The sequence below is a fragment of the Pseudopodoces humilis genome, chromosome 18, assembly GCF_049639895.1.
Source record: "Pseudopodoces humilis isolate 2021_Gansu_Grassland_sample_001 chromosome 18, ASM4963989v1, whole genome shotgun sequence".
NCBI classification, from domain to species: domain Eukaryota; kingdom Metazoa; phylum Chordata; class Aves; order Passeriformes; family Paridae; genus Pseudopodoces; species Pseudopodoces humilis.
Window position 1 is genome coordinate 14,604,587 of NC_142217.1, and position 137,012 is coordinate 14,741,598.

Here is a 137,012-nt window from a genome sequence, read left to right on the forward strand (position 1 = left end):
CCTTAGAAGCCCCAAACCCTCATCTCTGCTGTGTAATGATGTTCTCCATAGGTCTGAGTGCCTAGAGCGGGGTGGCCTCGCAGCCAGATTTGTCCTCAGGCTCCTGAGGTGGGGAATGATGACAGCAGCACCTGGAGCAGTCCGTGAGCAGCCACCAGCGAGGATTTTGGTCGCCCCTCGGCTCTGCGAGCCCTCCCGCCGGGCGGAACCTTGGTGCAGCAGCCGCCGCGTGCCCCCGGAGCGGGCGCGGCTGTACCGCCCGCCATGGGGGACGGCTTTGGCCGCGTACCGCGGCGCGGGCCCGGGCGGCGGCGGGGCCGGGATGTTCACGGCGGCTGCCGAGAGCTTCCTCAGGCAGGCGAGGTGCGCCGGGGACACGGGGGGACACGGGGGGACACGGGGCAGCGCCACGGACCCCGCGGGCCGGGCGGGGGTGCTGGAGGGAGCGGCGCTCCCGGGGCTGAGCGGGGAGCCGGGCGGAGGGGAGGGCGGTGTGTACCAACCCTCCAGCCCCGAGCTTCCCGAGAGGGCCCGGAATCGGGGCCCGGGTTCCTGACAGCCCCGAGCCCCCCGGCAGGGAGATCCAGGAGGAGGAGCTGCGGAGATTCGCCGCCCGTGTGTCCGCCCTGCTGCAGGGCCCCGAGCCGGGCCCCGAGGCCGTGGATGGGCTGCAGAGGCTGCACCTCACCGTGGCCGCCACCAAGTACCCCCGCAAGTGAGTGCCCTTGTGTGTCTCGGGTGTTCGGAGGAGCAGAGCGTTACCTTCCTAACCAAAAAGAAAGGAAGGGCGTGGGTTAGGCCTTTAAAAATAACACGCTGCCTTGAAAATCCTGAGTTCAGTTTAACCACAACGCCCCACTTTGCCTTTCACCCCCTTGCTAAGCAGAAGGTGCCCATCTCCTTTTGCAGCAAAATTAACAAGTGTTGGTGTCACTGAGCCCTCTGTCGAAGTGCAGTGAGGAGCAGCACTCAGAAATGAAGATGATGAATGGCATTAGTCTCTGTCAAGGGGGATCATCCCAAAGCCGAAAATATGCAGGAAATAAACATCTGGATCTTTTCTCGCCTTGCAGTGGTGTTTACTGTGACTCTTGCAGGCTTGATGGCAAGTTTGTGGAGCTGTTGCAGACAGTGCTGTGCTTACCCAAAAGTCCTGAGCAGATCCAGGTGTTATGTGCTGCCATCCTGAGAGAGATGTCACCTTGCCATGATCTTATCCTCTCCTGTGATGAGATTCAAGATACAAAGCTCTTGAGCCTGGTATCCTCCGTCCTTCTGGCTCAGGTAAATGACCTGTCAAGTCAGAGATCTTCCCTTGTCAATATGGATTTGCTCTTTGATTGTTCCCTGCTCCTGAGCTCAAGGAGAGTGAAAATCAATTGGGAATATGTAAGAAAAAGCAGAGGCATTTCCATCTTCATTTAAGGGATCTCATTATTCTACTTTGCATAGGAAAAAAAAGTAGCAAATTTTTGTGTATAGCACTTAACAACAAAATTGCTTAAAATTGTAATGTTTAGACACTGAGGTCCTGGAAGCAAAAAAGAATCCTTCAGAGCTGGCTGCTGGAATAGATTTCAAATCAGGGCTGCTTGAACCTGGGGAGGAAAGAAAAAGATTTTAGGTATTCTTTTTATTCTTCTTATGATATTGGCTTTCATGTTCACATATAAAAAACATACACAGAACCCATAAAACATGTAACTCTGTAAATGCAAATGACACTTCAAAGGTCCAAATTCTCCATGGAGAGAACCAAACATGAGGACCTTCCTACTTTTGAGCACTGCCTAGGGAACAAGCTGGAAACTACTCTTTTTCCTCTCCTTCTTTTACTTTAATTGTACCTATTAAAGTTAAAATATTTTTGTGCAGCTTCTCGTTCTGAGTTTCACTGTGTGCTTAGAAATGGCTCCAGTGTTTGTGACATTCATCTGAGACTATTTAACTAAAGGAAATGAAACAGGAACCAGCAATGTATTACTTATGTGCTGCCTCACAAAGCTCCTCTCTCCCATATCCAGCCTTGAGACTGTCCTGCAGTTCCCCAATGTAAAAACACACTTAAGCAGCCCTGTAGTTTGGGATCTGTGAATTCAAATTGCAGAGAATCTCTGTAAAATGTGGTAAAATCCCCTGTGCTATGAGTTCCTTTTTTGTTTGACTTTGGTATTGATGCCTGATGGAGGAGCTTGGTCTCTAGTAATGGTAGATTATCAATCTTTACCTCTGCTTTATTTTTCAGGAAAGTAAGGGTGAAATGGCAGCTGTGGGGCAGCGTGTTGTGAAAGTCCTTGAAAGAAGACTGCCTGAGGGTCAGAGTGCTCGGTTCCTTCTTCCTGTCCTGGCAAATGTCATCAGCCTTTCACCAGAATCTCTAACAGAAGGTAAATCTATAGGAAGGGCTGAGATTGCCACCTGGCTGTGATCTGGGTAGTGATCAGAAGGCTCTCAGTTGGAAACTGCTGTCAAAAGTGACATCTCTGCTACGAGGAAAGGGAACTTACTGGGTGGGATGTATTCCACCACACAGAACTGTGACTGGGCCTTGCAAATCCTGGCCATGGATTTGTATAACAGGATCATGTACTCTAGCTGAGGTCTCCAGATGCAGCAGGAGTGTGAAACTGTAGCTATCCTGAAGAGCATCAAGCAGAGAGAGAGAAACAGAGATGTGGCTGTGCATCAGGTCAAGAGAGCAGCAGAAACAGCTAGAGGTGCTCTTCATCAGAGAGGCAGCACTGCATGGGTAGTGGTGAGTTAACGTAGGAGAGCATCCCAGGCTTAAAATGCTGGGGAGTTGTGAGCAAGAGTGAGTTTCTGCAAGTTTCCTGTGGGGTTTGTGTGCTGGAGAAGCTTTGGGGAGGATGTTAGGCTGGGTGCATGGGCTGGCAGAGCAGGAAGGATCACCTGTCCCAGATTCTATGAGTTCCCAGCGAGGGAGTTGTGCCTTTGGCTGCAAAGCTGAAGCCACACACTGCCTGAATAAAGTGACAGTGTTTTTGCACATTCCTCCTAATAGCAGCTGTGAATGGAGACAAAGGAACAAGCATCTCTTGAGTGATCTGGTAGCAGAGTCCTTGGTTCCAGCACTGACTCCCTGACTGAGGTAGTGTGAGGAGTATGGATATCCACCTTGGGGTACCAATTTCTTTATGGATTGCTGGATCAGAGAGTGAGTGATCCAGGCTGGAGAAAAAGCACAGCAATTGAGGGTTATCAGGGACATATTGCAGAGGCTGCTTCTTTGCCCAATCTAGCAATGACCCTGTCACTTCCCTTGTACAGAGCAGACCAATGTTGTCAGTAAAAAAATGGCTGACTGGCTGAGGTATGCAAGCATTCAGCAAGGAATGGCTCAGCCCTCTGGAGGCTTCTTCTCCAGTCCCAGAACCAAACAGGTGAGTGCTGAGTTGCCATGGTGACCTCACAAGGGCATTTGTTAGTCTGTTACTTGCTGTTTTGGGTTCCCAGAATTCTTTTGGAATTTCTTTTGGAAAACAGTAGCCTAGAAGTGCTGCTGTTCTTCAGCATTTTTTGTGGGATTGAGACACATGGGAAAGCAAAGTAGGGGGATTTACAGCTCTTAGATTTAGGAGTTCAGCTGTAGAGCCAGAGCTTTGATCCTTGAATTAGTTTTTAGAGAAGAGTATTTTAGTGACCATGTGCTTCAGAGTTAAAGATGGTTGGGACCAGTGCCAAAGGAGCAAAGTTGAGTGTTTCAGCTGGGGAGAAGGATCCAGCACAGCTGCCTTTTCTCTCTCTGGATACCTGCCCTCCTGCAGGACCCCAGACAAGGGCTACTTGTCTCTGTGGGCTCAGTGGGGTTTTCCCTGCCCTGTCAGCCTTTCCCTGGGGCTCTGACCTGCTACATCTTTTCTTTCAGCCTGCTCCTATCACAGAGGTGGACGGTGCTGTTGCCACAGACTTCTTCACAGTGCTCTCAGTGGCTCAGCACTACACACAGGACCAGTGGCTCAACGTGCAGACCTTCTCCATGCTGAGAAACTGGCTGCTGTGCTATGGGGGCAAGGAGCTGAGCACCCTTAATTCAGGTAGGGATTGAAGGTCTGTAGCCCCAAGAGGGCTGTGTGCTCTCAGATGTCATATGAGGTGGCTGCACCAGCAACCCAGCAATCTCTCTTTCAAACTGATGAGATATTAGGAAGAAATTATTCCCTTTCAGGGTGGGGAGGCCCAGGCACAGGGTGCCCAGAGAAGCTGTGGCTGCCCTGGGATCCCTGGAAGTGCTCAAGGCCAGATTGGACAAGGCTTGGAGCAACCTGGGATAGTGGAAGGTGTCCCTGCCCCTAGAAGGAGCTTTGGAACTGGATGAGCTTTAAGTCCCTTCCAGCCCAAAGCATCCTCTCATTCTATGATTCTAAGTGACGGGAATATGGGCAAGAGTTCAGAGATCTTGGACTAAGAGCAGGGAAGGTTTGGGAAGGAATATCAATAAACCTCCTGACTGATACTTATTGATCCCTCCTTGGGGAATTACTTGTTGGGTGAGTTCCTGTTTTCAGACAAAGCCCCATGGATTCCTAGGAAAGAAGGCCTGGGTGGTGGGAGACAGCATCTCCTTAGTGTTCTTGTAACACTCCCTTCTCCTTCAGCTGTTCTTCACTCTGCACCTGGGGACAGTCAGCTGCCTTTCTGTTGCTGGGCTGCTGTGTGGGTGACATTGCCAGTGACGAGCTGACACGTGTGATGTTTCTTGTGTAGATGACAAAGCAGGAGTGGACAGGTGTGTGACATCCCTGGTCTCCACAACAGCCACGGCTGGGCGGCTGCTTCCCCCCAGGGAGCGTCTGCGGGACAAAGCCTTCGAGTACTGCCAGCGTCTCATCGAGCAGAGCAACCGGCGTGAGTCTTGCCATGAGCCCTCCTGGGAGTCCTCTTGGTAGTGTTCTCCAAAATATTTCTGGTTTGCTGCATGTTTGGGCTGGGATCTCACTCTCTGGAATCCACAGTTCGGCTCCTAGGAATAGGGCCTGCTGCTGGGGCAAGTCACTGGCCAGCCCTGAGCTGGCGTGTTGGGAAGGATTTGGAGGCAGCAGTCATGTTCTTCCTCTCACAGGAGGCTTTGGAACTTGGTTCTCATTGGCCTGAATGTAGGATCAGTGTGTGTTCCTGCCTGCCCTGAAGCCAGGGTTAGTGCTCAAACTGACAGCCTCATATTCCTGTGTGAGCTCAAGGCTTAACTTGGACTCATTTCTCTGGCAGGACCCCTGAAGAAAGAAGATGGAGACCTGCAAAAAGCTGTAAGCACACAGAGGTGGGGCTCAAACTCTGGGAGTGGTGGCTTCCCCCATTCCAGTCTTACTCTCTGCTCTCCTGCAGTGTCTCATTGAGGCAGTGACAATCATGGACATCATCTGCAAACAGGACTCCTCCTATGTGTGCCGTGCTGTCTCCTTCCTGAAAATCCTGCACAGCAGGATCTGTGGGGATGCCACTTATGCCAGGGCCCTGCTTCCCATTGCCCAGTTCTTCCTGAACCACAGTAAGTCTTCAGCTCCCACCCCCTCTTGCACAATTCAGTCATGCCTTTTCTAGCACAGCCTTTTGTCCTGGCAGTCTTGCCTGTGCTCTGGTATGGATGATCCCACCCCAAGGGACCCAGGTGCTGGAGAGTCCCCTGCTCTTTAGAGGAACATAACCCAGATGTCTCTTAGCCCCTGGAGCCCTGGCAGGGCTGCTGGGTGAGCTGTGCTCAGCAAGGTGCTGTGTCCTCCCAGGCAAACTGGCAGCTGTGGACTCAGATGCCATCTGCAAACACCTCTTCACTGATATCCCAGCTCAGCTCTTCCACAACCCATCACTGGCCTTCGAATTTGTCCAGTTCTGCAAAGACAACAGCCAGCTCCTCACAGACTTCTCCAGCATATTCAGGCAGAGCTTCCCAAATCTCTTCAAGGTACAATGTGTTGGAGCAGCAGAGGGGAGAGCCTGCTTCACATCCCCTTCTGTGCCCTAGAACTTCCTTTTTGCACCCCAGAGCCCTCCATGTGCCTCCATGGCAGTGCTAGGGAGAGCAGAGGCAAGGAGGATTGTTACAAAATGAGTGTGAGTTTGAAGGGGTGGAGGGTTCTGGGTGTGTTTAGCACTGCCAGGAGAGAAGAGTCTGGGTTGGCAGGACTGTAGAGGGCTGGGGAGCACAGTGAACACAGGACACAGCACTTTGTTTCTGGAAAAGTTGAGTGAGTTGCAGCTTGCCAGCCACTGAACCAGCTGCCAGAGGCCTGTGTTGAGCTTCTAACAGGCTCCTGGGTTTTGACCAAACCCTCAGACTTCTCTGGTTTTGCTTTGCAGAAGTGACTTTCCCTTCCCCATCCCATCTGGTCACAGTGTGGAGTTGTCTGGGTGTGTGATGGAGCAGCAGGGATAGTGCAGCAGTTTGTGCTTGTTCCTTGCAGTTCCTGGCGTGGAACAGCCCACCTCTGATCTCTGAGTTTGTGGACCTTCTCCCATTTCTGCTGGATCCAGGCACAACCATTGAGATCTTCCATTTGCTGCTTGACCTGCCCTGTTTGACAGCAGCTCTGGACATCCAGCAGAGGTAATGCACCTTCCCTTCCTTTCACTTGTTAATCAGCATCATACCACTGACCAAAGTCCAGTGCACACTTCTGAGCCTCAGCTGTCACAGAGCAAGAGGCATCACTGCAGTCAGGTTAACACAAGGCTGCACAAATGTCAGCCAGTTTTCCTAGTAATGTGTTGTACATGGGAAGAGAAGGTGACCAGCTCTCACATTTCAGTACTGGACTGTCTCTGTTACCATTCCCCTCTCCCTGTCCAACTCCAAATGATTGCCACATGTTTGAGGCTTCCATGAGCTACCACCTCAATACAGAGGTGAAATACCTGGTCTTCCTTTCCTGCTCTTAGCCCTATTTTTTGCTCTGTTTTCCTGGAGGCACACAGAATTATCTTCCTGAGATCTTATGAGCTGTGAGTTTCCATGAAGATGGGGTAGGGCTGGAACTGGCTCTACCTCTGCTCTACCTTGTCCTCCTGACATTACAGCTCTTTCTCAAGTGCTTAGAAAAGAGGCAGAATTTGGTGGGCTTGGGTGACTGAGGGATACAGAGTGTCATTTTTCCCTTTTCCAGGCGTGACACAGAAGCAAGTCTGGAACTATTGCCTGAATATGGGGGACCTGAGCTCATCAGGTTGTCCCTCTGGCTTCCAGAGAGCCTAGATTAGACCAACTTGTGTTCAACCACAACAGTGTTCAGGATCCCAGCTCTGCCCTGGCCCATTCTCACAGTGCAGCACATTCTGTGTGTTCCCTGCTAGGGCAGCTGCTCTTCCTGCCTCTGAGAAGGCTGGGGGTGACCCAGCTGGGAAGCCAGCCACGTGTCTGGAGGCCTTTCGCCATCCCCTCTACAAGAGCATGTTCCAGTATCTCCTCCGCACCAAGTCTGCTCCCCAGGATGCCCCCGAGAGGTAGGAGCCTGCCTGGAGTGTGGTTCAGCCATCCAGCTCTGGGAGGCAGCACTGGGATTACTGGGAATGGCACAGCTGCTCTGAGCTGGTCTGAGGTGGATTTCTCTCCCCTCTGTCAGCTTTGCCAACACTCAAAGGCCCTGTGGGGAATAGGGAAGGGCAACTGGGAACAAACCTTCAACAGTCACTTTTCTTTTGCCCACAGTCTGGTTCCACTTCGGCAGCTGCTAGGATCCCTGGCTGGCAGCCCAAGGGTGGTGCAGTGTGCAGAGGCTGTCCCTGTCTTACTGGAGCTCTTTTTCAGGGTGGTGGCAGAGGTGGGTCCTTTTGGGGAAGTTTAGTTCCCAGTTATGCCACAGGGATCTCTTGTTATGTGAAGAGCAGTCATAGCAGCAAAATTGTGAAGATGCTGCAGCTCCAAGAGAGGGGTGCATGAGGGGAGGGTGGGATTGGTACTGGCATGAGCCAGCACTGAACTGGCCACTTGGTCCAGAGGAACTGAAGAGCTCAGTGGAGCAGTGTCAGGTTCACTCTGTGCTCTCAGCCAGCTGTAAAGGAGAGAGATAAGAGCACAGTGAGAGCCTGATACCTGCTTTGTGCACTGCTCCCCTCCTAGATCAGGCAGTTTCTCTGCCAGCTCTCACCTGGCTGGTTATTTTGGGGTTTGACTGCTGGATGTCACTGGTACTGCTGAAACAAGGGCTGGCTTTCAGTTTGCAGATGAGTCTCTGATAAACCAGCTGGTGGTGCTGCTGCTGCAGAGGAGTGACCAGCTCTATGAGATCCCAGCGTTTAAAGAAGATGTGTACAGGTGAGATGAGACAGGAGGCACAGCCCAGCTCCCAGCCCTTCCTCCTGGCATCCCAGGGCAGCCCAGGAGCCTTTTCAGTTTTGGCCCAGTCCCCACTGTGACATATCTTTGAAGGGTGCAAAATGGGGGCTGCACCTTCATCCCAGCTGGGAACATACTGAAGATACAGCCCTGTGCCAGTGGCTGGGTGCTGCCAGCCCCTCCTGGCTTTGGGCATCACCACCTTGCCTGGTCTGAGCTGTGCCCTTCTCTCTGCTCCAGGGTGCTGGGCTCCCAGCTGGCAATGCTCTGCAGGCTGCGCCCTGCACTTGTGGTGGAACTGTCCACGGAGATCCTGGAGTTCTCTGGAGCTGTCAGCAACATCCAGAGCAAGGAGGCCATCTTCACCCACATGGTGAGCAGGGCTGCCACAGCTGCTCCAGCTGCACTCTGCTGCTCACCTTCCCTCTCCTCCTCTCTCCTAGCATTAGCTAACCTGATTTTCTATTCCCTAAAAATCATTCCATTCCCTTTTCCTGTGCTTCCCTGTGTCCTGGCCCCAGGTGTGGGCTATCGGTGAGTACCTGTCGGTGTCCTACGACAAGCGCTGCACAGTGGAGCAGATCACGCGCTTCTTCGAGACCCTCGAGGCTGTGCTCTTTGAGATCACCCAGCTCCGGCCACAGGCCAGCACCCCCAGCTGTGCCCCTCGTGCCATCAGTGTCCTCATGGCCACCTTGACCAAGCTGGCAGCCCGCAGCCAGGACTTGATCCCCAGGTGAGCACTGGCAAAGGGTTGAAAGGTGCAGGTCTCGTGGGTCCGAACGTTGATTTGGTGGTGGTAATTAATAATTGAGGCTGGCAACTGAAAAAGGACAGAGGCGAGCTGTGGAAGGGAACAGTTTGGAGGAGTGGGATTCATCTGCTGGCTGATGTTCTCTCACCTGCACTAGTCTGTTGGAGTTTACACACTTAAGTAGTGATCTCTCTGGGTGAAAATACCTTTCTGATGTCTGTGTCCTCTCCTGCAGAGTGTCCATGTTCCTGTCCAAGATGAGGACATTTGTGCAGAGCCCTGCTGTCACCTCTGTTTACTGCGAGGAAGACCTTGAGGAGATCCTCATTCGAGCAACTGAGCTCATGAACCTGCTGAAAATGCCCAGCGTGGCTCAGTTTGTGTTCACCCCTCCCATGGCCAGCACACGGTTTCAGAGGGACGTGAATGACTCTCTCCCTTTGGCCCTGAGGATGGTCACCCAGCTCCTGGAGCCTGCTCCAGGCTCCATGCCAGTGTGAGGGCAGGAGGTTTCTGGAGTAAATCACTGGACATTGCTGACACTCAAGGCTGAGGCCCTAATCTTAACTGGAAAAGAGGAACAAATGTTTGTGAATGAAACAGAGAATAGGAATAAGGAGAGCTGAGGCTGTTTGTATTTCTGTGTCCTAGTGCCTGTTGCTTTTTTATCTCCTAAGCTTGTCTTATCCCTTCCTGGTGAGCACGCATTGAAAATCCCGGTGGATTTGTGCAAATGTTGCAGGAGAGTGAATGGTGCATTAATACCCTGCCAGCACACCCTGTTCCTTTGGAGGGAGATGTATTTCTCCCCTCCCCTTTGCTCTCACTACACCTGCACGTGCTGCTTTTCTTGCCTCTCCTTGCAGGAGATCAGGCAAAGGCCTGTGTCAGGAGGAAGCAGGACTGACTCCACCACATCTGGGAGCCCTCACCACTGGAGTGAACAGGGAGAGATCCAAGAGACAGCTGCCAGAGCAGGGCTTAGAGAGATTTATTGATCCAGTTTATTGTTGACACAGAGCATTTCTTAACATCCATCGTATCCGACAGGCGCCATGCTGTGCTCAGTATCTGCACCAGAGCTTTATACACATCTCGGCTGTACAGTATTAACACAGGGAAGTCAATCCATCCCACTGCTCCTCCTGGGAGAAGCCAGCCCTCATGCACACTAGTAAATAGCAGGGTTTATTTACAGTCTGTTTCCATACCTGACTGCACTGTGAGTGACACACAGCTCTGGGGCTGTTTTCCAGCTCCAGGGGTGCTCAGTGGGTTGCGCTGGTACGGCTGCAACGTGCCAGGATGCAGCCCCAGCACTGTCTAGTGCAAACCACACCTCCCCACCATGCCCTGGCTCCGGGGCAGAGGGGAGTAAGGAGTGCATGCAGTTTGCCCAGGGGCTTTAGGAAGCCCATTTCAAGTTCTGTGGAGGATGACAGGCCAGCATACCTACTTGACAGAAAGTGAAGTGAATCACCAGGAGCCCTGAGTCTTTGCTCACCTGCCTGTTAGAGCTGAGTCAGTAGCAGGAGGATGCACTGCTCCCAGTCTGTGCTGGGGCAGCACTGCATGGCCCAGCAGAGCAGCAAGGCACTCGTGTCTTAGAGAAGGTGCCTGGTCCTTCTTGCCTAGAAAAGCAGGCCAGGCTGTGTTGAAATCCAGTAGTGGAGCATTTCCCTTGCATGGAGTGTTTTGACATCTCTCTCCTGCGACGTGCAAGACTGAGCACAGGAACCAAAACTGCAGCAGCGAGGCGTAATTAAAGCCAACCCTGTTTTAGCATCACAATCCTCAGAGCACTGTTGTGAGATGCCATGTGAGTATCTGATCCACTGCCAGAGCCTGGACCGGGCAGGGTGTGATGGAGGGCTTTGCTGCAGGCTGTTTTAATAGGGTTCGGCTAAACTAGGTCTCAGTATCTGTCTATATGCGGAAATCAGGTCGGGTTTATCCCGTTAATGGTGCTAAAAGCAGAGGGAGGACTCGGCGGGCAGGAGCCGGCTGTGCGGGGCCCCGGGCAGCCACACGATGGAGCTGAGCCCTCGGCTGAGCCGACACCGGGGGTCTGCAGCAGGAGCAGAGCGGTTCCTGGGTTATTCACAAGTGTCCTCCCAAAGGGAGTCTCTGCTGTCCATCATCACCTGTAGACATTTCAGCAGCACGCTCCTGGGAGATGCTCCGAGCAGGGCACGAAACAGGCTGGCCTTGCCTGGGCTGGAGAAGCTGGAGCGGGAGGAGCAGGACATGGTGCCGAGCTGTCATTTGTCTGCCTGGGCTGGTGGCAGTGCCGAGTGCTGCTGGGTCACTCCGGTTCCTGGTGGCACCAGTTCTCTGTGGGAATATTCTGCCATCAGTCCTGGCAGCCTTCAGCTGGGATTGTGGTGCCAGAGCCGGGCAATAAATCTGCGGAGCAAGAGCAAGGGAATCCTTCTCTGCAGGGAGCTCTCACAGGAGCTGCTGGTGGTGTCAGCCCTTTGCTGTAGCTGCTTCCCATCCTGAAGCAGGGCTCTAGCCCAGCAGCAGAAAGGCACCTGAGCTAGTGTATGGCACCAGGGGAATTAACTCCTGGCAATGCATCCTGTGTGGGATCCCACTCCCGGGTGCTTGTGCTGCCTTCACCACCCCCAGAGCTGGGCACACTTTTCCAGCCTGATGTGCCAGCACCTCAGGTGGCCACTGCCACAGCGCAGCCCAGGCCTGCCCCACGTGTTCTCTCCAAAACCCAAAGGTATTTCAAACCTTCTGCATGCCAGCATAAAATATCACACAGGGCTGCCAGCCTAGAGGAACAGAGGAGCCTGCCTACAAGTCCCCATGGTGGGAGCACTCCCTTCCCTCCCCCTGCCAGAGGGGACAAAGGAACAGGAAAACTCTTGAGAAGGATGGCGCTGGGTATCAGGTGAGGGTGGGCAATGGATCAGGAATTATGCTCCCAGCCTGTGCAGTGGGAGAAGCGTGCACCATCCTTGCGTGTCCTTTCATCTGCTGCAGTGCAGGGGCAAAGTGTCCAAAAGCACATTGAGAGCTGTTGTGGAGTCCTGGTCCTCCCTCTTGCACTCCAGACTCCCTGAGGTCAGCCTTTACCAGAGCTGTAGCCACAAGCTGCTGCAGAAGGATCCTTGTACCACAAGGACTAAGAGGAAGAGGAGCTGGAACTGATTTTTTTGGCTATTTCAATGTCCGACTTGGCAACCAGAAACCGCAGCTTTTTCCCTCCGGAGCGGATGAGGTCCACGGCACTGCAGGGAGCAGCAACAGGGACAGAGGTGAGTTCTGGTTCCCTCAGGAGCCTGCTGAGCCATGGACATTCACTAAACACCCCCCTTTGCCAATCACCCTGCTCAGGGCTACAAGCAGGGGCTGTTTCTCTCCTGCCTGTAGCTTTGTGGAGGGCTTGGCCTCCAGGTTAGTGGTGCCAGGACAAGGGCAAACAAGGCCAAACCTGCTCTGTGCTGTGGGCACCTGGACTCTGCCTCTGAGCTGCCCCATCCCAACACCTTCGAGAGGAAACCTGGGGTGGGATGGGGCTGCAGCATTGCATTGCTGAAATGCACCTCTGGAGCTCTATTTATTTCCCATATATGCTTCCCAGTTCTTGATCCATAATCCCTCTTCCAAACCCACAGCCTTGCCCCCTCTCTGGTGTCCTGTGCAGGTCACTCCTCTCTCTGCAGCTTGCTGGTACCGCAGCATCCTCAGGACTGCAGCGCTGGCAACTCTCGCAGCAAAACAGCCAGAAACCTGGACCTGACAGTAACTCCTGCAGTGCTGGTACCACCCCAGGCCCTCTGGAGAGGTGAGACTCACCTCTGGTAGTCTGCCCCGATGAGGCTGGTGCCGTTGACAGCCAGGATGCGGTCCCCGATGGAGAGCCTGCCATCGGCAGCCGCGGGGCTGTCCTCGATCAGGGTGCGGATGTAGATCCCCGGGGAGCAGAGAGGAGTGTGCTGTTGGCAGGGGAAGGCAGTGAGTGAAAAAAGGGACACAAAGATTGATGTGACCCAAAGGGCTGAGCTTCCCAGGCAGGGTAACTCTCCCCCAGGGCTCACAACCAAGCCTGGTGGCAAAGGGGACCTTGGAAACGCTTAGGAACGTGATGGGGATGGTGCTAACAGTAACAGGAAGGAAATGCAATCCTTTAGTTATATATCAATTTATACACAGGAGATGTGGGGGCAATCTGCTCTTGTTCAATTTAATTAAGAGTAAAGAAAGCATCATTAACCTGCTGCCGTGTTGGGATGGGAGCTCTGCTCACCCTGTCCCAGGCCTCGGTGATGCTCTGTTTCCTACTGACCATTTAAAAAGATGATCCACCCCACAATGCCAGATTTCTCCTTATGCAAGGGAGGAGCTGTTTTGACACCCTGTAAGCCTCTCTGCTCTTCTCTGCTTCTCCTGCCACCGCTGAAGGGTGGAGGAAAGACCTTGGCTGAGTCATTCTCCTTCCACAAGAGAGCTGAGGGTGTTTGCTCTTCCCAGCTGCAGGACAGCTGTGGACTTTGCATGCAGAGCACAGTGACCTAAGAGTAAAGATCCACTGAGAGATCCCTCTGTGCCTCCTTGTCCCCAGGAGAAGCAGCCTAGCTCCCGTGAGATGCCATCAGCTTCTTGACTGGCTTTTCTTGGGGTATAAACCACGTCCCACATGTCCCACTCCAGCTGTGTGAGGGGCAGCAGCTGAGAACTCACCACGCCATCGATCAGCCCCATCCCCAGCCCGATGGGTCCCCTCTCCAGCTCCACCACGAAGACGTAGCAGAAGTCGTCGGTGGCAGAGCTGCGGCTGGAAGACTCCGGCGTGGGGTAGTCATAGGGGGTCGGCGAGCAGCCTGGCAGCGGAGAGAGCGGCTTACGGCCCTGGCACGGCCCAAACCCAGCCTCACACCCCCGGGGCAGCGCCAGCTCTCGGTACCTTCGGGGGTGCTGCCCTTGGTGCCGTTCATCCCGTTCCTCCGGGGGTCCTGCGGCCCTTTGCCGGTGCCCTGCGGGGACCCCGGGCTCCCGGAGTCGAAGTTCAGGGGGGTGGTGGGTGGTGTCAGCAGGCACGAGGAGTCTGTGGGCGCCGTGCCGGCCTTGGGGACGGGGCTCCTGCCCAGCTGCAGCTGCTTGAGCTTCTCCTGGAGCTGGGGCTCGCCGGTGGGGGGCTCGCAGGGGCTGGGGGTCAGGCAGAGCTGGGGGTTCCCCTCCTGCTCGGCACAGCCGCCCAGGGAGCGATAATCCTCCTGGGCAATGGGGCTCCCCAGGGCGGCCACCGGGCCCTCGCTCACCTCCAGCACCTCCGGCGTCGTGCATGCCTCTTTCTTAAGAAGGAGGAAAATGCTGTGGAACCCCCTGAGTGCGCTTTTCACTCCCTACCTGTACCCCACCACCCTGCTGCTCTCCCGGCTGCCAGATCCATCCAAAGCCTCGGCAATTCAGACACTGCCAGGCTTGGCTTGGCTTCCCAGCATAGCTCCCAGCTCCCATTTGGTGGCTAGGGCAGTGCTGGGGATGTTACAGCCAGGCAGGAGAGGACTCCTGCTCATGTCTCTGCTGGGGGATCCCACTGGAAGGGGACACTGGGGTAGCACAGCTCCTCCTGTGCCACAAGGGCTGGGCAATGTGGCCCCGGGGTGACAGAAGGAGGCAGCGGTGCCTGTGCACGCTGCAGGGAATGGGGACAGGATGGGACAGGAGAAGGGGACCTGCTGGAGGGACAGCCTCCACATGGCAGTTGAGCTTAGCACCCACAGCACGTATCACCCTCCCTGTGCTTTACAGGCATTAGCTAATTAGTGCTTTTGCGCAAGCCTGGCTGCTGGGGACAGGCAGGGTGCAGAGCAGGGAGGACAGGGAACACACAGGGAGAACAGGAGCTCTGCCCACAGACATCTCCCCTTCCTCCCTGCTAACAAGATTGCTGGGAAGAGCCTGTCCTTCCAGCTCACCTTCCCTTGCCCCCCATGCTGGGGGATTAGCAGCACTAATCCTTCCAGAAGCTCTCCATGAGGGCACTGCCACAGGTCCAGGCTGCAGGCGAGGGCAGCAAGCCCTTGGCCCTGGGCTTGGAGGGGTCTGTAGAGGGACCCAAGACCCTCCTGCCCATCCAGGAGAGGAAAACCCCCCCTGTGGGACACAGGCTACCTTTGGGAGTGCTGAGGCTGACCCCTCGCTGGTGTGGGGGCTCCTGCTCTGCAGGCTCCAGAGGAAGTGGCGGATGTAAAGGAGGTGTCTGTAGATGTTGTCATCCAACGTCTCCACCTCCAGGTCCACTTTGAAGCCCCCGCTGGGCAGGATGATGGGTGGGTGGTTGTCGAAGGACTCCAGTATCTCATCTGAAAGGCAGAGGGATGCAGGTTAGCACTGACTTGGGCTGCACCCCACTTCTGCCTCCCAGCTCTCAGCCAGTCTCCCAACTGGGATCAGGGATTCAGTGAGCTTGAGCCAGCAGCATCCCTCACTTGGGACAGCAGAAAAAGCCTCATGCACTTTGCATCCTTTGCAGTATCTGAATTTCGGGGTATGGTTATTACCAATTGCCCAGGAAGGGCGAGGGAATTACCTGTTTGGGTGTGACTGGAGCAGGCTGAGCAGGACTCACCGGGCTGGAAGGTGGCCGGGCTCTCCTCCTCGCTGGGCTGCCATGCTGAGATGCAGCCCATGTCCATCACTGCCTGGCACTGGCTCAGCACCCGGTGCAGCTGCGCGGGGCTCAGCGCGGGGAACTCGGCTCGCAGGGATGGCCAGGTCATCTGTGTGAGGAGACAGAGCAGGAGGCAAATGGCAGAGGTGAGAAGCTGCTTCCTCTGAGGAGCAGGAGCTTGCAGGGGGCACAGGAGGGAGAGGTCAGGCAAGATGGAGAGAACCAGAGCATCCTCTCCCGGGTACTGCCCACTGGGACCCTGGGGAAGGGCAGCTGGTGGCAGGTCACAGAAGGGACACATCAGTGTAGGGACCCCACAGACACTGAGCAGGAGCTCTTCTGCCCATGCCTATCCCAATGGCACGAGCCCTGGGCTGGGCATTGCTCACCTGCACCAGCTGGGAGCCAGGCATGGCCAGCAGGTTGGCCACGCTGGCGAGTTTGGCGAAGAACTGCTGGGAGAGCTGCTCGAAGCCAGCGCTGCGCAGCCATTCCAGGAGCAGCCTCATGCTGGCCCGCAGCTTCACCCCCTGAGACCAGTGGTAGCAGCCAAGAGAGTAGCCTGAGGAGGTAAAGCATCCATCAGCCATATGAGGGAACAGCCCCCCCTGTCCCCCAGCCCTGGGTTAATGTCCCCAACATCCTGTGCCTGTAATTCCTGGTGCTGGCTGGACGTTGCCTGGCACTTAAAATGGGGCAGCTGTGTTAATGAGGGCTAATGAGCACTTCAGGCTGCTCTAGTTTATTAATGAGCTGCCCCTATTAACTGCCCTTAGCCTCCTCTGCTCAGGCTAGAAGGGGCAGTGGAATGGGGATGGGATCCTTGTGGGGTTTAGTCTCTCCTGGGAATGGGGAGCTAGCAGCTGAGTCTGTGCTTGGCCTCCCTGTAACAATGCTGAGATCTGCCCATCTCTGGAGGACTGAAGGGTGTCCCCATAACTCAGTCCCCTACGCGTTACCCAGTTCAAGGAGGACTGACCCTTTTCCAGGAGCTGGTTGAAGAGCAGGGTGTTGGAGAAGAAGAAGAGGTAGGCGAACATCTGGGAGGTGATCTCAGCATGCACTTCGTACTGGTGGAGCAGATCCAGCACAGCCTGGTAGATGAGCACGACCCTGCGGAGCTCCTCGGGCAGCGGCGGGGTCCCCCTCCAGCTCTCCCGGCACTCGCTCTGGAAGGGGTTGCACTCCAGCAGGGCAGGGAGTGACACGTACAGACACTGCAGGGAGAGCAGCAAGCTCACAGCAAACTCACTTTATTGGGTTTTTCTATTTTTGCACGAGCCAAGCCTTTCCTTCAGCTCCTCAAGCCAAGCAAACCTTGCCAGTGCTGCTCCAGCAAGGAGTTGCTCCTATTCACCCCCTGCCTCCATGGGCTCCAGTGTTGTACAAAACTTTAAAAAGTCATAAAAATTAATATGTTGGTCACTTCTAGCAGCTGGAAGAGATGGTGTGTGATGCCAGCTAAAATCTGATGTGAGCCAGGGCAACCAATCAGTTGGGCACGAGGGTGAAAGAGAAATGAGCATCGATGGGGATGATTTTCTGTAATGCTTAAATGGGAGAGCAGTGCCTCACACTCGCTTCTGCCAGGGCAGAGGGAAGAGGAGGGCGCAGGGCAGGAAGGTGCAGCTCTGGAGAGGTTCAGGAGCAGCCCCCATGTGCCAGTGGACAGGGAGCTGTCCTGCACAGGGCAGCCTTTCTGTGCCTCACACTGCCCGCTCTGTTCCTGCTGCCGCCCGGCTCTCGCGGTCCAGCGGTCCAGGGGCCCCTTTCCATCACGCCCTGAATCACACCATTATACTGCACTGGCCCGAGCCAAGCAGCCCTCCCCAAACACCTCCCCCAAGCCGCTGCACTGCAGACAAGGAAACGCACCGCAGTAATTCAATACTTTTCCTGGGCTGCGACCAAAAATCGGGGCACTTCAGCCCGAAGGAAAACACCTCAGCGTGGTGCGACTGCCAAGGAGTAAAGGCTTAAAAAAACCCCTCCTGCACAGCCCTGGGGATGCTCGTGCTGGCCCCGTGTGGCCTGTACCTTGGAGATGTAGTAGACACACTGCTGGAAGGTGTACATGATCACCTCCTCCAGCACCGTCATCGCCTCCTCGCTGGCCGTGATGGTCGAGGAGAACAGGGACTCCTTGGAGCCTGCAGGGATGAGAGGAGGATGAGGGAGCAATGCTGCAGCAGCAAGGCCCCCAAGCTCCCAGGGTGTGGGTTATTAGAATTTCCAGGTTTGTATCATCCCCACGCAATCCCTTGACAGGGCAAAGAGGCTCCTCTGGCCCGGGGCAGCTCCCACCTGCCATCCCCCACAGCTCCCATCACTGCTGGCAGCTCGGGCCTTCCTTCCAGCACCTGCCTGGCCTAAGAACATTTTAACTTTTTGCATACACCAAAAAGTTTCTTAGGCTGGTTTAACACCTTTTATTTTTTTCCTTTGGCTGGCATTAACACAGGCTCACCAGTGAGCAGTTCTGCAGGGCTACCTGCAAATCCAGGTTGAAGAAAGCCCCCCAGGTCATTAACCACAAGCTGCTGTGGTTGCAGGGGATCCTTGTGTGTGAACACAACTCAACCTGGCTCTGCAGCCGGGCAGCACCACGGCAGCATGTGAGCCTGCTCCTCCCACAAATTTCCCCAGCCCACAGCACAGAGATGTCCCTGCTGATGAGGATTACAGAGGGTTAATGGAGCATCTCGAGGGCACTGACCACCACCTGTGACTGGGGATTAGCAGAGCAGAGTTGCTCCAGCTGGAAAAACAGGCAGGATGCTGCATCCAGACATACCTTTGATGTCCAGCTCTTCCTCCATGCTCTGGATGTAGGTGGGTGATTTCTGCTGGACGAAGTAGAGGATCTCAATGGCATTGGCCATCCAGAAGACGATGTGTTGCAGGTCTGGGAGAAGGTCTGTGATGGTGAAGCGGGACAGGGTGGCAGGGTCCTGGCTGGGGAGACACAGCACGTGTTACACCTGCTGCTCCTCAGCATCCCCACTCAGGCTTTTGGGGACAAAACAGCCAGCCTGGGGCAATGCCAGAGAGCTTTCACATCCCCCCCACCCCCAAGGCAACACTCCCCACAGAAGGACTCTACAAAGGAAAAGTTCTGCCACTCTATGGGGTGGCAGAGGGGACCCTGTGGGGACTGGGCTCACCAAGGCCACCTGGCCTTTGTGGGATGCCACTTTTGGGGCAGACTTCCCCTAATAGAGATGAACTGCGCCAAATACTTATGTCTGAAGAGCAGCCCTTCCCCAGAGGTATGTGCTCTGGACACTTAAACTCAGCTCACCCGCCCTGGGCTGGTCAAAAATAAAATAAAAAGCATCTGCGAAAATTTCTCAACTGCTAAACTGCTTTTTCTTGCTATAGGAAGGGCCTGGAAATCATCCATGAAGTTTATCCTAAAGGAGAGCTCACAGCAAGCACCAACAGTTTCTCCAGATACTGGTTTAGAGATGGCATTTTGGAAATGGCTGGGGAGACAGCTCCTTGTACCACTGTGATTGTCCCAGAATGGCACTGGGATGCTGTGTCACCACCCCTGGATGCACACATGCAGTGCCAGCTCCCTCTCAGCTCCACTGAGGGGTTTCCAGCATGAGGAAGGTCAGGCTCATGCATAAGGGACATTCCTACTCTATCACTCAGGGATGAAGCCACAAAGCCTTGGCCAGATCTTGGATGAGAGAAAACCCCAGAGCTGCTGCAGGTCCTGTTCTCTCCTGAGCTTTTCCAAACCAAGACATTCTGTGCAGGCATTGTGGTTAAAGGACCAGAGAGCAGAATGTGTGGGATGTAGCAGGAAAACCCATCATGCATCGCTGCTGACAGGCTGGGAGTGTGGTTTACCAGCCACGGACTTCCCTCACTCATGGAGAAAGAACCAGGTTGAATTCTCCCTGTTTTGAGGCAGAACAAGGAGGGTCACACTTACTGCTGAGACTGCTTTTCAGCCAGCTCCCGCGTCCGCTCCTGGGCAGGGAGAGAAGGGGAAATCACGGTGAAAACCAGCGGGATGGGGTGGCCCGAGCATCAGCCCCATCAGCACTCACTGCCACCAGAGCCCAGGCTGAGAATCCCCCCAGGGAGGGGCTGAGCAACACCCCCACCCCACAAACACCCCGTCCCACCGCTGACTGACCCACACCGTCCTCTGGATCATTTTGGCCGCTTTGAGCAGCAGCTGCCCGAAGTCTCCTGGCTCAAAGTTGGTGGCCGAGTGCTGGATGCAGAGGCAGAGCAGGAAAGCGGGTGTCAGCTTGTGGTCGTCCCCCCCGGGCTCGATCAGGGTCATGATGCGCCGCAGGAGCACGTCCTCGGCCGCCGGCTCGAACTCCAGCTGCAGCTTCCTGCGGGGTGTCCTGGGGCCACCGGCGGGCGAGGGGCCCCTCTTCTTGGCAGCCTCCTTGTCCTTCAGCAGGCTGCCACACGCCCCGCACACGTGGGGACCCTCGGGGTGCAGGGCTCGCAGCCTCAGCAGGGTCTGCGCCGGCAGCGGCTGCGCCTTCATGGGGTCCTTGTAGAGGAGCAGGTAGTAGAGGCCGAGGGACAGCAGGTCCCCGTGCCGCAGCACCACCGTCCGGGCCACCTCCGAGAAGTTGACAGAGATGGCAGCGCCAGCGATGGGCTCCAGCACCAGCTTCTCCTCGGAGCGATGCCGGGAAGGCCGGAGCTTCCTGATGGTGCAGTGCAGGGGCAGGATGTCGGGGGCCGACAGGCTGATGCTGGGCTTGCTCGCCTGAGTCCTCTGGCCCACCGTGTGCTGCTCGCGGTTCAGGAGGTAAACCAGGCTGTCCTGCCAAGCGAGGAGACGCAGCATGAACCGGGGAGGGGGGAGAAAGGACCGTCCTCCCTGCCATGCAGTGAGTGCTGCAGCCTCCCGCTGTCCCCAGCTGTCCCCTCGCTGTCCCCAGCTGTCCCCCATGCACCTTTGCATGGCAAAAACATTTCTTTTGGCAAAAACATTTCTTTTTTTTTATTCTCCTCGCTGCCAAGCAGGACAGCAGCCTTGGCCTTGGGATCCCTGCCTTGGGCACACCAATAAACGGGTACAAGGACTTTGGGCATGCAGTAAATGGGGCTGCTTTGGGCAGAAGGAGCCCTCCTTCCACCTCTCCTCATCCCTTCCGCAGCTGCTTTTCCTTCTCACCTTCTCCCCCCAGACTGCAGCGATGCCTGCAACCCCTGCCCGGGGGAATAGTGGGACCCCGGTCAGAGCATCCAACCCCGGCCCTGCCTTTCCCTGCAGCCTGCCTGCAGCTCAGGGTACCACCAGAAAACTGCCTCAGTTTCCCCAGCAGCACCTACGGGATGCCCGCAGTGCCGGTGTCACCCTGCCAAGGAGCTTGGAACAGCCGAATACTCAAAGGGCACAAAGTAGCCATTAACTGCAAGAGCCGAGCCTGTCCTTTGCAGTTCTCCAAGCGCCTCCAGCAGACGCACTGTTCTCCTTGCAGCCCCTGATCCCCCATCAGGAAGCAGCCGGACAGGGGACGGGGCAGCTCAGCCACCACCCGCAGAACCAGGGCTCCCTCGGGCCGGGGCAGGGATGCTGCTCGGGGATCACCTCGCATCCCTCTGGGGCATCGCAGGGGGTCACGGCTCCTGCCTCCGTGTCCCCCGTACTTGGGGACAGGCTGGGGACAGACTTGAGGACACTGCTGCAAGTCCCAAGCCCGTTTCCTAAAGGATGCTCATCCGCACCACCACCACCACCACCTCCCTCGACCCCAGCAGCTCCGGCCATGCAAGCAGCCCCGCTCCCCGGGGCTTTGGGGGGTGGGAGGGAAGCGGGGGGGTGCGCAGGAGGCGGCGCGGTGCTTACATGCTGCTGGCTGTAGCCCTGCAGGAGCAGGAGGTGCGGGGACTGGTAGAGGGAGTACCGCATGCTGCTGCCGCCGCTCCGCGCCGCCGCCGGGCTGCCGGGCAGGGTGGAGCAGTGCCTCTGGAGCCGGGCCCCGGCCCCGGCCCCGCTCCCTGCCCGCCGTGCCGGGGTCCCCAGGCTGGTCTCGCTGAGGCTGCGCCGCAGGGCCGGGGGGGGCCCGCGCCGCTCAGCCCCCGCCGCCCGCCGGGCCCCCCGCGCCCGGTGCCGCTGCAGCTTCCGCGCTTGGGCGTTGATGCCTGCGGGGATGGGGGGGAGACAGAGCGGCGTTCAGCCCCTGCAGCCCCCCCGGGAGCACCCCCGCCCCTCCGCAGCACCCCGCGGCCGGAGGGATGCTGCGGCTCCGAGCGGGGATGGAGCAGCCGGAGCCCTCCCGGCGCTGCGCACCCACCCTGCCTCGATGTCCCTGCTCCTTTGCCCTCCCCGAAAGGTGACGCCAAGGCACCGGCGCGGAGAGTTTAGTGTCCTAATGCCACCGCTAGAAAAGGGGATGTCCCAGCCCTCCCTGGCCCCCCAAACCTCACTGAATGGAGAGCAGCCGGTCCATAGTATCCCCCATCTGCCCTGGCCACACTGCAGGGCTGGGGGGAGAGGAAGTCCCTCCGAAAAAGAAATTTCACTCAATCTTTGCTAAAAAAAAAAGAAGAAAAAGCCCGGATTCGGCTTTCAGCCCTTCGGCACTCGGTCGCCAGCAGCAAGTGGGAACAGCAGGGACGCCCCCCCTAATTCCCCGGAGCATCAGCCAGGCATGGGAGCTGCAGTGGAGCCCGGCTGCAGCAGGAACAGGCTGTAATTAACTTCTCCCAAGCATCAGTTCGGGCAGAGCTGTCTCTCCGTGAGACAAACGGGAGCCGGAGTGAATGAATAGGCCTGGCCGAGCTGCAAAAGCAGCCCCTCACATGGCACCCCCAGAGCCGGGGGGTCCCCGCGGGTCCCTCCGCGCTGCAAGCGTGGCTTGAGCTCCGCAGGAGAAATGGGAAGTTGTGTGTCCGAGGGGCGATGCTCGTACCTCAGCTGGGCAGCGTCCTGGGAGCCTCCTGGCATTCGGGGAGGACGAAGAGAGGGGGAAAAACCTAAAGGATTTGCTTGCAGGAGCAGCAGTGCAGCGCTGTCGGTGCAGCACCGTAGCCAGAGCCCCGCTCCTGGCTCGGCTGACCGGGGAGGAGGCTTTGGACAGTGAGGTTTGGGGACAGCCGGAGGGATTTGGGGACGGCAGAGAGCCCAGTGCCCGGGGCTGCTTAAAGGGACACTCACAAGCTCAGACCCAAAAAAAAAATTAAAAAATCATCTGCCTTATTTGGTGAGGAATGGGCTGCCGGTTCAGAAATACATTTTTTTGTTTGTTTGTTTTAAATGGAGCGCTCCTTTGCTGGGAAAATCAAAGAGATGGGGATGGGGAGGGGGATGGGATAGGGAGAAAATAGCCCCTGATGTTTACATGCCTTGGGATTAGGGCAAGGCACAGTCAAAGCCACCCCAAAGTCCCGTGCCCCGTGTCCTTCTTAAAAAGGCGATCGGCCACGGCACGGATGGGACATCCAGGGAGAACCACGAGCCCACCCAAGCCGCGCTGCTGGGGATGCCAAAGGCCACCCCAAATGTGTCTGCAGGACAGCTCAGCTCCCCCCAGGAGCCCTGACCCCAACCCACAGTGTGGAAATGGGCCAGAGGGAGGAAGGACGGCTGGGACAACGCAGATCCCTCTGGGAGCAGGCAGCAGTGGGGCCGGATCCTGGGGAGCAGTTTCTGCTGAGCTCAGTGGGACAGAGCAAGGCCTGCCAGGACTGGGGTCCCACTGCCTGCAGAGACAGGCCATCACCAGCCCCTTATCAAGAGGAAAGGAAACTTCTGTATTTATTTTGTGTAGGAAAAAGCTGCTTTTTCCCTGCCGATAGAGCCCCCGTCACAGGCTCCCACTATCCCCGGGACTGAGCTGGAAAGATAAACACAGCTCTTTTCCTGAGCATAACAAAGTCCCTCCATAAAACTGGGTTAGGTTTTTTTCATCCTTTGGTACTGTTTTGTCCTCCCAAGCAGGTGCAGGTAACCCCACCCAAAACTTGGTCTGAACATCTCCAGTGCAGCGTGACCAGGGCAGAGCCAGCAGCTGCTGAATCCACATGGAGATTGGGATGGGAACAGCATGTAAGGAGTTAAAGAGCATCCACAAATATTACATTGCTCCCTGGATAGCCAGGATTTGGACTGTAGAAAAGGGGGTTCTGCTGTCAGGGTGTTAGGCCTTGTTAAAGTTTAGGGCTAGACAAGCTCCAATGATCTCAGGCCAAGGGGGAGGTTAACAAGACTTGGGAAAAAGGATGTACCACTGATAGTGGGCACAAAGAATACAGAATTTACAGGCCACAAGGACATTTGGCAGAACTCCCAAGATAAGGAAGAAACTAATAGAAGCAATTCAGCAACTGTGCTGAATCAGCCCTGACTGGGTAAGAGGCAATTCTAGCAGGGGGAGAATCAAAACCACCAACCCAAGAAACCACCAGCTCAAAACATGTGTGCTCTCTCTGTCCCCCCTCTTTTCCCTCTCTCTCTTTCTTTCTTTCTCTGTCTCTGCCTCACACTGATTGCTAATAAAATCTGTATTATTTACTTCAGCATTTGTCTCGTTTGCACCTCAATTGAGGCAGAGGCATCTCTCACTAATCAGATCCTAACACAGGCCTGGATCTCATCCTTGGGGAGAGCTGGGCACCCCGTGGGCAGCACCCACCAGACCCCACCAAACTTCTGCCTCTAAACCCATCCTGCAACCCAGGGTGAAAGCTGTTAGTTGTGGTGCCTGGGATCTTGGCTGGGATCTGCCTCTTTTTCAGCTGAGGAAAGAGGTTCGCTTTTCCTGGCTGAGAAATAAATCAACAAATAACTCCGTGGGCCCCAGGAAAGAAGAAATGCTTTGAAGGTACCCAGGAGGGACTAAGACCAGGCTAGTCCTTCCTAATGTAATTGCTCAGCAGACTCTGCAGGGAATCTTCTCTGCATGCAGTTGTGCTAAGGTATATCAAAGCCAGATCCTCAAAGGCACTTGCCAGAGCATCTTTGAGAATAACAGGCTTAAATCCCAAGTTTCTGGAGCTGTGTGTGCAGTTCTGCCTCCAGCCTCTTGGGAAAGCTCCACTTAGGATGGGACCTGGTACAAAATGGGCTATTTTGGAAAATGAATCGCACTGAGATGCCAAGTGCTGCACCTCCCTCCAGCACCCCACAGTTTGGGGGTGTTTTCCCTACACCTCCATAACTGCTGCCTTTGTGCTCCCCAAAAGGAGCAGGGCTGAGGGTAGCAGGGAGAGAAGGGCTCTACCTGTGCTGCTAATTAGCGGAATGAGGAGCCAGCACCGTCCTCCCCACTGGGAAGCAGCTAATAAACTAATTAGGATAATGGGTAACTGAGCAGATAAAACCTTAAGCTAGTTGCTGACAGGTTATGGATGGATGAGGAGCCTTTCCCCCCGCCAGTGATGCACCTGCATGACCCCAGTGGTCCCAGCCATCCCAGTCCTGCTGCTCCAGCAATGGCCTGTGTGGGGAAAGGCCTACAGGTATTGCCCTGGAGATGATTTGAGCACCCCTCTGCTTTTCTCTGAGGGAGCTGCAAGCCTAAAGTCCCTTTATTTTTGCACAGATGTCGTGTTTTCCATGCCAGTGCCTCACCACCCTGGGCAGGCAGCTGCTGCTCAGCATGGGGACCTCTGCCAGCCTGAGCCTGGTGACAAGGGTGACCCTGGTGGAGGGCACTCATAGTCAATACCCCCCACAGCAGGAGTTTTGTGTCTTTTGGGGTGCTGAGTCACAGGCTGCATCACTCACATTCATTCCTGGCAGTCTGCAGATGAGGCAGGAAAGGGGGGTCCCAGGGCCACCAGCACAGGGTGAGACTGGTGACAGAGCCCCTGGGGCCACCAAAAGAAAGGGCTGCAGGAGTGAGATTTTACCAGGTGAGGCAGCTATGGCTGTGTAGTCTGCAGAGCAGACAGCCTGACTGGGTGTAGCTTCTGTCTTGGAAGAGCTTGGTCAGCTATGGAAAATGCCCAAAGGTTAAAAAATGAGGAATTTCCACAGCCCCACCCAGGAGTGCTGAAACAAATGAAGTGATAACGAAAGCATAACGGGCTTATTTCCAGATCCAGAGCACAGGATCCTACCAGGAACTGCTCCTCCATCAGAAATGACCAAAGGGTGCCAGTCCCAGGCCAGTTTGACCCTTGCTGGGCAGCCCAGACCCTGCTGCTCCCCCTGCCTGTGTGGGAGCCTTGCCCTCCCACGGCTCCCATCCCACCCAGGATCCAGGTCACAGGGAGGAAAGTTGTTTTCTGCATCTGAGGGGGAGGATTTGAGGCCAAGTGGATGTGACCTTGGGCTCTGGCAGGGAGCTGCCACGTGGTGCTGCCCACCGTGTGCTGCAACCACCACACTGGGCACTTGCCCTTCCCTCTATTCAACTGAAGCTGTTTTTAGAGTCGCTGCTCTCCCAAAGTGCTTCACATCTCTCTGATCCTGGCTGGAGAAAGAGCTGAAGAGATCAGCAGAGCATCCACCTCCTTGGCCCAGGCTCTGGCAGGAGCCACCTCTGTGTCCACCTGTGGCATTTCCTCCCTGAGCAGCCACAGACTGGACATGGTGAGGATGGAGGCAGCCCTGTCTCCTCAAGTACCAGGTGAAATCCCAGTTGAAAATTGCAGCTGGGCAGGCTCCAGCTGCCTCTGCTCTTCCCTGGAATGCCTGTGGTTGGATTCCCTCACTGTGTGCTCGAGTTCCTTCCAGCCTTTGTTAGGGTGGGTGGGAGAGGAGCTCCCCCCTGGTGTGGGACAGGTTGGATCATTTGTTCTGCTGCTGGTGGGGCAGAAACTTGGCTCTTCTTTGCCAAGCACACAGAGTAATCCTGCATCACCATCAGTTTAGTTCTGACAGTAACAGCCTTTTGCTGCACGCTCAGGGCCCATCCCAGCAAAACCCTGTGGCTGACACTTCTGGAGCCTGGTCCAGACCCCTCTGTCAGCAGGTCTGACCCAGCAAGCACACTGTACAAGTAAAAATCTGATTTTAAACCTTTCTGCCCTCATCCTCACAGGGCTTTTATCTGAGGGTGGGAGGAGGAAAGCTTCATTACTGTGTGCTGGGGTCGCTTATTAACCCGCTGGTTCCTAATGATGCACTTATCTCCTCCTGCCAGCCCTGGCCTCCATCAGGCACTGCTGCAGGGGCTCTCCTGCCCTACATTGCTCTGTCTTCATTAGCTTTTCATTTTCCTTAATTGCTCCTGCAGATTTGCCTGGGGTGTGAGGCCTGGGGGATACCCAGAGGGAGATGGGGATGCAGGGGAGCAGGGCACTGCTCTGCCAAGCACGAAGCTGGGGTTCTGCTTCACTGATGGGAAGAGCAGAAAAGCACTGATGCTCTGGCCTGCTGCTCCCCAGCCATGGGCAGGGTTTGTTATTAACCCCTAAACTGGCTGGGGTAAATATTTGAGGTCCCAGGATGCGGGAGAGTGCCGAGTCCTGCCTCAACCCAGGAGCCTTGCAGCTAAAATGTGGAAATGTGGCCACTCTCCCACTTGCACCACCCCCTGCACCCAAACCACATGTGAAAGCTGCCGGTCTGGGGGTGCATCCCAACCTCTCTCCCTGCCCCACACCCAGCTCTGACCTGCAGTGGTGGTGTCCACGTCCCTGGCCGCCATCTCCTCCACCTCCGCCCTCCTGCGCAGCTCCAGCCGGCGCGAGAAGCCCTCCCTGGGCTTCCAGAGGTCCTGGATGAGCAGCGGCTTCTCGTGGTCACCCAGGACCCTCAGCCCCTCTGTCTGCCACTGCTTCTCGGGGCCCTGGAAGCGACCGATGACATCGCAGAGCGCGTACTGCCCGGCGCTGAGCTGGCTCAGCCCGTAGCGCTCCAGGGCCTCCTTCACCAGCTCCCGCGCGCCAGAGCTGCCCGTCACCAGCACACTCTTGTAGTTGGTGCCCGCACAGATGTTGCCCCCGAAGATTTTCAGGATGCCAGGGGCCGAGAGCTGGGTGGAGAGCTCGGCCGGGTCGTCCTCGGCGGCGGCCGGGGAGGCGGAGGCCGAGCCGCGGTCCTTGTAGCTCAGGGTGCGGTACAGGACCTGGGAGAAGAGCCGGCTCTGGCGCTTCAGCCGGTTCTTGGACGGCGGAGCCATGGTGGAGGACGGGCCATAAAACATGGTGCGAGAGGTCGTCATGAAGCACAGCTGGGCAGGGAAGAGCACAAAGGGGAAGGTGAGCGCTCTGGAGGCCAGATGTGCAGCAGGGGAGAGCGAGCTGGTGGCCACGGAGGAGCCACTGTCACCTCCAAGGTGACAGATCAAGGGAGGGCCGTTTCCCTTGTGTTACCCAAAACACCAGTGGAAAACTCGATTTGCCCCTGAAAACACAGCTTGGAGACGCCCCATATTTCTCCATCGTGTGTACCAAGAGGTCCCTCTTACTCAGGCAAAATGCAGTGGGGGGAGAGCAGAGCCCAGCGGGACTTGGCGGGGCCCATCCTGGTGAGGAGCCAAGGCATCAGAGTTACTTTCACTAACGAGTTTACGGAGCAATCCCATTTTTTAGAGGTGAAACGGAAAGCTCAAGTGCAAATTCACTCACTCTGAGGTCACTGCTAAATGCTTTTGCTCAGCGAGAGGCACGGGGTGAAAATGGGCTTTAATTAGCCTTTCTAAAAATGTCCTGACTCTGGCAAATCTCTTGGCTGTTGCTTGTTTGTGCAAGGACGTTCAGGCCCAGGGTGGCATCGCTGACAAGGCTGCCCTTGTCACGTTAGCCCAGGGCAGCCCCGAGTGGGCAGCGACCAGAGGAGATGTGGCCAAGGCCGTGTGGCAGCTCCCAGTGCTCCTCAACCCCCTGGAATGGACCGGGAGCCACAAATCACTTCTGGATTTAGGTGGGTAGCGTTCCTGCCTGATGTCACTGTCACCACCTGCCAATGGCTTTGAAATCCCATCCTGGTTGCACCAGTGCCTGGTGCTTGCATGGTGCTGATAACCCACAGGTGCTGATAACCCACAGGTGCCGATAACACACCCCTGCTGCCAAGGAGGTCTGGAAAGACAATCTGAGCATTCCTGATCAGGACAGGACTGGGATCTCCCTCACCTCGGGATCTGTAACATGCAGAGGCTCCCTGCATACACAGAGAAACCCCAAAATGTCCCATCCACAGCTATCGGAGCTGGGGATATTTCCGTGTTTCCAACTGCCTGGATGCAGCAGTTGGGGTGATCTGGGTGTTCCTCGTGGGGACACACGAGGTGCCAGCAGCCTCCCACAGCTGCAGCCCCGACTGGCTCGGGCACAGCCGCGCCTCCGGAGCAAGCTCAGCGCTATCAGGCAGAATGATGTCGGGCCTGGAAAGCTTCCAAACCACCATCTAATTCAGGAAAAAAGAGCGTCCCTGCTGCTAATGGAAGAGGTCACCTTCTAACCCAGAAACCACCTCCCAGCCGTGCATGGAGGCTGGCTGCAGGATGTGCATCCCCCCATCTCGCAGCCAGAGGCCCGTGGAGTCCTGCAGATGGGGAAACTGAGGCAGCAGGTGCTAAGGAGGTGGCTGGGAGCTGTGTAATCCTGCAATGCTACCCCTTTCCCCTTTCCCAGCCCCACCAGGAACATGAAAATGATGGGGTTTGTTCTTCTTCCCAACCTGCTGGTTCCAAAACTGACTCCCGATGTACTGAAAGGCAGGAGTCCTGGCACAGGACAGCAGGGCTGAGGACCTTGTGTTTTATATTGTCCCAGAACTTCACCCCAATTCACTGGGTTCAGGTAAGGCTGTTCCTGCTCCTGCTCCTGCCTTGCAAGTGGGGAAACTGAGGCAGGGATGGGGCTGGGACTCTGGCTCCCCCCACACTGCTGCTCCTCCCTCTCCAGCTGAGTCCGGAGCTGCTGCTCCCGCTGGGGACATCCCTGGGGACATCCCTTGATGTTTGCTGTGTGACATCTCCTGGGAGTGCCGCGGCAGCCCCGACCTGGGGAGCAGGTCAGGGCACTGGCAGTGCTCAGGAACAGCTGCCCCAGGCTGCAGCACGGCCCTGCCAGCCCTCATTAACATTGACCAGAAGGAAAACTGCCCCAGAGTCCCCACAGGACCTTGTCATCAAGGATGCAAAAGACAAAACTTTGTCATCAAATCACTGGTTTCATCGATTTAATCTCCTCCACCCTGAACTACCCCCAGCACAAAAGGGAAACCTTTTACCATCTGCTGGTGGCAAAATCATTCCTCCAAGCCCACATCACAGAGACACCATCCTTGCTTCTTGCAGGTCCCTGCCTGGTTTTGAATGTGTTATTTATAGCTCAGCTATTTTTCTGTTCTTTCTATCAAACGCAGCTCCTACAGAGTTCAGGGGAAAGACGTTTCATGGGGAAAAAATCAGAAGCCTGGATCAGGAGGAGGTGCCAGCCTGGTCACCCCAGTTTTCAGCATCTAGAGCAGCACCGGCGTGATTTTACCAGGCACCAGCCTGGGTGACCTGAGAATTCACAACCTTCTCCTGGAGGCAGCTGAACACAGCCGGTGTTAATCCCCCTGAGGATTCTGATGGACAGGATAAGGTGATAACGAAATGCGCTCCTCCCACATCCGTGCGCTCAGGCACGCTGGGCACCGGCCTCTCCCACCAGGAGGAAATCTCTGGTACGTGCAGTCCCTCTGAGCCCTGCTGCGGGAGCGGGGATGCTCCAGCTGCCCGGGGACGAGCCAGCAAGAGCATCACACCATCCAGCCGGCCAGTGGGACACGTTCTCCTGGGCATCCCCAGCCCAGCTGAGCCCCGTTCCACTGCAGGACAGCTCCCTGGAAGGACACAGGCCTGCAGCTATGGAGCATGACCCCGACTTTCCCACGAGTCCCTTTCTCCAGCGTTCAGGGCATTGTCTCTCTAAGAGCCACACATGAATTAAAGCCTGGGATTGCCTCCCAGCGAGGTCTGTCAGGAATCCTTCACCTCTGCACAGCCAGTGCCTGACCATACCAAAACCAGGCATTTTCCACAGCCAGCTCTGTCTGAGCTCTGCAGAGCTGTGACAAATGGCCCTGGTACTCACATGGCCACCACATGTCCTTCCATCACCCTGACCCTGCAACCACCAGGGACTTTCCTTCGGGCCTGAGGTTCCTGCTCCCGTAATGGGTGAGCAGCTCCTTCCCAGTGCCCCCACCCAGCGCTCAGGAAAAGCCTCTCCCTACCTTGCCATCCTTCTCACGTGCCTTTTTCCCTTCCATTCATCCTCCTTCTCAAAACAATCTTTGCCCTTCGTTGTGCATCATCCTGGGCAGGCGTCTGTCACGTTTCTGAGAGAGGAAGAGGAGGAGAGGTCCTGGGCTGCTCACGGACATCGGCTGCTCGCAGTGTTGTGGGTTTGGAAGGCTCAGAGGTTCTGCAACACGGTCCTGATGTTTGCACGTGGGCTACTGAACCACATCTATACCCCCTATAACCAACAGCACCTACCCCATCGTGTGGGAGACCGGGAGGGAACAGCAGGAGGAAGGAAAGGAAAGGAGAGGAAGCAGGAGGAAAAGAAAGGAAAGGAGAAGGGGAGGAGATGGAACCAGCAACAGCCCCGTGGCCTTTATCTCTTTCTCCTAAGCACATGTGTCCCCAGGGATGCCAGGCTGGGGATGCTCTGACCCACAGGTGGACAAGCAAGCCCTGGAGCAGTGAGCAGCGTGCTGGGTGCTCACTGAGATTTGTCTCCCTGAATCTCAGCCTGTTTTTCTGGACATCAAGAAGAGCCACCCAGCACTGTCCCCTCACCTTCCCACCACACATCTGCGAGAATACAACCACTGGTGACCAAGAGAAAAGGTAAAAGAAGCCCCTGCCAAGTGTTCCTGGGAAAGAGCCATCAGGGCACAAGAACTACTCTTTTCCATGGTTCCACCATGATTAAAGATAAAAGCATCATCCTCTAATTAAATCACCTAATCAGGGCCTCAGTGTGGTTCGATCCAGTCCCTCTTGCTGGCCCAGCCTCAGGGCTGTGGCAGAAACTGCGAGTGGTGATGCAAAAGGCAAAGAGGTGCTGACCCCACCTCTGCTGCTCCACGTGTCTTCCGATGATTAATCACTCCTCCTGGTAAAATATTTATTCCTTATTTCCAACGTGCCTGCCCTCAGCTGCCAGATATTGATTCTTGCCATCTTTTCTCAGCTTAATTAACGAGATTTTGGCTACTGTGTATTTCTTTCTCTGCAAGAGTATTTAGATGCTTTTGCCAAGCCCTCTTCTTTCCTCTTTGATTTGATTTATGAGTGGACTCACTGGATGGCTCCCTCCTCTCCAGCTGTAAGACCCTTTCTGCAGCCCCTTGGTCCCTTCCCCTGGGATTCCACATCTCCTCTGCTGAGAAGGAGCTGCCATAAGCCCAAATTTAGTTCTGACCAGAAATGCAAATAACTGCTATTTTTTTTTTTTCCCCAGAGAAAATTCCATGTTATCCTGAAAATTTTCAATTCTCTGGTGCAGAAATGGGGACAGACAGGCAGCTACCTCCCAAACTGCTGCCTGGTGAGCCCCTGTGCTCCCTCTCCCAGCATCTGCAGGCAGCTCCAGCTGAAAATTCACCATCCAGATTAGGGACAGGAAACCACATACAGCCACAGCTATTATTTTTGGGTGTAAAAGATTTCCATGTTCCATTCTGCTCCAGTTAGGATGCCTTTCGCTCTCTCAGCTTACCACCCAGATTTGTACAAACCATTAACACTCAGCTGCTCTGGGTCAGATCCAGGTTTTTCCAGAAATCATTTCTATCTCCTTTCTTCCAGATTAGTGACAAAAACACCAAGCCCATGTTACCAGCTGGCAGTGCCCAGCAGTGATAATCTCCCTGATAACTGCCTTGAGAATGGATCACATTTATTTAATACCAGCTTTCTTGACACTGTACAATGTCAGCTCTAAATACTGGACTGGATTGACTTTTTTAATACTGGAAAGTGCAGATTTTTACAAGAATATCACCTCTCATAACTCAAATGCTTCTCAGAAGTGTATTACAGCCAGAGAGTCACCTCTCATGTTGGAGACTGAAATAATTTCTACTTGCCAGGAGTTATTTTCCATATAGCCACGTTGGATGGCAGGAATTTATTCCTGGTGCTGAAGTCTTTAATCAATTCAAGCCCGAGCCAGGTTTCTCCCTCTTAACCCCGAGGGGATGCTATCAAGCCAATCAACCTGTAGCTACCAGGTCATCTTATTCCCTTTTGGGAAGAGCAACAACACTATTAAAACACCTTTTAATCATCTGGAATTTCCCCGGGGCTCATCCCAGCACATGGATGGGTGGTGAGATTTCAGCTATAACCACTCCAGAACAGGAACCAGAAAAGCTGTTTCCTCAGATCTTTGAAAAATTTCTCTCTTTTTTTTTGTTTTTTTCCCCCTTCTTTTTCTTTTTTCTGCCTTTCTTTTATTTTTTTTTATTTTTTTTTATGGAAACCGCTGGAGTGGCAGCCTCGGACTAACGGCAGTGACCGCAGCTTGGATGCTGCAAGTGGAGGGAGAGGCCGCTCCGGCACTGCAATGTGGAACAAATTAGAGCTCGGAGAGCAAAGGAAATGAGAACGCCCTGGCAGCGGTGGCTTTGACGTGCGCTCCTCGGCTCCAAATCCTGCCCTGGGCTCCAAATCCTGCCCTGGACTCCAAATCCTGCCCCTCTGCAGATCCCGTCTCGGCAAACCCAAACCCCTGAGCGGAGCCCCCCACTCTGTTCCCGTCAGGATCAAGTCTCTGCTCCAGAGCCTAGCCTTTCCTTGTGCGAGTTTTATCCATCTAATCTAGGGGCAGACCGGAGGCTGATGATGTCCATGCCTGCCCCGGTGCCGTCTTTAGCCGGATCAGGGTGGGTAAACTCCTTACCACGTTATTATTAGCAGCAGGCACCCCGCAGCAGCCTGGACCCCGCAGCCCCGGTCCCGCAAACACCAACAGCTTGTCCCAAAGGCATCTATAGCTCCACAAACATTGTAACAGCCTGGGACCTGATTCCACAAGGACAACGGGAGTCCTTTCAGCAGGTTTTCTTTTCTTGGTTTTGTTTTTCCCTGTAATTATTTTGCAGGGAGCCGCCAACGTGCACCAGCTCTCCGGTAACGCACCAGCGCAAATGCCAGCCCTGTGCCCGGGCAGCTCAATCCACACACCCCAGAAACACTGCACAAAAAGCATTTGCTTTCTGCTGCCTCCCGAGCTCCACAGTCTCCGTAGGCTGCCTAATTATAAGATCTTAGCAATAATTTTTTTCTTTTTTCCAGTGATAATTAACTGGTCCTGGAGAGAGCTGAAAATAAGCACTTCCCAAGCAAAGTAGCAAACTCCCCTGAGTTTTCTCTGCTGAAGTTACAGCTCAGCATAAAACTGCTCCAGCCTCACAGGGGCACAGATCATCTCAGCAGCTCCCTGCCACGGCCTGGGATGCCACCGCAGCGGCGGGCAGCTGGATACAGGTGAAATGGAGGGATAGCGGCGGGATCCCAGGGGCTGTGCAAGCGGACAAGGATCCCAAGGGACACGAAACGGGGAGAAGGATCCCAAGGGGTCTGGAATGGGGAAAAGGATCCCAGGGAATGTGCAAGGCGCAGAAGAAGCCCAAGGGGCATGCGACTGGGAGGGGGATCCCAAGGAGCGTGCAGTGGGGAGACGGATCCTGAGGGGTATGGAATTGGGACGAGGATTCCAAGGAGAGTTCAGTGGGGAGAAGGAGCCCGAGGGGGATGGAACGGGGACGATCCCGAGGAATGTGCGATGGGACACGGATCCCCGGGGACAGGCAGCGTGGGGAAGGCTCCCGGCCCATGGGACGGGGACCGTCGGGCGCTGCGGGTCCCGGCACCGCCGGCCGTGCCCGGTGCGGCTCCGCGGGCAGCGCGGGTCTCCCACGGCAACCGGACAAGCCCCGACCTCCGCGCTCCTCCCGCCTCCGCTTCCCAGGGGACGAGAAACAAACGCTCCCGCCCGGCACAGCGAGGGCGTCCGGGGACACAGCGGCGGGGATCTGCCCCCCAGGAAAGGGGGGTCCCTGGGGTAGGGTCCTCCCTCTCCCCCCGCGACCCTGGTACTCACCGTCGGAGCGGGGCAGGCTCGGCGCGACCCCGGCGCGGCAGCGCCCGGAGCCGCCGGGGCTGGCGGGGACCTCGGGCCGGTCCCGTCCCGCCGGGGCGGAGCGACCGCGGCTGCGGCTCCCCCGTGCGGAAAACACCGGCACCGCCCGCAGCCACCGACAGGGAGCCGGGAACGGGGAAGGGACGGGAATGGGGAAGGGTCAGGATGTAGGAAGGGTCGGTACTGGGAAAAGTCAGGATTTGGGGAAGGGTCGGAGTGTAGGAAAGGCCAGGATGTGGAGCTGCTGGAGTGAGGCTGTGAAGATGCTCCAAGGGCTGGAGCACCTCTCCTATAGAGCCAGGCTGGGAGAGCTGGAGGTGATCAGGATGGAGAGAGAAGGCTCCAGGGAAACCTTAGAGCCTCTTCCAGTGGCTAAAGGGACTCCAAGAAAGATGGAGAGGGACTTCGGGCATGGAGTGACAGGACAAGGGGGAATGGGTTCCCACTGACAGGGGGCAGGGTTAGATGGAATACTGGGAATAAGTTATTCCCTGTGAGGGTGGTGAGGCCCTGGAACAGGCTGCCCAGAGAAGCTGTGGCTGCCCCATCCCTGGAAGTGTTCCAGGCCGGGTTGGAAGTGGCTTTGATCAACTCAGTCTAGAGGAAGGCGTCCTTGCCCATGGCAGGGGTTGGAACAAGATGAGCTTTAAGGTTCCTTTCAACCCAAGCCTTTCTAGGATTCTATGAAAATGGCAGGAGCGAGCCAGGCAGGGCTCTGCAGGCAGCAGCACCTCAGCTGCACAGGCTGGCTTTGGCCAAACAGGTTTTATCAAACCAGCTCCAGAGCTGACCTGGAGACTGCTGAGGCTGCACACAGGATGGTGCCTGAAAGGACGAAGGGATGGATCGTTACTGCCCTGGGCAGTTGCTCGAGTTGAGATGGTCACTGATGCTCTGCTTTCCTTGGTGGAAATGTCTCCTTTCGGTAAAGGGGTGTTTCCCTGTCCAGGGGTGCTCTGGGTGGGAAAGCAATTCCACCACCCAGACACCCTCTGGGAATGACAGCACCAAAGCAAAGTCAGGAGGCCTCCCAGTCCAGCCCAATTGCCAGCAGCAAAGAAATGATGGGAGAGGTGGAAGTTGTGGGTCAGGTTTTGGGGTGAGTTCAGCTGCCCCTGGAAGCAGGGAACCCTTCCTGGCTTTCTGGGAAAGCCGCTGAGCGTGGCAGCCTGGGGGAATTGAGCCCGGTGTAATTATGGCAGAGGGCAGACAGTGGATGTGCAGAGGCCAGGGCAGGCAGCTCCAGCACTGAGGTAAATCCTCCCCCTCCGAGAGGAGCCAGTGCCCACGGGAGAGCCTGATGGGAGCTGCTGGGTGGGTTTCCCTCTGTGGGATCAGCAGTGAGCTGTGCTTACCCTCTGCCCAGTCTGCCACGGATTTTCTCCTCCATGGCTCTGGCATCCTTCATCCCTCCCAGTGCCCGCCCTGGGGCTCCACACCTCGACTTTTGACTCAGCCACAGAGGAGAGGGAACGGCAGGGCTGGAGCAGGCGTGGAAGGCTCTGTGCTGAAGCTGCTGTGATGAGATGCTGATGAGTCTTTCAGCCAGCACCTCTGGGCACAGGGGCACTGTCAGCAAACTCACTGATTTATTTATTTATTTGTTTGTTTGTTTGTTCAGCAGCCGGCAATGCCATCCCTGCACCAAGGTGAGTCAGTGCTCAGCATCCCAGCACCCTGCAGCTGGTTGAGTGGCTCCTCTCCTCACCAGGGAGCAAAACCATGTGGGATGAGTCAGACAGAAAATGAGTTTATTTCCAGATGCTGCAGGGGAACTAATTTTGATTTAACAAGCAGGCAAGAGTGAGGTATCTTGAGTTTTTATTTCAATCCTACTCCACACGAAATAATATCCACTAGCGTTATCTTCCTTACACTTGTTTGTGTTTGACCCGATACTGTGTTAAATATAAAATACTGCTTGAACAAGGATGGATGGTGAAAACATGAGATGCTAAAAAGGTCCCTCGAGCCCTCCTCCACAAACACCCTGAATGTTATGAGTCATTTAAAATTAGTATAAAATAGGAGGACAATTCAATAACTTGCTCTGTGTCCCCCATGCTTTGACAGGGGAGGATTTAGGAACAAGAGAAGAGGGGGAGCCTCTCAGTTACAGAGAAACTCACTCTGCAAATCCGGGCTGAAGGCAGGGTGGTGATGTTCCTCACAGAGCCCAACCATCCATTCCTGCCCGGGCATCTCTGCTGGCCTGGATTTTCAGCAGGAGACTGAGATGAAGCCACCTCAGAAAGGTCCTTCTGGTACCTCCCTGTGCCTCGGGAGTCCTTGGGACAGATTTAGGGCCAAAAGACCAGAATGGCAAAACAGTTTCTGAGATAAATCCCTTGGGATGAAGCCCACGGGCAAAACACGTTGGTGGTCCCTGGGCATCCCCAGCTCCTGCCTGGGGACATTTGCCTGTGGCTGGGACTGCTGTTTGCATGGTCTGACCCCAGGGTGGCTCCCCGTGGGATTTGGTGACAGAGAGGGAGGAGAGCCAGGCACACTAAGCCGAGGTTGTCACCGTGCCCCATGGTGGCTCTGGGAACCTGCTCCCCCAGACTCAGTGAAAATTGAAGCAGGTGTTTGTGAAGCTCTGGCTGCCCTCCAAGTGCTTCACAGGGTCCTCACATGAGCCCTGTGAGGTAGGTCAGGGTCTTTGCCCCCATTTTCCAGATGGGGAAAGTGAGGCACAGAGAAGGGTAATGACTTGCCAGACAGAAAATATGGGATCTCCCATTCTGGGACCTCTGTATCCCGCTATTCCAACCCCAGATATGCTCCATCAACTGCTGGTTACTCACAGCTTGTCCTTCTCCACCTCTCCATCTGCAGGAGGTGGCAGGGCCACGGCTGGGCAGAGGCAGCAGCAGAGTCTGGGCTCACACCAGCTCGTTCACCCCCATCCCTAAGACCACCCATCACCCCAAGGGCAGCCCCAGCCCAAAGGCTGCTTTGGGGTGCCCTGGGCACTGACCCCCAGCAGCCTCAAATCAGGCTGGGGTGCTGGGTACAGCTCCCAGAGCCTTTTACAGGAACCGTCTGCCCATGGAAGTGAAAACCCTCCGGATATTTTTGCCATCCTGGCAACCACAGGCAGCACATCAGGAGGGGGTGAGTATCCAGATGCTTCCTCTTTGGTAATTTGCTGCAAAATGGCACAGCCCTGGACAGCCAGTCCCAGGGTGCCACAGGCTGGTGGGCCCTAAGCTCTGCCCAGCTCCCTGGAATGCTGCAGGAGATGTGGGATGGTGGCACCAGATCTCCTTCACTTGCCACATCAAGCCAGAGGCTGTGATTAATCAAAGGCCAAAAAGAGGTGATTGATTCTTTTGGGGGCTGATGGGGAAGGTGCAGGCACAGCCCAGCACACACCACACCCTCCTTGGCTCCAGCAGCTCTGTCAGGGTGTTTGGGGGGCAGGATCAGGTGTGATTTGCCCATTCTGCTGGATGGATGTTCCATGTCTCATTGGCCTGTGGCCATGGTTAGGCATTTTAAAACTGAGCATCACTAGGATCTCTCTGTCACAGCTCACATCCAGGCTTCATGTGGATGCATTCCTGCCCTGCAGCAACCCTGGAAATGCCAGAAATCTTTCCAAAAGTGGAATTAAATCTGATGAGCAGTAGGTTCATCAGCAAAATGGGAGCAGGGAAGGCAGCTCGCCCCGTGATCCCAGTCCAAGGAGGTTCACTTCCCTCCCTCGAGGAGAAAGGGATGAAATGGAGGGGCTGACCCCAGTCAGGGAGATGCCAGGAGCCAGATCCCAGCTCTGCTCCCTGCTGAAGGCACACGTGCAGCAGGGCCTGGGAGCAGGGCTGTGCTTCAGGCTGCCACTGGCACCGAGGCTGGAGAGGAAAACCAGGGAGAAAATGTCCATGGGGGGATCCCAGGGATGTAGTGAGTTGTGCACTTAATATTGGCTTAGAGAAAGGGTTTCCCAGTGCTCAGGGACTGGGATGCCCTGGAAGAGATTCAAGTTTCAATCTCTTGTAAGGCTTGCTGAGTATGGACCATCCCCTCAAGGACTTGGGATGGAGCTGGCAGTGCTGACAGGACTTGGGATGATTTAGGAGCCAGTCCGGGTGGTGCAGGGATGTCACCACATCCCTCTCCACCATTGGGTCTCTCCCCTCATCCTGACTCCTCCAGTCCCCTCAGTGGCACACACTAAGGACTCCAGTAGCCAAACCCAGGGTGTCATAGCCAGGGGCATGTGGGGCCAAGGTTCCCAGTCCCGTGGGACGCTCGAGGGCGGGTGAGTGAGCGAAGCTCCCAGCGAGTGGTCACTCCCCTATCACCCACAGCCCAGTCAGTCACTGTGTTCTGAAACCTTTGCCTAAAAAAATAAACAGTTCCCGAGGTTAAAAAAGAAAAGCATTTAAAATCAACCTCTGGGCTCCCCTGTCTGTGTGGGAAGGGCACCAGCGGCTGCTGTCCATGGGGTGAGGGGGCGCTTTGGGGCGAGCCCACGGTGCAGGCTGTGTCCCCGCTGCCCTCTGTGTCCCCACGTGCCAGGTGGCACCAACAATGTCTTTAAGGCTTCTACCGGGAGGTTTCGGTGTCCAGCGCTCCGGGCCGGTAGAGGTACCTCCAGATGGCATAGTAGTGGATGCCAGCTCCGATGGCCACGAAGAGGTGCCAGATGGCGTGGGCAAACGGGATGCGGCCGTCGCTTTTGAAGAACACCATGCCCAGGCAGTAGAAGAACCCACCGGCCACCAGCTCCAGGAGGCCATCCCTGTTGGGCTGGGAGCAGGCAATGCTCAGTGAGGCCAAGGGGCATCTGTCCTCTCCCCACCACCCCATTAAGAGCGGAAGGGTCATCCAGCTGCAGCTCTGGACTTCTCTGCCTTCTGCTACCCCCTCCTCTCCAGCAAGACAGCAGGGACCCAGCAGGCCCAGGAGAAATGGAACTAGATGATTTTTAAGGTCCCTTCCGAACCAGACCATTCTATGATTCTGTGATCCTACAATTTCCAAACAATGGGGCCCAGGCAGGAGATCTGGGAGAGACACAGGTGGTGCCTGCTGGGCACCCAAAGCACCTGCAAAACCAAGGTGAGCCACGGGGTACCAGGGATGGCTTTATCCCTCACACAGCCTGGAGACTGCACCAAGCCCCTGGAGACAAATTGTTCTGGGTTTTCAAATCCCTCCTGGGGTTTGTTCCTCATGCTGAACCCGAGTGCTCCCCAGCACTGGCTTACCATGGAGAGGATGACCAAGGCGGGGAAGAAGCCCATGATAACGTAGCACACCAGCTCCACCAGCTTGTACCTGCAGCAGACAGAGAGGCAGCTTGGAGCAGGGACACAGGGAGGTTGAGTTTTACACTTGTTATTTCCACAGCAGCGCTAGAGGGGAAGGGGTGGTGGTGCCATCACAGCAGGTCCCATGTCCTCATGTGTGGACTGGCTTGGGACCAGACACTTGGGACTTTGGGCGACGTTTGGGGCCTTTGGCTTTTTATTTGGTGCCACCACGTGGAGGAAGCAACTCACGGCAGCACGTCCCTGCTCCGTGTCCCGGGTCCCACACAGCCACAAGCTCGGGGCTGGCTGCAGGCACTCACCGCTCGTGGAAGAAGAAAACGTAGACGGTCCCGATGGATGCCATGATCCAGATGATCCAGCGCATGTGGGAGGCCCAGGGACCCAACTCCCTCAGGTTCAACCTGCAAGAGCCAGGGCTGTGGTGAGGCAGCACCCTGGGCTGGGCTCACCCCCTCACCCCCATGGCTGTCCCACCAAAGGGTCTTCCCAACTTGTAACCTCAGCTTCAGGAGGTTGGAATCTACAGGAGGTGAAGGTTTTGTGGAAAGAGGTAAGGTACGGCCTCAAGAAGAAGCAAAGCCAGAGAGGGAAACTCTATTTATTGGAACCAGGATGATTTTTTCCCCTTCAGTGGGGCCAGGTGAAGGCCCCCAGCCACCAGCAACTCACCAGGGAGCGTAGGACGCGGCGATGAAGAAGTAGATCACCATCCTGTCAAACATGTGTAGGCAGTGCTCCACAGTCCTGCGGACGGACAGATGGGTCACAGCACTGGGGGCATCTGGACCCTCTCCCCCTTCCCAAGCCCTGAGCAATCCAGGACGATACCTGAGATGCCTCTTCTTCCAGGAGATGGTGTGGAAGATGGTGGAGACAATGAAGAGGCTGGACAAGCCAAAGCCATAGATCCAGGCTGAGATGGTTTCCCACTGGTCATCAGAGAGGATGTAGAGGATGGAGCTGCCGAGGATGCTGGGCAGGATCCAGAACTGGAAGGGAAAGCAAACTCACTCTTGATTCTGCATTTCCATTGAGCAGCCTCCACTTTTCCTTTTAGGTGTTTCTTTAGCTTCTGGTCAAAGCTACCACCCGTAAGGGGCAGTCAGGGTCCCTCCCTGCATGGTGCAGCTCCAAAATAGTTTGTCCAGAAGGTATGGAGGAGGAGGGGAAGGCACAAGGAGGATGATTGTCTCTGAGTCATCTCCCAGGACTCAGAGTGGGAACTGTCAGCTCCCAAAAGAAACCCTGATGGGGGGAGAGGTCCCTCCCACTGCAGCCCCATGGGCAGCTGTCACAGTTCTTGCTGTGAAACAATCCATTTTCAGGGAGCTTTGAAAATACCCCTGCCCCACCAAGCCCTCAGCCAGCTTCCCCAGGGACACAGGGCCACGGAGGGTAAGAGCAAGAGAGATGCATATCAACTTCCCAGGGCAGGAGGAAGGAGAACATCCCAATCCCCAGGAGCACCTCTGCCTCATCACAGCCCTCAGACTCCCAGTGACTGCTCCAGGGCTGAACACAGATGTTTTTAGGTGTCCCTTGAATCCACTGGATTCCCCAGTGGATCCCCAGAGAGATGAGCACCATCCTCCCTCACCCAGGGACAGGGACTCACAGCGTGGGTGGCACAGTTGGCTGCGTGCTCGTATTCCGTGGGCTGGTACCTGCAGTTGGACGGGACACGGTGATTCATGAACCTGCAGCAAGAAGCGGGGAGAGAAACACGCTCAGGGGACAGGGATGGAGTAAAACCCTTCTGGAGGGGTCTGCACAGGCCCACCCCCACCTGCAGCCCTACCATGGCTCAGCTTTGCTCCAGCTGCCCCGCAGAAGTGCCACCAGAGCACAGCGTGTCCATCTGGCTGTCCCCAAGTACCAGGTCCCCAGGTCTTGCTCAGCCATGGCTCAGGCTGAAGCAGCTCCTGGGAGAGCAGAAGGCAGGAGCCAGCTCTACCAGTTACTGTGGGCAGAGGTGGGAAGAGCCCCAGCAACAAGGTTATCCCTACAATGCCTTTGGTTTCTGGGTACCACCTGCATCTACCCCCAGGGCTGCACATCCCAACACAGATTGTTGTGAGGGAAAGCTTACTGCCCTCCCTTGGAAGCCTGCATCTTTATTTCTGTTTCTCTTAGTCTTAGGAGACATCAGCTTGCTCTTGGCGTTCACAGGAATGTATTGATTTCCCCTGCTGGGCCAACACACAGAGATAAAAAATAGTGTCACTCCATTGCTGGGTATGTAACAACAAATTAAATGTGCATCCGGGACAAGAGCTCCGAGCAAAGCCTCCTTCACCACCCTCTTCTGGCAGGAGACAGCACTGGAGGCTTGGCAAAGGGAATGAGAAACAGGGAAATGGAGGGGGTCCCTGCCCTGGTCCTGAGAATCAGGGTTTTTAAGACTTTTCCTGCTGTGGCTCAGGTCAGGACAGCCGAGCTGAGCAGGGCTGCTCGGCAGGACCTGGGCTAATTGCTTTGTGACCCTGTTTGCCCCCAGCTCCAGCACCATCTGCAGCGTTTCACAGCTGAGTTGAGCCCAGCAAAGGGGCTCAGGGGCTGGCAAGACCTTGCTACTGGGCACAGGGGGATGCCTCGGTCTGGGATGCTTGGAAAGGCTGGAAAAGTCCCCTCTCCCTGTCCCCAAGCCACCCATGCCTGTGTGGGCTCCTCCGCCACCTCCCGCCTGCTTGGCCCCACTCCCTGAGCCACTGGCTGTTGCCTGTTAAAACTGAGCCAGGGTGGGTTAAATAGCTCAAATGAGAAGGATTTGGTGTGGGGGGAATTGTGCAGCCACAACAGGGTGAGGGGCACCCAGCAGGTGTCAGTGACAGCCCACAGAGGGGCCCTGTCCCTTGCCCTGCCATGCCTCCTGCCAGACCCTGGCACTGTGGGGAGACATTCACGGTCCTCATCACCAAAAAATGTCTGCAATTTACAGGGGGAATGCAGGCCCCAAGCCCCCACTGCTCTGCTCACCAAGGACTCACACAGGGTAAATTTGGGCTCAGCAGGGCTGGGAAGAAGCTGGGCATCCCTGGGGACATGGTTGTGCCCAGAGCACTGTCACCTCCACCCCAGGGACACCAGGGATGCCTTCCCCATGCCACCAGTGCAGCCACGAGGCCTGGCAGGGCTGCCTGTGCTGGAGCCATGTCCCCCTGGCAGGAGGATGGTGCTGTCCCCAGCGTTGCCAGGAGACTGTCCCCAGCTCCCCTTCACTGTCTGCTTCCCTTTATTTTCCCTTGTAAAAATAAGAAGGAGGGGGGGAAGAAGGGGAGGCCAGACGTCCACGTGACGTCACAGTTGCTGAGGAAACACATTCAAGGCCTTTTCCTTGAATTTATTGATTTTAACAAAGCCTGCTCCATCTCCCCTCTGCTCTGGCTGGTGCTGTTCAGAGCAGCAACATAGAACCAATCCCACAGCCCCCTCCCCAGGGCTGGGGGGCACCCAGACCCTTTGGGAAGGTGTCCCTGGGGTGCAAATATCCAAATAGAAGCTCTGAAGGGCCACCCAAGCCATCCCCTTGTAACGAGGTTGATGAGCATTTATGTTCCTGAAGTCCAGACACCACAAACTCCTGCTTTTCCCAGAGGGACAATAGCCTTGAGGAGGAACATTTTTTTTGACCTGTGGAGAGATTGCTCTTATTTTTCTGCCCTGCTTTCTAGTAAGCATCATCCTGCGGATGGTGGGAAATGGAACATCACGGATGTGGGACCTGGCTGCACGGTGCTGGGTAAACCTGAGCCCCGCTTTTGGGACCTGCATTGTGTTTTGGGGCTAATTTGGCACATTTCTGTGGTCCTCTGTGCTCTGTAGAAATGGGGTCAGATGGTGTTTGCAAATCTCCTGGCAAAGCAGGATAAATCCCTGGGTGCACCTTATTTCCCAGGGGTGCAGAGGCCATTTCCCCTCCTACCCTCCTGGCATTTTATGGACCAGCTCGTGTCATCCCTGTGCCCGCTGGCATGGGTGTAGGGCAGGGCACTGCAGCATCCCCAGCCTGCAGACAGCTGCCACACCAGTGTGCAGAACCAGCCTCAAAGCACTGTCCAGCCTGGACAGACAGATGGACACACTTGGAAAGAGCACTTGTGACTCTTTCAGCAAGCCACGAGCAGGTGTTTACACACCCCTGGGTGCTCCAGTGCAGTTCAGCAGGTGTTCCAGGATGGCAAAGTCCAAGAGACACAGAGAAGGCCACAGAGAGCTGAGCAGCAGGAACAGGAGCATGTTCATTTCCAGGGATGGGGTGTGGGAAGCAGGGAGCCAAAGGGTTCCCGGGCACCTTCTCCTCCCGGTGCTGCTCCTGGCAGACTCCCTACAACTGCCTCTATGAAGAGGGGAGGCTGCTGAGGGTCTGACCAGGGGTTATTCACAGCAGCCCCAGGGATTTTGCCTGCCCTGCTTGTGCCTGCTTTCCCCTGGCCCCTTTCCCAGGGAGGGAGCCTGAAAAGGGCCAGTACAGCAGGCTCTGGCCAGGGAAACAAAGAGCCCCTTGTCCTTGGGCACCGGGGCAAAATACAGAGCTGGCTTCCCAGGCCTGTTCCTTTCTCCTGCTCTTTCTCCCACTCTGTTGGGTTGGGGGTTTTGTAATATAGCTTTAGGGGTTTTTACTGGGTTTTTAAAAGACTTCTATCCAAGAACAAAATTCCAGCCTCAAAAATCATGCAGATCTGCGTGGCTCTTGCTTTTGCCGGGGTGGGAAGAAGGTAAGAAAGGGATACAGTTAGATTATTGCTCAGGAGAGCTCACGTGGGACCATCTGAGCTCTCCTGAGGGCACCAAGAGAACCTGAACCAGCCACTCCATGCTCACCAAGCAGAGCCACAGGACACTTGCAGGAAAGCTGTCCCTGCACACGTGAGGAATGGCCCCGAAGGAGACCCAAGCCAGGCTGCAACTTGGGACAGATGGGGTTCAGCCCTGCTTTTTGACCCAACTCCCTGGTTGGCCTCTGCCATATCTCTTCATGTCCCTCTCACTCCCCTTTCCCCTCTCTCCAAGTGAGGATAACAATTTTGACATCCTCTGGGCAAGCCAGTGGGTGGATAATGTGAGGAGGGTGTAAAATCACCATTAAGATGTGGATGGGGAGGTGTGAGCTGGGCTTCTGCCCTTGGAAAGAGCTGGCCCAACACCTGCCCTCCCCAGCCCTGCCATAAATCAGGCTGTGCATGTGTCTGTGCACTGTGGGCTGGGTGCCAAGGGGACAAAAGAGCAGTCAGCAAGCCCAAGGTTATCCAAGGTGATACAAATCTTCCCAGAGCAGCTCACCTCAACAGGTTTCACCTGAAAATGGCTTATAAAAGGGCTGGGCTTGCTCAGGAGTTGGCCTAAAGCCTGTGGAGATGGATTTGTTATGCATCTACCCTCCTGCCCAAGGAGATGGGGCTTTTCCAAGCTGTGCTCCCTGCTGGGAAGTTCCTGGGATCTGGCTGCAAGGTGAGATGATTACTCCTTCCTCTTGTGACTGGATGTCACAGCTGCTTCTAAAGCAACAGAGGAAGATCCTGGTGGTGGTCAGAGAGGAAGGCTTGAGGCTTTTCTGGATCAGCAGTGGTGAGTGATAAGTCCTGCTGGGGCTGTCCCTTGGTAGAACAAGTGTTGTGATGCCTGAGGTGTCAGTGATGGAGCAGATGAGTCCCTGCAGGGCAGACTGGCCTCTGACTCTTCAGTGCATGGCCTGGCTTTGCTCTGACAGCTCAGGCTGCACACCCAGCACAGATGTCAGGGCTTGGTCCTGGGCTTGTGCTCACGTGGGAGCTGCTGTGGTGGCATCCCCGTAAGCTGGGGCTTGGCAAGTGCTCTGCCTCTGATCCGGACTCTGGTCACGCTCCAGCTGCATCCCTGGTAAGAGGCTTCAATGCCCTGAGCTGCTCTGTGGTTTGTAATTAGCTGGGTCCTGGGGAGCGGTGTGTGCTGGCGTGGAGCCTGGCTGCTGTTTGTGTACAGCACACCATCACAGGGCTCAGACCACGAGGAAACACCCATGGCCCACCTTGAGCCCAGGACATCCCCCAGACTTTACTGCTTTATCCAGCCCAGGAGCGCTCGCAAAATCCCGCTTTTCCTCCCTGCCCATTGACGTGGGAATGTTTGCCATGGGAGGCAGGAATGCCGAGGCTGCCCGGCTCTGCCATCTGCAGAGCCACCCACGCTGCACGTGCGTGGCACCCACTGGGAGCTGAAACCTCCCTTCCATGCCCATTGCTCAGTGCCTGCACGCTCCCACGCGGCACTGCTGCCTGGCAAAGCTGAGCTGTGCCTGCTGGAAGCTTGGGGGTCAGCTCCTGGGGCCAGGGGAGATGGGGCAGACCTGTCCATGAGCCCCTCTTGTGACTCCAGCCCGTCCCCTGGGAGAGGGGCAGGACAACTCAGAGTTTTCCTTTGTCACACTTCCTAGCCCAAGGAGCTGGCAGCGAGCAGGAAATGGAAGGTTTTTTATCTAAGCCAGCATTTCCCTATCTTTCTCATGGGTAAATTAGGAGATTACCAGATTTCTGGAGTAACCCACCCAGATCCCCCTGGTGCAAACCTTGCTTTCCCTGTTTCAAAACAGGCAGCAGATCAAATTGTCACCCATCACCTCATTCCTCCCATCCCAGTTTTGCTCATTCCCAGCACCATGACGTGTGTGAGCACCCTGGGCTGGCTGCAGACCATCCCTGCCCTACACAGCCTGCATGCCCTGAGAAACAATGAGCAAGTGCTGACTTAGAGATGCTCCCAGACAGGGACCGTCCGTGTTGTACCTGGCTCTGAGCCACAGGCACAGATGTCCCCTGAGAAGGGACAGAGGAGGCAACCCCCTGACACATCCTGCTGCCTCAGAGGGTGCAGGAGGGAATATGCTGCTCTTCCCCTGAGCACACCAAGGGCATACACAATTCCTTTCTTGCTCCTCAGCCTAGCAGGGACGAGCACAGGAGGCTCCAAGCCGTGCTGGATGCAGGCATTGACCATTTCTGCACCCACAAGAGCCCATATACACCCAGCAGGGCTTGGCTGGTGGTGGAAACTCAGCAGTAATTCCCAACAGGGTGCTAATTGTCCATATTCCCACCCAGTGGGCAGGGATATTTCTTCTTCCCCCCAGCTCTCTATGTAGATGGTATCTCTAACTCTTCCAAGGCGATTCATGACCCTGCAACCACAGCAGAGCTGTTTGTTTATTCACAACAGATGGGATTGGTGAGTGTTTCCCAAATTACTTTCTGAGCTGGGACTTCTTGTTTCATTTGGTACTCATGAGACATCCAACAACAGCTGATTAGTCACAAAATGACTCTGATGTCCCAGGTGTTTTGTGACTGTTGGAAGGACTGTTTCCAGAACTGCAAACCCTCTATTATTCATTAATTTCTTGTTCAGAAAGTCATTGTGCATGTTCCTTGCTGCCTTGCCTTGAGCAAGGAGTTAGTGGGATAAATCCTGAGCTGGCTCTGCCTATTTAACTGCAACAGCCCAAGGTGGGCAGGAGTGAGCGTGACCACTGGATCCTGTGCCTGCTGGCAGTAGATTTGGATGGTTTGAGGGCTGGAGCTTCCCCAGCCTCTAACCCTGGCTGTCACTGTGAAATACACGGGCAGGTGACCGTGTCCCAGGTTCATAAAATCTCCCCACAGCATGGCCTGAGAGACACAGCCAGGCTTTCATTTGGATTCTGCTTCCAAATTCCAGAGGCCGCTCAAGTACAAATCATATCTGTAAATTATTCAGCAAATGCCTCTGGACAGCGAAGGCACAGAAGGAAAATCATGTACTTCACCAGCCAAGCATGCAGATAGTAAGATTCCCATTAGTATTACTTACAACAGAGAGTAGGGCTGTGTCTAATGCTGCTGTGCCTCAGTGAGTGAGCTGCTCAGCACATTGAGGAGGCAGCTCCTTGCCCTGACCTGATGATCCCTTTCTGCATAAAATCCTTTGCTCAGCAGCGCAAACTTGGGCTGTAAACTCGAACAGTAGCACAGAGTCGACTCCAAATTCTCCTGAAGGTCAGCACTGCTTGGCTCAACTCAGTGGTATCTGACTCATCCACCAGGAACACAACACCGTGGTATCGTGTTATCATGAGAGGTTGCAGTGTTATCACAGAGAGCCCAGCAGGCCCTGGACTCCCACTGCATGAAAATGTTGAGTTTGTCACACCTGGAGAGACCTGATCTGTGTTTGGCCATGTTTCTTCTGCCTTTCTCAGACCCAGCCCTGAGCATCCATCCCCTGGCAGCAGCATCTCTGGGGACTCAACAAAACTCCTCATGCAGCTGCAGCCAGGCACCCCTCAGGAGGGAAGGACTGGAATAAGTTGTGCTCTTTTCCCTTCCTTTCTTTGGGAGTTGTACTTGTTGGCATGGCTTTGTCTTGCTGGGGAGCTGGGGGTGTGGGAAGGGAGGAGGAGGGAGGCGAGCCCAGGAGCAGTCCTGGCAGAGCCCCATTTCTCACAGCCACTGACCTGCCGTGCTGGAGAGTGGCTTGAATTTCCCATGGGATGTGTTGGCTGCTACCTCGTGAAGCTGGACGCAGCAAACTGTGCCAAAGAATCACATCAGGCTGATATCCAACACCAGCTGAAGGAGGGGAAAGATCATGTGCTTCCCAGGCAGCCAAGAGACCATCCTTCCCCCAAAAGCACAGGGCATGGGGCTTGGTTTGCCCATTTATGCACATCTTCAGTGTGGTGGCCCCCACCTGAGCCTGTCCTCGATGCCTGGCTCCAGTTATGCACCCTGAGCTACATGGGGTAACTCCTCCTGGTGCCATTTTCAGAGGGTATCCGAGTCAACCTGGCCCCACAAAGCAACCAGCATGGAACTGGTTGGTAACATCAGCTGATCCTGGTTTTCCCAGGTATTTTGGGGGCCTCTGCCCCTCGAGGAGCTTCAGGCTGTGGTATCAACACTGAAAGCATTTCCACCCTCACTGCTTCATCCCACGTGGGCTGTGGGGAAAGCAGAGCTCTTGGGAAGCATCTTGGAGTGTGTGGGAGCAGGCGAGGGCTACTCATGTTTTCATGGCAAAGCGATGGGGAACAGGTCTCCCCAATGTGGTTTCCTTGTGTTTGGGGTCTGAGCACCCCAACATTTCCTATTCCTGCTGGTTCTCCTCTTCCTATCTTGGCCAGAGATGCTGGAATTGTTGATGAATGTCTCCTTGCTCAATAATTACAGGTGCAGGGAGAAACAAGGAAGGTCTTCCCAGCTGCCTTTCCCCAAATTCAGAAGATTTGGGTTTAAGGAAGCGTACAGTTCAGACCTCCATCCCTTCATGCTGGTGAGGAGGTGGCAATGATTGCATTGCAGGCACAGGGAGGTGAGGACAAACCTGGACCATGCACCCACAGAGATCCCCCCAGAGGCCCCTGCTCCTGGGCTGAGACATTAATGTGGATTTTCCCGTCTGCTCTTCTTTGTGTTACTCCAAACAGGGCAAGCCAAACAAACACAGCAAGGTTTGGAGCCTTTTACATGAACAAATCAAAGGAGCTGCTATCAGTTTGTGAGGATGATTCAGTGCCCTGCAGCTCCCAGCAAAACCCTCTCCAGTGCTGCTCCAGAGATGCTGAAGCTGGCCGGATACAGCAGCTCCCTGATTAATCATGTTTCCTTCCAATTACAGCTCTGGATGGCCAAAGTCTGGGAAGCAGTCAGTGTCCCCACAGGGAGATACTCAGCCCCATGGCAGCTACGTGGGCAGGAAGGACCAGACCATGTTTGAGTTAAAACTGGGCCAAAATAGGGTCAAAGCTGGTGGTGAGGTGCGAGGAGGGTTTGGTTACCAGGTCAGTGTAACCTGACCAATGAGCCTGGTGATAAAGGTGCAGTTTGGTCTGATCCCTTGGTCTGGGAGGGACCCAACACTGTTTTGGTGAGTTGGGAGGAAAGGTGGAGGGGGAGTGCAGGATTAAGCAGGAGGAATCACGTCAACTCACATTTTGTGCTGTGCTGGTGTCCTGGTTAAACCCAGCCTGTCGGGCAGGAGATGGATATTGCTGGTCAGGGTGCAGGTTGTGAGTGACAGGGAAAGCCTTGCAGCAACTGTGCTTTGAAACTCCATTTCTCCATGGTGTCAGTGATGGCAGAGCCTCCTGGGCCCCACAGCAGAGCAGAAACCACCGAGTTTCTCGTTTATAACCATTTAGTGCTCAAATGGCACTGCCTTGCACCCTGCTCCCCCCTTTGCTTCCTTCCCCTCTGCACCTCCAAAACCCAGCCAGGAGGGATTTGGAGACAGCCTAGTGACCCTCCAGCCCTGAATTTTCTCCTGGCAGTTCACAGAATGTTCCCATATTGATCACTGCTTTTCATCTCTTTGTTCTCACACAACAGGTCTTTCATCACCACACTGTTTTATTTATTCCTTTGGGTGGATGTATCAATGGCCAAGTGCCTCCCTTCTTGGTCCTCACTCAAAATTAGATAAAATGAAAAAAAAAAAAAAGTTAAGCCTGTTCCAGGCTTTTCCATCACAAGGAAAACTTTGATATTTTTTGTTTTTTCAAGGAACACCATAAGCAAGGCCACATTCTCTGGAAAGATGTCGCAAGACGGAATCACAGAATTGTTAAGGTTGGACAAGACCTCTAAGATGGAGTCAGACCATTAGCCCAGCACTGCCGTGTTCACCCCTAAACCACATCCCCAGGTGCCACATCCACATGGTTTTTGAAAACTTCCAGGGATGGTGATTCAGCCACTTTCCTAGGCAGCCTGTTTTAATCTTTCCTAATATCCAATCTAAACTCAAGCTGGTGTAGCTTGATCCCATTTTGTCTTATCCTGTCCCTTGCTCCCTGGGAGAAGAGCCTGACCCCCACCTGGCTTCAGCCTCCCGTCAGGGAGTTGTGGTCAGTGAGAAGGTTCCCCCTGAGCCTCCTTTTCTCCAAGCTGAGCCCCCCAAAGCTCCCTCAGCTGCTCCTTATCAGACTTGTGCTCCATTATCCTTCTCTGGACCTGCTCCAGCACTCCAACATCTTTCCTGTAGTGCAAACTGAACACAGGATTTGAGATGCTTCTGCTGCCATGAAGGACACGTGCCACCATGAGTCCCCTGGCTTCTGCTTGTCCCAATTCCCACCTCAGAGCTCAGCTGAAAGAGCATCCCTGGCACAAAGGAAGAAGCAGCTTTAGGGTTTCTTTTGGGATATTCCCCAGCAGAGCATTTCCATGGAGAGCAGAGCTGGTGTGCACAGAGTGTGGGGGGGACGGGGATTATCCCACTGTTATTTTTGAGCACTGGGTTAAGAGGATCTCTGCGATGATACAGGAAGCCCTGGGTTAGCATCACATGCTGGGGACTTTCTTGGGGTGAAAAAGCCAAGGGAGCACCCATCTCCTGCTGCTCCCCTTCCAGCCCTGGCACACAGTGAGAGCTGGAGGATTCCCTGTGGATCTGCCCCTTCCCGTGCCCCACAGCCCCTGCCTCGCACGTGGGCACCGTCCCTGCACGGCTCCCTGTAGTGCCTCATCCCATTTAACAAGCTGTCTCCAGAAAGGACCACAGCAAGGCTGGAGCTGATTCAGGATAAATCAAGCAACAGGTTGGCAGATGGGTTCTGCTGGGGGAGGCTGGTGTCAGTGGAGCAGCCCCTGATCTGCTGCCCAGTTCCCAAAGAGCCTCTGCACCCCTGCCATGGGGTAAAGGTATGGTTTGCCTCCTGCTCTGAGGGGTACAGAGCTTTGCTCAGCTCCATTTCCCCCAGCTCTGTCCTTTGCATGCTAGCTGAGAGGTGGGGGGAAAAGTCTTGAATTCTCCATTTTTCACAAGGTTTTGTACCAGGCACATTGTGCAGATCTGCTGGGTGCCTCCTGCCTCTCCCCCAAGCAAAGCTTATCAGGAGGCAGCTACAGCATCAAAAAGGTCTTTGAGCAAGTGGCCATGTTTCAGGCAGGTTTTTGGAGATGCAAGCATGGATTTTCCCCATGGGACACCTGGAAGGAAAGGAGCTGATGGCTGGAGGGGGTCGGAGGATGGTCTCCTGTCCTTACCCAGCCCAGACAAACACCCCTCACACATCATCCCGCCTGGAGCAGGTGAGAAACACTATCACAAGTTCTTTTCACACAAGTTTTTCTCTGCTATCTGCCCCTAACAGGACCACTGGGAGTCTGGAAGTGGCAGCACAGAGCTCAGTGCCCGCAGGAGCTGTGCCAGCTCCGTGGGACCCTACGCAGGCAGCAAAACATCCCCAGTCCAGTCCCAGGGAGCTGGGAGCGTGTCCTCGGTGCAAAGCTGAGCACCCCCAGCAGCTCCCTGGTCCCCATCTGCACAGCACCCGGTGCCATCTGACCCATCCCGGCCACCCGGGGGACAGAGGGCTGCCGGCAGATGCTGTCCCCGTGTCACCTGCCAGCTCCCTCCTAAAGGCCACATCTGATCCCGCAGCAGCGCGTGTGGCCAAGTGCCCTCTGACCTGTGCTCAGCAATCCTCAGGTTTCCCCCTGCACAGGTAACACCGTGAGGTTTCCTGCTACACCTGAGCTGTTAAAACAAGTCCTAGCTGCTGCTGGGAAACCTCCCTGGGGATTTCATGGAGGGGAGAGAAGGATCCAGCACCGGTGCATCCCATGGGAACCCTGTTGAGCCTGCGGGTCCGGGCTGGGAGAGCCACCCCGAGGGGGTTTCACCTGGGTGCAGCAGAACCCCGGAGCACAATGATCTCTCCAAGGGGGGTTCGGAGCCAGCGCCAGGGTCTGCTCCCTCGGGAAGGCAGGATCCTGCTCCCCCGGCAGCGGGAGAGCGGCAGTGAAGTTAGACCCAGCGAGAAGCAGCGAAGGCTCCCAAGGATGCTGAGAATCCTTTAGGGATGCAGGAAAGCAGGTAGCCGAAAGTGTGCCCTGTGCTTTGAGGCACTCAGCAGCTTTCGAAGGTCCTTTCGGGCTCCATCCCAGCGGAGCCGAGCCCGGGGAGGGTTTGGGGCTGTCCGGGGGCTCGGCCAGCACCGGGGGTCGGGGACGGCCGCACGGACGGGTTTACCTGGCGTAGCGCGTCTTCTGGAAATCCAGGAGCCGGGACACGAACATCGCGGCGGTGCCATGGGGGTCCCGGGGGGCGGCGGCTGCTCAGCCCCGGGGCGGGGGGAAAACGCCGCCCGAGGGAGCGGCACCAACTCGGCGAGCTCCGGCGGGCGAGGAGGAGGAAGGGCAGGCGGTCCAGCCCAGCCGGGCACAGCCCAGCCCGGCCCCGGCCCCCTCCCGCCCCCTCGGCTGCTCGGGAGAAGCGACACGGGGAAAACAAAGGCGACCTCCGGGAGGGGGGAGCCAGCCCCGCTGCCGCCCTCAGATGTGCAACGAGGAGGAGGAGGAGGAGGAGAAGGAGGAGGAAAAAAAGAAAGGGGGGTACGGGGGGAATCCCTTCCAACTCTTGCCGGCCACAGCAACCTGCGCGATCTCCCTCCGCCCCCCGGCAGCTTTAAGCACAGCTAAAAATATCCCCCACCCTCCCCGCTGCCACCCCCGGGGGATCAAATAGCAGCAGATTTGAATTGAAAATGTGATTAAAGCATCGGGGAGGGGGAGAGCGCCGAGTGCCGGCAGTCGGCCCGCTTCCCCCGATACCCACCTGCTCCCCACGGCCCCACTGCCCACGACAGGGTGCCCCCGAGGGTCCTCGGAGCATCTCTGCCTGCCCCGGGCAGCGCTATCCCCAAGGAGCTGGTTTGTTTGGCTTTGCTTATATTTATTTGGTTTTAATGATTTTTTTTTTTCCCCCATTATGTTCCAAGGGCCCCAGCTGGGGTGGGTGGCTGTGCCTCAGCCCCATCGCTGAGTGGTGCCACTGGGTGGGGGCACAACTCCAGCACCCCAGCATCCCTCTTGGCTCCGGAGAAGGGGGGTAAAGCAGCACGACAGCAAGGCAAGGATTAAGGACCCCAAAATCAGCCCATCTCCACCCTAAAGCCTTCACCTCTCCCTCCTGTACATCCCTCAGGTAGGCTCCTACAGGAGGTGACATCCCGAGGTACATCTGAGGTTGGGCAGCTCAGAGAAGGGACACAAGAGGTGGTGGGGGCTTGTCTGGGGACAGATGAGAGTCATCCTTGCCCTTGCTGTGCCAGGGGCTGCAGGAACCCTCAGGCCAGCAGCCAAGGGACAAGAAAGGAGAGGTGGGCAACAACCAGAGGAGCAGAGTCTTGCTCACCCCAACACGACCTCTCCTTGCTGAAGCCATGGTGATGCTGAAGGTGGAACAGCTGAGGACATCTTGACGGGAAGGGTTGTGCTCATACAGCCGTTTCCATGGGAAATTGAGCACACATACATCTTCCAAAAGCCAAAGCAGACAAAAAAGGAAGGAATTCAAGGCATGAATTAATCCTGGCACCCTCTCCAACTCCTTCCAAAAAGCAGCTCAGTCCCTCAGGGGATGCTGCAGGTGCAGCTGCACTGTGGGGTGTCCCCAAGGCACACAAGAAGCACCCCAGGAGCCAGCAGCAGGTTCAGCCTTCCTGCACAATTCCCATTGTGGATGGAAGACACCAATGGGGACCAGGCTGGTGGCAACAAAATGAACCCCATCTTCAGTAGGGTATCTGGGACAGCCAAGCCCTGGCTGAGAGTGGTGGGTCCAAGCTAAGATGCAGAGTGAGATCATCTCTGAAAACCTCTCCCACGCTCTGCCACTTAGCTGGGAAGATTTTATTTCATATTCCTTCCCCAGACGATGGGCTCTGTCAGAGCCTATGTCATGATTCTTGTGCCCTGCTGTACCTGTTCTCTGGGCCTGAAGAGGAGACAAAGAAGAAAGGACGACAAACCACATTTTACAAAATAGCCCCCATCCCCAAAGCCCCCAGCCCACAGCCAAGAGTGCTGGCAAGGGACACCTGAAGCAAACCATCCATCCCAAAATAGATCCATCTCAGAGGGCAAAAGGCAAATTGAATGAAAAATAAGTTACTATTTTTGAAGCCTGAATCCAGTTGTTATGGCAACCAAAGCCTGGAGCATCGTGCTGGGGAATGGCTCCAGCCCCAGCAACACCTCCAAACCTGGCAGATGGAGAATCACAGGCAGCCAGGGGCTGCTTCAAGGTGGGGTGTGGAGATGTCCACGCTCACACCACCTGAACCTCACTGGGATGTGTTCCCTCCCTGCACAGCAGCTCTCCTCATGTACTCTGCTCAGGAGCCCACCTTGTTTTTCTTTCCTCTCCCATCCCTGGTGCACTCCCCGCCTTGCAAAGATCTGAGTAACTGTAAGGGTGTTAAGGAGAAATTCCAGTGTTCTGGGGTACCCTGAATACAGGAGGGTTTCTTTAATGTCACCAAAACAGAGGGGGCTTGCAGAGTTTTCCTTCAGATGAGGAATGGCTCATGAAGCCCAGGGATGCTTTCTTCCTTCATTCTGATTTATTCTCACTGCTGATCAGTGACAGGACCTGAGGGAACAGCTGGGGCTGTCTGAGGAAGTTTCATTTGGATATTAGGAAAAAATTCTTCCTCCAGGGGGTGGTCAGGCATTACCCAGGCTCCCCAGGGAATGGTCACAGCTCCAAGGCTGCCAGAGCTCCAGGAGCGTTTGGGCAATGCTCTCAGGCACAGGATAGGATTGCTGGGGTGTCTGGGGCCAGGACTCTGATCCTTGTGTGTGTGTGTTCCATCTCAGGATATTCTGTGATTCTCTGCAGGATTCCCACAGCTGCAGACACCTCTGTGCATTGTCCCTGAGGGAGGGGATGCCAGCAGTGAACAGTGGGAGCATCCACACCTTTGCAGTGATGGCAGCGTTGGGCTCTCCTGGCAGCACATGCTGTCATCCCATTTCCACAGGGAAATCTCAGTTTCCTGCACGTGAAACTGCCAGAGCCAACAGGTATAAAAAGAGACAATTTGAGACTAAAATCTGCCATCAGCAGGGAAAGTCTCCCTGGGAGAAAAGAAGCTTCAGATGGGTAGAAAGAGCTACAGGACATGTGGATGCGCTGGTGGCAGGTGTAGTGGAGGCAGAGGTGACTGTGGGGCACAGTGTGGGGGACTGGAGTGGCTCTGGTGGACATGGCAGGGTGGTTACAGGGTAGCAGGGAGCTGAGGCACGGCCACTTGGGTTTAAGGCATTTGGAGGGATCTCCGTGCCAGCAGCTGGAGGTCCTTTTGCCTCACAGGCTGGTGAGGAGGAGGCTCCATCACTCCACACTGCTCCATGAGCATCACTCATGGGGCCAGCTGGCCCCAGAGGCACAAACCCAACACCTGGTGGCTCGTATTTGCGAGATTTGCCCTTGTGAAAAACGAGGTTCACATAATTTTTATAGAATTTAAAAGTTTAATAAAAAAACAATTAGGAGAAAAAAATAAAGTAAAGTATACAGATCCGGACGGGTGTCTCTGCATTCAGCCAAGAGAGCACACCTTACAAACAAAGGATTGTCCCTTAAAAACAGAATCCTACTACATATCCATAAATTCTCATACATATTCATACATTCTTCTTAGGATCTTTGGTGTTCTTCTCTTTAGTTTTCTCTTGCCCCCTTCCCAATAGATCAATCCTCTTGGCGTCATCGAGATTTACATTCCCTGATACCAGAAATGCAATAAATTCTTCCCCCCCCCAGAGTTCTGGTCACTGCTGTCTTCATCTGGATAAGATAGTTTACAAAAGAAAAAAAGATCTCCAGCTATCTTTTTCAGTCTTTGGGTTACACAAACAAAAGTAGTTTTTGTTTTAATGCTATGTCATAGCTTAACATACATGTATTATACCACTATTTCTAAATTTCGTTAATAACAGAAATAAAGAAGACTGTATTATTACAGCTAAATTTTCTAATCTTATACATATAATATTCACTATAATACTTGCAAAAAGCCAATAATATGATATGCATTTATAACACCCTTTTCTGTACTAATCCCTTGATTTTGACCCTGTTTTCAGTAATCGCTTTTTCAGTTCCAGGTGGGTGGGTTTTTTCGTTTCGACTTTTGTTTGTTTGATTTGGTTTTGGTTTTTCAGTTGGTTTTTTTTCCCCCTGCAATTTGTGTTATCCACTAGACCAGGATGTTCAATGGCTTTGGACACTGCCAGGGTTGGGGGAACATCTGCAGCCTGTTCCAGTGCCTCACCACCACCACAGTAAAGAATTCCTTCTGTGTATCCACTTCCCCCTTCAATGTGAATCCATTACTCCTTATCCTATTCCTTCAAACCCTGACCAAGAACCCCTGCAGATACTGCAGCCTGCTCTGAGCTCTCCACGCAATTTTCTCTTCTCCAGGCTGAACAACCTCAACTTTTTTTTCCCTTTATTCCCAAGTCCGGAGCCCCCGCACACTCATCTGCTGAGCCTCGGGGACATCCCGTGGCACGAAGGGGAACTGCAGAGGCACGGGAGGCGGGAACAGCGGGGTGTGACCGCCGGGGCACCGTGACAGGACCGTGGTGGCCGCGCTCAGCCTGGGGACAGCGGGGACGCGCCCGAGCCGGGGATCAGCGGCTGCGCCCCGGGCCTCCCATCCACCGCCGGCCGCGGCGGAGCCTGCTTAGCTTCCAAACACGTCCCGCTCAGCGCCGCCGCGCGTGCGCAGGCGCCGTGGCTGTACGGCGGCCGGGAGGGGCCGGAGGGCGCAGGCGCGGGGGCCGCTCCGCCGCCCGCCGTGTAAACAAGGGCCCGGCGGGGATGCGGCGGGACCGGGGCGGTCGCGGCTGAGGGGTGCAGCCTTCTGGAGGTGTTTCCTCGTCCTTCCCCCGCCGGACGGGGGTGGCGAGGGCCATCCCGCCATGAACTTGGCCGGGCAGAGCGGTGACGCCGGCAGCGGCCATCTGCTCTTCGCCAACTTCAACCAGGACAACACGTAAGGGGGGCTGAGGGGGGCGGGATGAGGGGGCCCGGGCCGGGGAGGGGGCAGCGGCTTGGGGGGGCCCCGAGCAGGCCTGGCCGCGGGATGGGGGGGGCGTGGTGGGGTCTCCCCGGTGCCGCCCCTTCCCATGGCGGGGAGCGCCGCTGGGGCCGCCCCTTCCCGGGGCCTCGGGGCTGGAGCGGGGCCGGGGACCCCGCAGGGAGGAGGGCTGGGAACGGCCTCCCTGTGCCCTCCGGCTTCACTGTGGAGCCAGGCCGCTCCTCCCGCGGGGACTCGCAGCTGTAGGCTTGTGGCAGCGTGGTGCCCTCTCCCAGCCCCGGGTCGCTGCTCTGCGGGAGCTGCTGCTCCGGCTTGGGAGGCATCGCTCGCTGTTCCTTGGGGAAGGCGACGGAAGGAGGGCTCCTGCTGCTCCTTGCTGGTGTTCAGCCCTGGGAGGGCCTGACATGAAGCCCCAGGTCTTCCAGGACGTGCGAAGACTTCATCTAAAAGTTCCTCACAGCTGTCTTTTCATACAGTTATTTTATTGTGACCTGCTGTGTTGAAGCATTGAGACTTTGGTTTGAAGGTATTTTATGAGCCCAAGCTACTTTTGGTTTTGATTTTGAAAAGAGGCCTTTCCCTGATCCCTGAAACTGCACTTCCTTGGGCTTTGGATGGTTCAAGCTGCACGTCTCGCAAATTACTTAATCATTGCAGCATATTTAGATCAATTAGTGCATATTAGTTTTTATATGAGGTATTATAAAGCAATGTTTTTAATTTAGGAACCCCCTATTAGTTGACATTGGAGCACTGAGGATCATTTAAAGAAGGATTTGACAGTCTTAAATCCTGAGAGATGAAACTGGGGAGTAAGAACTGAAAGAACTTGTACTTGAGAAAGGAGTTTTGCTTTAGGAAGTGAGTAAGAGGAAATGATCTCAGATTGGCATCACAAAGTGTAGCCCACGTGTGTGGTGGAGGGTTTGTTTTTTTAACAACTTGTTCTTTTTGCAAGCAACAATATCTTGCCCTCACGAGGGAGATCTGTGCCTGTCCTCAGCACGTCCTGTAGCATATGGGAGTTTTGAAGGTGAGAAGGTTATTTTTGGTGAGTGCCAAGCAGTTACATCACAGCAGGAGAGACTCTGTTTGCTCTTGTAGGTTTTGTTGGGGGTGAAGAGATGAGCAATTGGAGCTGGATAGGTTTGAGACAAGAGAATGTGGTGGTAAATAAGTTGTGGTAAATGGTGGCAGGGAGCAGTAGTGCTCTGTGTATTTGTAAGTAAATTATTATCCATATATTGATTCAAGCCAGAGACTTTTGCAACTACTTTTCACATTTTTTCAGTGGGTGCCATATAGAGCTCACTCTCTCTGTCCATATAAAATATGCCCAAATTTTGCCTAGCTACCATTAATTTTTTACATACTACTGAAAAAAAAAAAACAAACAAGTCATAATAACTAGGGGATTTGTCACCTCTTTCTTCTGCAGTTTATAAAGGTCATTATATAAGTTTTTGAAGTTCAGCTCTGTTCTCCAGTGTGGCACCTCTGCATTTTCAGTTGCACCTTAACTTTGTGGAGGCCTTTGTGTACCTAGAGATCACTGAGTTGTGACCAAAAAACCCCACTTAATTTGAGAAAGAGTTGCAGGTTGACTTTAGAACAAAACCAAGACAGAAATAAAAAGAAACCAAATACAACCTAAACTTATCTAGGTGGGTTTTGGCTTGTGCACCTTGAAATCTTTCTTTAAGGAGTGCAAAGGTGATTCCTTTATAACTTTGAGTTTATAGGGAGAGAAAAGGGACATCTGGCTAATGATTTCATTCCTCAGTTGGGTGTGCTAACTGCACTACTTTTCCCATTTCATTTTTGTAAATAACAAAAAAAATGTTCTTTGATATCTGGTTTGGAGTTGTTTTTTTGTATTCTAATATACATTTTGTCAATAAATTATGTTTTTTTTTTAAATACGATTGATATATAAATCACCTTAAGATTAGCTGATGAGAATTTTGGTGATATATCTTTTATATGAGGCAGACCTTGCCCATAGACCTTTGTAATTCCAAGTTTTGGTTTACTAGGTCTTTTGAGTAATTCTTGAATATTTGTGAATTCAGGTGTCTGATTTAGAAAATACAGAAATATAAAAAAGCTCCTTTTCTTACTTTCATCTCAAAATTCTGAGTTTAATTTAAAAGGCCACTTAATTTGAGATAAATGAGGTGGTTGCTGATGTGGAACAGTCTCTTCTTACAGTGTCATAAATAAAACTCCCCCAACAAAGTAGTAAGTATAAAACCAGTCTTGCAGATGCCTTTGTGAGCAGCTTCTCAGTGAAACATTTGTCTGATGTGGTAAGTGGCCCAAACAACCAAGTTGTATTCAAGTTCCTAAACTGAGTAGAATTTAGTGGTTATGTACATTCTTTAAACAGAAGTTTATTTAATTTTTTTTTTCTGTTTCCCACCCATGATCTCTCCTAGTTTCTTGTTTGAGCAGAGAAACAAGAAAGTAGCTCTCTGGGTTTATGGTATACTATTCTATAGATCTAGGAGATGACAGTTTACCAGGTGAGAAGAGCTGAAAAGAACTTATTAGGAATGACTTATACTTTCCCATGCTGGGCCTCAGAAAGCTCACCTGTTTTCAACTTTTACAGGTAACTGGAGCCCTTCTTCAGACAGGCAAGGTAAACAAATGTATATTCTTTCAGGCAGTATATGAAAGAGAAGCTTTGTTTATGTCTGCCCAGTCAGTAGAGCTCACATCATGCTTTAAGGTGCTTCAGTAATTAGAAAAATTGCTGACAGACAAAACTGGAAAATAAATGACATGGGCTCATTGTTACTACTACATTTAAAGCTTTTACCTTCACCCTAACAAGGTGCCAGTTCCACTCAGGCTTAACTGTCTTGCTTACCTGCAAGAGTATAAGCTCCTTGTGTTGGGAAAAGATGGGGCTTGTTACTGCTGAAAATAAGTATCAAGCTAACTTTTCTTTGGTTTTTTGAAGATTTGGTAATTATTTACTCTCTGCTGTAGGAAGATGAGCTTCATGGTGGCTCTCAGTCTTGGGAAATTGGATTGCTTGGTAGAAGAATGTTGTCATCATAAAAGTTGCTTTTCCCAGTTGTTGCAATCCCTGGCGACTGAAGCAGATATCCTCTATCCTGCTTTTAGTCACTTGGTTTTCCCAGACTTGGCTAATATTCATTCGTGGATGCTGTGTGTAGTGACATTGTCTCTTGGAATAGTATCTGCATTATTGCAAGTGTTGTCTTGCCTGTTTATCCCACATTGCCCTAAGCTTTATTTACATGAGAGTTTTGAATTACTGGCTGGGACTGGAACTCTGCCTGAAAACACTTCACCTATAATGCAGCAGAAGCGTTTGGTTTGTGGCTTCTCTTTGATACAATGTTTTCATTAAGTAAAAACACAGAGAAGGGTATTTTCAGAAGATGTTAGTGTGCTTGTTTTGGACCTAGCCCTTTTCCCCAGTGAATCAATCATTGCACAACTTGGCATGACTGGCATTCCCTGATTGAGAGGCAGAAGCTCCAGCTTGCAGATCAAAGTGGAGCAACCGATCGGAATTCGGGTGTCCCAGCAAAACCAGGCAGTGGAAGCTTGTGGGTGGCCTCAGTGCTAGGTAGGTTTTGCAGCTGTAAATCTTTAACAATGGTACTTGGGAAGAAAAACCCGAGTGCAGTTTGTGTTACTTCTGGGAGAACTGCTAAAACTGAGCACAGATACATTTATGAAAAATTAAACACCTCACAAACTCGTAGAAGCCTTGAATCTCATAAGGGAAATGCTAATGGTTTAGAAGTTTGACTTTTAAGCAAAGCATGACTTCCAAGATCCCAGAGCTTATATGTATCTATATTAAAGGTAAAATTTTCAATATTTAAACTGTTGCACAAGTGTTCTTTGGAAGTACTTACAAACTGTGTTTGGATTCAGTTTACAAATATGCACCCACTTCCCCCCACCCACAAAATATAACCCCACCAAACAGCCTGCTTGTGAAATAACACCAGTGGGCAGACTAGAGAAGTTTTAGTCATCTTTTTTTAAAATAAGTAATTGTGTGACACCGTTTGGAAACAAAGTAGTCACTGCAGTTTTGAAAACAGACTCCTGATGAAAGGGGAAGAGGAAACCTTGTATTTGGACTTCTAAGGAAAACACTGGTGTGTGCCTTATTGGCAAGGATTTCTGCAGGCTCTGTTTTCATTTATGTGTAGGGTCACACGTTATAGGTATCAGGCTGTATATTTCTTCTTTCCAATTTTATTCTGCCCTTTATTTCCCAAATAAATCAATTTAAGTCTACATTGTGAGCAAATGCTGCTGTCTTTATATGCATCTGGCATGCTTTGTGTCCCAGAAGTTATATTCTCATTCCCTTATTCTGTGATGTTTGGATCTCTGTAGTAAACTGCTTGTGGTGGGAGGAACAAGGGTTAGGTGCTGAGCATTCACTCCTCTGCCTTTGTTTCTCCTAGGTTCAGGTGTCCTTCACCCGTGATCCTTGAGGACAGGAGAGCTCTCTATTCCAAGGAGACCTTAAAGCTAAACACAGGCCAAAAAAAGGAAGGACAGAGCGGTCACGTAGCTCCTACACTCAGGGAGGATAGCTGAGAGAGACAACCGTATGTTGTGTTTCTTGCTGTTGTTGCAGAGGGCACAGCAGCTCAGGGGGGCTGGTCAGAGGAGCCATTCCTCACTGTGTGACCATTTGGATGGGGATTTGGCCCAAGAATAGTGATATTTACTTGGATTATGGACTTTCTGTTGTCCCAGCCTGCATGTTAAGTGATGAGCAGGCATGGTCTCCTTTTGCTGTAGCAGATTTATGTTTGTGGGTTTTCTTTTAATGCAGGAATAATGAGAATCTCCTGTGGGTTGTCAGAATGTTGCTGACAAAAACATTGAATGTATGAAGTTCTGTATCTCTTTTCCAAAATAATGACCTTTGATATTAAGAGATGTCCATGAGATGTTACAGCAGGTATTTTGGAGGGGGAAATAAAGCAAGATAAATTTCCTTAGTAGTTCCTTAGCAATTTTTATGTCTTCATTGATTTTTCTTTTATTATTATTGTTGTTGTTATTATTATTATCATTATTATTTTCCCCCTCTTCATCATAAGCCAGAATGCTTTGTCTGTGGAAATTTACATTGGTTTTGAAATGAGATGGAACATTAGTATAATGAGACTGTATCATAATGAAAGTAGGCTTAATTAACCAGTTATTTAAAGCAGTAATGACTTTTTGAGTCATGTTTATGCTGCAGCTGCAATTGATTTAATCTTTTGAGAGAGCTGTCCTTGTTAGGAACTTTCTGATTAATGTAGAATATTTCTGATTAGTAGTTAAAGTCCTCTGTGATATGGAAAGGGAAAAACTGGTTTTTTTCCTTCTATATGTATATTAAAGAAACAAAAGAAAACCTTAGGATTCTAACCCAGCTGAAAAAACTTGTTCCTAAAGAGCCAGAGAGATTAAAGCAGCTGATTTGCCACTTTAGGGGAGTGCACTTAGAGCGAGAGTCAGCATCTTCCAATGACTGTGTGAAATCTCCCGGCACTGTTTGCTTGATGAGGATAGTTTTAATTATTTATGGTAGTCACTCTTGAAAGTACTATCAAGATTTATGTAGTCTTGGATCAGTCAGCAGCATTATCTCTGCAAAAAGTGGATAAACACAGTTCCATAAATCATGGCTATATTGATAATTTTGTACTGAGGAGACAACCTTAATGATGAAATAGCTCAGAGTCTACAGTCTAAAGTGTGTAATAGAGGCCACACATAATAGAGCTAAAACCCCACATGTGTATAGCATAATGTTAGAAGAAAAAAAGGCTGTTTTAGAGAATATTAATTTTATTTTCAATTTCAGTCTCTCATCAGCTTCTGAAAATCAGTGATCATAAAGCATAACATGCTGTAAAAGGAGTTTCTGATAAACCACAGCAGCTTCTTGTTGGCCTCTGTCTATCTGAGCAAGAGCTGAATGGCTTATTGATCATATTTCTTCCCCATATGCTTGCACATTTTTTCAGAGGTGAGGTAATTTTGGCTAGGTCCTTGTTTTGTGGATTTGGCCATTTAGATGGCTGTGGGGTGTCTTAAGGGCTTAAGTGTAATATCAGTGCAGGGGAAGATGGGAGATTTAAATCACTGTGATTATGCTGGTATAATTCAGCCTAGTGGGTTCTTATTACATATGAAAAGCCTTTTTCCAGTAGTTTCATAAGAAGTAATTTAAGAGTACATTACCAAACCAACAAAGAAAACCCTCCAAAAGCAAGACTGCTGTTCCAGAAGAAAAAGGGGTTATTTTCCAGTTACACTTGTGCGCTGAAATGGATTTAAAAACTTGAAGTGCTCTATGTAAACAAATAATCTGTGACTTCATCACCTCGATCCTGAAATAAATAACAAAAAGCAGTTGTCATGGATGGAGAGGTCCATTCTGTGCTTCTGCATTTTGGGTTCTACTCAGTCTGATGATTTTTATCATGTACACAATTCTTGTTTGCCATTGTCTACAGCTCGTTTGAATGAGATATCCTTGTAGGACAAGAAAAATGGCCTTCCTTACTGCTTTCAGTGATGCTGTAGGTAAAACAGTGATTCAGCAGTATTTTGAATTTAAAGCAGTAAGTACAATTCAGGAATCAGTTCTGCCTAGTAATACAAATAGCTGCTGTGTGGGATTCTCTGTGAGGGAATCATCCTGGGTCTTCTGTGGATCGTTTATATTGCAAGGAGTCTTGTGACTCCATTTATTTTTAATTCTGCAGAGTGCTTGTTTACCTTTGCAAAGTGACAGTTTTGATGTCATTCTTTGTTAAACTTTCTTTTGAGGAAAGCAGTAGATGATATAAGGGAAGCTGACTCATTGCTTTGTTTTAGCCAAATTAGAGTTTCGGGGTATTTTTCACATAACGTGAGTTTTTGTTGAGTTGTACAAAAGTAGTTGAGCAAAACCACTGAAGTATCTTTGGTGGTTAATCAAATGGAGACTGCTGAACATACTGATTTTGTCTGGAGGAAAATTAAATTCAGTATTTCTAGGGTGACTTAGAGAAGCGACAACAAAATTTTGTTTTATGATCGCTTCTCTATCTTTAAGCCTAATATGCTTTTTTAATATCTTGGTTATTGAATCTGTGGAATTGAATCTCTTGCTTGCATGGTTCATATTTTAATTTGAAAGTTTAAACCTTCTCAAACATAATTTCCTAACCAGATTGTGCCAGTTGTATTTTCTTGTAGAAGAGAAGGTCATACCATCCTACAGAAGTTGATTTTATAGCTTAATTTTAGAAGGTGAACTATATGAGGAAGAATTTTTAATCTTCTGGGTATGCTGAAACTTAAAAAAGACTCACTTTGGAGCCACGAGTGGAAAATACAGAAAGAACATGAAATCTAGGAATCTTCATTGTATTCCAAATGCAGCATTAATTGCTAGTGCATCTGAGCTGTAGAGAATCATTCTGCTGAGTTCAGAAAGGCGTTTTTGGCAGGCTGACTGGCAGGGTTGGATTGCAGCCCTGTGTTGAATGATTTGCCACAATTTAGGGTATCAAAATGTATTTTATTGGAATTTTCCTCCATGTCTCTTGGCAGTAAGAAATATGTGAACTATAAGCATACTAATGCACTTCTGTAAAAATTTTACTGTTAATTTTCTTTATCTGCGGCATAAACTTGTCCTCCAAATGGGGAGGGGAAACAAGAATGAGCCATTGTCCGCTGCCTTGATGTGTAAAGACCTGCAAGACAGGCTAAAGGTTTTTCTAGCTTAAAATTTAAGACCTGCCTTTGACTCTGGCTGGAAAAGCAATTAAATGGTCTGTGAGCTAAGTGTGAAAATTGAGTAATGGAGGAAAGAAGGATTTTTAGTCAGTTTTTTTAATGTTCTGCTATTGTTCAATCTGTTTAATATCAGTGACTGGCACTTTTTAGAGGGTGCCTCTGATCAAAGATTCAGTATGAGTATTTGTAAGGCTGAGACCTAACAATGGAGGTGCTAGAACATCATCATGTAAAGCCAGAGAAAATTAGAGTTGGCAGTCTTTAATTACTTTTTTTTTTTTAATATGAAAACTCTTTTGGGATGCTCGGGGACGGTTACACTGTAAAGAACAAAAATCCCCAGACGGCCCAGTTTAAAAGGTCTTGGAGGTCACCTCTAATGATGAGGCAATGATGTAATTGGTTTGTGTTACATTATTCAAGTCATCATCTTCCCTCCACACTAAAGCTTTTAGCCTGTGTGAAGAAATCACCGGTGAGAATTGGGCAGTAGGTTTACTTTAGGCTCTGAGCTCTTATTTCATAAACATGAAGCAGAATTCCACACCCAAATTCTGTAATTCTGAAGCTGTTTGGTCTAATCAAAATTGAGGTAGCTGTCTGTGTCTGTTACGGCTTTTTTGGACAAACTTTTTATCACTTTCCTTACTGAGCTAATCCAGCTGGAGATTTAGAAGTGGGTAAGAATCTGTCCAAGGGTAATCACAGCTGATGGAGTTCATGTTCCTGACTGGCTTGTTTCTTTTGCAGATCCCTTGCAGTTGGCAGTAAATCAGGCTACAAATTTTTCTCCCTTTCTTCTGTGGACAAATTAGAGCAGATCTATGAATGCAGTGAGTATTTTTTTTTTTCTTTTCCTATTTTTTTTAGTCTCCTCAGTTGGCTTAATGTGGGAAGAATAAGAAATGTTTCACTTTTTCACAGGTTGTTTGATATTGGCATAAAAGGAACCTTAAGTGTACATATCACATAAATACAAAACAGTAATTGCAGGCAGGGTAAAACTATGAAACAATGTTCTGTATTTAATTTAGCTGGTATGATATGATATTTGGTACTATGAGAGCTCTGCTTTTCTAAATTTATGTCTAGCCAGGTTACATAGCTGGGCATAAAATAATAATTTGCTCATGTGAGAGAATGTATTTTGGGTCTTTATACTGGTTGTTGGGGCATGGAAGCACTAATACACCTTTATCAAATAAGAAAACAAAGCCTTAATTATATTTTTTATCCTAATATTTTCTATTAGAAAATTATTCTTTAGCATGATGGCTTGCTCATCCAAAAGGGTGAATAACTCAGATTCCCATAACTTTTCTATAATGATCACAGTTGAGTAGGATCTGAGGTGAAATGGAAGGAAGCCTGTGGGAGAAGTGGTATCCCCTGTTCTGCCAGCAGTTCATGGACTTCCCTTTTTTGAGATGCTAATAAGTCGGCTATGAATGCTATGCATGAGTATCCTTGCTTTCTTGTAAACTCCATGTGAGCAGGTGGTACCAATTGCTGTGATGTCAGCATTTATAGTGGGATCCCATGACAGAGTTGTCCTCAGACTCCATTCCCAAAGTGACCTGACCCTGTGGCATGTCAAATTTGGAAATGGGGTGTGACTCAGATCACCCATTACCTGGGATGACAGCCGGCTTCTGTACACAGTCAATGGAGAGAGGTAATTGTGAGGTTCAAATTAGGCACCTGTGGTTGGGTTAAATAGTGTTGTAGCTACATCTTCCTACTTGAGTCATGGTCTGGTTTTACTGGTTAATAAGTGGCTTGGATTCCATTTTCTGCTGTGGAGTTTATGTACCTGACCTCTGCAGTATGTCAGGCACTTACAGTATCTGGCCTCATATCACCCCAGGAGATGGTGGAGATGATTCCCTGTTACACGAGACACTGAAAAATATCCTGTGAGGTCGGCTGCACTGGGTAGTCCTTGAGAGAAAAAGTACAGATTGGATAAAGTGCCTTGTTCCAACATCTTGCAATAATCTGATAAAAGCAGCTGGAATTGGAATTTTGACCTGCTGATTCCAGTCTTGTCTTCAGACTGTTCTGGGATGCTTGTATTGACTTAAACTCTTGGACATTTTAACTTTTCTGAGTGTTAAGTCTGTGAAAGCTGAGCACAGATTATGAGGTAACATGTAGTAGAATGTTTTGTGTTGGAAACAACCTTAAAGATCATCCAGTTCACCTATCCCAGGTTGCTCCAAGCCCTGTCCAACCTGGCCTTGGACACTTCCAGGGATGGGACAGCCACAGCTTCTCTGGGCAGCCTGTGCCAGGGCCTGCCCACCCTCACAGGGAAAAATTTTTTCCATGTACTGAATTTCCCCTCAATGAATTTGAACCCATTACTCTTTGTCCTCTCACTACAAAATAATCTGATGGCTTGGCCTGTGGAAGCCAGGCAGTCTTGGCTCAAAGCAGATCAAAATATCAAGAGGCCTTCATTTTCTTTGTGTGAGTCAACCAATTTTCAGTCTTGGACTTGCAAACCATGCCTGTTAAAACTTGATATGAGGGTGGAGGGCTTCCTGTGCATTGGGTACCTCTTTTCCTCAAGGAAAGGTGTCTTGAGGCCTCTCAAATACGGTGCCTCCCACTTCCCAATTTAATTTAAGTGGGTCTAAAGACTTCTTGTGTTGAGTGAGCCCTGCTAAGGACCCCTCCTTCTCTTCTGGAAGACTGATCTGCCAACTCTTGTGTAGGTGTTTAAACTAAACTGCAGAATATGCCTCAGCTGTCTTGTGTTTGAGAGGAATACAAAAAGAGATGGGAGATTCGGCTGCTCCCATCACTGATTTCTCCTCTGACTGCAAATCTCCTGACTCCCTGTGCACTTGATCCCACTGTAAAAACAAGCATTAGATTGGAGGGTGCTTTAAGGCTTAATAAATGCTTCTAACATGCTTCATGTTCTTGGGTTAAAAATGGAATAAAGGCACAGCTGATCATAATCTAGCTGGTTCTAACCAGCTCTTGTCTGTGATGCTACATGCTTGTGTTTATGAAACTAATCTTATTATGTGTTTGCTTGTTCTCCCCTCGCTGCTGATACTTAATTTGTTTTGCAGTTCTTTTTGTTCTTACTCTGTTTTGAATCTGAGTTTCTGGCAATGCTCAATTGTGTGGTGTAAAGGAGATAATACTAATAGAAAAAAAACAAACCTGAGTAACAGCATTGCTATAGGGCTTTAGTGCTGCTAAACATATTATTAATTCAGGTCAGCAGGATGGGCAGTATAGCCTGGTACCCTCTTGAATAGTTGCTGTTGGGAAGCATAAATTACTTGGCAGCTGTGAAGAGATTTTATCTCTTCCTGTTAAAGGAAGACAAAGGAGCAGAGGTGCATCCTGTATTTTTAAAGTGGATTTAATTAAATGCCCATCACAAAGCCTTTTTCTAAAGGTAACTGTCTGTATTATAATCTTTTTATGGTGAGACTGAAGGATTATTGATAACTTTGAGGCGTTTTGCTTATTGAAATTTTTTTCTTCTGTCTGGTGGCTTAGTTGTTGATAGTGTTCTTCCCTGTGTACCTTCCCTGCTGCCCACCCTTCCCATCAGTGCAGCATAGGACAGCACTTTTTCCATATGAATCTCTGCTGCTGTTCTTCTTCTGAAATACCAGTTCTCCTGCCAGCTTGGGAGGGTGATAAATCCCAGAAGCTGTGTCTGAACATTTGTCCCTGGATGGGGAAAGAAGCTGTGCTCACCCTGGAGCTCAGAGCAGACTGTGGGGTTTGGGTCTCTGTGTGCTGGTATTCTGACTCTTGTAAAAGGTTGTCATCATTTTGAAGGACTCCAGGCTTAGATGGAAAGCTGATAACCCATCCTGTAAAATATTTGAGAATCTTTTATGTAACTGCTCTGACTCAAGGAACACAGACCTCTGCATTTCAAAGTCTCTGCATACATTTATTGAAGCAGATTTTTGTATTTCTTTTTCATGTGTTTTATGTAGTATCGGAGAAATGGAGAACAATTCCTTGAAAACAAAGTAATTACTAAAATGCATTATCCCTGTTGCATGAGAAAATTGAATTTTCAAAGCCTCTGTGAGCTGTTATGTCTTCTCTGGAAAAGTACCATATTAAATACAAGATGTAGATAAAAGTCAATTATGTAGCATGGAGTACTGAAAATGCAGAGTGTAAACCTGCTCCTTTTTCATAAGCAGGCTGTTTCTCTCAAAAAAAAAACATAGAACATTAAATATTTTCTGTTCATTTTCTTTAAATAACTGCCCAGAAAAAGTACTTTGAAAGCAGACGTGTCCCACACTGATGGCAGTGTCATATACTGAGAATGTTGAACAGAACATTTTTTCATGGAATTTCTGTCACTGCTGATGGGAACAGTGCAAATTAATTACTTAATGTTTCTCTTGGCCAAAACAGAAGCCTTCAGAAACAGGCTCTTTTGGGTTGTTTTTTTTTTGTTGTTGTTTTTTTTTTTTACTGGCAGTTTTATGGTTTGGAATGTGTTAAGCACTGAGCTAATCCAGAAGCTGACTTCTGAAAAATTTGTTCTGATGGATCAAGGCCAAGTGCTTTAGTCACTTGTCTTGACTGGGTTCTGTAATGAAAGGGCAGGTGTAGCCAGTGGCTGTGAAAGAGCTGCAGAGGATGGTAAAACTCTCTCTAGCTCCTCACTGCCCTGAAAACTGTGTCCACTGTGTTCCTGGGGTTTTGGAGAGGAGCTTTATGGGATGGAGAGGGAGGCACAGATGTCAGGATAACTGGTGGTGGGACTTGGCCTCCTGCCAGCATGGTCCAATGCTGTGATCAAATGCTCTGAAAGTGCTTCTCTGCCAGGGATCCTGGACTTTGCTCCCTCCTGCTGTCTCCTCACACAGGGATTTGTGTTCCTCCTTTGCTTTCAGTGCTCCCATAGTAGAAACACTTGGCAAATCTGATGTTTTATGGCTCTGCATGAATGCTGGGCATCAGTGATTCCTGCACAAATTGCTCTTAGGACCTGTCAGGTAAAAGATGTTATGTGTGGAAATGCTAATTGGTGGCTGCAGCAGTCTTGTACTGTAACATTTCTTCATGGAGAGGTAAATGGAAATGCCAAGGGTTTGCGTCATCAGAAACCACTTCAAGCATAATACAGCTTTAAAAACAAAATTCAAACACATGCACAAAAAAAGCCCCCCAAAAATTTGCTTTCCTAGATTTCTGCAGAGATAAAAGAAGATTGTAAAATTCTGGAATTTGACAATTTTCTGGGTTTTGTAGCTTTGGGATTTTTTTTTTTCTGTTGTATTCTGAGCATGGGGAGTAGACACTGTTCTGAACCATAAACTTGTGTAACACCTTGGGAAGGGGGGAGGAAATCTATGGAAATCAGCACTCACTGTGTAGGTTTTCTGCTTTAAAAGCCTGTCCCATGTCCCACCTTGACTCTGAGCTGTTGTGTCAGAATGTTTGTGGTGTTAAACTGTATTTTTACATGGACTGAATCTTTGATTCTATGATTTTCTTAGACAGTATTTCCTGTTGATGTGCATCATTCTTCTTCCCTGAAATGTCCCTCTGTATTTTTCCCTCGTTCCTGTGATTCCCCAGCTGACACAGAAGATGTGTGCATTGTGGAGAGGCTCTTCTCCAGTAGTCTGGTGGCCATAGTTAGCCTTAAAGCTCCACGCAAGCTGAAAGTTTGTCACTTTAAGAAGGGGACAGAGATTTGCAACTACAGTTACTCCAACACCATCTTGGCTGTCAAACTCAATAGACAGGTGAGTAGTGGTTCTGCCTAGTAGGTGGAAGTGTGGGAAAGGGGTTGTGGATCTTATTCTGGCACTTCCACTGCTGACTGATGTCCCTTCCTTTAGAGACAGAATTGCTACTTGAAATTTAGTAGTACTTTTTCAAGTGTGGCTTCTGTATGGCATCTCAGTACTTGTATTTGATTAAGTATTTTTGGTTCTGTGTTTATGTATTTACATGGGGAAACACCCTGAGTAAGCTGGCCATGCTTTGAGTAGGACACTGGACTAGAGACCTCCTGAGGTCCATTCTAGTGGGAGTCATCCTTTCATCCTAAATTTGAAAGTATGTAAAACTGACATTTTCTCTTCAGGCCAAAATTTAAAGTTATCTGTTAAATTGTTATGGTTGCAAGTGCTGTTTGCTGAATTCTTCTCAAAAAATAAAATCTAAAAAACGTCACGCAACTGGTGAATTTTTCAAGTACCTGGAAGCATAGTTTGCTGTATGACTAAACCATGAGTAGGCTCTTCAGCAGATACAGACTTCTCTGTCTTTAGCCAGTTCATTCAAACTAGAAAGAATGGCATCTGAACAAGAAAATCTTAATGTCTATCTTTGCCCCCAAAAAATGAGTGTGGGAGGAGGGGTTTCCGGCTTAAAGTCATGAGAGAAAGAGTGGGGAATTTGATTTCTGGCACAGGCAGTTAGTGTAAAATGAGTAATGTCTAGTTAGTCATCCACATGTAGTTTACAAAGTAAATGAGATGATGTAGGACTTAGTAAGAGTTTTAAAAAAAACCACCATTCACAAATTATTATGGATTAGTTATAGGCTTTATGAATGGTTAAAAACTCATGTCTGTTTTCTCTGTTTAGCAAAAGCAGAAAGTAATTTCCATTATTTCCACATGTAAATTGGTACAGAATAAGAATTAAGTGAAGGTTTCTGGCTTGCTGGCTTAAACTAGTAATGGGGATGTCTTGGGTTTGCACTGGTGAGGTTGAGGGAAGTGGGGTGCAGTAATCAGTTCAAGTGTCCAAGTGACCACGGGCAGTGTTTGTGTCAAGAGCTGGGTATTGTGTATCTTCAGTCAGACTCTTGCTTCTCCCCATCAGGTGGGTACAACCTCTCCTCGATTGGAAGGCACCTGCTGCATTTTGGCATAGTTTTTTAGGATTGATAAATCTATATGAACTGCATTTCCACGTCACCATTTTGTACTCTTTCCCTTTTCTAGAGGCTGATAGTATGTCTGGAAGAGTCTCTTTATATACACAACATACGAGACATGAAGGTATTACATACAATCAGGGAGACACCTCCCAATCCTGCAGGTAAATGTGGTGGTAGAATCAGCAGAACTCTGAAACGTGCTTTCTGTGTCAGTGTATGAGGTTCCCTACAGGGAACTGTGGTGTTAATTCTGCTTTCAAATACAGTAACAAATATGAGTGTTGTCTGAAAACCTACATGTTTGATCCAGCTGAGAACAAGAAGCAGACTCTGCCCTAAACTGCATCTTCCCAGCATTTTGGTCTCCTGGAGTGGATGTGTCAAAATGTTAGAAAAAAACAGGGGAGATAAAAACTGGATTTTGACAGAACTTGGTATAGTTAAAGACTGTCAGGTTAATGCTTTAGGACTCATGGCAGACATGGAAAGTTCTACTGTTTAATCAGTTATTGTAATTCTATTGGCATTCTTCCTTTTCTGTTTTATATTAAACAAATTTATGCTAAATAGTTGAATATATTGCAGGTTGACTCTGAGATTACTCATCTTTGTTTCTATTTCTGTTGATAATTTGAGTTACTTTTGTGACACTCAAGCACGCAATCAGAAGGGTTTACTGCCTAAGTCTTGGAATTTGCCTGTTTCTAATCCTGTTTCTGCATCCCTTCTAGGGTTGTGTGCTTTATCAATAAACAATGATAATTGCTACCTGGCCTATCCAGGAAGTGCAACTATTGGAGAAGTACAAGTATTTGACACCATAAATCTGGTAAGAATGCTGTTTCCACCTCTAAAGATGCAGGTTTTGAAAATTACATAACTTGCTCAGAGAGGAATTATTGGACACTTAGGTTTGTGTGCAACAGTTTGCAGCATCTCTTGCTTCACAGAATGTCAGCAAAGAAATTACAAGTGCTAATACTAGATTTGATTGAGTAGAATTTGGCAAATGGGTGGAACAAAGTAATTTCTATTTGAATTGTCTTCCTGCTGCTTGTACTCTGTATATGCCTCAGTGATAATTTTATGTACTTAGTTACTGAAAAAATATTGAAGCTGCTGTCCAGAAAGTAAGACTTTGCCTTGAATTGCTTAAATATGCAGTCACATGTAGCTTTTAACCTGTACTGTTCTAAGGTTCTATTTTATTGATTCACTGCAGAGAGCTGCCAATATGATCCCGGCTCATGATAGTCCCTTGGCTGCTTTGGCATTTGATGCAAGTGGTACTAAACTTGCCACAGCCTCAGAAAAGGTAAGGGAGCTTTTGATTGCCTTGCCAACAGTGATAAAAATTAAATTTGTCATTAAGTATTTTAAGTGTGCACAGTTCCATGTGCAAGTGCCAGAAACGAAGGCTTACAGTTAAAACGGGAAATGTAAGTTAAGGTCTGTTACTGATATTTGACACTATTTCCATGCTGTGACATGTTGGATAATAAGGTTATTTTAATAAAATATTTTAATCTGGCTGTAATTAGGGCAGTCCTCTGAGTTTTTCTCCTTTTAGTGCAGGATACTTACTAGAAATTAGTTGTCTTGTTTTGATGCTGTCTTCTTAACGAAAACAAGACAGTTAAAATCCAAATAGAGAGAAGCACCTCACTAGTCTTTGGCATGTGATGACAAATTGTTCATGTAATGTGTGTAAATTAGAGAGTCTGAAGCCTCTGCTCTTTGGGTAATAAGTTCAGGCTATAACGGTATAACTGATTGCATCTGATAAAGGCACAAAGACATCCAAGTGACTGCACTCGTGGTACTTGTCTAGTGTGCTCGTTTTCATGATCAAATATGATAAGAAGGGCTGGTTTTGATGCACAGCTTGTTCTCTGCATTAGTAGCTCCCACCTCTTGTTTCTGTACTCTTCAAACACATCCTACAAACAAGCTCCATAAATACTTCATGTAGTATCTGGGCTGCATCACAGCAATGAGTTAACAGCAAAGTGGTTTGCTGCTTCCAGTTGTACTCTGCTCACTAGAGCTAGTACACAGTAAATGAACTTGAAATGAAAAATGATCTATTTATTTTTTTTCTTTGCAGGGGACAGTAATAAGAGTGTTTTCCATTCCAGAGGGACAGAAACTCTTTGAATTCCGAAGGGGAGTGAAGAGGTAAAGTTCAGCTGGGTTAATTATCTTACACTCATTCCTTATGGTTGACTTCCAGTATGTTCAGCAATTGAGCTGGCATCCTGATTTTTTTGCCTGTTTTCATCTTCATTCATCCCTGCATGTATGCTTATAACAATTTCAGCTTGAATGTTTTCCAATTTCATTCCTTTGGACTTGACTATTCTACAAATCAGTCCTGTCAGAATTGTACTCCCTCTTGCCTTTTAAAATTTATTGGTGAGGGAACTTGTTTAAAGTGGGTCACCTTTTGTAGGATATATTGTATTGTTATGGAAATTGGAGGCAGTACATCTAATATTCCTACTCTCTTTTAAATCCTTCTAGTGCTGTGGCCATTGATAGCCATTGTGAAATGGTGTTGTGGTTTGTGGTAGCAATAAGTCTGTGCTTCTACTGTACTTTTTACAGGGTAAGACTGAGTTCAGAATGTTACTAATTGATCCCATATCTGGTAAACATCAGAGCTGAACATCATTAATCTTATGCTTGAATAGCTTCAAGAAATTATCAGAGAATTCAGAATGCTTATTTTGAAGGGATTTTTTTTTTACTTGCAAAGTAGTGGTGACTTTAGAAACCTTAACCAAGCCAAATAGTTTGACTTCCTTGTTTTTTTTCTCTTTTTTCTTTTTTCCCAGGTGTGTGAGCATCTGTTCATTGGCTTTCAGCATGGATGGCATGTTTCTGTCTGCATCCAGTAACACGGAGACAGTGCATATCTTCAAACTTGAGACTGTGAAAGAAAAGTAGGTTTCAAAGGTGCCTTAGATTTTTCAAGGAAAAGGCTTCAAAGTTGACTTTACTCAACAGAATGAGTTCTCAAAAGTGTGGACAGACTTCTTTTGAACTTTTACTGTAAAGTAAAGGGCATAAGAAGTCACTTATGAATCAGCAACTGCAGCTGAGCTGTGTACTGTTCTCCCACTGAGTAGAAAAGGTGTTTTTCTGCCAAAGAGAACTTGGCCATCCTTCACAGAGGAATGTGGAGCAGTTTTAACATTTTCAGTTGCATTTGTTTCACCTTCCTTGACATTCATATGGGAAGAGCTATCTCAGCAATGCCTTCCAGCTGCATAAGGCTTTAAAAGGCACTAAGTTGTAAAATGCTCCTATTTATGATTTGAGAGGACAGTCTTCATTCCATTTCAGTGGAAGTTATTTGAAACAAAATTGTTGCTTAGTGATAAACAAATTAATAAAATCCTGAAGCATAGCACTTTCCAGTAGATTCTGCGCTTGTATAATGAATGTTATAAAAGGCAGTCTTATATGCAGAAGTATCAGTTTATAATCAAACATGCTTAAATAACAGGCTGAGGGTATTGGAGGACACATTTTGTCCTGTAGCCTAAATGAAGTGTGTTAGAATTCTCAAGGGTGTTAGTTATTTCTGAAGAGAAACAGCTGCTTAATATCTTTTAAAATGAAATGTTTTCAAGTGTTTACACACTTTTCTCTCTAAAGTGAAGGCAAAGTGGGTCACTTTTCTCTTCTAACTTTGTAGACCTCAGGAAGAGCCTACAACCTGGACAGGTTACTTTGGAAAAGTGCTGATGGCCTCAACGAGCTATCTGCCCTCTCAAGTAACAGAGATGTTCAACCAGGGTAGAGCCTTTGCTACAGTCCGTCTGCCTTTCTGTGGGCACAAAAACATCTGTGCACTTGCCACGTGAGTACAGAAATGGAGCCTGCACTCCCCACCCTGCTGGGATGCTCGGGCTCTGGAGAGGCTGCCACTATAAAACACAGTTTCATCTGCAGCAGAGCAGTGGGTCACCTGTGATCATTCCAGTTTAAGAGCAATGTGGCAGAGCTAGCACCTCTCAATCCTGTGAGAGAAGGAGGGAAGGACATAATATTTGGATAGGAATAGCCCATTTCTAAGTGTTGTTTAAAGATGTCTTTTAATTTTGAAACAAGAATATTGAGAACAAACCCGTGGGCTTTTATGGCACTGGCTTCCATTAGTGCTATGGGGAGTGATGGTGTATGTTGTTAGTGAATTGCAAAATTAGGCAATCCAGCCTAACCATTAAAGAAGTCTTTGAAAGCAAGTTCATATAATTCTTGTCTTTAAAACAGCATAGCATTCATTAAAGTTAATTTTGAGGACTAAATCTAATCTTTTATGCTGTCTTCCTCAAAGGCAGGTCCCATTTGGCACAGCTACCAAAGTAATAGTAATGAGCAGTAGTAAACTTATTTGTGGGGGTTTTAGAGTTTTTTATGCTAAATTGACTTCATGTCTGTACTCTCACTCCTCTGATCTCAAAGCACCCTTTAAGCAATAATTAAGCTTTGTAACATTTCTCAAATAAGTAAATCCTTCCCGTTAGAATATTTGTCTCTGGAGTTGCACAAAGCTTGATAACAGGATGGTAACTTCTGAATCTGCTTTACTGAGTTCTATGTAATTGCTTGATTCCTGTGGCATCCTGTTAGCCCCAAAATGTGGTTATGCTGTAAATTTTTTACACACAGTTCTTTCCTGGGTGCTCTAACTGTTACCAGCTTTCCCTGTCCAGGAGCAAAAGGGTGGAAAATAATGCCTTAAAGTCATGGAGTCATTTAGATGGAAAAACCCTCTGACATCAAGTCTAACCATTAAATCATGAGAAGGGAGGAGAACATACTTACTTATGTTATTTAATAATCTGTTCTTTAATAACTTCTACTCTAAACCTTTGTAGAATTCAGAAGATCCCTCGTTTGCTGGTGGGAGCTGCTGATGGGTATCTCTACATGTACAACTTAGACCCCCAGGAAGGAGGCGAGTGCACACTAATGAAGCAGCACAAGTAAGTCCACGTTAGCTGAGAACTGTTGTATTTTATTTCCTCTCAAAATCCAGTTTCTTCTCAAATTTAGTTGTGTGCTGGAAAAGTCTAACTTAGAACAGCTCATTTCTTCAAACTAATCTTTTTCCAGACCTCTGACACAAATGAGTAACTTCAGAATCCCCCTGAGCCTTCCTTCCAGGTATCCACTACACCAAGCACCGCTTTACCAGCAGAAACTTAACCCTGTCCCAGTGCAGGGAGGGATCAATCGCTGTTCCCTCTGTGCTCCTGTTTCCTCTTGGCACTTTGAGTTGAGTTACTTAAACAAGAATTTGAAACATGTGACACCGTCCTCTTCATCAATAAATGAGGTGGTTACAAACATGAGAAAGATCTTACTCTGACTTCACAGAGGGGAAACTGGCCCATGAAATTATCCCTGTTCTCTCTCTGCTAGTGTCCTTATTAAACTTCCTTGCATATAGGCCAGGCAGCTGGTGTTCTGTAATAGTACTGTAGAACACTTGGAGAAGTAGGACAATGCACTGTTTTTCAATAAGGGTTGGCAGGAAAAGCTGGGTAATACAGTCAAATTACTTGATCAATCATAGAATTAAAGATAATAACTCCTGATGATAATTCAGGTTTGCAGCTTTGGTCAACCTACAATTATGGTGAAGAATCATACATTTATCTGAACATTTGAAGGCCTGACCTCTGGTTAGAGATGAAGTGAAGCCTCATACAGGGAAGCTTTTACCAAGCTCTGAATCTTTGAAATGCTCTAACACTTTCTCTAGAGGGCTATCTGTGTATGAAGCAACTGCTTCTGTTGTGACAGAGCTCAAGATAACCTATAATATTGCTGATTGGAATGGGGTTTTTTAATCATGCAGTCTTGTTTTGAGTCTTCTTTTCCTGCTATGAGCTGCTAGGATTTAGATCCTGATGCTGTGTCAGAGGCAAACATGATGCTGATGAGTCTTCAGAGAAATACCAAGTGTTGTCAGGTGCTTTCTAGACAGGCCTCAGGAACAGAGGGACCAAATTCCTCCTGTGGCATTTGTATATACATTATTCTTGCACATCAGATGAACTGTTTTCCTGTAGCTACCAGCTCAAGCTGTCTTGTGCCCAGGCAGATCACCTCTCCAGCTAATCTCTCCCTTCCTGGCAGGCTCGATGGCAGCATGGAGCCCGCCAATGAAATTCTGGAGTCTGCATCCCACGACCGGCCGTTGGTAGCGCAGACGTACAGTGCCGCTGTGACTAAAGGTACATATGTGCCTTCCTCACCCACCAGGCATGGTAAGGAGAAGGCTGGGAATGGGGCAGGGAGCACCTCTGCCTCTTGCTTCCTTCTAGATGGCTGCGTGAGCTGGTCCACGTCTGCACCGAGCTTTGCGTAACCACGCGTGCGAGGTGGAGCCTTGGTGAGCAGTAGGAAAAGAGCACTCGTGGTGTACAGTAGCTTTCTGTAGGTGGATGGATCACTTGTCTTTGCTGCTTTCGGGCTAGAATTTTGTCTTGAGTTGTGGTTGATTGCTGTAGTGATAGTTTCAGTACTTGCCACATGGTTCTTGAGGCAGTTCTGCACCCAGACCTTGTGCAAAGCACTGAATTATAGCTCTGCTCCCTTTTAAAAAAAAAAAAAAATTATGAAAAGTTGATAAATGCTGCAGTTGTTCCTTTATGGGAACAGTGACCTTTTAGCCTGATTCACTGCTCTGTTGAATCAAGAGGATGAGAACTTGGTTAATTCTGCAGCTCTCCAAGTCAGTGGAGCTTTTCCACATCTGGCACCCAGCTTTGCATGCTGCCAAGGGAGGGCAGTCAGCACATACCAGCATCTGTACTGCCCTGCATCAGTGGAGACTGAAAACACCAGCCTGCCCAAAGCTCCAGGATGCATTGCACACACACAGGAGTTTAATTTTGATCACGAACTGCTCTTGGCTTGGAGAAACAGTCATGAAACAGAGTCATGATAAAAACAAACATAGGGTGGCAGTGAAACTATTTCAAGTAATGCCTGGTACTTCAGCTCTACTCATCCACTCTGGATCCAAGCCTTAGTTTGTTGCTGCTGATTTCCCAATTCCTTGTTCTTTCTCTCCAGCCTATACGGATGACCTGGGTGCTGTGGGTGGAGCTTGCCTGGAGGATGAAACCAACTCACTTAGATTGGATGAAGACAGTGAGCATCCCCCCATGATCCTTCGGACAGACTAAACTTGGACCTGTGAACTCACTCCTGAAGCAGAGAACACTGGCTTGACGTTTCTTGAGGAATCTCGTGTTATGCTGCTATGAACTTTGACATGAGTTGGGAGAGAGGATGACAGACTCTTACAGTTTTAAGTCGTAGCTGTAGTTCTAATTCTATACAATTGGAAAAATATATGGTTTTCAATTCAGTGGCTTTTAATCTTGCTTATCTATTTTAGCTGTGTTTATTTTTTTTTTTTTGTTGCCAAAACCTGCTGTTTGTGCAGCCCTCAGAGCCTACTTAGCTTTGCATGCATTCATGTGCCAAGCAAGCATAGGAGGGGGAGAGAGAGAGAGAAGCCACTTTATAACAAACTCAAGTTTGTATTTTTTTTATATATGTATATAATATTTAGCCTACATAAGGAAGGAGTAGAGAAGTGGTTCTGGAAGCTGAGACTAGTTCTGCACTGACAAAGGTCCAAATGGTTTCCTGTGCATGGGCTTGCAGGCATACCTAGTGACTGACATGCAACCTTTCAAATGCAATGGCCTGTTTTTTTTGGGTTCTCCCTTCCCTTTCCTGGACCATTTTGTTAATTAAAATTCCTTCTGAATGTTGTGTATTTGTGGGACTGTTCTGTTTGTTGGGATGGAAAACTGGAAGTGTTTCCCTGCGTAAGGATATAGAATATAGAAAGTGCCTTTACAGGGAAGGAAAAGAATTGCTGCAGGAAGAAGAGCTAGAATGAGGAAAGGTTAGAGAATCTTGTCTTTACACCTTTGGTACTTGGATGTTTGTAGCCTCTGGTGGCTGATAAGCTTGTGGATTTTTGAGAAAAGACTTGGAATGCACTTTCTTTCCTGTAGATTGTCCTGTTTTCTTGGCAGAGTAGCAATAACCTTTTTTTATACCTTTTTAAATTATCCAAAGCAAGGATTCTGTCAGGCTGGAGAGAAGTCCCTGTAGAGTTTGGCAGCCCAGCTCTATAAACAGCCTTAAGGTTTCCTGCTAGAAGGCTCTCAATTCCTGCTTCTTCTCAATCTGGGGCTGAGACTGCTCTAATAGTGAAAGTTATTGGTTTGTTTTTTTCAGATACTGATGTAAATATAAATGATTTTGAAAATTCACTTTACTTCTGGGTTCTCTACTGCTGCAGAACAATGCTTTTCTTTCTGGGTTTTTTTTTTTCCATTCCCCCTCTCATCAGAGTACTTCTTATGATACACTCAAGGACTGGTAGTTTCTTCGGCAGTTTTGGAATAAATCCTTAACTGTCCTGACACTGTCTAGGGTTTCCAAGGCTGAGCAGTGCTGCAGACTATTTTTAGGGTTGTAATGTGCCTTCTCTTAAGTCTTGGATAACAGTTACTGAGCAAGTGATTAGTGAAGTACTTGGTGAGTGTTACTTCCCTTTGCCAAAACAAGCCTGCTTTGCCTTCCATGTAGCAATGTGGGTTGTTTCCTTTCCCTCTACTGACTGCTTGCAAAGAAGTAAATATAAAAAGAGGCAAGGAAATTGCAGATCTTGAGAGGAGGACAGAGGCTGAGTGCTCCAGCTATGTGTGAACTCCCTACCACAGCTAGGCAGTGATGTTCTTTCAGGATTCAGCACCATGAACAAGTCTTCCCTGGAGCAGTAGCAGGCAGTGGGCTCTGTCCCCAAAACCCTGTGTGGGCAGATGGGCTTCCCTGCCTCTACAGGTACAAAGAAGGTGGCAGCCCCGTCAGGAGAGCTCTGTCAGGGAGGCTGCTGTGAGTCCAACATCAGTGGAAGGTGTTTGTACACAAGTGTGTGTGGGAGAGAAGGGATCAGGCTTGTCTGTTCACTGCAAATCCTTGACTGTCCGAAGTAGGAGTGGCTTGTGGTGTCCTCTCCAGAACCCAGCACGTTCATAGCAAACCCCTGAGTCATGCTGAAATCTCACTTAGTCTCTTGACTTTAAGGTCTGGCTGACAGCTCAGTTCCATGGTGTGCAGTTATTTTATCTATATTCTGCTTTACTGCTCTCAGCTTTGCTGTGGTGTTCCAAGCTGCAGAGTGAAATACAAGTCTTGAAGTAAATATAAGCTCAGTGAACTTTGCTGGCAAATTGAACCACCCAGGAGATGTCTGCTCATTCCAGACTAAAGCTGGTTAACATTCCTGATAACACCCTTGAAGGTTTGGCCTAGACTCCACAAGCACAGTTAGCAGTAAACATGCACCAGCAGCACAGGTCTGCTAAGCACACGAGTTTTACAACTCTTGAGTGTAACAAAGGCCATGTTACACCCCTAAATGTAATTATTGACTTTACTGTTAAAAATTGAGTTCATTTATTGTACTAATTTTATTCCCTTCTTAATTTTCATGCCTTATTTTCCACAGGTGAGTAGGAGATCCCATATTTGCTGTATTTGTGTCTTCCATATGCTGTAGTGTGTTCCTGCTCCTGAGCCACACACTGTGGAATTGCTGTGCCCTACTTGGTTCACTCTTAAGTAGAAGCTGAAAGTCAGTTAAAAGTATCTTCTTGCTGTTGTAACTGAGAAAATCTTTTTATAGAGCAAAAATATTAATGTTCTGAGTTAGTGACCAACTAGTAGGGGGAAGCAGGTCATTTCTGGTCCCCACTGGCTGTGACAGTAGCTTGTCTTAAGTTCATTGCATGAGGATATAAACATTTTTTCTCAGATAAAACGTGACTGATGTAATTTCCCTGTGATGGCATTAGGCCCTCAGTAACCACCCTGTTGTGGTGTGCTACCAAAGTTAGAAGCCTTTCAGGTTGGGGGTTTATCCCGGTGACACAAAGATGTGTTTCTATATTTATTTTTTTTTCCTTTAAACATAACCACAAACGCTGTTTGCAGCTGCATCCTCACCTGAGTGTGGAGCATGTGATTGCACTGTTGTTCTCTGGGAATCAGGTGGTGATTAAACATTTCTGTTGCGATGCTCTGACAGACCCAGGGTAATCCAAGGAGGCTCGAGCCCTGTGCTGTGGCCACAAGCTCCTGGTCACAGGATATGGGAACACCTGTGCAGCCCCTCTCAGTTCAGACTGACCTTCCTTGGAAGGACAGTGTTTGTTCTGTACAGCCTCTCTCTCTCCATTTGGGCTGCACTTCTTGATAGCTTTTAACTCAGTGGAGGGCTGAGGCAGAGAACTGAAACAACCAAAGCTGGGGAGGGGGGAACACTGAAAAACTTGGAATCCTAAACTCAGGTCTTAGCTTGCAGTGGGATCAGTTCCCAGTGAGTACCGTAGGGAAGGAGCTGTTTCTCTTGATGTGCAAATGGGCAGCAAGTGCAGGTCCTCAGCTGCTGTCTCAACATCTGTCTGTTTACTCTGTAGTTCAAGTTCTGAGGCAGAAAGCTTTTATCTGCCCTGGTCTCTTCTTATGTCACTGTTTCCAAAATATAAGTAATAGATATGAATCTAACAGTTAAAAGGCAGGGCCTGGCAGAGGAGGAGGAGGAAGTAGAAAGCATCAAGAGGTTGGTAAAAGCTGTTTGTTCTGATGCCCTGTTGACAAGACATTGGCACAAGTGCTCCCTTTGGGATCAGGTGTGTGCTTGTACCTGGCTGCTCTGGGTCCTGCATGGCGAGTTTCTTGGCTGTGTTTTGCAGAGGGTGGGGGTAAAGCTGGTGGCTTTTCAAGTCTGCCTGAATGCAAATAAATGCCTGAGAAGACCTTTAATGCAGTGACAGGTGTCTGCACAGAGGAAACTTGGTCTGACCTGTGTGGAATAGTGAAAAGGGAGGAGTGAGCAGAGGAGCCCCAGGCTGGGTGAGCGCCGAGCCCAAGCACAGCACTCTGTTGTGTCCCATGCTGTGCTTTCTTGGCTCAAATAATGGCATTAGCACTGACCAGCATGCAGTAGGACAGTAGAATTTCTTTCCCTGTGGGTTGCTGAGCTGTTCAGCATCCCACTGGTGTGTGCAGATGCTCCACTGCTGTTTGCAGAGCGAAAGGAGTCTTTGTCCAAAGCATTGGTGGGGATTAATCACTGCAGAGGTTTGGGAAGTTTTATTCTGTGCTCCAGCTGTCCTGGCTAACAGTCAACTTTATTTAACCTGTTAATATCTGAGAGCAAGGCCTGAGTGTCTTCTCCACATGTGGAGAGCAGGCCTTTCTTTTCCTGGAATCTGCTGGCCTGTGAAAGGCTTGCAATGAAAGCATGGCTCTGACTGTAAATAAATCTCTTCAGATTCCAGTTGTACAACCAAAGGAATTCAACAAATTCCTATTTTTCTAATCATGACATGCCTTCATTTTAATGCTCTTCCAACTGGCAAATCTCATCTTACACTGCTTTGAAAATAAGGGGCAAGAAGTTGTAATTCTGGCTTGCAAACAGCTGCCATTGTGCTCGTGACAGGTGTCAGTGCTGTGGCTTTGGCCGTGCGGCCGCAGGGACCCTGCATGTGTCCGACTCAGGAGTGGGGAGTTCTCCCCAAACCTGTAGCTCTGGGTTTCTGTGGGGCGTTGACTCAGCCCTAGGTCTCCCTGGATCTATTTGCTCTTGCATTTGCTTCCTTACCTGGAGAAAACTCTGCATCCTGCAGTGCTCACTGACTGTTTGGTATCTGTCAATAAGTGGAAAAATCTGTCTAACATTCCACCTCACCAAGTGTCTGGCTCTCACTGCTAGCCCGTCGCTCTTTGTAATTTTATAACTGCATAAGAAATTAAATCTGTGTTGTGATAAGTATTCTGTGTCTTCTTCCTTTTGTTTGCTACTTGGAGATGGGGCCGGATAAGATCTGGGTAAGGCTGTGTGGCCCAAACCAGAACAGCAGCAGTTTTAAGCCCTTGTTCTCAGCTGTGCTTTGTAGCTGCTCTCCACAGGCACTGTCAGCTTGGGCTTTGCAGGGACTGGGAAAGGACAGGCTGAGTTTTTCCTGGCACATTTTGCTTGCAAATGTAATTTTCCCTCTTGTTCTTCCTTAAAGCTGCTCTTCCCAGGACTTGCATTTGTGTATTTTTCTCATGCTGCTCAGGTGAGTTTGATAACTGCTTTTATTCTTTTTTTTTTCATGGGATGCATCTCAAGCAGTACTCTCATACCCAGCCCGCTCACTGTGCTCTCGCTCCAGGCTTGTTGCTTCTCGCATTCAAGCCCTGGAGGAAGATGTGGACGAGCCCTTGCAGATGGGAGAGGAGGCGGCTCCTGCTTCTGTATCCTTCCTCCTGCAAAGCAGCGATGAGAGCTTTGATCAGGGTGGACAAGAGGAGCAAAAGCCTTTCTGCTCTTGCTGGCAGTGTTGGAGCACACGAGGATGAGATGAGGATGAGATCCCCCTGTTCCCCTGCGCGGCTGTTTCATGGTGAGGTCTCTGCTGAGGAGCTGCAGGCGCTGCCTCCCCTGATCCAGCTCTGGAGGGCAATGCTGCCCTGTCGCTGCTGCTTTGTGCCTCCCTTTGCTCCAGGCAAAATTGGCTCAGATCAGTCTCCAAACTGTTCACTCTGCTGCTGGTGATGTTTCCCTGTCTCCTGCCTGCAGCAAACTGAAGATCTGAGGGGAGCTGCTGGTGGATTCAGGAAGTGGCAGTGACTTCCATCTGCTGTGGTGATGCCAACAACTCCTCGTTCCCTGGGTCCCAGGTGGATGGAGTCATCCAGACCCACTGATGCTTTGGGAGCTCCAACAGCCCCTCTGCTCCTGCCCTAGGGGAGCAAAGCAGAATATTCTCCAGTAAGCATGGGGAAAATTTTTGTGAACAGTGGGTCATGCCCAGCCCTGAAATAGGCAGCTGTGGTTGCCTTCAGGACAGCAGTTTCACATCTGTCTGCTGGTATTGAGTGTGACCCACTGAGCATGAGTTTCCAGGGAAGGGACTGAGCAATCCCATCTCCAATTATTTCTGTTATTACAAGAGTAAACATGGGCTCATGCCTCTGCTCCTCCTTGCTTTCTCTTGGTACTGAGTAGGCTTTTGGGTTTAGCTGTGATGATTGCCCAGTGGCCAGGTCCTGGCACCCTTCACTCTCAGGACTTGAGTCCAAGATAGAGCAGGAGCACAATCCTGGTGTGAACAGCCCCACTTGGGCTGTGGCTGAACTGAACACACTGCTGGGGGCAGAGGAAGGAGGGAGATACCAGGCAGAGCAGCTCACACTGCCCCTGGCCTGGCTGGGTTTCAAGGTGGATGCAGCATCACTCATTTTTAGAGCCAGTGGGCAGAAAGGAGGTGCTGGGGCCAAGAGGTGAGCACCAGCACCACTCTGACCCTGCCCAGGCTTGGGAGCAGCTTGTCCCTCTCTGCAGCACCCACACTCAGCTGGTCCCTGAGCATTCACCTCTCCTGTGCCACGTCCAACACACACAAGTCTCAGACAGGCCCTTGGCAGAGGCTTTTTTGGCTAATTAATGAACTGTGAGCTGATGAGGGCATTGTGCCCAGCTTGCTGGAGCTGAGGACAGCTGATGCTGGCTCCTTCAGCACCGGGTTATGTTTTGGATGGGGGATTTTAGCAGAGAGTTATGGATTATAATGAAGGATTTGGAGATTGCTCTATCTGGGTAAGTCCATAAAGTAAGCTAGAGGGTTTTGGCAGTACTCTGATATTTGGGATACTGTTTTGCAGGGGCAAGGAAGGCCCTGGGAGAGAATCATTTCTTCACAAGAGTAGTCTGGAGCTGGGGAGCAGCAGGTGACGCAGGGGCGTGGATCCACTTTTTATCCATGTGATCAGGTCCACACAGTGGGTACAGGGTCACTTTTGGGTGCCAGCCTGGTGTGTAAGTCCTCAGCATCTTCCTTGTCACTGCTGTCCCCTCCTCCCTGCTTGAGGGAGGCTGGTGACACCATCAGCCACTGCTCCTCAGCAGCTCCAGGTCAAGGCTGATAATTTATTTTAGCTGTGGAGGGCAGGCAGAGGATTGGGCCAGAAGCCTGTGCCTGTGGCTGATGAAGGGGGAAGGTTTCTAGGGGCCAGCAGTGGGGCTGTGCTCTGTTGTTGTGCAGGGGCCTGGGGTCACAGAGTGCTCCTGTTCCTTCCTTGGGACCATCCCAGCCTTCTGTCCCCAGAGCATCCATGTTCTTTCTTCCCTTCTCTGGTACCATCCCAATCTTCTTTTCCTGGAACATCCATGTTCTTTCCTTCCTCTCCTGGGAGTACCCCTGCTCCTTCCCTGGGAGCATCCCAGCCTTTTCTCCTCCAGAGCATCCCTGTATGCTCCCTAGCAGCATTCCAGTCTTCTTCCTCCCATAACCTCCCTACTCTTCTGCTGGCAGCATCCCAGACTTTTCCCCTTGGTGCATCCATGCTCTTTGCCTTGTTTACTCCCATGACATCCCTCATCCCTTCTTCAGCAGCTCTCTGCAGCACCTTCTGTGAGGGCATCTGCCATGAACTTGTGTTCCTTGACCCAGAGCAAAGCATGAGAGGGGGGAAAAAATATTGATCTGTGTTTGCCTTCACCCAGCCCCTGAGCCAAAACTGCTGGGGGAGGCAGAGGGTGTTTGGCTGCTGTGTGTGCCACCAGCTCCTGCCTGGAGCTTGATCCAGCTGTGCTGGGATGAGGGGAATGTGGTGGGGCCAGAGCAGAGTGGGTCTGGCTCGGGCTGTGTGGCTGTGCCGCTGCTCTGCTGCGTTTTCCTGAGCAAATAATGCTGCAGCTTTTGGAATAGGGCCCAAATATTGAGTTCTGGCAGAGGAGAGCAAATCTCTGGGCTTCACCTGGCCCCACAAGCTCTGCTGTTGGCTGCAGCCTGAAGCAGGGATGCTGTGAAGGGAAATACAGAGCCCGGGCTGTGTCCCCTCCCTCTTCAGGACACAGAGCTCTCTGCCCCAGGTGTCCCCTGAGCACTGCCCTGCTCTCTGTGGGCACCAAGCACAGTGAAATCATGCAGAGCATCTCTCCTCTCCTTACCCGAAAGCAATTTTGGAAATGAAAGCCAGGAGACAGAGCCAGGGATGTTATCTCACCTCTTTTTACCTGTTTCAGATAGGAAACAGCCTTTCATCTCTCCCAGGGTGAAAGGCAATTTGCATTTCAAGAGGTCAGGAGAAGCTTTTTTTTCTCTTTACCATCCGAAATTCATTATTCAAAGTCTATTTGGAAACAAAACAACACATGCACGGGAAGATGGCCTCTGCAGGCTCAAATTAACTGCTCCTGTCATCCCTGATTTCCCTGGCTGCTGCTGGAGGATGCAGGATGGAAGAGGTACGGGCGCTGCTGGAGATGTGAGTGGAGCAAACCTGTGAGCTCCTCCCTATGGCTGGAGCTGCTCCAGGGCTCGGGGGTCTCCCCTGGGAATTTGGGGGCTTTGCACCTCCCTGCCCTGCACAAGCTTGGCTTAGACAGGTCATTTCCCTGAGGATAACTCCATCCCCACCTCCCTGCAAGCTCTGCTTCCTTCCAGCTTCCAACTCGCCCTGGACTGCTCCAACAACCCAGTCCTGCCTAACAAAAAGCCTCTGGCAGCCTGGAGCTTGGCTGGGGCTTGCTGGGTGCTGGGGCTTTGTTTTCTCAGCTGCTGCCTCTGCCCTCACTGTGCCATTTATTGATATCAGAGTTTGCATTAGCAGGTGCAACTCTGGGATATTCAATTACCTATAAAGAGCTGTAGCAACGCAAGACGTTGCTGGAGGCATCGAGACCGTTGATTTCAGGGATTTTTTCCCCTTGGTTTCGTGTTTTTACCTTGCATTTAAAGGAGACTTGAGGATGGGTAAAGTCGCGTTGACTGAATAAAAAACATAAGTAAAAAGTGGAGTAAAGAGAGGGAGAAATAAAGAAATAAATAATCCTGTTTATTAAACGAAACAGCTGGGTAGGAAAAAAAAAATGATCTCCGGGAAGAAAGCAGCTCCCTGGGCTATTTTTAGCTCTTTTGTTTCTCCCCCCCCGCCCTTTCCACCCCCACCCTCCTTGCACAGTCTGAGGGTTTGGTGTGTGTCAATCCTGCTGTTCTCCCTCACCTCCTGAGTGCCAGGTGATGTGCTCTTTTCTTATTTGCTTCTTCTTTTTTTTTCTCCTTTTTTTTGCATCTTATTTATAGCGTGGGGGTGGGGGGAAGGGCAGGAGCATCAGGAGAGGCCGTGCAGGGGCTGGGGAAAGGAGGGGGCAGCAGGGGCTGAGCCTCTCCTGCAGCATCCAGGGCAGGATGTGGGCCCTCCCTCTGCTCCTCAGCAGCTCCAGGCCAGGGACCACGTCTGGTGTCTCCTCTCAGCTCCTGCACCAGTGGAGGAGCCCTGGATTTCCATCACATCTTTCTCCCTCTAGGCACCGTCATTCCTGAAGCCATCCTAGCAAAGCTCTCCACTGCCCACAGGCACTCAGCCCGGCGACTTTCCCCTTGCCCAGCCATCCCTCCCAATTCCCACATCTCCCATCACATCTCATGGATGCTGCTGCCCCAAGACCCCTCTCCTCTCATCTCCTCTGCCACCAGCTCCCCCCTCACCGAGCATCCTCGAGGGCTCCCATCTTTGTGCCATTGTGGAAGAAATACATAATTCTTTTATTATTCAATTAGGAATTTAACACACAATCAGCTGATCGCTTTAAGAGGATTTCCTATAAGGCGGGATTTGAATAACGGGGCTATGAGTAATATATTCCCTTAACTGGTTTACTCCTTTATCAGATTTTTTTTTCCCCCCTAAGCACTTTAATGCATTTACTTCCCCATTGTCAACACTTTTCTCCGAGCTCTTCCTCCCTCCCCGAGCTTATGCAAATCCCCCTTAAGGCGTTTAATGCTCCGTGTGTGTCAATAGTGCCCAAATCTTGGAGACAGCATTAGGCTTCATGCATGCCCCGGCTGATTAAGAGGGGTGGTGGGGCCAGCCTGGCTGCCCAAACCCCCTTCCAACCCCCACCGTGGGGCCAGCCAAGGGGCCTCGGTGCTGGGAGCTGCATTTTTCCAGAAAAAAAAGGCTGGAGCTGAAACCTTTTCTTTTGCAGGGCAGGCCGTGAATGGGGAGCGCCAGGCTGAGCTGTCCGCCGCTGCTTGCTGCCCTGTCACTCAGGTTTCGGGGTGTGTGGAGCTGCTCACTGGAGAGGGGATGGCTGTGGCTGGGGTGTGAGTGGAGAAGGAAGAGGAAGGTGCTAGAAGAACCCCTGGGCCAGTGTCAGAGCTGATTTGTGCACACCCAGTCCATGCTGTGTGGCAGCGGATGCTCAGGGTGCCTGCTGGAGCCCTCTGGGAATGGCTTGGGCATCACTGGCAGCAAAAGCTGGGGTTTTCCCACTTTTTGTGCCACTGAGGGCTGAGGTCAGTCCACCCTCACCAGCCTCTGGGCTTTGTTTTGGGGGGTTAACAGCCTTTACAGGCGAGGGGGTGCCGGGGGAGAAGCCTGGAGCCTGGCTCAGGGGGATGGATTTGCCCCGCTCACCTCCGTGCAATGTTCGCTCTGAAAGCTCCAGACAGTGCTGGGACACGGCACAGGGGAGCCTGGGGAGGAGGGCAGCAGCAATGCAAGGAATAGCAAAAAGGGTTGGCCTGTAATTCCCGGTTTTCCCACTGCCTGAAGGTTTTGTGGCTGCTGGTGAAGCCCTGGGTGAGCTGAGCACAACCCGGGGTGAACACCCCCTCCAAGGGTAACTGTCACATTTTCTCCTTCCAGAGAAAAATCTCCCTCAACCTGTGTCTGTGAATAGCCCGGAGAGTGGGAGCGAGCTGAACCGGCCCTTCCCGGCGTTGTTTCCTCTCCGCCCACCGCTGATTGTCTCCTTTTTTTATCCCGTCCTGCCACTCTGCCTGTGCGTGCAGCAATTATGCAAAGTTGCAATCAAGGAGCTGAATTAGGAGCTCGTCTTGGATTAATTAGTGATGGATTCAAATCTGTTCCAACAAAGAGGAGCGAGGGGGAATGCAAAGGCCATGGGTCTCCTCCCAGGGTTTCTCCAGCTCTCCCAGGTTGGTTTGAGGGCAGGAGGGATGCAGAGTAATGCCTTGCAGCAGAATTGGGGCATCCACGTGAAAGAATTTGGTTCTTGGCCTTGGGACAAGGCTTGGGTGCCCCAAAGCTGATGCTCAGCTCAGCCCCTGCATCTCCAAGGAGGTTTTAAACCCAGAGCTTTGGGCTTAGAGCATCTCCTCCCGCCCCAGCCTTGCTGCAAAGCTTGGGGAAAAACCATTTAATCCCTGCGGCCTCCAGTGCTGAGCCCCTGCCAGCACTGGGGATTTCTGTTCGCCTGCAATCGGATTGTGACAAACCCCTCCACTCACACTGAACAAATTCCCTGGCTGCTCCCCACTCCTTGCAGGCCCCAGTAATCCCCCAAGTGTGACTCTGGCCAAGAGGCAACATCCCTGATTAATCCCCGCCGTCTCCATGCAAAGCTGCTGCTGCCGAGGATGCTCCCGGTGCTGGCACGACACGCTCGGCCAGCGCTGGGAGCAGACCCTGGGGAAGGATGCAAAGGGTGCAATGCTATTTAAAGGAGCTTTTCCAAGAGGGGATTGCAGGCTTGAGAGCAGCCTCTTCTTCCTGTGAAGTGGAAAAGATGGGTTTGCAGAGCTCCCAGGAGCACTGAGAGAGGAGCTGTGGGAAAGGGGGTGCAGCTGGTTCATCCCTTTGCCTGCCCCCCTCAGTGCCCCCCACCCCAGCTGGTGCAGAGGGGACACCCACTGGGCACAGAATAACCAGGGCAGCCTGGCAAGGTGAGCACAGATTGCTTAAGGAGCTCCTTGAGCAAGGGATGGCTCGTGGCTGTGCCCACAGGGATGAGGACAGTAGGGACAGCCCCTTCCCATGGTCCCCAGGAGATGAAAGCCTTGGCTTGAGGTTTTTAGTGTGCAGACAGCTGAAAGGTCTCTCCTTCCTCTCCCCTCTGCAACAGCAATGATTAATAAAACCTGACTCGGCTGGAAGGGCAAGGAAAAAAACAACAATACAGGACATTTCTGGAGATTGTCCTAATCCAGCATCTCGGAGCCAAATGAATCAACAGCTTCTTATTCTGCCTGCAGGTTTAGTCAATGTTCATCCAGGCTCCTGGGAAGTGAGGTGAGGCTCTGCATAGCAAGAAGCCGTGGCGAGGTGGCCACAGGATGTTGGCTGGTTCATGGAGCCAAGCAAATCCCTCCTTGTAATCCTGCAAACACTGTTGGGATGCACCCACTCGTGCTGGGAGCCATGGGACAGCAGGGAGGGGCAGGAGAAAGAGAGAATGAAAAAATACCTCTAAAAATCTGCAGTGTGGATGAGGCTGTGGAGTGTGGGGTGTGGGGGAAAGACTCCAGGCTGGGGCTGTGTGTAAGGGATGTCCCTCAGGCCACAGGGACCAGGAGCACCATGCCTGGCTGGTTCTGGCTGTTAAAGTGGGTCAAGCAGAAACCCAAGGAGCTTCTGAGCTCACCAACCTTGAGTCAACTATGTGGGAGTTGAATTATTCAGGGCCAGCTTAAAAAATTGAAAAGCCCAGCAGAACTCCAGGAGAGTGCAGCCCATGGGACCCCCCTACCCTTGTCAGGCAGAGGAAGCTCAGCCTACCCATGCTCAGGGGGCACCTTGGGCATTTTGGGAGGTGGGGACAGTGCAGTTTGTGTCTAATGCCCTTGGGGATGGGGAAAGCAGAGAGAAAGCACCCAGAGAAGGTCACAGAGAAGTTCTTCCTGTGTTCCCTGTGGCATTCCAAGCTGTAGCAATTTCCTTGGGTATCCCAGCATGGCTCTGTCACACCCAGAGCAGGAGTAGTTGGAAGGGAACCCCCTTGTCCCCTTAAACGGGGATCTCTTGATGTGTGATTTTAGAGAGGGGTTTAAAATTTGACCTTTGCCACCCGGCTTGGGGAACACCACATCCAACCACATCCATCTGGGAGCTGAGATGTTCCCCTCAGCTTGGCTGTCTCTACAGGACCACCCCTGGTTCTATTCCCAGGGCGTTGGAATGGGGAGAACCGGCTCCTGGGGGGAATCCCTGTGGTGAGTAATGCTGCCTGGCGAGCGCCGGGAAAAGGCGGGTGCACATATGCTCCAGCTCATCCTGCTCTTTTCATGGAGCACTCTCACTGTCTGGGTGCCAACCAGTGGCAGACACGGCCAGGGAACCCCCACCACACTCCCCCCCCCTTTTTTTTTTACATTTCCAAGGTTCCTGGAAGAGGGTGATGGAGCCTGGTGTAGGGCAAGGGGATGTACCCCAAGCAGAGTGAGGTGCTTTGAGATTTTAAAATGACACTAATGAAATTAGAGATGAGCAAACAGCCCAAAAATCCCCCTTTGCACCAGAGGGCCGAGCTGTGCAGGTGCTCAGCCCAGAGGGGAGCAGGGAAGGCTGAGCCCCGGCTCCAGGCCGTGCTTGGCACGGCAGCCGGGTGCGCTTTGAGCCAAACTCCGGCTATTTCAGCCAAGGAGAAGAGATGGAAATTTCCACCTGGCCTGTTTTCTTCCCTGTGATGAATTTGCAGGAGCCCCCTTCCTCAGCCCCTCGCAGCAGAAGGGCGGCTGGGGCGGTACAGGCGTTGTGTCTCTGATTTCCTCTGGTGGCAGCAGCAGCAGCAGCAGCGCATCCCCGGCCCCACAATCTGATTTACACAACGCAGCATTTATTGACTGCGAGGAGATTGTAATTCACAGCCCGGCTTGGTGCAGCCACGGCCTGGGAGCAGGGATGGTTCCTCCCCTCCTTCCTGCTGCCTCCATCCTCACACACTCCGGCGGGGAGAGCCCAGCAAGGTCCAGTTTGCTGGGAGGGGGCACCTGCTGAGTTCCCCCCTCTGTGCCTTGCTGCTCCTGGAGAAAACCTGATAGCATCAGCTCCCCATGATGGAGCCTGCAGCCTGGGCCAGCTCACCCAGCCCAGGATGGGTGGGGACACCCACGAGGTCCCTGCCTGGGTCACCCACCTTTGGAACACATCTTCTCCCTGGATGGATACCCACCCTGCCCCATGTTGCTGGTTCCCTTCCTCCTCTGCTTCCATTCCCTAGTTTTGGAGGGGAGCAGAGACCCTCTTGGCTTTTTACTCAAAAAGCTGAGGGATTGCTGTTCTGCTAGCCAGAGCTGCAATCCATCCATCCATCCATCCATCCATCCATCCATCCATCCATCCATCCATCCATCCATCCATCCATCCATCCATCCATCCATCCATCCATCCATCCGTCTGTCCACCCATCCATCCTGATTCCATCAGCCCCCCTTAGACAAAACCCTTCACAGGGCAGCAATCACCCTCTCCCTGAAAAGCTCATGGCCTGAATGAAATTACCGGGGCTTTCTTCCTAATTAATCTCTCTTTGCAATTAGCTCCGGACCTCCGAAATCTCTCTGAGGCACCTCTAGCCGGTACCTCCAGCCGGTACTTATAGGCGGTGCCTATAGACAGAGGTATGGGCGTGCAACGGGAAAGCCTCTCCCGCGGCCCCGGGGCCGGTGGGGGGGCTCGGGGGAGGAGCGGGAGGCAGGACCGGGGGGGAGGCAGGACCGGGGGGGAGGCAGGACCGGGGGGAGGCAGGACCGGGGGGGAGGCAGGACCGGGGGGGAGGCAGGACCGGGGGGGAGGCAGACCCGGGGCCGCCCCCGCTCCGCGCCGCCGCCGCACTCGGTGCCGGCCCCCTCCCGGGGGGGCTCCGGTATGGCGGGGCCGGGGGCCGGGGCCCGCGGGGGCGGAGGGGGGCGGGCCCGCGCCGGTGCCGCAGAGCCGCCGCTGCGGAGCGAGGTAAGAACCGCCGCGACCTGTTGTGCTCGGCCGGGACCGCCGGGGAACGGGGGGAAAGGAGGGGAAACCGCAGCCCCGAGCCCCTGCTCGCCCTGGCCCCGCCGAGCATCTTCCCGGCCCCCCGAGCATCCTCCGGGCGCGGCCGGGGCCGCGCTCCCCCCGCTCCGCCCGGCCAGGAGCTTCTCCTTCAGACCGGGGACGTGGGTTACTGAATTTCCCCCGTTTTTGGCAACTTCGCCGCTGGCAAGATGTCGGGGGACCCTCCCGCCGGAGCAAAAACCGCTTTTGTGCCCTAAGAGGAGGGCTGCGGTGCTCGGGGGTCACGCAGAGCCGGGGGGCAGCGGGGCAAGGGCTCCTCTCGGGGGAGACCTCCCACCCCCACTCTGGGGTGGCAGGGTGTAAATCCATAGGGGCAGAAGGATGTAAATCCAGCGGGAGGAGAAAATCCAATTTACGGCAGCGCAGGGATGCTCGGGGGAGCGAGGCGGAGAGCGCCGGAGGCTGGTCCAGAGCCGCGGCTGTGCAGCGCATCCCGCATCCCGCTCTGCTCCCGGCCCCGGGAAGTTTGGGCCACACACAGTACGTACGAGGCTTTTCCAGCTGGGTTTCCTGCTATGGAAAAACCCTGCAACAGGCTTCCCGGCACCCCGGGAGATGCTTCCCACCGGGTTTTATTGCCTGGGGCGGCAGCAGGCACGGGAGGGTGTGGGTGAAGGGGATTGCAGACAGCTCCTCTGGGAGCAGCAGGATGGAGCGGTGTCCCCAAAACAACGTGCCCTGCTGGGTTATTCTGCTGGCGGCGCTCTGGGATGGGGGGTTTTGGGGTGGACCCCAGGTTTTGGGGTGCGGGAGGGGGACCCCATGCCAGCCCCCCAGCAGTGCTGTGACAGCACAGCCTCGGAGCCGGGGCAGAGCTGCCCTGTGCACCAGCCCCTGCAGCAAGAGAAGCGTTTTAGGGTTCAAGAATTCACTCACAGGGTCTGTGGGCACCACGTTTGGCCCCCACCTCAGGGCCCTCCAGCATCCAACACATCCTGGCAGCTGGAAAACCTCTCTGCTCCTTCAAACGCCATGTCTGGCAGGGAGACCAAAGAAATCACTGTCATTGATTTTTCCTCCCTTGCCTGATTCAACCTACTGCCTCGGAGGAGATTTTTTTCACCACCACCACCACCACCCCTGGATGCCAGGGAGATCTGCAGGAGGTGGGCTGGGGACAGGCAAGGAATTCAGAGCAGCCCCCTGGGGTGAACCACAGGGATGAACCGTGTTTTGGGTGGCTCTGGTGGGGTTATTGGAGGGTGTCAGGTACTGGGAGAGCTCATTTTGGGATGCATTCCATGCGGTCCCTCTCAGGTGTGATGCTGGGGTCTCTGGCAGCTCTCAGAGCAGGTCTGTGCTGGCTCTGATCTCCCAGAGAAGCAGATCTGAAAAAAGCAGGGTCAAATCCCATCCCCTCTCTAAAAGCTGCAGGAGTGTGGAGGCTCTGCCCCAGCCCCAGGCACCAGAGATGCTGAAAAGGGCAAAAAGCAGAGCAAGTGTGCTGCCCGCAGGGAGCGAGGGCTTCCCGAGGCAGCCGGGATCTTCCCCGCAGCCGCCTTCCCTGAGTGCTTTTCATCCATTAATTTCTCTAATTGCTTTTGGAAATCACAGTGGCGTTTGTCTTCGGCAGCATCCCAGTGAGCTGCTGAGGCAGGCTGTGCCTCGGGGGTGGTTCCTGTGGGTCCCCCACGAGAGCTGCTCACCACCCCAAAGCCAAACTTCTGCTCAGAAGGTCGGTGGATCCCGTTTGCCTCGGTGGAAAAAACACCAGAAGGGCTGTGATAGAGCGAGGTGAAGGCTCAGGTGCCATTGTCCCTTGCAGACCCCTGGCATCACCCGGGGGGGGACACAGGAGCTCCTGTGTGGGCACCCCGGGGGTGTCACTGCTCTCCCTCCTCTCAGGGTGGCCACGATGGGCTCGGTGGGAGCCGAGCGCTTCAAGGAGCTGAGCCCGGCGGCGACGCCGGAGGGGAACGTGGTGATGAGCTTCAGCTTCGACAGCTACCAGCTGGAGGAGGATGAGCTGCAGAGGGGCAGCCAGGCCAAGGGGGTCCTCACCTTCATGGAGCCAGGTGAGGGCAGGCACGGCCCAACCTGACCACAGCCAGGAGCCAGGTTCTCTGCTGGTTTCCCACCCACTTAGGATGGGTTAATCCCTTCCTGGGATGGGTTTAATAGCCACGAAATGCCCCAATATTGCCCACTACCCTTTTTCATCCCTTTTTTGTACCCATGTACATCCCGTGACAGTGGGCTCTGCAGGCTGGCAAGGAGTTGAGGATTGGTACCCTGGCTCTGCCAGGCTCATCCCCAGCCTGCAGCTTCATCTTTCATCATGCAGGACGCAGGGACACTCCTGGGATTCACTCCAGCCCTGCTCCACATCCTGAGGCAGCCCTGCCCACCTCCACATCCACCTTGACCCTGCCTGCACCTTGACTTGTGCTGTTACCTGCACTGCCTGGCTCTCAGCTTGTTTAGCTGCAATTAAAACTCACCAGACCCCCAAAACCCAGATGTTTTCCTGCCTCCTGGGTCTCCACTGAAATGTCTTTATTTAGGGAAGGAACTTCTCAGAGCTGGGGCTGTTCATTTGTACATCTACAGGGAGCTGAGCTGTTTCATTGCCTCAAGGCTGGGGTCTGACGTGGGTCCCAGGGGTGCAGCAGTGCCACCGTCACATCTTTTCCTCTTTTTTTCCTCTTTTGGGGCAGTTTCTGAGGACCCTGAGCCCCAGGATCGATACCATGGGATTTATTTTGCCATGCTGCTGGCTGGGGTGGGATTTCTCCTGCCCTACAACAGCTTTATCACCGATGTGGATTACCTGCACCATAAATACCCAGGTAGGTCTGCAGCAGCTCCAGCACTTCTCTAACACCCCAAACCTGGAGAGAGCTCAATCCCACTTCCAAGAGAGCTGAACTCCCGTTCCCCCATCACCTGCCTCTCTTCAGGGACCTCCATCGTCTTTGACATGAGCCTCACATACATCCTGGTGGCCTTGGTGGCCGTCATCCTCAACAACGCCCTGGTGGAGCTGCTGAGCTTGCACACCCGGATCTCCGTGGGTGAGTGGGGTCCCTGCACCCCCAGGCAGTGCTGTCCCTGTGCTGTGCCCCTGCCACCACCTCTGTCTCCCCCCAACAGGCTACCTCTTCGCCCTGGGGCCCCTGCTTTTTGTCAGCATCTGCGACGTGTGGCTGGAGCTGTTCAGCCGCAGACAAGCCTACGCCATCAACCTGGTGGCTGTCGGGGTGGTGGCCTTTGGCTGCACAGGTATGTGGCAGAGCAGCTGGGCTGAGACACGGCAGGTAGGGGTGGGAAACAGCCCCATCCCCTCCACCTCTGTCCAGGCATTGTGGGACTGCCCAGGGGCACCAGCACCAAACCATGTGTTGGTCACCGACACCACTGATCTGGGCCACCGTGGTGGCATCCCAAACCCCCACAGCTGGTGGCCACTCCGGGTGGGAACAGACGTAGTGGAGCATCCAGGGAGGGAAGAAAGGCCCTCCTGCTTTTGGAGCAAGGAGGCTGCTGGAAGGAGCAGCTCCCACTTGGCACAGCACATGGGTTCCCTGCGGGGTTTCTTTCCCCATCCTGGAGTTTCAGCTGCAGCAATAATCCCTCCTTCTCCTCTCTGTGCATCTCTCCTGAAGTGCAGCAATCCAGCTTCTATGGCTACACGGGGCTGCTGCCCAAGCGCTACACACAGGGAGTGATGACTGGTGAGAGTAAGTACCCACAGCCACTGACCACATCCACATCCCACCACATGGACTTGCACCTTCTCCTGGGGCCCCAGTGAGTCACACCTGTGTCCCCACTGGCCCCAGCACAGCCCAGCTGGGTTGTCAGCAGATCAGGGCCACCCCAGGGTGCTCCCCAGCAAACCAGGATGTTTACTGGTTCCTAAGTCCCTGCACTGCCACGCCAGGCTGGGGGTGGGGACATCTGCCAGGACTTTTATTGCCCAAAAATCACTGCTGGTGGTTCCTCTACACCAGGAAGCATCACATCCACGTAGTGGGGGATGATGAGGACCCCTGAGCTGGGATTCAGTGGGGCCCAGCGCTGACAGCTCTCCCACACCACCAGGCACCGCCGGGGTCATCATCTCGCTCAGCCGCATCTTCACCAAGCTGCTGCTGTCAGACGAGAAGGAGAACACCGTCATCTTCTTCTTTATCTCCATCGGCATGGAGCTGACATGCTTCATCCTGCACCTGCTGGTGAAGCGCACCCGCTTCGTGCGCTACTACACGGACTGTTCCCGCAAGGGCCTCCCTGAGAGCCGCGGGGCCGGTGACCCCGGCACCGGCTACCGCGTCCACCACGATGTCACCTCGGAGGATGTCCGATTTGTAAGCCAAGGGTGGGTTTCCCTGCCGGCCCCTTGGGTTCTTTGCCATTGCACCTGAGCACTGTTGTCCCCTCTCCCTTCATCCAGGAAAACCGGGAGCAGGGACAGCCGAGCTCCCCCCAGGGCAGCCCCGGCCCCGAAGCTGAGCTGGCTGGGAGTGGCACCTACATGCGCTTCGACGTCCCTCGGCCCAAGATCAAGAGGAGCTGGCCCAGCTTCCGAGGTGAGTGGTGTGCTTGGGGGAATGCCATGCCCATGGGGTGGGATCAGTGACCCAGAGTTATGGGGCAGTATCATCCCCAAGGCAGGAGAGGGACTTTTGAAAAGGCCATGGAACAGCAGGACAAAGGGAAATGGCTTCAAACTGACATGAGGACAAGATTAGATGGGATATTATCAAGAAATTCTTCCCTGTGAGGGTGGGGAGGCTCTGGCACAGGTTGCCCAGAGAATCTGTGGCTGCCCCTGGATCCCTGGAAGTGTCCAAGGCCAGGCTGGAAGGGGCTTGGAGCAGCCTGGGATAGTGGAAGGTGTCCCTGCCCATGGCAGGGGTTTAGGAACTGGATGATCTTTAACAGTCCCTTCCATCCCAAATCATTCTCTGATTCCATGATCCCTTTCCTAATGATGTGCCCAAAACCACGGGGAAAACTCGTCTTTGGAAGGTGCCCTTGGGGGTCAGGCAAAGCTCTCAGGCTCTGCAAGGGACCAGGCTGCAGCTCTGGCTGAGCTGTGCTGCCTGTCCCTGCCAGACATGCTGCTCTACCGCTACGTCGTGTCCCGCCTCATCTGGGCCTACATGCTGTCCATCGCCATGACCTACTTCATCACCCTGTGCCTCTTTCCCGGGCTGGAGTCAGAGATCCACAACTGCACGCTGGGAGAATGGCTCCCCATCCTCATCATGGCCATCTTCAACCTCTCTGACTTCGTCGGCAAGGTAGGAGAGAGGCCAGAGCCAGCACAGTGGGCATTTGTCCTCCTTTGGTGTCCTCTTCCTGAGCCACTTGGCTCCACCAAGGGTCATCTCCAGCCATGGGTGTGTAACCAGTGTGCAGCTGGTGCTCACCAGCACAGCCAAGGTTGGGTTCCCACAGCAGGTGGTCTTTCCACCATCTCCTCTCCTTGTTGGCCCATTTTGGGCACTGCAGGGCCCTCCCCAACCTCCTCATCCCCCCAGCAGTCTCTGCCCCTTGCTGCAGATCCTGGCTGCCCTGCCCTATGACTGGAGAGGGACCCACCTCCTCGTCTACTCCTGCCTCCGTGTGGTCTTCATCCCCCTCTTCATCATGTGCGTCTACCCCAACGGGCAGCCCACCTTCGGCCACCCCGCCTGGCCCTGCATCTTCTCCCTCCTCATGGGCATCACCAACGGCTACTTCGGCAGCGTCCCCATGATCCTGGCCGCAGGCAAAGTCAGCCCGGAGCAGCGGGAGCTGGCAGGTAGGACCGAGCCCTCCCGGGAATCCCAGGTGGTGTGGCCAGAGCCCCCTGACAGCCCGTGTCCCTTCCCACAGGGAACACCATGACCGTGTCCTACATGACGGGCTTGACGCTGGGCTCAGCCGTGGCGTATTTTGCCTACAGCCTCACCAGTACCTCCCACAGCACCTGTTTCTACACCGAAACCTCCAACGGCTCCTTCACCTCGGGGTACTGAGCCCTGGGGCGGGGCAATGGGGACAGGATGGGACCTGCTTCCCACCACGGTCCCCAGCGCCCCACATCCCTCCTCAAGGAGGGAGCCTGGAGCCAGAAAGCCACCCCAGCGTGGACAAGGACTGGTATCCTGTCAGCACGGGGCTGTGGCGTTCCAAAACAGCCTGTGCTGCCCAGCCAGGCACTGTGCAGGGCCACTGCTTGGGGTGACATTCCTCCCACCCCAGGGGACATTTCTGGTTGCTTCTGGGGGTCTCCCCATCAGCAATGCGCAGCTCTCCAGCAAAGGCTGGGGATCTGTTTGAGCCAAGCCATTGACAGGAGGACGAAAATACTGCCAAATCCCAAAGGGAATAGGACCAGCACTGGGGAGGAGAGTGATGGGAGGGCTGGTGAGGAAGAAGAGGAGCAAGAGAGGAAGGAAACACTCCTTCAGTCCCCAGTGGCTCTGGGAAGGTGGGTGTCGACTTCCATTGATGGTGCTGCAGGTTTTCACCAGGAATGGCTCGAAATCACAGTCCCTCCCTAAATATGCGAATCACTTCTGATGGTTGGGGGAAAAAAGATTATTTTTTTTTATTGTATCTTGTTTTACCCCCTCAACTGCAACAGAGGCAGGGTCTTGCCTCCCCCCACCCCACACTGTGAATCTGTCCCATTGTAAGGGGTAGAGGGGGATCCCAAGGCTACAACACTGCCAGTGCCACCTGCAGGCCACTGCTGAGCTTCAAGATTTATTGCACAGGATGTAAGTGAAGCTGATTAAATAATTAAAATGCCTTTGCAACGATGGCTGGACTTTGCTGTGCCCCTGGTGGCACTTGACTGCTGGTGATGGGCTGAGCTGGCCAATACACACAGGGTGGTGCCTGCTGCCTGTCCTGCTGGGTCTTGGGGTGCCCCTTGTGCTGCTCCCCATCTTCAGGGCCCACTGGGGTGGTTGAACACGTCACCAGGTTACACCAAACCCCTGCCAGCCTGCAAACTGCCGTGGGCAGCACACAGGAGAGGGAACAGGCCAAGAGGAACAGAAAACATCAGGAGAAGGTGCCAACGCCACGTTTTGGGACCAGCTGCACCTCACTGTGCCAATTGGCGGGTGCCAGCTCGCAGGGAAACAAGCCCAAGGAGCCAGTGAGTGCCAGGCCTGGCCCTGACCCGGCCCCCGCAGCACGGGAGGGTCTGGCCGTGCCAAGCTCCTGCCTGTATGAAGTGCAGCTCACACCAAAAAGAGCAAATCCAGCACTTCACCCTCAGCATCCTGAGCATGGTGGCAGGGGGAGGACTCACACCTCCAGCCCACAGGCCCTGTCCAGCACACACCTCTACTCCAGTGTCCAGTCCTGTCCATCGGTGCCACCACGTCACACAGACGGGTTCTCCCCAAAAAGCCACCAGGCACCTGGGTTGTGTCTTTCTCCAGGGCAGGGGCTGAGCCAAAAAGCCATCATTGCCACCAAGGGGAGAACAACCCTGTGGTCAGGACAAGTGAGACAAAGAAAGATGCTTCGTTGGGTTGCTTTTTTTCAATTAGATTTTTTTTTTTTTTTTATGAAAAAAGATCACACTGAGTTCTCCAACAAACAGAATGCCAAAAAAATTGTTTTAAACAAAACATAAACAAAACAAAACAAAAAGACAAAAACCTGGCTCTCCTTTCCTCTCGATTGTCTGAAATATCCTTGTGTTCCATAGAAGGCAGTGGGTTTTAAGTGCTTTCTATTTAACATTAGCATAAAATCTCTCTCGCGCGCTCTCTCTCTCGCTCTTTAAAATATGCTCACACAATTTGCTTCTAGAAGTACAGTACACTTTGAGCGTGGGGGGTGTGCCTGTTCCCAGATCATTTACAATCACAATCCAACAGGAAATAAAAAATAATATTCTAAACGTCAGACTGTGTTCATTTCTGCCGTTGTGGGTTTTTTCTTTTTTTGTTTTTTATAATTTCATAATTTTTTTCACAGTTTTAAAAAGTTTATATTTATATATATATATTTATATTTATATTTATAATTAAAAAGTTGAATCCATTTAAAGACTTATAATACAGGAGGGCTAAAGAGTCTTTTGGTACATTAAAACTGTACAGGCTAGAACCGTCACTGTCCGCCGTGCCGAGGCGCCGGTGGCCCGGGGTGGAGATGGTACGAGCTCAGCACCATGGTATTTGTTTAAAGGATGAGGGGGAACTCTGCAGGGCTGTCCCTCATCCCTGAGCCTCCAGTCTCTGGTACGCAGCCAGGGTGAAAGTTTCCAATCTGTCCTTGGCTTGAGCGTCTCCCCACCGGAGCCTGGGCCGAGCCGGGCCGCGCTCCGCGTCCCGGCGATCCGTAGTGCGAGTTGGGAGTTGCAAAGATCAGTGCGTCTCTTGGAGTTTTGTTTTAAGTGCAAGGATGGTGCGTCGTTCTCCTCAGGTTCCTCTCCGGTGCTTCCTCTCGCCAGGTTTAACCCCAGAGCAGCAGTGGCGGTGCCCAAGGGGAGCTCAGCTCCTCTGTGGAGGGAGGAAGCTGAACGGTGCAGTCCCTGAGCCCGAGGTGGCAGCGGGGCTCTGGCTGTAGGAACGCCACAGGCAGGCACAGCCAGGTTCACACACTGTCCCCGTTCCCTTCAAATGATGGGCAAAGCTTCCCAGCAGTTCCACTGTCTCAGCAGCTCTTGTCTCAGTGCAGGCAAGGCACGGCGGGTAAAGCTGGGTGGGGGATGCCAGAATCCAGTGGCCTCTGATCTTCTCTTCCAAGCACCAAGCAGCAGCTTTTCCCAGCCATTTCCTGCCCCTTCACTGCACGCTCCAAGACGAGGTCTCACTTTGCCATGTGTCACCCCCTTGCTCCCTCCAGCACTTTGCAGGGCAGAAGGGGTGCAGAGTTGCAGAGGGTTCACACTGTTTGTTCAAGGCAGCAGGAAAGCAGTGTTCCAGACTGGATGTTGGCTCCTCTTCCACCTGGCTCTTCCCAGCCCAGAGGATTCTCTCCTGCCATCTCCGTGCTGGGGCCAGCCCTGCCCTGTCCTGCTCCACACGCTGCTGGAGAGGCCTCCAGGGAAAGGGAACGGCAAAAAGGCGCTGAGAGGATCGAGACGAGGCGCTGAGAGAGACTCATCTCCTTTCTCTTTCACCCTGTCCTTCCTATAAAGGGTCATGCGAAACTAAACCGGAAAGGGAATATAAGGACGGAGAGGAGCGCACGCAGAAGGCAAGAGGGTCCTTCCACACGCGGGCGGCTTCCGAGTTACTGATGGGGAAAATGACACAAAAGGGATCCCTCCTGCTGAGGGGTCCCGCTGGTGAAATGATCACGAGACCCATGTGCTTTCCTGGACCAAAAGGAGGAAGGGAGAAGTTGGTCAAGTGTCACCTTACTTAAAGTCACTTCCAGAAGAGCCTCAGGGTTCAAGCACCACCACCACCCCCAATGGCATCTTCCTCAAGTCCTGTAACTGCTTCCCCAACCCCATTCTTCAGCCTTCTCCTTCCTCCTCGTGTCTCTCACGCTCTCCTGTCTGTAGTGTGACACAGAAATGAGCATTGAAAGAAACAATCATGTCGTCTGAACAGGCACGTCCTCAGGTTTGTCCCATCCCTTCCCAGGGGGTGGCATGTGTCCCCTGGGCGTCAGCAGATGACAGGGACCCCGTCAGTGTTGAAGATCATGCCCGTGGTGGGTTCATAGGTCCCTGCAAGGTAGTAGAGGTCCTCACTGTCTTGGTATTTCTTCGTCTTTAGCATCTGCTCATATTGATCCAGACCAACAACAAGACATTTGTGTGAGATGGTCTGGACATCATTTTCATCCACGTGGGAGGACTGGTAGAGGGCTCTCTGCACAACAGGAACAGAAGGAAGGAGGTGGGAAAAAAGGAGCCATTAGATCACACAGCATTTACAGCATCATCTTCAATAAGTAGGAAAAACACTCATCATAATGGGATAGGATTCTGCTCACACTCAAGAACATCTCACGCATTCCAGCCCAGGGAAGGGGCACTGGGAATGTGCACAGGCCCATGGACAGCTTGGACAATCCCTCCAGCCCACTGAACCTCAACCTTTGTTTTCACTTGGATCCCACCGATGGGAATGCTGCAGCTGCCAAGCACACATACAGGGAAATAGAGAGGCCAGGAGTTTGTCATCTTCATTTCAAGGATGCAAACGCAAAGATGGGTTCTGGATACCAGCCCCCTGTTCCTCCCCACACCCAGCACCTGCAGCTACTCCCACCCTCCCAGAAATATTCATCCCAAGTCCTGGGCACAGCAGACTTGGCAGCCAAGGCAAAAAAAGCAAGAGCCAGAGAAGTTTGGGGGGCATTTCTCAGCAGTATTTATGTGTTACAGGGTACCCAGCATCCCCTCCCAGCCTTCCCCTGGTCTCACCAACCTCCATAAAGTCCTTCCTCTGGTTGGATGCCTGCAAAGCTGTGGACAGACTCCTGCCCGATTTCTGATCCCAGCGCTGTGCCCAAGAAGAAAAGAGGAAACAGAAATGAAAACCTGGTGAATTCTATGTTTTTCCATGCCATCACCTCCTGCCCACCACATGTCCTTTTGGAATTTCAATCCCTGCCCACCGCTACTAGGAATAAATCCTGCTGCAAACCAGCTGCGCACGTGCAAAATTCAGTGTTTCTGAGCACCACGCCCATCCTTCTTACACTTTAAAGGCTTGATCTGACTCTTGACACTCTTTTTGGACCAACACTAAAGTCTTTATTTCCTAATACAAAGAAACCCACCCCTCCCTTCTTCATGGGGCCAACACAGGGCTTGCCCACACCATAGGCAGCCCCCACAAGATGAAAGAATGGGGCCACCCCCTTCAGGGTAACAGTAATAGACTGGGCCTTGGGTGTTTTCCTCACTGTTAGAAACAAAAGGGAGAAAGGTTTGCAGCCCTCTCAGCAAAGGAGACCAGCCTACCTTGCCTTCATTGAGTTTCTTCCCAGGGTTGGTCTCTTCTGGGTGATAAAACCATTTGACTCGGACCACCATGTTGTTCCCCCAGGATTCCCACATGCTCTGGATCCGGCCAATGTAGGGCAGGTTGGGGCGGCCAGCGGAGAGGAAAACGGCGCAGTCTCCGATGCGGATGATCTCCTTGCCCCGCACGATGGCCTTGTAGAACAGCTTCCTGGCCTTCCCTTTCATTCCTCGTCTCTGCCAAGAGAGGATCATGCAGGTGGTCAGCCAGGGATCACCCATATTTTCCCTACACACCACTGTTTGCCCTGTCCCGCATGCATCTCTTTGCTGTTGGCAGAGCCTCAGCATTCCAACAGGAACTGGGGCAGAGATACACCAAGCAGAATGGCTTCCCCAACACAGTCAAAGCCAACCCCAACCTCCCTGCAAACTGGACACTTGGCACACCACGCCAGCATTCCCACCACCCCAGGAAAAGGGAAGAGGCACCAGAAGGGTGCTCCAGTGCTGAGTGCCAAGCACTTTGGAGCAGCATTTACCTGTGTGGGTTTCCCAAACCACTTCCACAGCTGCCGTGCCGGGAGGAAAGCAGCGATCTTGGGCCTGTTCTCCACGGAGGGCAGGCGCTGGCGCTTGGCCAGCTCCTTGGTGGTGGGCAGGTGGATGCCCTCGCGCTTCTTGGGCCGGCTCTTGTTGCCGCTCTGCGGCGCTGCCGGCTGCTGCGCCGGCTGCTGCGCCGGCGGCTTCTGGCTCTGCGGGTGGGAGGACGCCCGGGATTTCCCTGCCTGCTTGGTTTGCTTGGGTGGGAGGGTTTGCTGCACCGAGGAACTTGGCTGGGCCTCAGCTACCTCGTCGTCAGAGCTACAGGAGGAATCTTCATCGGTAGTGGAGGAGGAAGAAGAGCTGGAGCTCGATGAAGAAGAGGTTGATGAGGTGGAGGAAGAGGATGAAGATGAAGATGAAGAGGAGCTGCTGCTAGAAGAGGAAGAAGAGGAGGAGTTGGAGGAAGAGAGAGGGGTGGATGCTCTTGAGCTGGCTGAGCTGCTGTCCTGGGCTTCCCCTTGGTTCTTCTCAGCCTCCTCTTCTCCCTCTGACTCTGAGCTGCTGTCACTGCTGTTGCTCTCAGACTCCTCCACAGCTTCTGGAGCTGCAGCCTTTTCTTCCTGGTCCTTCGAAGCAGCAAGGCTCTCTGCTGAGGCATCAAACTTTCCTCCAAAGCTGGCAGGGGAAGGGTCTCCCTCAGCCACCTTGGCTCGGGAAGATTTCTGCTTACCCTCCACACTCACTGCAGCAGAATAGCCCAGCCCCAAGAGACTCTTCCCATCTCTGCGACTGGCCAGGTTTGAGTCCTCCAGCATCCTCATCGCCTCCTTCATCTTCTTTGTCTTTGGAGACATCACACCCTCATGGTCCAGCTTGATCAGGATTTCGTTGTCATGCTTCCTCTGAGCCTTGACCATGGTGCCAAACTCTTGTGTCTCTTCCGTGGGCCGCCCTTTCTTGGCCTTGGCTTTGGACACCGAAGCATCGCTGGAGCCAAAGGCCGCCAGCGTTCCTGGGAGATCGCTGTAGGGCTCTGTGCCAAGGATGCTTCCAAACACAGCAGGCTGGTAAGAGGGTTGTGGGGGGCTGTGCAGCTTCGTGGAGATCTTCATTTTGCTGGCTTTTGACCGCTTTTCCTCTGTGGGAGCAGGAGAGCCTCCAGTTGGCAGCGGTTGTGATTTTCGTGACCCCTTCATGCTTGGCTTGCTCAAGCAGGCAGGCTTCTCTGGGACTGAGGAGGTAACAGGTGAAGACTCCACCTGATCCTTCTCTTCAGGCAAGGCAGCCTCTTCTGCAGAGGGGAAGCATCACAAAGACATGATGTTATCCCTCCAGATGGGCTTTATTAGCTCAGACACAACCAGACACCAGTGCTGACCGGTCTCTGGCCAAGCATGGCTTGTTCCAGCCTGCTCAGGTACCCCCAAAGGAACACAGGGGGTGTCCTCACTGCTCACTGAACAGCCTGGCCTGGTGCCAGTACTTGTGAGACGTGATGGACAATGCCCAGGGGTGCTGCTTCAACTTCAGTAGAACCAAACTACAAATCTCCGGCACCTTTGGCCCTATTGATGGCTGCAGAGATGCTCAGCTGAAAAAGGGCCTCTGCTCCACATCCCTGACTGACAGAAGGAGGCTGTCACAGCACAGGCCAGCTTCCAAGCCAGCCTGCTTTAAACTGTAGCCACAGCAGAGCGCGATGCATGGGGGCTTTGCACTCAGGCAATGCATCCATCCTCACCCAAATCCTGCTCCAAGCAACAGCCCTAACTTGGGGAGAACAGTGGGGAACAGTGCAAGGATTCCCTCAGCTCCAGGCCTGGCAGTGTGGCAACTTACCAGCTTTGGCCTTGACACTCGGCTTCCTCCCTCGCCCTTTGCCCTTTGACACGGGCTCCTCTGACCCCAGTGCAGCTCCCTCCTTTCCTTCTCCAGTGTCTTTGCTGGATTTACGGCTACGGCGCTTGGTGCTGGGCACCAAAAGTGCAGGGGAAGGCTCAGCACCTGGAACAGGTCAAAGAGATGTTCAGATGCAGTCAAATAACACATAAAACAGATATGTGATATAGTGAAAGTATCCCAACCAAATCTGCAATGGGGACTGGGACTTTTCCCTTATGGGTGATATCCCACCCCAGCCCTGTGTTCTATAATTGATGGTGTAATCTTTGTGACTGAAGGTCTGTGAACTTGTCCCAAAATGTGGCCCAGAACTCCATATATGTCAGAGTGGGAAGTGTCTTGCAAAAAACCTGAACAGCAAGACTCACACTGGATCTTGTAGTCAGGTGGGAGAAGGCGAATGTGAGACAGTGGGATGCGTCCCGTGTCCCCGTCATCGAACTCTACTGTGATGAGATCACCATCTTCCTCCAGATCCAGGGTTCCTGTGGGATGGGGGAGCAGAAGATGGGATTAGGAACAAACATCAGAGTACAAACCCCTTGTAAGGGAAATGGAGACATGGGGAAAGACAGGGGTGCCGCACCAGCTGCAAAGCATCCCACTTCACCTTTCCTAGGCTGTGCAGGGAGGGTGCAGAAGGCTCACTTTGCAATGGAAAGTCCCTGATAATACTAAACCAGTCCACTCAGTGTGAAATTCCCTACCAGCAGCACTGCTCCAAAACATAACAGCCATTCCAGTTTGACTTCCCACCTCTCTCCACTATTTCTCTCTATTCTTGCAGAAATTCACTTTTCTCCCTTCACTGAAACATCTTTTTTTTAACCTGTGTTTTGTAACTATTCTCAGCTATCATAAACTTCTTCTTTTCACTTTCTCCAAGAGAAATAAGATGTGTTCTCACCCTCTCTACTTGCATCAGCATTATTGGTTTATAAATTATAAGTAATTACTCCCTGTTATACATGTGGTATGACCAAGAGCCCAAAAACAAGACCAGTCATGGCAGAATTGTCCAGAGCAATTCACCAACTTTTAATGGGACCAGACTGGAGCATTTGGTGTCAGAGCAAAGCTGTGGCAGTCCAGGTGATTTAGAAACCTCCACAGCCTCAGAAATAATTGATGCCTGGAGTAAATTCTGACTTTCTGAATTGTATTAAATGTCCTTGATATATTTAAGCTCCTGAATTGCTCGAACCTCTTCCTGAACCTGCAGGATGTTCCTAAATCTGCATCATTAATAAGAGGGGCATGACCTGGAGGAGAGAACAGGCCAAGCTGTTACCTCCAGGACACTCACAGCTTCCCCAGACAAGCCTGACATCCCTGAGGACACACAGGGCAGAGACATCCCAGGTTCACAGCACAGAGCAGCCAGGGCAGCCTTACCTCGGACAACTGTCCCTGGGTAGAGGCAGCGGTACTGCTGGCTCCAGTAGGCTGCAATCCTCGTGCCCTCGGGCAGGAACCGCACTGAAGGGGGTTTCACATCGATGATCTGCTCAGGGCAAGAGGAAGGCAATTACTGACCACCCTGGCACCAGCACAGACCATCCCACAACACCTAGCATGGAGCAAAGCAGCTCTGGAGAAGGCAAGGGACAGTTTCCCTGCTGGGGAATGGCCTCCTGTGTGTTCACAGGGCTGCATGAAGGACCACCCCTGCTGGAACAGGACCAGGGCTTCCCTGCAGCTGGAGGAGAGAGAGCTTCCAGCTAGCCTCCCCCACCCCAGAACAGGGCATGGGCACCGAGGACAGGCAGCCTTTGGCCGCACATACCGCTTCCTGCAGGAGCTGCTCCAGGCAGTAAATGTGGGGACGGTTTCCCCTCTCGCCCTCCACCACCACCCGGTATCTGAAACACAAAGGCTCGGTCACACACAGCACTGGGGAGACACCACCCCAACCAGCTCCTCCCTCTGAAGATGTGAGAGCACTTAATGAGACATAATTGGATTTCCCTCAGTGCTGATAAACCAGAGTGAACTCTCCTTCCCTCCCTGCCAGACATTGCCAGTCTTTGGGCAGCCAGCTCTACACAAACTGATCCATGCAGCAGCTATGTCCCCATTTTCTGGCAGATCCCAGCTGGATATGGAAGCCCCTCAACTCACATGTCTGGTGAATGCACTGTCTTGACATGCCCAGCATAGAGCAGCTTGTCATCCATGGGGATGAGGACACGCAGGCCATCCTTCAGCTCATCCTTGTCAATGATGCAGGAGCGGGGAGCTGTGAGGTGTTGCAGCAAGATGTGGATTATAGAGAGCACCACACATGGGAAAGGGACAGTGAGGGGAGAAGAAAACTTCGTATTCCCAGCATCACTGTCCCTTCTCTTGGTAATAATAGCATGCCAGTAAATGAAAATAGGGTAACTCAGAGACTGGGCCTCAACTACACGTCACAGTGAGCCATGCTGGTCAGGCTTAGTTTTCATTGAATTGACTGAAGAAATGGTATCTCCATCCCAAAGACTCATGGCTTTGGAAGAGGAATGTGTGAAAGCAGCACAGCTGTCCTCTGAGCAGCTCTGGGAAACTTGCCCAGCTTCTCTACCTGTAAAATCCTGCCCTTACCTGGTGTGGGTGGCCTCTCAACCAGCATGCTCAGTGGGATGTTCTCATCCTCTGAGAAGCTGCTGTCCTGGTTGGGTTCAAAATCCTCCTCTGCTGCCATGCTCTCCATGAGCTTGCTGACAGCTCCTCCTTTCCCTCGGTTCTGCAGGACAGCAAGCAGCACATCAGCTGGATCACCACAGGAAACAGTCTGATACCATCTCACCTTCAGCCACCAAAAAATAACCTGACGATAACCTGAGGAAACCTGTCTCCATCGTCAGGAATGTTCACCTCACTAACAGTTAAGTGGGTGTACCCAAACCTTTTGCTGCCTTTATCCCCAAGCATCACCAGCAGCTGACCAAAAGCTGTTCCCCACATCCTCACTCCTGGAGATTGGGAGAGATGCTGTGGAGCTGTAGTTTTGCTCTGCATTCACCACAGCATTCCTGAGCCTCTGCCTTCACTGAACATGCACCAGGCACTGTTCCTATTTCTTCTCCAATCTCCATGATCTGTTCCTTGCAGACGCAAGCCATAAGCATCACACAGAAATCATGTGAGAAGACAGCAATGTGTATTATGAGAGATGACAGGCTACAGCAGCAGAGCAGGAACCAGCTGTGACCCAGTGCTGAGCAAGGCTACTCCATCACCATCTCCTTGGTCCTTGCTGTCCATGCAAGCTCTCCCTCCACCCCGTGGCAGCATTACAGAAAGTCCTGCCTGCTCACTGATTTGGGGGATGAAGGCAAATGAACACCAGATGGTAGCAGCAGGTACTTTCTGAGTCTTGCTTGGATTTTTGGGTTCTCAAACCAGCCCTCTGCCTGTAACACACCCAGTAAAACCTGCACCTCTGTTTTCCCTCCCTCACACTGCAACAGTCCAGGATACAGCAGGGCTCTGCCAGCCACCCTCCAGTCCAGCCACACTAGAACCAGCCCCTCACCTCTTTTTTCACCTCCTTGGCTTTCACCTTAGCTTTGCTCTTCTTGATGGAGCCCAGGGCACTTGCCAGGCTGACCCGAACATCAGAGGGGGAGCTGGGGATGCCAGGGGGAGACATGGAAGAGGAGGAGGAGCAGCAGGGTGTTTCTTTACCCTTCTTCCGCTGCTAAAAATAGAAACAAAACACTTCCATCAGTAAAGAGAAGCCTGGTAAAGATCTGGGTCCAAGGAAAGGGAAAAGGTGGAGCAAGGCAGGGTATGCACAGTTAGGATTGTGTTCAGCCAGCAAGCACTGCCCACATCACATCCTGTATCTCCCAGCTCTGCTTTCTGGCTTCACTCATTTCGGGAAGAGCTTTTCATTACCCTGGAGAGCAACTCTTGCCCATCAAATCATCCTCCAAAGAGCTCCAAGAAGATCCCAGTTGGCCTCATGTCACAACTAACTTGTCTAACTCTCCCTATCAGTGTTCTTCCATAACACTGCCATGAACTGAACTGGAGCCAGAGGGAGTCAAGCATTCAGCTTAGATGAAAAGCCAGTAACCCCAACACCACTGTCACCCCCAGCCAGGGACAGACCTCAGAAGTCACCATATAAAAGGTGAACAGCCTTAAAGGCCAGTCTGAGGGCCACAGGTCAGAAGGAGGACAAGCTCATGCAGAGAGTAGGAGAGATTTCACAGGATCTGTTTTAATGCAGGATCATTGACTCTAGCCAGACAAACAGAATGGATCTGGGACATGGAGGATGACAGAAGGAACCAGCCCTATGCAAACAGGACAGGTTTTTACTCCCTGAAAGTCAGATCCAAATCAGACAGAGCCTCCAGGTGTACATGGGGCTGACAGTGCTGACAAGGGGCAGCCAAACAACTGCTGAGACAGGACTCAACCCTCTTCTGCCTCAGTGGAGTTAATTGCCCTCCCCTCTCCCTCAGCTCCCAGGAGTCCCAACACCAATCTGGCCAGCACATTCCTCACCTTGCTTAGCTCCTTTCTCTCCTTCCCCTTGCTGCCTTCCTTTTTGGGGCTCATGGGGGCCCCCTTGCCACAGCGGCCAGGTTTGGAGACAGGGGTGGAGCTGGCAGGCGCCGTGGCTGTCAGCATGGCCGAGGACGTGGTGGCGTCGTGGAGGAAGATCCGCTCGCTGCGGCGCCGGTTCCACAGGTCATCATCGCTGGCCTCCAGCCCAAACTCAAAGCTCAAGTCCTTAGGGGATTTAAATTTCTTCAGCTTGCGGCCTTTCTCAGAGCCCAGCTTGGCCTTGTCAGCGCTCCCAGATCCGGAGTCAAGGCTGCTGGGGGCCTGGCTTGGCGGGATGCTGCTGGACTCCAGCGGTCCCTTCTTCCCACGCAGCAGCCCTGAAGGAGACTTCTTCCTGATCTTGATCTCGCTCTCCGAGTCGGTGTACTCGAACTCTGTCCCTAGGTGCAAAGGATTTAACCATCAGTCAAGGCCCTGGCTGAGCCAAGAGGGGACACATCCTGCTGGAAACTTCTAGGCTCTATGGGAGATGCTGTGCCTGTTCAATAGAGCTCTTGCTTGTTCCCCTTTCCAATCTCCACATCCCTCAGACCTCCATTTCTGAGCCATAAAACACTGTGGAAATTCCCTGGAAATAAGCCTACCCTGCTCCAGACCAGAGCCCAATCATTCAGGCAGTGTGGTTCAGTGTGTTCCTTGCCTCCATTTTCTCCCTTCTCCCACAAGCAAAACCCTGCAGGGAAGCTCTGAAAAGATACTTTAATGTGCCCCTCCTCAAAAAGGAGCTGCTCAGCTGAAAGCAAGCATAAACCCCATAAGCTGATCCCTCCTTCCCTCCTGGTTGGGAGCCCTCTCCAGTTTCACCTTTGTTTCATGAGAACAATGTCTTTTAACAAATGGAATAAACCTGTATTTCAAGCTTATTTTTTCCCAGTGGCCAACAGACACCACAGATCTTTTTATTGGCTCAAGTAGTTGCCTTAAAGTCAAGAGGGGTAAATGATCTTTTGTCTGTGGCAAATGGAATTCCCCTCACACTGTCCTCTGCTCAGCACTGTGAGCACAGCAGTACCCAGAGGCCTGAAATACTGCAGTAATGCCAAGATGTTGCCCACCTTCACTGTGTGCCCCTGAACCTGATAAAGGAAAGCAAGATCGTGTTTCCACGGGCAGAAGAGAAACTGAGGCAGCACTTACACACCCAGCAATGCAGGCAGGAGGCAGGGAAACAACACTCATGTGGGAAAATAAAAATGTACATTGCACAAGCAAGGAGAGCATCTTCTCTTGAATACACTCACTTTCCTGTGTAAATTCAGTCTGCAGGAAGCTGCTCTCATCTTCTACCCAACCCTCTTCCCCTGAGACAGCCCCAGCATGAAGAGAAAAAGAGCCAGCAAGTCAAAAACAAAGCTGGCAAGGCTCAAAATGAAAAACCCATTGGAAATTAAAACACTTCTTCTCCTCTCTCAGTACTGCATGAGGTAATTTCTAGATGCTTCCAGTTTCAAGGAGGGCAGGTTACAAGACAATAAATTCTTAGCAGAGGCTGTTGGAACAAGTTGGCAAAAACCTAATATAGCATGGAAACAGTGCTAAAACAAGCCAGGCTCCCGAGGAGGACATCATTTTCCATTCTGAAGCATGCTATAAATTCCATTATCACTTAATAAATATTAATAGAGAATTTATAAATGGAACCCATATAGATCTGTCTGACCAGGAACAATGTCACCAATAGGCACTTGTGCAGCAGGGCATGGGGAGGGGAAGAAATGAAACTCCCAACACATAGGAACTGAGACAGAGGCAGGGCAGAAACCCAGATTCTGGCACTGCAAATACATGAGCAGAGGAAGGAATGCTTGTTTCAAGTCTCACTGCTGGTTTCTATAAGGAAGCTAATGGGATGGGCTGATGGAAAGAGCTTTTCTTCTGCTTGGGTGTCTGTGCTTCCCTTGGGTATCCAAGATCAGCTGCATTTACCATATGCTTCCTTCCCTAAAATTTAACAGCACTTCACTGCCTTTTGCACTCTGTCCAAGGGGATGCAGCATCCCACTGCTTGCCCTTGCAGCATGTCTTGTTGAGAATTTGCCAAGTAGGAAAAGAGGAAACTTTGACAAAGCCACAGCTGTCCCTAGGGAAGCCACAGCTGCAGCTGCTAACCTGCCATATCCGTGACTGGCTTTTGTTTCCCTATCAGGCCCCTTTCTCCACTTTCAGCATCAGGACCAAGCAGCTAAAGCAAAGAAAGGGCAGTTCAGTGTCAGGGTACACAACCTGCCCTCTTGCAGCACAGATGGAACCTCCCAAACCCTCCACCTTGCCCCCAAAGCACCACTCCACACCACAGAACTCACCCATCAGGCTCTGCCTCTCCTCCTTCTTCTTTGCCTTCTGCTTGGCCTCCAGCTGGATGATGGAAAGCGGAGGGGGAACGATGGGGCTGGGCATGGCGCTGGCAGCAAACCTGGCCAGAAGGCCCAAGCCACTCTCATCCAGGGCAGGTGACGACAGCCTGTCTGTGCCATCCGTGCCATAGTCCTCTGCTTCCTCCTCTTCCTCCTCGTCATCATCCTCCTCCTCCTCCTCCGAGCTGGAATCTGGCACGCAGAAAACAGGGAGCCCATTACAAATCTCACGGAGTTGTGCGCCAGCCACATTCCCAACCCGAACCGCAACTCTCCTGCTGCTCTGTGCCCACCTAAGCGGCACTGAGCCACCCAGGACTGAGCCACGAGATGCTGGCCACGGGCACACACGTGTCCTTGCAGCCATAGAGCCGGTGTCACCCTGCCTGCCACCACCCTGGAAGGACACAGCAATAAAGGGTACGGCAAAGACGACCCACTCAGGGCAAGGGAGGGAAGAGAAGGGTGTTGGCAGATTTGAAAAGGATGCCAGGCACCCCTTCCCTACAGCTTTCAGGAGGAATTAAAAGCTTAATTCCTTTGAAAATCCCAACCTGGGAGCTGTGGGATTCCCCTCCCGCCCACCAACACTTCCTCCACAACGAAATCCATTAGTGTAATCAGAACCAGAGATCAGCATGGAAGGGGAATACCAGAGAGCAGCCTGTGCCATGGCGGGAGGCAAGGGGAACACAGGGAGGAGAAGGGGCAGGAAGCAAAAATGCAAAGAAGGGGGGAGAAATAATAATTTGAAAGCAATGGATTTGGAATGCATAAGGGAGGAAAGTGTAGGTAGCGTTGGAGACAAGGAGCAGTGTTTGAACCCTCTGCCTCAGAACTCTCCCTGCCTTTCATCTCCCTCTCTACAGCTCAGGATAGGGAAGCCGGGCTCAGCACAGGCAGGAAGAGCTGCCCACAGCCAAAATCTAATTCTGGCAAAGAAATCAGCTTCACTGCCTGTCTCGGCTGACACCTGCAGAGCAGTGGGCTGAGGGTTTCCTCTAGGGTGTGTACACAGCAGGTATTTTGGGGGGGTAGATGCTCGGAGAGTGGCACCTCTCCCTCCCTACAGCGCTTCCCAAGAGTCTGTCAGCAGCTCAGAGGCAATTAATTTTAACAGCATCTCATCCAGTGAGTGCTGGTGAGCAAGCCACTTCACAAATGCACATATACCACACACACACACACTTATACACACACATATATGAGCACAGAGATCTATAAAAAATATATTTTTAACTGTGAAAAGTGTGTCTGGGAAAGATATTTCATTTCTCTTGAAATTGAGGGCTTAAGTAGGATCACTGAGGCTGCTGGAAAATTTCCACCACTAGCAGGAGCCCTGTTCTGAGCCCACTCCCCAGCTCCTACCAGCCACTATCCATCCTTGTGTCTGAAATCCAGCCAAATGAGAAACCAGATCCCTTCAAAATGAGCTGGAATGAACATGAAAATCCTTTTCTTTTCGCATATGCCCTCTGGGATAGATAAAAACGTCCTCAACACTTGGTTGCTCAGAAAAAAAACCCACAATAACACAAGTGTTATTTTTCCATGATACTAGAAAAAACCAGGAATATCAGAAAACAATGTTCTCAACCTTGTATTTTATCAACTGAGGTAACTGGCAGCTTTTTTTTACTTTTTTTTTTTAACATGGATGGTTTATCTCTGTAGCATACATCTGATAGTCACAGAATACTAATTTTTAACTGCATAAAAACTCCTTTCCCATTTCAGTTGCTCAGACTGGTTACTTGTGATATGAAAGTGCTACTAAACCTACAGTCCTGCAGTCTATACCAAGAAATCCACAGCCCTGTTCACTCCTTGCATAAAAAACACATTAAAAAAAAAAAAATCCACAGCAAATTTGGATCAGATTCCTTCCCCTATCAGAAAACAGGGCACAACTGCTGTTTTTGTATCACATTTTGCCAAAAAGAAAATAAATCCAGATGAACTTTATTCTGAGATGTGAAAACCACCTGCCTGCAAAGCAGCAAAACCGTGCCCAAGTTCAGTGACACTCGGTGGGGGTAGCAAGACTTTCTCCATCCATCCCATCTAGCTCTGAAATCCAGCAGCTTTCAGCAAAAACAGAGAAAAAATGAAAAAATCAACCTGTACAGCCCCTCATGACTGTACAGCCCCTCATCTCAGACATGAGAGGTGGCTGAGCAGAGAGTGGCTCAGTGAGCAGCTGGGGAGGAAAACAGGGGGGAAAAAAAGGGGAAAGTTTGCAGGAAAATCCCCCCATGACCAGTCCAGCCCCACTGGCTCAGCCACATCGACTGCCCAGCAGCACCATTCCTTCAGCAAGGGCAAAAGCAGCTCCAGTGTTTCAGAGACACTCAGCTAAAACAGATTTAAAAGCCAGGATGGCAATGGCTGTACCTCAGGCTACAGAAAATATACAATACAATGAGGAGCCTGGTGGTTATTCCAACCTCCTGCTCATACACGGCGTCACGCTACGGAAAGACAACTGAAGACAGTCCCTTGTCAGCATTTTTACCACAACACTTTTATTTTTATCTGCAGGAGATACAATTTCCAGCCTGAAAATAACCCCATTTTAACACATTCACAGCACAGATCTATCCTCCTCCACCTCTCATGGTGAGGATAGATCTTGCTAACCCCACTCCACATACACAACCCAATCCCTGCTCCTCTTCTTTCTGATTTTCCAAGGGACAAAAAGTAACAAATGAAGCAAAAAGAAGACATTTGGGGCTCTGCTCTAAGCCCACATGATTCTAAAGTAAGTCCCCAAACTTCTGGCCATGGTGACAAATAAGCTGCTGGTGCTCTCTGTCCATCTGTACAGCTCCTTGGAGAGACTGGTGTCTGTATTTAATGGGAAGCAGGAGTTTTACTCCTACTGTACCCAAACTATGTGTGGGTTTAAAATTAACTGTGCACAGATGCCTTTACACAATCAAAGCCTCAATATTTCTTTTGTTCTGAAAAGGTGATTTTTAGCTAGCAATGGGGAAAAAGACAATTAAAAAAAAATCATTTTTTCCTTCGATGGTAATTCTGTTAACGCTGAGAGAGGCTAAGGGAAAAAAATGCTCGAAGTTAAAAATACCTAATTGACATTTTTAAGAGCATGTATATGTGTGTGTATACCCACACATGCAACCACACATGTACATACAACTCCACAGCCAAAACAAACAATACATTCATATTTAAATGCTACTGATGCCAGATAAACTGGAGCCAAAGATTATTTTAATTTTTACCTGCACTGAATTAAAACCCAAACCCAGTTAAGAATATTAAGTTTTCTCATTGCTTTTAACAGCTAAGCAGTCATGGTATTTCACTGTAGGAGAGCAGTAAATGAAGATTTGTTAATGATGAACAGAAGTTGGTTAAGCAATTTGGTTTTTAGAGACTGATGTATGTAACAAGACAGGTTGAGGGGGGTGTGAAGAGGAAAGGCTGGAGAAGGGAGGGAGTAAAAACACACACTTAAAACAGTCATTTCACTTTGTAAAAATAAACAGCATGATTTTCTCATAACACCAAGCAGGCCTACAGCATACAAAGCAGGCTAAGTACAGGCAGACTTTAGACAGCTACTGGGTCATTAACATCTGATTTCTGTGATCTGTCCAAATTCTGGAGGTTACTTATTTTTGAGTGTCCAATTTAAGACTGTACCTTTAATTTTTTTTTTATTGTTTTTTTTTAATAAGCCAATTCTCTTCATTGGAAGATTTTCCCCCTCCATGTGCTGTGCTGTTGACTCCAGAAGTGCTTATGAAAAATTAAAAAGTATTACAACTATCACATGGGAATGTGTAGGGAACTGGTTACCCCTCACTGCTTTTTTTTTTAATTGGGATAAAATCATCCTCCAAATCAGAAAAAGAGAACAGAGAAGAAGGCACTAAATTCTAAAGGAAAACAGAGTATGGAGGAGGAGAAGGAGGACTTACGGGTTTTTGGTTTCAGAAAGCTCAAGGAATTACCTATCCTGGTGGGTTTTAACCCACATCAGCAGTTTCCTCTCCAAGGTCACTAAATTAAAAGCCACAAGTTTTGCCTCTTATCAGAGTGGCAACGTGATGTTTGGTCTTTAAGAAAGCAGTGTGTCCCCCCCTCATCTATGTCAAACCAGATTGACAGAAAACAGATTTTTCTGCAGCTAATCCCACCTTTGACACAGATACTTCAGGGCCAAGCAATATCCCTGACACAGGGACATTTCTGCACCGTGGCCCAGAAACCTTTAAGGTTTGCATCTTGGACTCTCATCTGCAAATCCTTTCCCTGGCTGGGCTAAGGGGTTCTCCAAAAAGTTGTTCTGCAAACAGGAAAGCATTTCTGGAGTCCTCAAACACACACACACGCACGTGCAAACCTTCCAAGCGAGACTCTTCATGGACAGAGGAGAGTTGAAAACGGACAGCAATCATTTTCAAAACTGAAATAACCAAGAGAATGCAAAAAAGCTACGTGTCATTATTCATGGAGGCAACATCGAAACGTCTGAGGCTGACAGATGACATAAAGAAAAGTTATTTTGCCTACCTACATAACAATGGTCAAGGTTCAGGTTCATGGCTAGTGACCCTCGCTGAGAAGTGTCTGCCCTACAACCAGCCAACCACTTTGCTTCTTTAGTGCAGCGTGAGAGCAAATGCAAGAGACCGACACAGACATTCAAAGCATCATGGATAGGGGCAGGGGTGAAAGGGTTGGTCAAGCAGCTGCAAGGAGAAAGCGAGCACTTCTAGAAAAGCTGAGGTTATTAATCGGTTTAGTATTCAGGGAAAGCCATTAGAAACCCTATTACCCAAATATCCCTTCAAGAAATGCTTCTGACAAAAAAAAAAGCAAAACAAAACAAAAAAAAATTATTTTCAGGAAAAAAAAAAACCCCAAATTGTAACCAATAATCCCTTCCCACCTCCCTCTCCGTACCCACCTCCCACCCCAGGGGGTTTTGCATCTTTGGTTTCCCCACCATTAAATGACACCCCAGTGGGATTTACAATCATTTCCCCATTTGTTTCAGATTCCCCAACCTCCTCCCGTACGCCCTCCCCTCCCCAGACTTTATCCTATAAAATTGGGATTTTTAGTTTATTTCTTCTAATAAAGCAGACAGGTTACTTGAAAAATAAACAAAAGGACAAGTTACCTCTCTGCTTACCTGGAGCAAAACCAAAAACCAAACCCAAAACCCTCCTCAAGAACTTGGCACCTAAAAGGGATTGATATCCTCAAAATTTCCAACAGCAGCAAAACAAACAAAGAAAAGATGCAGGAAGGAACAAGGAAGGAAAGAATGGAAGTTAACGCAGACTCTTCATGGAAATGTGGCAATCTCAACTTTACATAAAATCCACTATCCCCACAACTTTTTGGGCTCTCTAAAGAACAATTTTTACTTTTTTTTTTTTTTTTGACACATGTATTTCTCTTTTGGGTTTTCTTTGAAATGCACTGATGGGTCCAGCCCAGAGCCACATCAAACCAAATCAACATTCTGTATCTTTCTTCTGTGTTTGATCATTTTCTTTCTTTTTCTTATTTTTTTTTTCTTTTTTTTAGCTTTAATTATCTTTCTTTGGAGGTTGGGTTTGGAGGGAAGAAAAACCAAACAGGTGCACAGAGGAAATTAACATCAAAAAACTCAGGGAAAAAAAATCCAAAAAAACCAAACAAAAAAACTACCCAGTCCTATTTTTCAATTAACAGCCCTGAGCAGTGTAAAACACTAAAAGGCTTTTGCTGGGCTACATCCAGCTCTGCCACGTAACTTAGATAACAACTGGGGATGCTCTTGCTTTGCATTCAGCCCAGCCAAGCTACTTTCTTTCGGGAGCTGAGGGCTCATTAAAATGACCTTTCCCCATGATTATTATTTAATGAGTGCGCTCTAAAACAGAAACCCCTTGTGCCTCTGGAGGAAAAGTCTCAAGTAATCTCTTTTCCCACTGAAGTACTAATGACAGGCTGACAAAAAAAAAAAAGCTGCAAGAAAAAAATTGGGGTGAGGGAGGGAAACTGCAGAGTCAAATTTAATGCAGTAATTGCCACATCCTTGAGCACCGTGGGTTACGTCTGGGCATCTGTAAAAAAAAAAAACCTACCACCCAAAAAGAGACACAAAAACTTGACATTTACACTTTAAAAAATTACAAAGAAAAATTTCTGGCTGTTAAATACACCCTGCACACTCCTGCAGCAACAACAAGGAGCCAGTGCCTCCATGTTTTATGTGCCTGCTTGCAGAGAGTCTATTACGAAACAAACTAAGAAAGATAAAACCAGAAATGGGTGAACAAAAAAAAAAAAAAAAATAACTTAAAGGGGTCGGGGGAAAGGGGGAAGCCTAGGCTTTATCTGGACAAAGGCAGCAGGGATATTTGAATAATAGAGAGTACCCCAGACTAGGTTAATTCCAGTTCTACTGATGGGGAGTGGGAGCAGGAGGGGGATGCAGAGCAGGATGGAGTGAAGCGGCAACCTAATCGCCTGATAAGAGACACAGCAAGAGAGACAAGGTACACAGGTTTAGTTAAAAATGAACTCGGTATGTTTAATAAAGCTTGGTAAACCAAATTGCAGTACAAACATCAAGTCACACGGCCACACAACAGTACCCCGGTAATAAAAAAAAAAAGAAAATAAAAGGGGAGAAGAAATAAAAAAGAGGGGGGGAGAATAAAAGAAAAAAGGCAGAAAAAAAAGGGGAGGTAAGAAGCAAGAGGGGAAAAAGAAAAAGGGAGGGAAAAATAAAAGGGGGGGAAAAAGGAGAAAAAAAGGAAAGTAATTAAAAAAGCTCCTTTCAAACTTCAACAAGGCTCATGCCAAAATAAAATAATAATAATTAAAATAATAATAATAATAATAGTAATAATAATAATATAATGGTGGTGGTGGCAGCAAGGAAGGAAGTGAGGTTAAAACTGAAGGGAGGAAGGGAACAGGAAAGTAGGGAGAGGTGGACACTAAAAGCCAGTCGATATAAAAGCTCTAAAAGAGCCAGCCAGTAAAAATATCACAACGATACAGATACAAAAAGGATAAAAAAATAACCGTTGGGGTGATAAAGCAGGCTACGCTGCCAAGGACAAAGATGGCCGCCCTGGCTCCGACCATCAAAATGGCTGACCCCGGCCCGCCAGGCCCCTCGCCCCCACCCCGCTCCCACACGGCCGCGGCACGGGGTGCGTTTGCTATAAATTAATAACCTTGATCGAACGAGTCCTCCGAGGAGTCGCTGAAGGAAGATCCCGCCTCGGCCTCCCTCAGCAGCAGGCAGAAGGGCTGCTTCCGCCCCGCCGCCGCCTTCGGCCTCAGCGGCCGCCCGGCCACCGCCGCAGTGCGCGGAGCCGCCCTGGGGCCGCCGGCCGCCCGGCCGCCCTTCCTGCCCGTCGAGCTGTACAGGCCAGGCGGCCGCGGCTTGGCAGCGGACGGGGGCTGCGCTGGCCACTCGTCCCTCAGGGATCCCTCCTCCTCCTCCGAGTCCGTATCTGTGGTCAAAGCGGGTGGGAAGAGCGTTACGTCACTGAATGGGGGTTTTGGGGATTTTTTTGGGGGGTTTTGGTGCCACCGCTGTCCACCCCTGCCCAAGTGCTCCGTCATAAGCCTTGTGCTCAACAACCATAGAAATTAACATTTCCTACATTCTATCACAAATGTTCTCCTCCATCTCCTTGTCTTCCCTCAAGATCCAAAGAGTGTTTTTAGCTTGGCAAGAGAAAAATGAAGCAAACATTTCCACTATGAAAATGTCCACCAAAGGCACAGTAACAATCAACTGTCAACAACTGGACCATCAACCTGAATTTGCCTTGATTATGGCGATACTCAACACTCTTGACCTGAATCTCCTTTTCTACATGAACCAGCTCTCGCAAAGGGTTTTCAACACGTGTGGTTGGAGCAAGCCCAGAGGCCAAGAAGGCAGGATGTATAACTCCAAATGTCTGACTCCAAACACACTGCCCCAGATGCTCCAAGGCGTACACCGCAAAAGGGCAGGCACCAAGCCGCTCCTCGGTCGGTGAACCACAGTTTTACAAAGCTCCTAAGCCTTGTGGGCAGTGAGAAGTTATCCAGCCATCCCCTCTGGTATCTGATGAGAGGGGAAAAAAGCATATGGTACCCCTGGATGCAAGAGAAGTGGGTGTAAATTGTCACCTCCTCGTCGGTGGACATGCCCCCAGCTCCACAACGTTACAGACGTTGTGGCATCACTCCCCAACTCCAGTGCACTGGGTTGTGGAGAGGAAGACATGAAGAATGGCAAGTTTAGGAGACTCAAAGCCCAAATATGCGTATTATTTTGGACACCTGACTTTTCTTAAAATTTGTGGGAGTAGGATGCTCGGTTCACCCTTTGGAGCTATGCCCGAAGTTTTCAGGACTCAAGACAGAAAATCCTGAGGTCAAGAGGCAGAAGGATTTGGCACCAGTCCCACTTCTCCATATGAGCAGCCCACCAATCATGGGAGGTGCTGCCATATGCTCGACCTGCCTCCCCAAATTCACCATGCCTGAGTGACTAAATGACAGGCTGAGGCCCTTCTCTTGAACCTGCACACAGCTGAAAAACCAAAGCTGAGCTGTTTCCTCAGTCGCAACAATCCTGAGCTGAGACCTGAGTGACAAAGGGGAACATTCCTACTCCAGGAGACTCACTGGACAGTGGTCCGATAGAAGCTCTCTTAGGTCTGGAAGGGAGTTTTTGCTCATGAAACCACAGTGCCAAGTGTGAAGGCACTGTAAAAGCTCCCTCTGCATGAGCCAAGGCTTTAGCTCCAGCAACAGCCCATCCTTCCTATTCCTGTTAGCTGCAGAACCCACAGTTTAGGAGATATGTGTCTGTCCTTGGGAGTAAAGCACACTCAGGAAGAGAACTGCTGGGTAGTGTGTACAGCACAATAAGCCAAAGGCTGTGTTCAAGTCCAGTGGACACAATGACTCCTATTTTGCCATCTAAATGGCTAATTTCATGCCAAACATTTGTTCCATTGGAGAGTCACTAGCTCATCTTCCCCATTAGTGAAATTTCTAAACTAGTGTTGCACCAGGAGATATATTTGTTATGCACACAAACACCCCATAAACGTTTTAACATGGTTTTAAATAGCTGCAAGCAAAGGGAAAGATGTGTGTGCAAGTGAGCTGAGACCATTACACAACGGTCTCAGACCATAAACTCTGCCCCAATGTCTGCCTGAACTGTTAAAGACTCTCCTATGTTTGGTTCTACTGTTTTCCCAACACAGTCAGCAATTCAGATTTTTCCTTCTGTAACAGAGGTCAGTTGCTGGAACCTTCACCTCAGGCACACTCTGGGTTCAGAACTAACAATAACCACACTGATGTGGGGTGGGGACAAACACCGATGAGACAGATGGGAAGGCTCAGCACAGCCAGCCAGGAAGCAAGCCGTGACACTGAAGGGCAGGAGGATGCTCAGGAACATCAGTGTCACTGGCAGGCTTTTCCTTTCCAACAGATTTCACGGCATAATCCTAAAGCCAAGCCAAATGAACTCAGCAAGGACTTCAAAAGTCAACTACCTCCCAGAGAAGAGGCTCCACCTGCTCATCTGACAGGTAGAAGAAGAGTGTCTACTCCCACCAAAAGCAAGAACATGGGTCAACTTCTTTAAGGGTTTTTCCCCACTGATGATGAATACAGTACAGGTGAGGAAGAGACACACTGATCGTGGCTTCCCCTTGGACAGCAAGATGGGCAGACAGCCCATGCTGACCCCAAAGATGCAGCAGCAGCCACTGGGAGGAGGTCACTTTTCACACTTGAGCAAAACCAGACCCATCTGCAAGACCCCTTTCAATAGGCCAGAAACTCCCACCACAACCCCTCCTAAAGATAGAAGAGATACAAAAGAGGTTACTTACTGTAGGAGTAGCTGCTAACTTCAGATATTGCTGGTGAATGGGAAACCTTGAGCTGATTTTTGACTTTTAACCCCACCTCCATCTTCTTCATTTTGGCAGTCACTTTGTTTTTACCTTCCTTGCCAGTTTTCAGTGACAAGCCCAGGTTCTTGGCCAGGCTCTTCTCCTCCTTGCTTGGCAGAGCCTCATGAGCTGGGAGGTACCTGCTGCCACCTCCACTGGTTTTGAGCTTTCCCCCAGAGCTGTCAGCAAACTTGAAGGGAGATTTGAGCTTGTCTTGTTTGGTGAGAGACAGGGCCTTGTCAAGCTTGCTGGCCAGCTGCTCCTGATCTGATGGCACCTTCTTCTTTTTGAGCTTTAACTGCCGAGGTGAAAGGAAGAGACAAGGTGAGCATAGAGCAGATATGGCAGACCTGAGGGATTTTAATAGCCCTCCAAATTGCCTCATGCATGTAGTTAATCAGTCTTAGCCCCAGTTGCCATAACCCACCATGGTTCTAGGGAGGAAGAAGAGGAAGATGTCAGCAAACAGTAGAGTTTTACTCTTACTGAGCACTACAAAATTGCAAGATTAACATAGGAAACCTGAATGTTCTTCCAAAACAAGTATGTTCATAGAACAACATACTTTGGCATTCTTTTTTCTCTGCACCACCTGGTTTTTAGGGTATGTTTGGGTTGGTTTTACAAGCTTTTCTCTAAATCACAAGGATTAAAAATCTTCTTTACCCAAGACCCAGCCAAATAAATACGGATTTCCACATAATCAACTAGCTCCACAGGCTGGAATGCCAGAAAAACCCAAACACCTCTCAGCATGAGGATCAGCACCACTGCACTACAGCCAGAGCTGTTACATCCTTTTCAGTATTTTCTTGCTTCTTGAAAAAAGTAAATATATTTTACATGTGCTACAGCTAGATAACAGCAGCTCTAACTCAGTACTTTGCCTGCTTGCATTTTGGACTTCAGCAGCAGCTTAAAGCTCCAGTAAATATCTCATTGCCTCAACAGGAGCAGAAGAAAATCCTGCATTTGAAATAGCAAGGTTGTGCTCCCATTCCTCCCTTGCTTTGGGAGATCCATTTCCCTGTGCTCTCTCAATAGGCAAAGGGGTAAGAGAAGCCCTGCTCTGGATTCAGAGCCAGTGCAGCACTGAATGCTCTGGCTGGCTCCAAGGCACTTGACTGCTGCCTTCCAAAGAGGTTCAACCTCTGTAAGCCAACATTAGCCCCTCCACTGCACACAATCCTCTCTTGAGGAGCATCTAAACCCATGTGGACTGAAAAGCAGACACTGAAAGATCAGGAGTCCAAGCCAACACCAGCAAAGCAGGAAAGAGATGGGCTTTTGGCCTGTGGCTCCATGTTTCCCATGAGGGCACTGACCTCATTTGAGAAGCTGGGAGCCGCATCGTGCTCTTCCCAGCTTGGGTTCTTCCCTTTCATCTTGCCACTGCTGCTCTCCACATCCTCGTCCTCCTCCGGGAGGGCCCCTTTGTGCCTCTTCTTCATGCCCTCACCAGTCTCAGAGTCTTCAGAGAGTAACAAGGACTTGCTCAGTCTGCAAGCCAAGCACAGGACGGGTCAAGGTGGGGGAGCTTTCCTCCTTGTGGTTCCCACCAAGCTCAAAAGTGAGGTTAAATGCCTCCTAAGACAGTGGGGATCCTCAGTGGGAGCCAAGTCTACTGTGAAGTGACAGCAGTTTGAACAAGGTTTCCCACCAAACTGGAGAGCCAAGGAGCCCTTTGTGCACACTCTTGGCCACCAGGAGAGATGAGGGTGCCTCAAATCAGAGACCAGCAAAGTGGTCTCTAAAAGGCAGTGCTTGGTGTCTTGGTAACAGCCACCAAAAAGTGCCTGATTTGGTATAGAGCAGCAACAGGGAGGACTGACAGCTGAGGTGGCCCTTAAGGTCTTTTCCCACTTCTACTTCCATGGACTCTGGAGGTGCAGAGAGAGACTTCTGAGGCCCAGGGAGGTGCCTCACTGCCCAGACACTTGCTTTGGTTGCTTTGGTATGAGCTGGAGGTGGCAAGGAAGTGCCACATGGGGTGACAGGGAGGGACAAAGGCACTGCAAGGACTGGCTCACTCCAGTCTCCAAGTCCGGCCCCTAGTGAAAGGCACTTGTGATCTACGTCATTGGACTTGCTTTGGGATTTGGGGGGAAAGGAGAGGGTAAATAAATAAGAAAATAAAATAAAAATAAAGTAGGTGAGACTATAAGCACATCTTTCCCGGCTCCCCAGCCATCTCCAGTAACTATGGATGATCAGTCAATACCTCAAGATTCCTACCAAGCTTCCATTTCAAGCTCTCATTTGCTGCCTCCTTCACACTAAGCCTGCTGGTCAGACCACCACCACAAAGCCACTGACACGGGGCAGCCTCCTCAGCTTCCAGGCATTTCCCCCCCCTCTATCCGCTCTGCTGACCTGCACAGACAGCTAAACCAACACCAAAGGCCCTGGACACTGGCTGAGGGTGCACCTCCATGCCCCAGAGCAGCCTGATCCAGGGACATGCACACGCAGCACCCACACATGCACAACTCCAGTGCCTCCAGATGCCTCCAGCCTGTCCAGCCACCCAAACACGAAGAGCAAAACACGGAGCCACCGAGAGAACAGACTTTCAGAAGCGTTGGTCAGTGGGAGCTGGGCACCTGAATCTGATCTGCAGTCTTGAAAAGAATATTTGTGAAAACGTGGAGCACGCAGGGAGGCAGTTTGGAAATGCCTTCCCATTGGAGAGGCCATCTATGGTAGGGTAGATGGCCAACAATGGTGAGATCCAAACAAGAGCAGCTGGACTTGTAAAAGAGTAAAAAGCAGAGTACAGAATAATCCAGATGCTTGAAAGAGGGATGTCAGGCAAAACCAGCTCCCACTGATTCAGGGAATAGAGACAGAAGAAACACAGCAGAAAGGTCCTACAAAGTAGATAACCTGGAATAACCCTGTCCTTCCTGGTTTTGACATCAACACCACTGCAATTGACTCTACAGCACCTGATTGCAACATCTGCTCTCCTAAGAGCACACGAGGACACGCTCCCCAACTCCAAAACCTCACCTACAGCTCCCTGCCAGCCATATCACCTCACAGCTGCTCAACTCCACCTGTCCTACCTGCACCCAACACCAGACACACACTCTAGCTGCGGGGAGGGAGGGCGCTGGCACTGCATTCCCACCGAAAGGACACACTCACGTTAACAGCACGCGCTTCCACCGCCGCAGCCAGCGGCCGGCCTGCCAACACAACGAGCCCCCGCTGCATCCGAGATGCTCTCCCCAGGTCAGACCCTGGCACAGTGACCCTGCCATGTTCCCGTCTTCCCCAAATTCCAGCCTTACTTTCCACTCTTGCTGTCACTCTTCCCTCTCTCCTTAATGGGTGACAGAGCGCTTGATCCAAGTTTCCTCTTCCTGGGCCTTCCAGGGCCTCTTCTCGCCAAGCTTCTACTTTTCTCGTCATGCTTTTCCCTTTAAAAAAACCACACGCTTCACTGTTAACCAAGGCAACAAAAAAAACAAAAAAACAAAACAAAAAAAAAGCAAATTTTGCAACCTAAAAGCAAAACAAACAGGGAAAAAAATAAAGAAAATAAATCCAAAAAGAAGAAAAAGGGAAAATAATTAAAAGAAAGCAAGCAAGAACGGGAGCCAACCCAGAACCTTCGCCTGCCACCAAACTGCTAAACTGAGCTGCTGAAGCCAAGGTTGTCTCTAACACAGTCTCCCAGCTGCAGTCACCAGTTACCAGGTTGTTGTGTCACATAGCCTAGGAGTGTGCTGTGCAAAGCTCTGGCGGGATGTACCGGGAGGAGAGGAGGCAGGGAGGGATGGAGGGCAGTTTTCTCTCCCAGGCCGAGAGGCAGTGAAAGTGCCCAGCTGGAAAAAAAACCAAGACTTGGGTGAGCAGCCTTTGACTTACTCGGAGTCCCTGCGGCGCTGCAGCTTCACCAGCTCCCGCTGCTTCTCCTTGTAGCGCCGCTGCAGCTCCGCCAGCCTCATCCTGTAGTCCAGCTCCATCGCATCCATGTTCTCGATGGCTGATTTGATGGAGTACATCTGGGGTGGGGAGGCAAGAGAGGGTCAGGACATGTCCAGAGGGTGCACACTGGGTGCCCTGGCAATGGCCAAGGTGTGCAGCCTGGCAGAAAGCCCTTTGTGCTGAGAGGGGAGCAGACACCCCTTGCCCACCAGCACAGCCCCAGGGTGGTACCCAAGAAAACCAGCAAAGCAAAGATGTTCTGTGGCTTATGCACTGGATGGCATCAGCTCTGAGGGACTGCAGCCCTGGAGGAGAACCTGCAGGATAAAATGCTCTTTTTACCTTGTTTAAAAAGACAGATCACAATATACCCTATCTTGGAATACTTACTTGCTCGGTACAAAATAATTTATCAGTCGCTTCCACAGGGAAGAGTCAGCAAATTAAAAATAAACAAGGAAAAACTCTCCTGCCACTATTTTTATTTATCCTCTGGCAAAAACAGTAACACACTCTGGTTCCACATTAGAACACCACTTCCAGGGCTGCTGAGGGTCCTGCTGAACCCTGATTCACAAACAAAGGAAAAACCTAAATTCCAGCCCACTGACTCCTGTGCAGCCAGGAATGTGACATGGGGGAACAACCAGCTTGTTCTGCTGAATGCAGAGGGGCAGCATGAGCCAGCATGAGCCCCCAAACTGGGGCTGGGACAGTGAGATGTGTGAGTGGATGCACTGGGGCCTTCCAGGCTCAGCCACACTAAGAGCTACTTACTGGTTCATCTTTCTTCTGCATCCAGCTGTACTTTTTGTTGGGATTCAGCTCTCGAGGCAGCCGGATGGTTTTCAGACTTTCCATAAAGGGGGTGGAAAGTACTTCCATGAGCATGTGGGTGCTGGCAGCCAGCAAACTCTCCAGTGTTGGCCGGACAGGGAAACTCTCTGGACCTGCTGGGAAGGACAGAAAAAAAAGCTATAGAAGATCACATTCCAAGACCACTTCTCCACCAAGCACAAGGAGGGGCTGATGGCCCTTTCTCAACTATGGCTGCTCAAGGAGCCCCCAGCCACCCTCAGCCCCCACTTGAGATCCCCTGTTGTACTCAGCCATGGTGTAACTGGCAGTTCCCATCACTTCTCACCTCAGGAAGTTACTGGAAGGTGAGATTCTTTTCGGGACCTGCCAAGCTCTTGGAAAGCGTCATCTGAAGCTACTGGGGCCTCTGGTGCCAAACCCCAACAGACTGTGGACTCAGTGCCTGCCAGAAGGGTGTTGCCCTGGCAGCTCTCAGCAACTGGGGCTCCATTTCCGCTACGCATACCACAAACTGTCTAGACATGGCGAGGGCCTTTGGAAGGGAGAGCAGTACAAAAGCCACACGTAGCTCAGCCTGCTGCAACAAAAAACCCTGCTCCAACCCCATCTGAAGTACCAGCTACTCGTGCAACTCAGAGCAATGCTCTCCTTGCTGCCTGGCTGAGACTGCAAGGGATCCCACCCATGACTCTGCGCCTCTGCCCACATGGAGAGCGCAGGGACGATAAGCTGGGAAACGCAGCGTGGTCCAAAGTTGACCAGACTCCCCACTCAAAACTTACTTTGCATTTCTTGCTTCCGTTTCTCCAGCTCCATCTCTGCAATTTCACTCAGCAAAGTGATCCCTTGCAGGAAGGAGTGCTCCAGGGTCTGGTCAGTTAACACCTCCACCTTCATCTGGGGTGGAGTGACAGTGGTGGTAGTCAACAAGGAACAAGCCTGAGGCATTTCTGTAGCAGCCACCAAAGCATTCATCCCAGCCAGTGGGTCACCCGGCTTGATGTCCAGATCTGGGATTTGGCAAGTGATTGCCTCTTCTGTATAGGAAGGGATCTCTGGCCCCTGCTCCCCCTCCTCAGGAGGCAGGCTGGGAAACTCCCTCACCCGGGGCACGTCAGCGCTCTGCAGATCCATGGCTACAGAGGCCTCCTCCCGCTGGGGCGTCAATTCCATCTCCGGTGGCTTGCTCTCCGCATGCACGAGCAAACCGTCATAGTCTATGTGCATGGAGCAGGTCTCTGCTCCACTCCCGCTCTCTGCCTCAGCCTCTGCTTCTGCAGGACAGGCCACAACCTGGTAAGGAGGTGGGCAGCTCTGGAGGTCTTCCTGCTCCTGCTCCATAGCACCCAGGGCTTCACCTTGGTGCAACAGGAGATTGCAATTGTCCACATTCTGCACTGGGACGGCTGCAGAGGTGGTGATGTTCAGAGTCCCCATGTCCTGCTCACAGATGCTTTCCTGGCTTTCCTCCATCTGCACCTCTGATTTCACCCTCTCTTCCAAGGATTCCTCTTCTGCTGCTGCTTGGATGGGCTCAAGGATTTTGGACGGAGACAAGTGGATGGGCTTGACCTCTGAGGAAAGATCCATGTGCTCAGAGCCTTCAGCAGGCAGCGGGACGTCAGGAGCCAGGCCATCCGCATCAGATGCTGCGGGGGGCTGGAGGAGGTAGGGATAGTGTCTTCCAAAGGAGGGAGGCAGGGACTGGAATGGGTATCCAGGGGGGATCTCTGCAAGATATCAGAAGGGACAGACTGTGTAATGGCTGGGTCTCCAAAGCACCTTCTCTCTCACTAAGGCATAGAGTCAGTTCCCTTTGCTTCCATCATCTCTGGTCTCTTCCCATTCTCAAGCAATAGCTGCTTTGGGCACCTCTCTCCTGACAAGCTGCCACAGGCAGCACCTAAGAGGTCCCTTCTCCACCTTTCCAGCACTTTCATGCAATTGGAGAGAGATCTGCCTCCTACATCCTCTCCCACTGGGACTCCAGCCCTGGAAGAACCAACCCAGGCTCGGCCCAAGGGAAGAAGAGAGCCTACAGCCCCAGGCACTCAGGCACCAATCCCAGTCCATCACAACAGCCCTGCTCCTTCCCTCTCCCCTGCCTTTTAGAGGAGCTATGTGGCTTTCCCTAGGGGAAGGGACAGAAGCAGGAAAGAGCCGAGGAGAAAAAGGGAGGCAGGCACAAACACAACGGGACTCTGCCAAAGCAGGGCTCTCTTACCTGGGAACAAGGCCTGATATGGACCAGCAGCCTCTTTTTCCAGCTCCAGGTCTTTCTTCTCCACGGTCTCGGGCACCTCTTCCTTTGGAGGGATGGCAGGGGCAGGGGGTGGAGAGGCAGGGGGTGGGCTGGAAGGATGGGAGCTGGGGGTGGCGGGGTAGGAGTAGGCTGGCTGCGAAGGTGGCTCCTCCATCTTTTGGATCACCTCAGCTTTGAGCACAGACACGGGTGAGGCCCTGGGAGAGAGGGGAGGTGGACTCACAGCCTTGCTGTAGGACGTGGAGGCGCTGGGAGATAGCACAGGTGGTTTTCGGTGCACCAGTCCCGGGGCAGAGGAGGAAAGGCCTGATTTGGCACTGTCCAGGCTCCGTTTTGTCACCTTCTCTTCCATATCCACACGCTGCTCATTTGCCTTCAACCTCTCCTGTGGCAAGAACAGAGCAAAACTCAGCACAACATCTGGAAAGTGGCACTGACCTACCACCAAGCAAGACCAAAACAAAGTCTTATAAAATATGCAGTAGAATAAAGCACATGTCCCCCAGTGCAAGACCTTTTGAAGACCAATCTGATGGAGGGTGACACTGATCTGCAATAGTTTTGTTACAAATTCCCAGCTCCAAGAGTCATGAGGAGGATGTCTCAGCTTTCATTTGCAGCCAAAGGAAACCATTTCTATTTCCAAGCCTCCAGCCTAGCAAACCCACATGTAAAATGAAGGCTGAAAACCAGAGGACCGCTATAAAAATGAACAGGTGTAAAACACCCAAATGGAAGCTCTTGGCTTCCAAAACTTTTTCATGAATGGGAGCTCTCTCCAGGTGCCGGTGTGACTGCTGCAAGTCCTGCAGCTGCTTCTCTGAGCTGCTCAGAAGGTTTGTTTGGGGGTGACCAGGGATGAAAGCACTCAACTATACAGAGACATCCCATGGGAAGGAAATTTAGGTCTCACTGCTGCTGCTGGGGAGCTCTTCTGACAGCACTGCTCAGTGGCTCTACACCAAACCCCTCCAAACCCACCCTAACTGCAGGATACACCAAATGCTTCATATCCCAGAGACCAGGGCAGGATCACTCAATGCATCCATACCCTTGAGACACACTTGCCACACAGGCACAGCTGCCTGTGTTTTCATTTTCTCCCCAGACACTCCAACTTCAGGCTAGTTTCATGGCCAAGCAAGAAGTTCTTGAGAACATACCACGAGCTGGGCACTCCTCTGCAGCTCCATGGCGTGGGCTGCTTGCTGCTGCAGGATGTACAGCTCGTGCTGCCGCAGCAGCTGCTGATGGGAGAGGAGCTGCAGCTGGTGAGCGTGCTGGAGGGAGCTCCTGGTTGGGGGGTACATAGCGGGCCACAGGGGGGGTGCCCGGTCCATCAGCTCTGCTGTGGAATGAGCAGAGATGCAGTCAGGGAGGCAGCAGGGTAAGGATGGATAAAGGATTCAGGATCGCTCAGGGAAATGGTCTCTAAAGTCCCAGAGTGTAGGGGATGCCAAACACCGGGCTGTGCAGAAATACAACCAGAAACCAGAAGGAAAAATGTGCTGTGTTCCCCTCTGCAGCCCCAATCCCACCACCCCTGTGCCCTAGGGCCACCGGACTTGGTTTGCTCTCCAGCCCTTGGTTTGACTGTCCATGCCTGAGCCTAGGAATAGATTCTCCTAACCAAGGACTCAAACTCTACAGGGTCCTGCAGGGGATGAAGAGCCACTGCTAAGGATTACATGTTTCCATCTCCAGAACACACCTTAACGAGAGGCCCGCTCACACCCACCCCACAGCTGTGGCTGCTGGTCCCCACCGGTAGGTATGATCCTCTCTGGCCCTCTCCAAAGTCTGTTTTTCCCACAGCTGTCAAAGAATGTCCTCTGGGACAAGCTCACATCCTTACCAAAGTGTGGCAAGTGCTCGCTGGGGATCACAACAAGCTGCCCTGACTGTGGGTCTCTGGCAAACTGATAGGCAGAAGGGAGAGCTCCCCCCATGGCAGGGGGGAAGCCTGGAGTCATGCCCTGGTGCAAGGAAGGGTGACCAAGTCCTGGAAGAAAAAACACCAAAGTCACAACTCAGGGGATGCAGACAGCTCCCACCCACACAAGAAGTCATCTAATGATCCAAAATGCCTCTTTCCCTTTTCCCTGAGCTCATCAAACAGCCTGGCTGGGCTGTAGCAACACTTTCCCCTGGATTTCATTGGTGTTAACACCCTCTGGACACTGCTCCCTCCCAGGGTACTCACCGTAGGGGTGGCCAGCCAGCCACATGGAGGGGCTCCCTGTCCTGGGGAGCCAGGGGTGGGCTGCCAAGTGCGAAGCTGGGTCTGCAGACCAGCGCCCGGAGCCCGCCAGGGCTGGGCCTCCTGTCACCATGAGGTTGGAGTTTAAACCATTCGTGGCACAGCTGGAGGGGTGTATTCGGGCAAAATCTGCCAGCTCCTTGCTTTCTCTGGGGATGGAGGAGGCAAGAGAGAGAGAGTGAGGGCAGGTTTAAGTGATGGAGGAGCCCAGGAGTATGGACCAGCCTGCAGAACCACTGTTTTCAAAGCAAGGTCAGTGGCTCAAGGAGAGCTGTGATGAAAGTGTCAAGCCTAGAATAAAACATTCCATCTCTCCAGCCCTTTGGAGCAGACATGGATTTGCAGCTGTCTATTAGGATTGCTCTGCTGAGGACTTGGGATATGCCTATAGCCCCGTGTACCCAGCTCAGCATCCCTCTCCAAACCAGCAAGTTTGGTGCCAGCACCTACACCAGGATAGATGCAATCCCGTCTCCTCTCTGGACTGGCTGTCCCTGAGCTAAGCTTGTGACTATGGCAAAAGATCTCACCTCCCTCCAAGCCTCACCTGAGCAGCTTCTCCTGATCCCGCTCCAAGCGCCCTGCCAGGAGGTGGCTGTCCCGGTGGCGGCTCCTCTCATCCCCACAGTCATCTTCGGAGCGTCCATGTCCTAAGAGACAACCCAGCACCATCAGACAGGAAAAATGGTCTGAATAAAGTTGTCCCCTCTCCTCTGGGCATGGAGCAGAGTACCTGAGAGCCAGTGTACCCAAACACCAGCGTTCCCAAGGATGTTCCAGGTTCAAATCCTGAAAGACCAGGCAAGGCTCTCGGTGTGATCAAGATATTCTCTTGGTAGCACCCAAGTGCATATATTCTGAGGTTCATGCCTCCAAGACATCTAGGAACTACTTGCCATGCCAGGTCAGTCTCCCAGGCCAGCACAGCCACCAGCCTGGGAGCAACAGGACCAAAGGGACCACTGTGCTGAAGGGCAGTTTTCCCATCCCAGCAAGAGCCAAGATGCAGCTAAATCCTGCATCAAACCACATAGTCCTGCTTAGCACATCTCAGAGAGGGGAAGGATTTTAACTCTGCACTTTTCTGAAGCACCTTCTGATCTTGTAAATCAGTCTGGGAGCACTGAGTATGCTCTGAATCCCTGTCCTTCTGCAACAGGCAGAACCAACAATACAGACCCTCACAAAACCAGCGTGCTCCACTCTGCAATTCAACCACTAGCAGGAATCTGCATCCCCCTCGAGACATGCAACAAGAGAGGGTCTGATGAGGCAGGGACACATATGGCAGATGAGGGCAGGAATCCAAAAAGGGGGGCTGAATGTTTGCCTGGAGGAACCACTTGTCCACAATCAGCACAGCTCTTGCAAATACAGCCTGGCATGGTAGCAGCTGCATCTGCGAGAGGTTAGGAGGCACCCTCACAGGAGAGAGCAGCAGAGCTTCACTTGGCTCTGCCAGGACCAGGTATTGGGTCCATCCTTCCCTTTATCCAAGGTCTTCCCTCCAACTGCCTGATTTTAAGCTTGCTTTTCCCTAGTTTCTTCCCTAGCTTCTTTCTTGCATACTCATTTTTCATACAATTCCCTGTTGCCCCTCTCTGCACTATGCTTTGGTGATACAATCTACTCCTAAATCCCAGCCCTGCTTGCAGAGAGCACTCAGCCTCACAGGACTGCACCCCAGCAGCCCTTCCCAGGGTCCTCACTCTCCTGTCTGGATATGGTTTGGCACATGGGAAAATATCTCGGAACATCACGTCTATTCTGCTGACAGGCAGTCTTTTCAAGGAGAGCTCTAGTGTGTATTTCCACAAACCTGGACAGCCCATGGGTTTTTTGCTGTCAAGTCTCCAATTCCCTCAGCTTTTACTGTCAGAAGGAATCCAGGAACAAGACAACATCTCTCCCAGCTCCTCTCCCCAAGGCTCCTTCCATGGGCTCCAGGCAGAAAACAAAGATGCTTTAAAACCTGGCACACAGCTCTCCCTCCTGAAGGACTTTCCAGGGTCACCACATCTCTGCCAGGACACCACGTGCAGCCCAACCAACCCCAACCAGCCCCTCCTTGACTCACTGAATGATGCCTCACACAGCCTCCACTGCTCACTTTTACTCCCCAACCTCCACAGCACAGGGGCTCACAAATCCCTCTGGAGCCCAAACACCTTCCACTGCCTCTCCACCAGCATTCCCTTTCCACACCTCAGCCCAGGTTTTTTCCCCTTTGGAGCCCCTTTTCCTCTTTCTTTCCCCCAGTCAATGCCCAGCTGTCTCTTTCGTGTCAGCAATATGGAGAAATTCCTTGGAGAGTCCACAGCCTCCCTTCCTTTCTTGGCATAAGGTGAGTAAACCCCCACCCCCAGCCCTTCATTAGAAAGGTGTTATTTTGTTATTTTATCATCGCTCCTCCCTCTCCCATCTACACTCCTTGCGCTCCATTATTTCTAGACGAGTTTATCATCTTTTTTCCACCCCCACCATCCAAACACAAATACTGTAGGACCTCTAATTCCCGCCCAGCTTCCATCCCACCAACAGGACAAGTCCCTTTTCTGGACAGAACGATGATTGTCCAGACAGTGAATGATCATTCTGTCTATATATATGAACATGACGCACGGACTGCATAGAAAAATTCAATCAGTTATGCATGGAGGAAAGGCTTAGGTCCGTTCCCTTGACAACCAATGCCCAGTACTAAATACTTGCATTTTACTTGCCAAATACTACAGATTAGCCAACTAAAGCCTGCTTTCTCCTTCTTAAAAGGTCTAAACATTCAAGCACCGTCCACTCAGCGCAAGCAAGCTAATGTTATTAGACGAATATCTCCTGGCACACAAAGGGGGGGCAGCATTTGGGGGGCGAGAGGAGGAGAAAAGCAGTCTTGTTTTCTGTCTGAAAGCCAACTGCATCACTTAGCAACGAGCCCAGAGGCCTGCCAGAATTCAACCCTTGTTTGCAGCCTTTTAGTTCGGCTCAGTAAATTACATTTAACGCAAGCTGGGAGCGTCTGGGACGATTGAACGGCTGAACAAACAGCTCCCTGTGCTGCCCACGAGGTCCTCGGCC

General features: G+C 51.4%; 6 protein-coding genes and 1 long non-coding RNA gene across 19 annotated transcripts in view; 4 read left to right on the top strand and 3 right to left on the bottom strand.

Annotated features, from left to right (window-relative positions):
* The first annotated feature begins 280 nt into the window (after window positions 1-280).
* Window positions 281-9,678, top strand: AP5Z1 (adaptor related protein complex 5 subunit zeta 1). Of its 3 annotated transcripts, XM_088063922.1 has the most exons (18): window positions 281-363; window positions 578-715; window positions 1,098-1,284; window positions 2,246-2,387; window positions 3,289-3,401; window positions 3,887-4,055; window positions 4,726-4,866; window positions 5,227-5,264; window positions 5,344-5,506; window positions 5,742-5,920; window positions 6,420-6,562; window positions 7,119-7,178; window positions 7,306-7,455; window positions 7,661-7,772; window positions 8,169-8,266; window positions 8,528-8,660; window positions 8,809-9,023; window positions 9,277-9,678. In XM_088063922.1, exons 1-18 carry the CDS (start codon window positions 323-325, stop codon window positions 9,539-9,541), a joined length of 2,487 nt encoding a protein of 828 aa, XP_087920048.1. In that variant the 5' UTR covers window positions 281-322; the 3' UTR covers window positions 9,542-9,678. The 3 variants fall into 3 exon arrangements, with proteins under 3 accessions (XP_087920048.1, XP_014107970.2, XP_014107971.2); XM_014252495.2 differs by lacking the exon at window positions 7,119-7,178; XM_014252496.2 differs by lacking the exons at window positions 578-715; window positions 7,119-7,178 and having other exon boundaries at window positions 312-363.
* A 330-nt stretch (window positions 9,679-10,008) lies between these two features.
* Window positions 10,009-34,760, bottom strand: RADIL (Rap associating with DIL domain). Of its 3 annotated transcripts, none has more exons than XM_088063918.1 (16): window positions 34,666-34,751; window positions 30,782-30,972; window positions 27,224-27,782; window positions 21,506-21,801; window positions 19,823-20,476; window positions 19,616-19,653; window positions 18,464-18,624; window positions 17,707-17,819; window positions 16,649-16,886; window positions 16,059-16,231; window positions 15,628-15,778; window positions 15,171-15,361; window positions 13,960-14,347; window positions 13,737-13,876; window positions 12,852-12,991; window positions 10,009-12,283 (listed from the first exon to the last, which is right to left on the bottom strand). In XM_088063918.1, the coding sequence occupies exons 2-16, from the start codon at window positions 30,815-30,817 to the stop codon at window positions 12,178-12,180; spliced, it is 3,384 nt and encodes a 1,127-aa protein (XP_087920044.1). In that variant the 5' UTR covers window positions 30,818-30,972; window positions 34,666-34,751; the 3' UTR covers window positions 10,009-12,177. The 3 variants fall into 3 exon arrangements, with proteins under 3 accessions (XP_087920044.1, XP_087920045.1, XP_087920046.1); XM_088063919.1 differs by having other exon boundaries at window positions 30,782-30,886; window positions 34,666-34,736; XM_088063920.1 differs by lacking the exon at window positions 30,782-30,972 and having other exon boundaries at window positions 34,666-34,760.
* On the top strand, window positions 27,783-30,881 carry LOC148182938 (uncharacterized). The gene is made up of 2 exons (XR_015774076.1): window positions 27,783-29,355; window positions 29,924-30,881. It is a non-coding gene; the product is annotated as an uncharacterized LOC148182938 (long non-coding RNA).
* A 1,748-nt stretch (window positions 34,761-36,508) lies between the features above and the next one.
* On the bottom strand, window positions 36,509-53,343 carry MMD2 (monocyte to macrophage differentiation associated 2). Its single transcript, XM_005523016.3, has 7 exons — window positions 52,968-53,343; window positions 41,602-41,683; window positions 40,815-40,975; window positions 40,656-40,730; window positions 40,286-40,387; window positions 39,921-39,990; window positions 36,509-39,459 (listed from the first exon to the last, which is right to left on the bottom strand). Exons 1-7 carry the CDS (start codon window positions 53,012-53,014, stop codon window positions 39,256-39,258), a joined length of 741 nt encoding a protein of 246 aa, XP_005523073.1. The 5' UTR covers window positions 53,015-53,343; the 3' UTR covers window positions 36,509-39,255.
* Window positions 53,344-57,547: 4,204 nt separating this feature from the next.
* On the top strand, window positions 57,548-80,345 carry WIPI2 (WD repeat domain, phosphoinositide interacting 2). Of its 5 annotated transcripts, none has more exons than XM_088063987.1 (12): window positions 57,548-57,786; window positions 66,379-66,461; window positions 71,215-71,384; window positions 72,597-72,693; window positions 73,264-73,361; window positions 73,755-73,847; window positions 74,640-74,710; window positions 75,370-75,477; window positions 76,236-76,400; window positions 77,422-77,529; window positions 78,689-78,819; window positions 79,631-80,345. In XM_088063987.1, exons 1-12 carry the CDS (start codon window positions 57,713-57,715, stop codon window positions 79,741-79,743), a joined length of 1,311 nt encoding a protein of 436 aa, XP_087920113.1. In that variant the 5' UTR covers window positions 57,548-57,712; the 3' UTR covers window positions 79,744-80,345. The 5 variants fall into 5 exon arrangements, with proteins under 5 accessions (XP_087920113.1, XP_087920114.1, XP_087920115.1 ...); XM_088063988.1 differs by having other exon boundaries at window positions 78,689-78,786; XM_088063989.1 differs by having other exon boundaries at window positions 57,723-57,786; window positions 71,133-71,384.
* A 14,467-nt stretch (window positions 80,346-94,812) lies between these two features.
* On the top strand, window positions 94,813-101,811 carry SLC29A4 (solute carrier family 29 member 4). 2 transcript variants are annotated; one of them, XM_014252516.2, is made up of 11 exons: window positions 94,813-94,915; window positions 96,281-96,450; window positions 97,093-97,224; window positions 97,336-97,449; window positions 97,529-97,657; window positions 98,041-98,115; window positions 98,480-98,745; window positions 98,832-98,967; window positions 99,497-99,684; window positions 99,947-100,187; window positions 100,262-101,811. In XM_014252516.2, exons 2-11 carry the CDS (start codon window positions 96,291-96,293, stop codon window positions 100,402-100,404), a joined length of 1,584 nt encoding a protein of 527 aa, XP_014107991.2. In that variant the 5' UTR covers window positions 94,813-94,915; window positions 96,281-96,290; the 3' UTR covers window positions 100,405-101,811. The 2 variants fall into 2 exon arrangements, with proteins under 2 accessions (XP_014107991.2, XP_087920510.1); XM_088064384.1 differs by lacking the exon at window positions 94,813-94,915 and adding an exon at window positions 96,041-96,169.
* Window positions 101,812-101,914: 103 nt separating this feature from the next.
* Window positions 101,915-137,012, bottom strand: part of TNRC18 (trinucleotide repeat containing 18) — a 54,751-nt gene continuing 19,653 nt past the window's right edge. Inside the window, exons 4-28 of one of the 4 annotated variants that reach the window (XM_088064381.1) lie at window positions 134,485-134,587; window positions 133,881-134,086; window positions 133,533-133,679; window positions 132,841-133,022; window positions 131,639-132,062; window positions 130,197-131,144; window positions 129,373-129,548; window positions 128,536-128,672; window positions 127,956-128,084; window positions 125,985-126,159; window positions 124,597-124,957; window positions 121,915-122,196; window positions 114,641-114,883; window positions 112,275-112,717; window positions 111,292-111,456; window positions 110,358-110,499; window positions 109,893-110,010; window positions 109,558-109,633; window positions 109,167-109,275; window positions 108,140-108,256; window positions 107,709-107,873; window positions 105,866-107,160; window positions 105,324-105,560; window positions 104,785-104,859; window positions 101,915-104,223 (exon numbers count right to left, since the gene is read on the bottom strand). In XM_088064381.1, coding sequence (XP_087920507.1) covers window positions 104,017-104,223; window positions 104,785-104,859; window positions 105,324-105,560; window positions 105,866-107,160; window positions 107,709-107,873; window positions 108,140-108,256; window positions 109,167-109,275; window positions 109,558-109,633; window positions 109,893-110,010; window positions 110,358-110,499; window positions 111,292-111,456; window positions 112,275-112,717; window positions 114,641-114,883; window positions 121,915-122,196; window positions 124,597-124,957; window positions 125,985-126,159; window positions 127,956-128,084; window positions 128,536-128,672; window positions 129,373-129,548; window positions 130,197-131,144; window positions 131,639-132,062; window positions 132,841-133,022; window positions 133,533-133,679; window positions 133,881-134,086; window positions 134,485-134,587 — 6,662 coding nt within the window. In that variant the 3' untranslated portion in view covers window positions 101,915-104,016. Of the gene's footprint in view, window positions 104,224-104,784; window positions 104,860-105,323; window positions 105,561-105,865; window positions 107,161-107,708; window positions 107,874-108,139; window positions 108,257-109,166; window positions 109,276-109,557; window positions 109,634-109,892; window positions 110,011-110,357; window positions 110,500-111,291; window positions 111,457-112,274; window positions 112,718-114,640; window positions 114,884-121,914; window positions 122,197-124,596; window positions 124,958-125,984; window positions 126,160-127,955; window positions 128,085-128,535; window positions 128,673-129,372; window positions 129,549-130,196; window positions 131,145-131,638; window positions 132,063-132,840; window positions 133,026-133,532; window positions 133,680-133,880; window positions 134,087-134,484; window positions 134,588-137,012 lie in introns of all 4 variants that reach the window. The other 3 variants (XM_088064382.1, XM_014252637.2, XM_088064383.1) reach the window with 3 other exon arrangements.

Coding starts and splice junctions, on each gene's coding strand:
- AP5Z1 (XM_088063922.1), top strand. CDS start 323: ATGTTCACGGCGGCTGCCGAGAGCTTCCTCAGGCAGGCGAG. Junction 1,285..2,245: donor CCTCCGTCCTTCTGGCTCAG/GTAAATGACCTG, acceptor TTTATTTTTCAG/GAAAGTAAGGGTGAAATGGC. Junction 4,867..5,226: donor CATCGAGCAGAGCAACCGGC/GTGAGTCTTGCC, acceptor TTTCTCTGGCAG/GACCCCTGAAGAAAGAAGAT.
- RADIL (XM_088063918.1), bottom strand. CDS start 30,817: ATGGAAGGGAAAAAGGCACGTGAGAAGGATGGCAAG. Junction 21,802..27,223: donor CGTGGACACCACCACTGCAG/GTCAGAGCTGGG, acceptor CCATCCCCGCAG/GCATCAACGCCCAAGCGCGG. Junction 16,887..17,706: donor GTGTCTACTACATCTCCAAG/GTACAGGCCACA, acceptor CTCTCCCTGCAG/TGTCTGTACGTGTCACTCCC.
- MMD2 (XM_005523016.3), bottom strand. CDS start 53,014: ATGTTCGTGTCCCGGCTCCTGGATTTCCAGAAGACGCGCTACGCCAG. Junction 41,684..52,967: donor CAGAAGACGCGCTACGCCAG/GTAAACCCGTCC, acceptor TTCTTGCTGCAG/GTTCATGAATCACCGTGTCC. Junction 39,460..39,920: donor CCTTGGTCATCCTCTCCATG/GTAAGCCAGTGC, acceptor GCCTGCTCCCAG/CCCAACAGGGATGGCCTCCT.
- WIPI2 (XM_088063987.1), top strand. CDS start 57,713: ATGAACTTGGCCGGGCAGAGCGGTGACGCCGGCAGCGGCCATCTGCTC. Junction 57,787..66,378: donor AACTTCAACCAGGACAACAC/GTAAGGGGGGCT, acceptor TTTCTTTTGCAG/ATCCCTTGCAGTTGGCAGTA. Junction 78,820..79,630: donor TTCCTCACCCACCAGGCATG/GTAAGGAGAAGG, acceptor CTTTCTCTCCAG/CCTATACGGATGACCTGGGT.
- SLC29A4 (XM_014252516.2), top strand. CDS start 96,291: ATGGGCTCGGTGGGAGCCGAGCGCTTCAAGGAGCTGAGCCCGGCGGCG. Junction 96,451..97,092: donor CCTCACCTTCATGGAGCCAG/GTGAGGGCAGGC, acceptor CTTTTGGGGCAG/TTTCTGAGGACCCTGAGCCC. Junction 99,685..99,946: donor TCTCTGACTTCGTCGGCAAG/GTAGGAGAGAGG, acceptor CCCTTGCTGCAG/ATCCTGGCTGCCCTGCCCTA.